At 42.5% G+C, this 144,179-nt stretch overlaps 4 protein-coding genes and 2 long non-coding RNA genes across 11 annotated transcripts in view; 5 read left to right on the forward strand and 1 right to left on the reverse strand.

Annotated features, from left to right (window-relative positions):
• The first annotated feature begins 15,905 nt into the window (after window positions 1-15,905).
• On the forward strand, window positions 15,906-30,859 carry LOC121859932 (pre-mRNA 3' end processing protein WDR33-like). 2 transcript variants are annotated; one of them, XR_006087779.1, is made up of 4 exons: window positions 15,906-16,686; window positions 22,435-22,623; window positions 25,350-25,621; window positions 30,777-30,859. XR_006087779.1 is itself a non-coding variant. In XM_042356891.1 (3 exons), exons 1-3 carry the CDS (start codon window positions 16,051-16,053, stop codon window positions 23,842-23,844), a joined length of 1,122 nt encoding a protein of 373 aa, XP_042212825.1. In that variant the 5' UTR covers window positions 15,912-16,050; the 3' UTR covers window positions 23,845-24,215. The 2 variants fall into 2 exon arrangements, 1 of the variants encoding a protein (XP_042212825.1); XM_042356891.1 differs by lacking the exons at window positions 25,350-25,621; window positions 30,777-30,859 and adding an exon at window positions 23,548-24,215 and having other exon boundaries at window positions 15,912-16,686.
• Window positions 30,860-32,077: 1,218 nt separating this feature from the next.
• Window positions 32,078-39,398, reverse strand: LOC121859934 (translin-associated protein X-like). Of its 4 annotated transcripts, none has more exons than XM_042356898.1 (4): window positions 39,362-39,398; window positions 37,141-37,372; window positions 36,770-36,909; window positions 32,078-34,907 (listed from the first exon to the last, which is right to left on the reverse strand). In XM_042356898.1, exons 2-4 carry the CDS (start codon window positions 37,353-37,355, stop codon window positions 34,438-34,440), a joined length of 825 nt encoding a protein of 274 aa, XP_042212832.1. In that variant the 5' UTR covers window positions 37,356-37,372; window positions 39,362-39,398; the 3' UTR covers window positions 32,078-34,437. The 4 variants fall into 4 exon arrangements, with proteins under 4 accessions (XP_042212832.1, XP_042212831.1, XP_042212830.1 ...); XM_042356897.1 differs by lacking the exon at window positions 39,362-39,398 and adding an exon at window positions 38,575-38,702 and having other exon boundaries at window positions 32,079-34,907; XM_042356896.1 differs by lacking the exon at window positions 39,362-39,398 and adding an exon at window positions 38,714-38,989 and having other exon boundaries at window positions 32,081-34,907; window positions 37,141-37,369.
• Window positions 39,399-39,754: 356 nt separating this feature from the next.
• LOC121859933 (N-glycosylase/DNA lyase-like) lies at window positions 39,755-54,878 on the forward strand. 2 transcript variants are annotated; one of them, XM_042356894.1, is made up of 6 exons: window positions 39,755-40,176; window positions 44,257-44,730; window positions 45,722-45,871; window positions 47,444-47,576; window positions 49,593-49,787; window positions 54,613-54,878. In XM_042356894.1, the coding sequence occupies exons 1-6, from the start codon at window positions 40,088-40,090 to the stop codon at window positions 54,706-54,708; spliced, it is 1,137 nt and encodes a 378-aa protein (XP_042212828.1). In that variant the 5' UTR covers window positions 39,755-40,087; the 3' UTR covers window positions 54,709-54,878. The 2 variants fall into 2 exon arrangements, with proteins under 2 accessions (XP_042212828.1, XP_042212826.1); XM_042356892.1 differs by lacking the exon at window positions 39,755-40,176 and adding an exon at window positions 41,864-42,742.
• A 6,234-nt stretch (window positions 54,879-61,112) lies between these two features.
• Window positions 61,113-86,693, forward strand: LOC121859935. Its single transcript, XR_006087780.1, has 3 exons — window positions 61,113-61,369; window positions 72,098-72,132; window positions 86,271-86,693. It is a non-coding gene; the product is annotated as an uncharacterized LOC121859935 (long non-coding RNA).
• A 3,009-nt stretch (window positions 86,694-89,702) lies between these two features.
• Window positions 89,703-92,500, forward strand: LOC121859940 (putative uncharacterized protein DDB_G0290521). Its single transcript, XM_042356900.1, is given in 5 exon segments — window positions 89,703-89,764; window positions 91,559-91,880; window positions 91,883-91,906; window positions 92,122-92,176; window positions 92,301-92,500. Coding segments are annotated over 5 exon segments (663 nt in total).
• A 38,741-nt stretch (window positions 92,501-131,241) lies between these two features.
• LOC121859936 overlaps window positions 131,242-144,179 on the forward strand; it is a 135,065-nt gene continuing 122,127 nt past the window's right edge. The window contains exon 1 of the long non-coding RNA XR_006087781.1: window positions 131,242-132,230. This is a non-coding gene — a long non-coding RNA (uncharacterized LOC121859936). The remainder of the gene's footprint in view (window positions 132,231-144,179) is intronic.

Genomic DNA, 144,179 nt, shown 5'->3' on the forward strand with positions numbered 1-144,179 from the left:
GCACACACATCACGTGAACATTTACATAATGAGAAGGTAGGAAAAACTACCACTGGGCGATGTCGCAACACGATGTTTCTGGATTCTTCAGAGCCTCGGTTCTGGTTATTGATTTGGACGAAGAACTGAAATACCAAGCCGGTCGGTCAATCTTAAGGCTAGGTTAACTAATGAGCAATGCAGGCAAGAGTTACCGTTTTCCAGAGTTCACCGAAATTATTAATTCCACTTTGATTTGCCTATGGAGGAAAACATTAATTGTTCATTTAAATGAAAGTGATTTGTTGGCTATGATTAAGTTAACGCCTTATAGGATGCTAAGAAATGCTACGGAAGTTTTTCTATTCATTAAATTTCATAGCGAGAATTCGGAACTGACAAATTAATGAAGGCATTACTCCAGTCCTATAAGGTTAATCATTTGTAAGTATGAAAGGGTGGTAATACAGTATCCCCTAGTTTGTAGCGAGGTCAGCTGTGTGTACGTGTCTGACTGTCGGTCCTCTCAGTGATGCAAGCGTTTACCATTTCCCCCCAGGATAAACGAGAACAGCGGTACAAAACTTTACCAAAATATGGATAAAACTACAATGCCAACTTCACATAAACCAGGTTACGGCGAATTGGCGGAAGGATGTTAAAAGAACAATTTCACAAGACAAAAATACTTGCTTATCGTGTTTTGCCAGCCGTTCGGAAATACAGTAATTAAAATTTACACCTTAATAAAAATTATTTTTTACACTAATTACTTGAAAATTACTTCAGTGTAGTTCTTAAAAAGTTTGAACATTTCTATAATATTTTATAGTGTTCCCGTGGTGTCCTTACTCCTGGAATAAACGGTAACCACGCCCCCCCCCCCCCGTCAAGGTTATTGCGTGCGCAATGCTGGGAGCCAAGGAGCAGCATTTTTTATGCAACCAGAAAAAAAATTCTTTTATCGATGCTGCTAAGTAAATATATAACAGCACAGACTCTTAATATAGCAGGTGAAATTAGAGATTGTAATATAATGAATGAGAAACAAAGCTGTAACAGTTTGAAACCGAGATCGAGATACTGTAATAAATAATGTAATTGTGTGTGTTAGATAATGGAAACCCGTGAGTTTTATTGACAAGACTATATTGAGACAGGAATAACGTTACTGAAAATATCAGACTGAACTCAGCTTCCAGAATCAATCTTTAACCCCTTTGCCTTTCCATGGGAGGATGACGTGGGCGAGGTGCTGTAATACCTGTAATTCTTTGTTTTTGCTATATATATATATATATATATATATATATATATATATATATATATATGATCACAACTCTCTTGTTCACAATGATATCGATTGCTATTAAGATTTATATAAATGTTCTTTACGCATAAATTAGTTTGAATAATACCCTATATTTATATTATTTATCCATTTATACAATTCATGATTTGAATATTTTTTTTTATGTACGTTACAATTTAATGGTTGGTTTGTTTGTTCTATTACTAATCACTGGTTTGATGATTATTTGATCTCAAACACGCGTAGCATTTTAGAATATAGTAAAGACGAATATTTGGTACGTGCATTGACTCAGGTTCATATCCCCCCCTCCCTCGCACCACAACATCCTCTCTCCCGACACTCCGACACCTGCCTACCCTTCGAACTTATCGTACCTCTCCCTATTATCAACTCAACTTTCAGAATTACTGTAATCATCTCTTTCTCTCGGTCTCTGTTGTCATATCCCGTCCTTTCCACTGCTGCAGCGATCTTTCATTCCTCCATGTTTCGTCTTCGGGGGTGTGGTCTATCTTACTCTCTTCCTGTCATCCCGACTTCGTTATCGTACCTCTGTCTCGCTCTCAACATTCTGAGCTATCCTACTCCCGCCACCACCTTCACCTAACCCCGATTAATGCCCCTTATGAGTCCCTCCACATCCTTTTCCCTCCTCTAATACTCGTCTATGTCTAATCATACAACAATCACACATGAACTTGGATATGTACCACAAAATGAGTCGCCAATCAGCCACTTCATAGGGCGTACATGGCAACCGTATCTAATATTGATTGGTGACTGATGTGTTGCTGTCGGGGTTATAGACTGTAGTAACGGCCTAACGGGTGGAACTGAGATGCATTAGTGTAATTTAAATGATATTTGGATCTTATGGAGGGTTTGGTTAACGTATTTTAATTATCAGTTAAATTAGGGCAGTATTTCAGTACCTGTGGTAATGTAAGAACTTTATGGAGTAATTGGGATCATATTTCAGTAACTGGAAGGATATCGGGAGACGTGTTTTAGAAATTTAGAGTGAAATAGGGTAATACTGAGATCGTGAGGTTAGTACACGGGGTGAAATACAGGATCATACTTTAGTAATTAGGGAAAATCTCGGGTGGTAATTAGTACGTAATGGAGATGAATCTAAAGATCATGAAAATGTGGTGAAACTGTAACGTACTGGTAAAATAATAAATAGGGATATCCCATTTACTAGGATAGAATTAGCATAACATTGTGATAACTGGCATATGAAAATAGTGATCAACTATATGAGGGTGACGTAGGGACCACAAAACAAAAAATTAGGTCTTGACATTTGCTACTGGCGCCATTTGCCTAGACTAGTGCAAAACATCTAATTCACTCGAGGGAATTTACCCACTCGACCCTTCCCTCATCCTACCTCTCCCTCTCTTCCCCCCTCATACCCCTTCCTCTCTTCCCTCCTCCTACCCCTCCCCTGAGATGGTCGTTGTGCATCATAAACCTCCGCTGAGTAGCTGACCTTCATCTCCGTTGTCATAGAAACAGTTTGCTTAATCTAGGCTCTCTTGACGCACGCAAAATCTATTTACGTCAAACTCATGTCATAATTAATGAACAAATTCTCGACAGAAGGGACAATCCTTCGGCAATGTTTGGGAATCACTAAAATGATGTGTAAATAAATATTTCGTGAGGAAATATCGGATAACTCAAACATCTGTTGAATGATTTCTACCCAGATATGGCGGTTGTCGGGTGCGTTTTGTGAGGACGGGGGAAGGGAGGTAGCCGGCTGGGGATGGCGCACAAGAACCTGTCTGGCGGCACCACTTTTATGATCGTCAAGGTCCACCACGTCCCTCGTAACCACACTCTTGATCCCACAGTCTACCTCTCTTTAACTAAGTATAATCATTATTTGTTGGTCCGGTTATCTAACTAATTATCCCGCTTTCTATCTCCTACCTGTCACTGAGTCACCCCCCCCCTCTCATGTTTTTCTTGTTCTGTATTTCTCTTTAAAAAAAAAAGGTAATGCAAATTTTTACGGATATGAAAATAAACGAAAATCACATGGAACCGAAACAATAGATTTATAAGAGTAATTCGCGTTCCTGGGTTCCTATTGGCTGTCTGTGGGGTGTCCACCCTCGCTTGGTGCGTCTTGATTGGCCAAAATCGACACACCCACATTTGGGACTATTACCACCAAGCTGTTTTTGTTTTGTTTTAACGACGGGGTTATGACCTCTTCAACTAGCGTCAGCCATGAAAAACAAAAATGCTTTTTAATTAGATAAGTCTATTGATTATTGAGAGCGAGCCCATTACGGTTATCGGACTTATCGCAATAATGTGACACGAAGCCAGTCGATGCTCAGATGTTTAGCGCGCGCACACACACACACACACATACACACGTTTCTCATGCTGAGTTGCCATGTCCGAGTACAAGTGTTTTTTATGTTAAGGTGGCTTGTGGTATAGTGACAGGTGTAGAGTGGGTGAGTGACCCGCAGGCCACACTTCACATACAGTATGTAGACTAGTTGGTAACCTAAAGGAAATGGTTTATTTAGTTTTCTCCAGTGAGGATCACCGAACAGTCCGCATTAGTTTTGGGTTGATTTGATTTAATTTGAATTTATTGAGTAAAATTTTCATACATTATATGCACACACATAGCTATAAACTTTTACCGAGGATAACACATGAAATATTATTAATACAGTACTTATTTCCAATGTGGAATTGTGGCAATAGATAATGATGAAAGCAGCAACAGAATAAACAAAGAAAACATTATCAGTTGTAAATATTAAACTGACCTCGAAAAGCAAATACTTCCATTGTGAACTCAGTCGTCTTTTTTTTCATCGTGATAGATTAATAAATTATTTTAACTTGAGACTGTAACAAAGCTTCAAAGTTTCATAATTTCTTTAATATTTTCTGAGTTTTGATTGAAGAGCTCATTGTGTCATGATATACCTAAAATGAGTTTTTGTTTTGTTTTTCAATATGAACGATGATATTAGGAAATGAAAAGGTTGTAGGGAATAATACTCTGGTTCCCCGTTGACACGAACAACAGGTATGACATCGCGACCGCACAAATCGGCTGTCAGCCAGTGGCTGACGTACAAATACTGTAATTAATTATTCCTCTGTATACGTAAGCGTTAACCAATGGATCTATCGGTAAACAAAATTATTTACTCACAAAATTTTATATTATCCTGCAGCATTTATGAACAATGAACTAACGGATTTACTGCATTAGTAAACGAAATCATTTATTTATAACATTTCTGTTTATGGGGACAATATCTTTATTTTAATTCATACTGATAGAAATAAAAATAAAACATACTTCCGAACGACATCTTCCCTTGGTTTCTATCCCTAGAGAATCAACCAATCGGGTGCCGTCGTTCCATTGTAGCAACTATCTCTACAAATGGTACCTGATAATACTGTTACGACCCTCCTCCTTCCCTGCTTACCCAGCTTCCACCACTGGTTACCAGCGGCTAGGGTCGTACGTACAGAAGCAGTAGACATCTCACAAGTGTTGTCGAATTACCACTGTCTGTCCCGCCAATCCCCGATAACTTCCCGTGGATTGTACAGACAAACAACAGGTCACAGAAACACACTTGTGCACTGTAGTCTTCTTTAAAAAGCAATGATTCTTCACAACATTGTTAACAGGGTATAATGTCTTCACAGCTTGACTTCTCACTTCGAATATATACTGTAGTCGGCACACTACCAATGTACAATTCCTTAGTCTTTTCACTTAATATTATTCACAACGATTCCACAATATTTGCACAACAAAAATTGTCTTCAGTTGTTCTGCTGGGCGTATTCTTTACACTCTAAACAGAAGCGGTCGACTGGGGCCTGCTCCTACTGTTTATATACGCCTCGTCAGACGCTTCTCGAACACCCTAGAATCACCTAGAGATGCTTGGGAGATTCTAGAACGTTCTACTCCGATCGAGGCTTCCAATAATAAGTTAATCATAAAAAAAAATAATGCAATGCATTCTAGAATATTCTTATATAGTTAATAAATCAATATATATATTCGAAAATTTCACTAAATTTGCCAAAAATAACTTTTGCATGGGATAGAAAATAATCAAAACCCCTAATTTACAAAATTATAATACGAAATTATGCCTTGGCATAACAATACAGTACTGTACATTTACATGTATTTGGAAGAAGTTATAAAACATTAGTCATCGGTTACAACATGTTACTTGGAGTTAGCAAATACATGTTGGAATGTTAACGTGAGATAATAAAACAATCTTGTATAGGATTATTTCGTGATGGTAAAGTAGATAATCATTGGCAATTGTAATTTTTATTGACCTGTCAATATACTGTATATGGTATAATGATTTTTTATGACAGTAAAACTAACAATCCTAATGTAACGAACCCAATAATGTGTTAGATAAGCTTGAGCTGTTGAAATTTTTGTCATGATTCTGATTTTGTGATTTTATCCAGGAGGAAACTATTTGTTTTTACTAGGTGTTATTAATGACATGCGGCACTTGTAGCTCCGGAAATACAACCGACTCCCGGGAGAGAATTTTAGAGCGTCAGTGGCGAAGTATAAATAGAGATATAAAAAGCGTCGAGGAAATACTTTTGTCGAATAACCAGGAAACAGACGGGTAAGTAGACTGTCTCCACTAAGGGTGTTTAATAGCAGTACAGTACAGGGTGGTACTCCGATAACATCCCATCATTCAACATTATTATCAGATAATATTACCACACTATATTGCCACACACCTTACGGTACCACACATTTATTACCACACACTATATTATTACACATTATACTACCATGCACTGTATTACCACATGCTTTAATGACCACACTTATCACCACACACTGTAAATTACCACATTATATTGCCACCCACTGTAAATCAAGACAAAATAACGAAAGACAATTTCCCACCAAAGAAAATCCCAGAACTAAAATCCGAAGTTACATTTCCACCAGTCAAAATCCAATAGAAAATCCCACTGGACAATTTTTCGTTAGATTTTCTCTCACTGAAAAAAATCACACACCTAAAATTGCATATAAAACTTACTGTGAAAAGTTCCTCAAAGCCTCGCACCTAGTTGTTAGGTTAGGTGTAACTAAATTAAGTGATGCTCTGTTCCACAACCTTAAAGTTTTCTTATTATAGATAGATAAATAAAGAATAGAGACGAATGTATATATAGAGATAGATTGATACAGTACAACGATATGTTGGATATAGTGCATTTGGCCTCGTAAGTTATGTGATGCAGGTGAGACAAGAGGGAACATTTAATACGAATTTCACTAGCTAATCTCAGATATACTGAAAAAATTTATCAAATAATTAATATTCAGGTTTAATAAGATATTAACTGCCAGTGATATTTTAGTAGTTAATTGTAGTGTCTTAGCTTATATATAACATAATCTGTAGTATAGTTAGACTTCCCTATATATTAGATGGCGCTGACAGCCATAGATTCTCGTCTGGGTAGATGGTGCTGATAACTGTTTCGAATCTCTCGAAACTGTATCAGTGTATATTCCGAGCTGTAGACTGGGTATGTTGGGAAGCAGTGAAGACCGAGCAGCCAGTGGGGAAGTACACCCTCCGTATCTTAAGCACAATACAAGCATACCAGAACCAACCGTGTAATTCCCATGAACGTTGGGCAATATCTGCTTAAAAGTCTCGCCCAAAAGTTCGTTAACTCACCTAGCCAGCTATTGCTGCACAGCGCGCATGCGCACCGTGAAACGTCAACAAAGGCTGTGAGTGAGCTCTCCCTACAATTCCCAATTCTGATGAAATTAGTGAGACGACTACCTTCAGTCTGTTTAGAGAACTACAGTGGAGCCCAGTTGTAAGCACAGTGTCGCTTGTGAAATTTATAGTTGCTGGACTTAGACAATATTTTAGATAAAATATCTGGACTTTCTGCCTGGACCCTCTGGTCGGTTATTTTCGCATCTGCGCAGGCGCAGTGCGTGACATTGCCTCTCCATCTCGCCTGTGACCAAACACAAGCATTGCACAATGCCTCGGGAGAGTGGTGGGCAGAAACCTATGAAGGCTTTGGCTAAAGAAAAGTTTGCCCTACTGAACAACTTAGAAGACGACCTGAGGCTTTCAAGTAGCGAATCGGAAGCAGACGATCCGCGGCCAACAACAATAGAAGTGATAGACAATTTTCAAGAAGTGATTAGTAAGAAGAAAAAGAAGAGGAGGCGAGAGTCGGCGAAGAAGAGTGAAGGAAGTGACAGTGATGAGATCATGAGTGATAGGAAGAAAAGGACGACACACACAGAAGGAAGCAGAAAGAATTCAACTGGGAATAAAACACAGCAGGTCTTGACTGAATCCAACACCCTTCAAGAGTCAGACCCCAGTGATTATGACAGTGACGGTAATGTTTCTATGGAAAACACTAGCCACAGTGGAAACAGCAATGCCATGGACCCTATCACCCTGCCCTCTGCCAAACAAACAAGTAAGCTGAATCTCCACTTTCCCAAGGACTCATTAAAATCCGTCGAGGATCGGTTTAATTGGATGATGAAGTACTGCAGATAGCATGGTCCCAACATTCAATTCCGACAAGGTAAGAACCGGAACTTTATCAAGTGTCAGACTCCTGAAGTCTATGAAACCCTTAGTACTGTTGGCTTTGACGGGGTTGTCCTAGTGGCCCCCCCAGCAGACGTTGATGAATGTTGCCACATCCTGGTGAAACGATTCCCCCTATACGCTGACATCGAAGATGCGTGTGATTTTAATTCTAATATACTCAGTATACGTCGACATTACCGGGGAAACACTCCACAAGCTGCTGTTATTGTCAAGTGGAAGGGAAGGGTATGTCCAACCACTGTGGAAGCCCATCCAATCCTTCCACCACTTTATGCAGAGCCCTATCATCCTGGGCCTGCATTTTGTGTTATCTGCTCTCATTGGGGTCACACCTTCACTGCCTGCTGCCGACGTGATCGTCCTAGATGTCGCTTCTGCTCACGTAATCACAACTCCGCCGCCTGTGCCCAGAAAATCAAAGACCACCTTAATAGGGGTGGTGTGGGCTATGTAGTTGAGCCCAGGTGCTGTAACTGTGGCGGCCGGCACAATGCTGACTCACGGCAGTGCCCCAGTCGCCCTTCTGTCCCAGGGGAGAGGCCTCCCCAAGGGCTGCGTCTACCACAACGCCCCCCTCAGTCTACTGGGTCACCTGCCCCTGCCTGGCTTCACCAGGCTGCACCACAACAGCACCTACCATTCCCTAACTCAACCACTACTGAGCCTCCTCCCCGTCTCTACTCTGACGCTATCAAGCCTCGTGTTCCCACCAGTTCCCCCCCACAACCCCGTCGCTACTCTGACGCAGTCAAGCCTTGTGCCGCCACCAGTGCCCCCCCACAACCCCGTCTCTACCCTGACGCTGTCAAGCCTTGTGCCGCCACCAGTGCACCCCCACAACCCCGTCTCTACCCTGACGCTGTCAAGCCTTGTGCCGCCACCAGTGCCCCCCCACAACCCGTCTCCAGTGACATGACACAGATCATGTCCCTCTTCCAAGAATTTACCAGTCATGTTGAGAAACTCTTGGTTACACTCTGTACCGCCATCTCCGACCTACACCGCCAACTCCTGCCCTTTGCTGCCACCCAGTCACTCCCCTCTTTTGGTTTGACACAAGCTGGTAGTCCCCCTGTGAGCCCCCCCTGCTCACAGGTTGTGTGTACTGGGGCCCCCGAGCCAAGCCCTGCCTCATCTTTACGTCACGTGGTGCCTCAACCTGTCTACCCACCTCAAGCCTCGCCTGCTCCTGTGTCTGTGCTGTCTCCACCAGGGCTACCTATTGGACCTGAGGACTCCACCCCCGGCTACCCATACTCCACCGACATGCCGGCACCTAAGGCCCATCCGTCCACGTCAGGGGTAATCAGTCTAATACACCACAATGGATAGCAACGCTACAGGACTGCAGGTACTCACCTGGAACATAAACGGCTTGCAAAGCAAGTTTGGTGCCCTCAAAACCTACGTCTACACTGAAGACGTCGACGTGCTGTGCCTCCAAGAAACGCGGTGTGCTGCTGGTACCTATGTGCTCAGTGGCTACACATGTGTTGAGAGCCCATCCACTCCTGTTCTCCGCATCGACGGACTACCACGAAGCCATGCACGTGGACTACGGATCTACGTCAAGAAGGATGTCCCCTACCAACCTCTCGACGTCCCCCTTGATGATGACACCACCGACGCACATGCCATCACAATCACACTAAAAGGTATGTCTCTCAATATTGTCAATGTCTATGTGCCTCCCTCCACCCCTACTGTACCTGTCCTACCACACCATATCACCTCCACCCCCACCCTCCTTGTTGGGGACCTCAATGCCAGGCACCCGTCTCGGCTCCCAGGGGCCCCACTCAAACTCCCGGGGTAACTCCTGGCTCTCCTACCTACAAACCACTGATGACCCTGTACGTCTTCTCTGCCCCCCATCACCCATCCACATCGGGGAGGGAAACTTGACTACATCGCTCTCTACTTTGACCCTCACCGCCCACACTCCACCCGCATCCTCCACTCCCCCCACAGTGACCATTTCCCTATCCACACTACCCTCCAGTATGTGAGAATACCCGTTCCACCCAAGGGCCCTAGGCTCAGCCTACCCCCTGCCAACATACCTGCCTTCATCACTGCCATTGCTGAATGGTTTCAGGGTTGCACTGTCACCTCCGCAGACCAACTCTACCTTGATCTGTCCAAACAATGCACTGCCCTCCTCCGCCCTGTCCCAAAACACTGCCGCCCTAACCGCCAGCCCAGGAGTCATTGGAACGTTAACCGTGACCCTCATGTTAAGTCTATCCGAGTATGGCACCGAATAGCAGTCGACCAGTGGAAGAAATCTCCCAGCTCCCCTGACGCTCTACGCTTCCTGATGCGCACAAATAAAGAGCTCCAATCTGCCATCACTCTCGCACGAGAGAAGCAGTGGTTTGATTTTGCTTCTTCTATTGACCAGTCTACATCTATAGGTGATATATGGCGCACCATTAACCGTGCCCGGGGCACCAACGCCAGACCCGCGCTCCACCCCAGACCAGCTGCCCGAGCTGAGGTGCTCTCCCAGACGTGGCAGGAGGCCGCCTCCATTGATGCGCTACCACCCGCTGTACGAGACCTCACCCTCGCACTGCAACCACAACGCCGACAGCGCATCTTCGAGTACCAAGACCTACCTGCAGACACTGACCTTTCACACAGTGTGAACTACTAAATGCTGTTAAGCGTGGTCGGTCCACCGCCCCAGGCGATGATGGCGTCACATATGATGTGTTAAATGCCCTTATTGCCACCCCAGGTAACTCCCTCCTCTGTCTATTTTACCTCTCTTTTGATACCGGTCAGCTGCCTCACTTATGGAAAGACTGCCACCGCCATCCCAGTCCCTAAACCAGGCAGACAAGATGAATATCGTCCAATCTCCCTCATCTCCTGCTTCTCAAAGATGATGGAGCGCATGATACGCCACCGCTTCCACTGGAAAATTGAAGCCCACCTGCACCCTGACCTCTATGGTTTCCGCCCCGGAAAGAGCACTGCTCACTGCATCGCTCACTACATGGCAAACACCTCCGCCAAAACCTCCCTCTTCGTCGACTTCAAGGGTGCTTTGATAAAGCCAACAGTGAAGTGATCCTTGAAGGCCTCACTCACATGGATGTGAAGGGCAAACTCCTCACGTGGATTGCTGACTACCTCTCCCATCGACAGGCCCGTGTCCGTTTTCAGGGCCACTACTCTAAGATCAGGGACCTTGATCTTGGCACGCCTCAGGGAGGTGTACTCAGCCCTACACTCTTTAATGTTCTCATGAACTCCATCTGCCGCCTCAACGTCATCTTTGCTGAGCGCGCCCTAGACGGTCACATCATAAGCTACGCTGATGATATTCTCCTCCAAATTACTACAGTGCAACATGAACAACCTATACTCTCCACGTTCGCCCGGACCTGTCAAACACTCGGGCTAGTCATCTCACACACTAAAACCAAGTTCATCTCACGCTTCCGGCGTCAGACACCACTGACTCTGCAAGGACAAGACATCGATCAAGTACGCACCTACAGGTACCTTGGTCTACCTGTGCGAGCCACTACCAGAGCCACCACCTCCGCTGTCGCCGCCCACGTCATCTCCCAGTGCCGCCAACGAACGAGGCCCCTCCAGTCCCTCACTCACGGCCTCAAAGGAGCCTCTGTCAGGGTCCTACGTCTCATGTACATTGCCATCGTCAGAGCTGTCATAGATTATGCCTCTCCTGTCCTTGTAGTTGCCTCCCAGCGCGAGAAACAAAGCATAGAGAAAATCCAAAACAGAGCGATGAGACTCATCCTCTATGCCCTATGAAGTCATGCCGCCTAATCCTGCTTCCCGTCTGCGATCGAATTACTGCTCTCAATGCCATCCTTGGTGTTAAACTTCTTCGCAGTGAGCAACCGACTCCCCTGTCGCGCTCACTGAACTCACATCTTAACACCCTCCTGCGCCGGCCTGTCCCCATTACTTTCCCCTCTCCCTCTCAACTCTGGCCCGTCCACACTGCTGCTGACATCCTGCGTTATCACCTCTACACCCCCTCGACCTCTCTCCCTCCCGAGTACACTCATCCGCCTCTACCGCCGTGGACCTCCCCGTGTGTTGATGTTGTCGTCCACACCTTCCCTGGTCGTAAATCCACCCAACTGAGGTATATGCTCAAACTTAACTGCCTTGAGCAGATTAATGATGTCGCCTCCTCTCTAAAGACCTCCCACCCTCCTATCCTCGTCTACTGTGATGGGTCTGTTACCACGCTGGGCAGCGCTGGGGCAGCTGTGTGGATTCCTGAGCGCCAGGCCTGCAGGAAAATCAGGGTTCACGACTGGGCCTCCTCCACTGATGCTGAAAGCATAGCCATCCTCGCGGGCATTCATGAGGGGGCGACCTATGCTCGCACTGAACGCCGGAACCTCCTTATAATCAGTAACAGCACTTCTGCGCTAGCGAAGCTCAAATTACCCTCCCCCTCCTCCCCTGCCGCCCAACACACCCTAGCCGCCGTTACCGGGCTAGAACAAACTGATGACATCCGTGTCAAGTTTATTTGGATCCCGTCACATATAGGAATAACTGCCTGTGACACTGTTGATCGGCTTGCCAAAGAAGCTACGCAAGAAGAAGATATTGAAGCCACTTTCGCCCTCTCCCTGAATCATCTCAAATCTCGCATACACGCCACACAACGAGAGGCATTCAACGAAAATTGGACACACCTGAAACAACGGGGTAGCATCACACTATGCCACTATGACGCTGTAACCGGTGACGACAGCCGCCACTACAAAGAGTATCAATCCCTGACTCGATCTCAACAGATTATATACCTGAGACTGCGCCTAGGGTACAGGTACCTATGGGAGTACATTGACAACCCTGAGCCTCACCGCACTGTTTGTAAACTTGTGGCCAACCCGACTCCCACACCCTCTCTCACTACATCCTCACTTGCCCTATGACCTCCTCCTACAGGTCCCCAGCCGTTACCAACACCTCTTCCCTCCCTGACCAGATATCCCTCCTCCTAGTCACAGGCCTGGCACTTGACATTATTAGGGACCTGCCACGCTTTACTTTGAACAGATGAAATGTACCGGGAACTTTACCCCCACACACTCATCATTCTCTCACTTTATGTAACTTGACAAAACCTATTACCCATCAGGCTTTTACGCCCTTAATGTACGAGTCATAAAGGCAAGTATGAACTTTGCATACTTCCCAGATGGGCGCTGTAAACGCTTCTGCGCTTCACCTTGCACAGGATGTAAGGGGGTGCCCAATAAACTAGCCCCCTCGGGGGCAAATCTGAAATCTGAATCTATTGCTGCACTGCCTGCTTCAGATGTATGAACTTGGGTCTGTTACTTAGAACCTTTAGATTCATTCGTATCGGTTTCACTTTCATGTTCTGATTGGTACCGAGACAGTTTCAAACGTCTGAAGCAGGCAGTGCAGCACTAGCTGGCTAGGAGAGTTAACGAACTTTTGGGTGAGACTGTACAAATTGAAGTATTCTTCTGGTCATTTGCATTCCCAGAAATGCCGAAGGATGTCCCCTTTCCTGCGGACTATCTAATCTTGATGGAAATGTTGAAATCTGGTCCAGTCACATAGGAGCATGTTAGTGTCGACAGAAATCTAGTGTTTTGGTGTGTACTTCATATGGTTCGGGAAGGTTGGTCACAGGATTTGTCTAGTTACCCTCTGGAGGTTAAAACTTAAAAAGACAAAATGAGCTCAGTATTTACAATGGGTGTTTAATATGTGGATGTAGAGTACAATAATTATGCTTCCTCAAGGACGTAAGGCAGTATTGGCAGAGCTCTATGAGGGACATTAGGGATTTCTAGGATGAAAAGTCGTAGCAGGTCTTACTTCTGGTGGCGCCTGATGGACCAGGATGTGGAAGCAGTGACTGAAATATCAAGCTTGCCAAGACCAGAAACCGCAGTAGCCTCCCGTTGAACTGCACTTGTGGCCATTTTGAGGGTCAGATGCGATTTCTCCTGAGCGACGCTCACAGTAAGTAGCTGGATTGATTGATTGATTGATACGTTTATTGAGATACAAAAAACATTAATACATCTCAAAGGGATGAAGTGACATAAGTCATCCCCACCCCAGTCCAGGAATGTCCCTCTCAGGACTCGCATAAATCCCTAATATTTCATATAATTAGTTATAGTACATAGTTATATTCTAGATGCAAAATTTCTGTATTTCTTTAATATTTCATCTATTTTCCTATTTTTAAACATCCACTCTATTTGCATGGGGACATTATTTATATGGGCATTTCTATATACATTATTTATATCGGCATTCCAGTATATAATGTGGCAGGGTATGGGATCTGGATGTTCTACAAACTCTACATTCTTTATCCTGTTCACTTCTCTCAGCTCCAAGTTCCCAATAATATTTATATCCTAATCTTAACCTCATATACACTGAATCTTTCCACCTACTCCTATCTTTCCCATATGTAAATTTTGTGTTCATGAGAACATGATGGTAATGTTTCATTGTTTCACTTTTCTCGTATATTTCATTCCTTTTGAAATTATCTTCTATTGATTGTATTTTCCGTAATTTGCTCCTTAATTGTTTCAAGGTTTTAGTACATATTATGTCGATCTCGGCCTTTTCCGTGGCTCTTTTTGCTATTATATCTACTGCTTCATTAAGACCAATGCCTACATGTGAAGGGACCCATACAAATTGAACATTATGGCCATTTTTCCTTATTGTATTTACTAATTTTCTACATGAACCAATAATGTGTTCAAAGACTGGACTCCCACTGTTCAAAGAATCCAAAGCTGCCCTACTATCAACAAAAAAATATGCATCTTTATACATATTTACAACATTTTCCAATCCTACTAACATTGCATATAACTCAGCTTGTGTTGATGATATAAAACTGCTCAACCGAAGTCCAATTTTGATGTCATCATTTCCTTGTTCTGTGTACTGTCTTATAAGGATCCCACACCCTGCCCTGCCACTTGACATAACTGAACCGTCACAATATACATGCAATGTGCTTATTTTAGGCAAATTACTAATCTTATTCCCATATAAAGCCCTTAACTGTCCTGGTTCATGTAATGATTTCTTCATTGTGAGAGGCACTACGTCTAACTCTACTTCTCGTTCTTCCCCGGGTGGATTCTTACAACTTTTCTGAACAGCTGTACACCAGTCTGCTAGATTACATTTTTTAATAATATTTACTAATCCATTCATGTATCCTCTCTTGCCTTTCCTGCAGAAGGTTCTTTTATCTTTTAAACCATCATTTATATCTTGTACAAATTTACCCCCACTGTTCCAAGTAGCTGGATATCTAGAGAACCTCTTCTGCCTCCCAACAGTCACGATCGATAAATGCAGACTATCATTTGCTACCTTCGGTGTTCCAGACACCAGTGTTAGTGTAAATATGCTGGCTTTACTTGTCAAGCTTTCCAATCCTGTACATTGAATGGAATGAACCATGTTACTTCTCCCAGGTCACCAAAGTACAATGGGTTGGTGGAATGAGCAGCACAGTCCTTTAAACAGGGTATTTGGAGGCAGAAGAATGGGAGACTGGGTACCAGGTTATGTAGGTTTTTAATTCCATTATAGATCTACACGGGAACTACACCCATAGTGCTACTTTTACGGGTCTTTGTTCATTAATACTTTTACTTTTCTATATTTGTCTATATCTGGGAAAGGCTATCTCTCTTCTCTGTAAATTTACTCTTAGTCATTCTAAAGTAACAGCAAGAGCATTCATTAGGTCGGGGGCTTAGAGGCTCGATTGACCCAGGAAAATCAGGAGAGAAGATCAATAACATGTTAGAGTCACGCTCCCTCAGCTTCCCCTCCATCAATAGTGAGGGTGAGAGACGCCCTCTGATTCGCTAGCAATTTCTCTACGCGAGCTGCAAGCCGTGCGTTCATTGGAGGAATCGATCGCCATAGCGTATCCGTCGAGGGAGTTGTGTTCCTTGGTCGAGGCTGTTGTGGCCTCTGCTGTGATACCTTGGAATTAGTATTTTCTCTGTCGTTTATCGTTTTAAAGAACGTTAATTAGTGGCAATGCGACGCCAAGCAAACGGGTATGTGGACAGGCGCGGCGGGGGTGGTCGAGGAAGAGGAAATATGTACCGAGGACGAGGTGGCCAACGAGGAGGAGGTCGTGGCGGCGGGATCCACAAGCCGCCGCCGCTCATGTCGCGTCCCCTGCCACCCCCACCTGGTATGCGACGCCCTCCCAACATGGGCCCCCCCAGAGGTCCCATGGGACCACCACCCATGCCCATGGGGATGGGACCGCCCCCAGGTCGTATGGGTCCCCCTGGACCCGGCCGGAGACCCAATCATATGGGTCTTCCTGGGCGAATGGTAGGGCGACCTATGGGGGGCCCTGGGCGACTTGGTCCTCCTGGTCCAGGAAGATTGGGCCCCCCTGGCCCTAGACCTCTAGGACTTGGTAGAGGAATGGGTCCCCCACCACCCAGGGGTGGCATGGGACCAAGAGGTAGAGGAGCGATGCAGGGCATGTTGCCTCCGCCACCAATGGGTCCACCTTTTAGACCCCCAGGGCCTGGCATGATGGGCCCCCCAAGACCACCTATGAGAGGCAGAGGGCGAGGTCGAGGTGCAACTCGGGGACGTGGAGCTACAAGAGGACGTGGTGGTGGGATATCCATGATAAAGAACAAGGACAAGCAGGTACATTATAACTTAATTAATTTAGGATGTTACTGTTCATAGTCTCAGGTACAGGTAACACTTAGGACTAGCTCTTGTGTTTGTGTGCGTACATTACAGAACCAAATTTAAGAGATGATATTTACAAAGAACATTCATTCAGTATTTTGATGCTAATTTGCTGTACTGACTAGATGCCATTTTTATTTGATGAGAAGCAGATACTGTATACAGACTGTCCTGATATGTCATGACATATTAGGACATGACATGGCGTGACATCAGGACAGTCCTGTATATAGCCACTTCTTTGATGAGGTGGTCTGACTTTATGAGAAACCTTAAAAATATTCAGATTAGTAATGTGAAAGAAACACTCAATTGTTTTCACTGATTCAAAACCTGGCAAAGATGAAGAGAGTTGTCACTTTACTTTTCTCATTGTTTTGACAGGAGCTTCAGTGTTATGACTTTCAAGGTATAGAATACAAATTTCATGGGAGAGGAAGGTGAAAATGAGTGAACTAAGGAGATAATTTTCTTTTCTTTTTTTAATACAAGCCTATGTCCTTGTCAGTAGGGCTGGGCAAGAATCGTTAAAATTGGAATCGACGGTTCCGATTCTCTGCCAATGGAATCGCCGGAATCGATTCCAGAATTGATTCCTCAAAGTAAACAAATACATGTACTGCCATAAACTTATAGGGAGCAGAGCAACTAAAAGGCCTCCCCCCATGCCTCACGGTCATGGGACTGCTAATCTCTGTCATGTCATCACTACTGTCTTGGAAGGACAGCATGTAAATATATTAAATATTTACATTTTATTTTATTTGGGGAATACAATAAACTTAAGAAAGTAATGAAAGATGTTTATTCCTTACTTCTTTGGTAAGTAAAATATTTTTGTTGTAATTACCAAAATCTAATTTCCTTTAAAATATAATATCAATAATTTGGAAATAAACATGTACAGTACTTCTTATCTGTTTACTTTACAGAAATATAATTTCCCTAGTATAAAAATAATGCCAATCATTTTGGAAATAAATACATAACTGATCATTATGATTATAAACATTACTCCTTCACAGTTCACACATACACTAATGCCAATTGTTGATCAACCATAATAGTTAATTGAAGCCAATATTGGGAACGTAATATAGTTTTTATTCAAACACATTCATGCAGCAGTGTAATCACAAAGAAACCAAAAAACTGTACGTAACAAAGATATTTGTTATCAGTCTAACCTCTTAATTAATTAGAATTGATAATTAACAAAACCGTGTCTCTTTCCGTAACAAATGACTGCAAATTACAAGGAGTGTCTACTCTACTTTATGTTCTTAATAAGGAAGAGGATGATCATATTCACGTTTTTGTCCTTTAGACGGCTACGTCTTTGGGACACTAGTTCGCCAGCCTTAGAAAAAAGCCTTTCTGAGGGCACTGATGATGTTGGGGAGCAGAGGAACATTTTCGCTTGTTCTTGGAGTTTGGGGAAAAGTGCGGCATGTTTTTTCCACCATTCCAGCAGATCTTCTTCACTAGGAATTGGCGATTCTTCCATATATCTTCTCATTTCAATATAAGGCCCTGTAGATGGGTGTGTTGAAGAAACGAGTGCAATTTTTTCAACCTTGGCATCGAATTTAGCCCAGAGTGAGCCTTTCTTTGGTTGTGTTGTAACAGTTTGTGAGGAACCTGGAGACTCCGCTTGTACTTACATGCTTGTAGATGGTTCTTGTACTTCTGTTGTTTCTGCATGCCCAGTACTTGCCAACAGTGCGTAAGAGAGACGTGACCGATCACCCAAGCGGCTAATGAGCCGATCAGTGGTGAAGAGGATAAAAGTAAGTAAAAGTAACGGCTACGCGCCAGTGCGGCGCCACAGGAGGACAGGGTAGGACAGTCGACAACTTGCTCTCACTGTCAAGTTAGTGGAATCGCTTCATGGGAATCGGTTCCCAAATTGGGAACCGATTCTGAGGTAGCTCATCAGAATCGCAGGAATCGATTCCTGCCCAGCCCTACTTGTCAGATGTGCTCTTTAAGGGAGGCAGTGGAACTAACTCTTTTTACATGAGTTTTCTTTCCCCTATCGTGCCACGTGGATCTTTTTCTATAGAAAATAATGAAGAACTGTAAATGTTTTAAATTTATATGTAATCTGAATAGTCATTTTGTAAATCTGAAAATCCAAAACATATGCTGCTGACTCATTACAGTAGTCATGATTGAAGTGGAGGGGATTCAATAGAATCCACTGTCACCCATCGTTATAAGAAAAGTAAGGGTTTTGGTAGAGAGTTCCTGGTCGTGAAAAAATCACAGTAATTGTCTACATAACTGAAATTGTGAAAAGGAGCAATTTTGAAGAAAAAATCCTACCTCTTGAATATAAAAAAGGTATTAATATTTTAGTTCCGGTTATTGGGGGATCTTGTGGGGGGAAGCCCCCCCGGTTAGGCTCGGTATAATTCCTGGGCTCTATGGCTAGGCTAAGTTAGATTAGGTAGGATATCTAAATACAGGGATGACTGAAACATAAATACAGTACGTACACATATTTGACTCAAAGATTACCTACCAAGCCATAAAAAATAGACAAATAAATCATGAATTGTTTTTATTATAGGCAAAAAAATAATTAAAATATAAATACCTGTACCTTTAATTATTATTATTATTTTTTTTTTTCTCACTGTGGTTAACCACACAGTATGGGGTTATGCTAAGCAGGGTCCCTAGCACAAGATGAATACGAGTAAAATTTAATTTTATCTGTGTACACCTTTAACGATGGGGTTGCATTGCTGGAAACCTTGCGTTAAGCGAAATAATTGTTAAACAAAGGATAAATAACCTGGAGATTCGGTCTTTGGGGGCAAGTGGCGTGGGCACAATAGGTGATGTATGGGTAAAGTAAACATAGACAAGTGACAGTAGAAATATGCAATTTGAGCACAGAATCCCCAGTTTTGCCCCATCCCAGTGATTTAAGCTATCGCTAAATCGAATTTTGACCTAACGTTAAGCGATAAAGGGTGTAAACAAATTTTCTCGAAATGAGGGATACCTGTACTGTAATGTATTTTTTAATTTGCTTATGCATTACAGGTATAGAAGCAAAATTATTGTTGAGAAGAGTAAAGTTGGAATTGAGAACCTTTAGTGGTTTATAATTTAGGTGAGTTTGGAAATTACCTGGGAAGCATTAAAGACATCACTGCCATCATTCTACAGTTCCAGAAAATGGAAAATGAACCCAGACTGAACAAGGAGTTAAACAGGATTAACCATTAAGTTGCTTGAAAAACAAAAAGTATTGATTACTAAGACCGTGATCAGCTCTTGGTAAAATCAGATGCTGTTACATGGTGGTTTGTTTTCATTTACCGGAGTCATGTGGTCATTGCATCCTTGACGCTTCATGAGGAATTTTAAACTTGCCCAGAGAAATATGTAGAAATTGTAGAAATACACACATATGAGCCATAAATGCTGAAGGTCTCAGTATAGTATAATTAAAAGTACATGAAACTAAACTTGAAATTTACCTGAATTTGTGCTGCATTTTATTTAATACAGTAAAAACAGTGCAGAGTATATATGACAAATTGAGTTTTTGCCATGTTGCAAATGCCATTAGAAATACCCACATACTGTAATAGTGAATTACAGTACAGGATACAGTATGTATTTACAGTATATACTCGTATATATTTTGCAATATGGGTTACCATCCTCTTAAGGCAAGCTGCAGGTAGAAAGAAATTATGGTTTAATTACCAGGTATTGTTTAATTAAATTTCTTACTTGTAGAACTGTACAGTATTGACCTTTACCTTAATGTTTTTAAATACTGTAATGTATGTTAGACTGGTAGCTTACCGATAATTGTTTCAAAGTTACTGTACTTGTCATTCTATGGTCGTCCTAAATTCTATACTACACCAAAAATTAGGTATATCTTTAAAATGTGAATTTTAGGTTAATTAAGGCATGTTCTCTCTTATAATTTCTCTGAGTTTAGCTGGTCTATGAATTTCCGGAGGACATGTTATCTTGTATTGTTTCCAAGTTAAGATGAGAAAAAAAATTATTAGGTTTCTTGGCACAATCTCTAATTAAAGTTGAATTTCTGCCATATAATTTGACATGGTAAGAAGTCATTAAGATTCCCCAGATTTTGGTATGAGTAAACGTGTGTAGAAAGACAAAATAACTTTATATTCGAGCCAGACTGTTGAAAAGACCTAGAAATAACCCATACTTTATGTTGAGAGAATTTTTGTATTTAAGAAATTGAAACTTTTTTGAAACTTTTATTTTCTCACCCATGATAAATATCATACTGTAAGTACATTTAGAATACCTGTATAATACTGTACTGTAGTTTTACTGACAAGGTAAATCTAGATACAGTATAATACCATATACTGTACTACTATACTGTAATGCAAGTACTGTACTGGTAGATCCAAGGGCACATTAACCCCTTGTACAGTGTTCTCTCTGCTGAATAAATTTGTCTGGGTTTAGCCAAATAAAATAACGAAAGTGGTGTCCCTGTAGTAAAATGATTATTACATACTGTAGTATTCAGTGTCTGTTATGTAGAGGTAAAATAAATCTTTATAATAACTGAGATATACCTGTACTGTTAAACACTAATAATTTTTAAAGTTTGCTAAAGATTAATATGTATAAGTGGTGTGGTAGTCATCCCTCACCTTGCTGCTGGACGTGGTAGTTGATGGGGAGCTGCCGTACTATACTTTTGATGGAAGTTGCCATGTCAGTTTTAACAAAGTGAATGTCAATAGAACAGAACGAAGTGAATGATGTATGTGAATGGAAACAAGCAAGTCAGATAAAATGCAATATGAAGGATGACAAATACTGATCATTTACAGGTATTTAAGGTTCATAAATTCTTGCATTTGCATCTTAATATGACAATGTCCATTGTATATGACTGTTTTCTTTTAGTTTCCATCCATTAGTGCAAGTTTCCTCCAACAAATTATTTTTAGATTTAATGAGATTTATTTTCTTTGTAAAACAGTGGTCACATTCTTTTGATGAACCAAGATTTTGTGGTTCTAGAGTTCTGCCCCTTCATATTAAAAAAAAAATACAAACCACTAATTATGGTGGGGGGGTGAGGTGGGGTCATTGGTAGGGATATCTTGTTTATGTACAATATATACAGTAAGCAAAGTACTACTCGGTAACTTTTTAATTAATTACTGTACTGTATATCATTAAAGTAAATTAAGTGTTGTACCAGTACAGTACTGTACTACATAAACAGGAATGGATAGTGATTTAAGAGAATAACTAGTACTGTATAGCAATGATAAAGGCATTGCACCTGTACATTATGCATATTCTGCTGATTATTGTACTCTTTGGGGAAAATAGCCTGTGGGTAAAGGTTATTGGCTGTATGTCTGAGAAATATGCAGAACTAAAGGAAAGAGGTACATTTGTAGACAGAAGGAGGTTGGTGGTTTTATGCATGTAAGACCTAAGTGTTGAACAAGGAGAAAGATGGGTAAGACTTTGAGGAAGAAAGTATTTTGTGTGTCTCTGTGTGTGGGTATGTATATACTCTCACATAAGCATATATTCTTTCTATTTGGTCAGCAGAAAAATAGTTGCTAGGGATTACTGATGTACTCAAGTCATTTTCTCAGTACTGTACAAGGTACCATAAACTGAGGTCCACACTAACATGAGTTTCTTTGACCACAGGGAGAAATGAACAAACCTTGGGTAACAGAAAGCATGAAAAATGAAATTATGAAGAAACACAAACTTCACCAGAAGGCCAAGAAGACCAAGAGCAAAGAGGACTGGGACGAGTTTAAGGAACAGCGGAATAAAGTGACGACTATGCTACGGGAGGCCAAACTGGAGTACATAGGAGCACACCCAGAAGAGGTAGGTAGTCTTATAGATCAGTGACCCTGGAACGTCTGGAAGTACTGTAGTCGTGGGGGGGGAAGGCATGGTGCAGTGGACCCAATGTTAGGCAAGTTTGTGTGGGAGTCATTTATTCAAGTACTATAATGTTATGAGTTAATTCATGTTCTGCTCTGAGGGTTTTCAGAAAATATGTAAATACTTGAAGGAATTTTTCTGTAGTTATATAAATATATATCATTGTCATAGTTGTTCCTGTAATTCGATACATAACATATCAGGAAACTGTATATGATTGATTTTGTCCTGTTCATATGTTTGTGAATTTACATGATCTTTGAGGTCCCCACCATTCTTCGCCTTTGACTTATTGGTCGTCGTTGGGGAGGAGGAGGAGAAGCGAGACAACTTGCATACGAGGTGATGTTGTCACTTATCATTAAAATGGCCGTCTTCAGCCGCTTAGTCATTTCCAGTCAGAACACACATGACATCTACTCTCCAAAGTTTGCTAACAACTTGGAATGTTTTCTTGAACTATTGAGAACATCACCTTCTCATCTGACTTGTGGGAACCAGTCCAGGAATGTCAGATTTTCAATTTTGCCTGAACCACTGATGCATGAGCTGAATCGCTCTTTGTCATTTGGGTGTAAACTTAAATTTAGTTTCAATGCAAATTAATTTTTGAAAAGTGCCTTAAATTCATAGGCTTTGCTTACTCAAAAGTAATTCAGTATTAGTACAATGTTTTCTAATTCTCAGCATGATGCTGTATTGCCTAACTTACGTGTTATCATCTCACTTTGCTTTAAAGACAAAATTTTTGTTGTGGTTGTGTTGGTTGTGATGTAAGTGGTCCCTCCTGTTGCTCTTTCGGTAGTGGACCAGGCCCAGGCCCAACCCACGCCATATTAACATTATATTTCACACAATTTACAGGATGTGGATAAAATATTGGCGGAAGCAGCCATGCAAGGCAACATTAAAGATGAGGAAAGTAAAGGGGAGGCGTCAGCCACTAGTGAAGCTAAAACGGACAGTTCGGACGCCCCCGAGGGGGATGGGGCAAAACCCCAATCCATGGACCAGACAGAGGAAAACGGGGAGGATATAGTGGATCAGAAAGAGTTAAACACCGATGTACCAATGGCTCCCCTGGCCCCAGAAATAGTGGGGGACATAAAATCGGAGAGCAATGGGGAGAGCCAAGTGGATGTTATAGCACCTGGTCAATAGGCTCTGAGCCGTGACCACAACCCACCCTGCCACTTTATGCTGCTATCATAGGAGCTAAAATATACTTTATATCTAAACTGTATTTTTGAACTAGTGTTATACTCCATACATTTTAGACTTAGAAAGTAAATGTTTTTAAAAAAAGTTTTAAAAATCAGTCTTGCACTAAATTATTATTTATATGACTGTATTCACACATAATTAATTTACTTTAATTGTCCAGATGAAGTCATTAATTTTAACTTAAGGTTATGAGATCTTGTATCAATATCTCTTATATAATTAGTGATTTTTTTGTGCAATTGAGACCATTGGCTCATTATGAATATGTTTTCACATAGGTTAAGGAAATAAATTGATAGTAAATGAAATGGGTGTTTAAATAAAAAAAGAAACAGTAGCATGCTTATGGCAGTATATGCCTCTCAGTGGCTCAGTTTTCACACCTTTGAAAAGGTTGCATGACAATTTGGAAGCAAATAATGCAGATCATATGATCCTATAAACTGTAATTGGTAAAATGTCAAGTTCATGCAACCTTAGTGGCGATTGCTTCACATTGTCTAAAGGAAGAGAACTTGTGTCATATGGGGTCAGTCTAACACACCACTCGGGTGCACAAGTGGACCTTCCAACTCATCCCAGCTCACAACGAACTTGTCTCTACCCAGCCTATGCTTTGTGTCTCCCGTCTCCCTGTGGTTCTAGACTTGTGGCCATTGCTTAGGGTGATGTCAGGTCCTGGATCACTTGTCCCTCTGGATGACAGATCCTCTCCTCTCTGGACTAAGGCATTGTCACATCCCTGGGGCTGATACACTTGACTCATCTAGCAGGCTAAGGCATCAATGTTCCAACTCATTTCTCACCTTATTATTTTCATTACTTTTATTTTTATTTTTAGTTAATTTTCAATACAATTAGTAAGCACTGGTTTATGCAACCATGTCACCTATGTGCTTTAATTGATTTTGAATTCCTCAAGTTGTTTCGTGTACCAGTTCTGTGCTGAATTGCACGAAAGTTTTGTTATTTAACTTCCCTTAATAAAATGTTGTGCGCTACGGTGACATGAGTTGATCACTATTTATCATATAGTGGCATAACAAAAATATGCCCCCAAAACTGTCAAGAATCTTAGCTGCCGGAATCAGCATCGGTCTGTGGCTCAGCAGGTAAAGTTACCCATCAGCTCTTGGCTGACTTGTTTCACCAGCTTTATGCTGATCATGTTGTTCTTACTACAGTCTTGTGTGTTAATCTCTTGTAAAAAAGTAAGAAAAAAAGTACAATTCATGATATTGCTCAAGAGTAACAGTGCTCTTTGTACAAAATTTAATGTGCTATAAATCGATTCTCACTTAATTGAATTGTCTTTCAAAGCCGTGACAAAATTATTCAGTAGACATAGCCTAGCCAGTGTGGAATGTTAGAGTATTTGTATGGTAAGTTGGTTGTGACCCATTACCAAATTTATATAATGACTCCTCATGTTATCTCAACAGTGATCACCATGTGGCTGGGTGGCACCAGTACATGCAGCAAGAGCATCACCAACTGAGTGGTGCATCACTCAGATGTTATGGTTGACAAGCAATACCAGTGCTTGTACACCTCTTTCACAATTCCCTCTGTCATCCTTTGCCCTGGCATATACCATCATGGACCCAAAGGATGTATGTAGTTAGAAAATGGCGCATCATCAACATGAAACTTTTCGTTGACACCAGAAGCTGAGAAAGACTTTTCCTGCATATCAGCCTACCTTCAGGAATTGGTATGTATTTGCTTATTAGCATTTTTTTTTTTAGTAACTGTCGTTCATAAGATTTAGGAAGGTTATAATCTAGACCTTCTAAAACATTAGTACAGCATGCACTTACAATTTGTGGATGACATCCTGGATGTACCCAAGAATTTATGCAGGTAGTTTTAAAGTTGGCGGCATTTTCATGGCCGGGATAGAGAGCCTGCGAGTTTTATGGCATCCTGCAAGACGTCTCTCTTGTCCCAGGTGGCTGGGCCATATGCGCTCACTCAGCTTCAGTGACAGTCCGGGTTAAACACTTGTTCGTTTTGCACGTGCTGCTCTGCTTTCTTAACAACTGTGCTCCTTGTGCTTATGATGTCTCCCAAATGTTCTCGACCACCTTCATCCAGCCGTGGGAAGGTGCCCAAACAAGTGAAGAGAGAAAAGAAGGTCATGTATTACTCCCATACATACGCTTGACAACGGGAGCGGGTAAGGGGAGTGAGTGACTGTTAGTTAACGTGTTGTTTGCAGTTGTCACTCATCACTTCCTGGCATATTTCACTGAATTTGCTGTTATTAGTAGTGTTTACTGATAGAATAGTGTTTAATAGTGATTAATCATGGCATTGTAGCTAGGTTAGCTCATTATTGTAACCATCAGGCTACTGGGCCAAGTTGTGAGGTGTTATGGTTTTTCAACTCTTATTTTCAGGTAGATATACGTAACTTTCTTCATTTATTTTTATTCGGTTGCATGCACACACCATCGTAAATACATGTTGTGAAAATAGGTAAAAGAAATCATTGTCCTAAAGGCAAACACATAATGGGAGGAGAGCACGGAGTGTTGCTGGTGGGGAGTGTTGCTCAGGAATCTGTGTCCCAGCTGATGTTCATTACTATAGTGGAGCAGGTAGTGTATGCAAATGGCAACTGTGTTACACTTTCATTTGGCTTTTATTTACTGGTTTGGCAATAGTATTTTTTTTTGTTAACTTACTGGTATTATTTTTATTTAATCCTCACATTGCCTGGTACTGTATGTATTATTTTAAGAAAACTATGGATGTGAGGTATTGTGGTTGTTTTTCAACTCGTATATTTCTGTACATATACGTAACTTTCTTCATTTATTTTTACTCAGTTTCATGCACACACCATTCTACATGCATATTGTGAAAAAAGTACAGTATTACACCACAATTACCTGCATCCTTCATGTTGGGTTGGCTAGATGGCTACAAAAGAAATTTTGAAAGTTTAATCTACTCATCAACCCGCTGACTCTCGGATGCCATTCGTTCTATAGACAATAATTTTGATGAGGAAAAAATTGCTGTATGGCAACTCAACCAACCCAACTTTAATAACAAAGCATGGAGTTGACTTGAGGGTAGACTCGCATTTTTTCTACATTTCGATACATTTTGTTTTGTCTGATTATTTGTGAGAGGATTTGCCCAATATTATTTATTTGTATGTGTTTTGTGTGAGTGTGTGTATGGCCACACACACACACACACACACACACACACACACACACACACACACAGTCGTACCCGGGTTGACCTTCACACAGTGAGGTCCCAGGTACCCAGTGATAGCGGCCCGTGAGACCCAACAACCAGCGATGTGTTAATCCGTCTACGATAGGAAGGCCTGGGACCACACCTCACTCATATAACACCATCTGTGAGGGAATTATTACACCACGTCAGGCCCCTCATAACACCATATGTGAAGGAGTTACTACACCACGTGAGGCCCCTCATAACACCATCTGTGAGGGAATTACTACACCACGTGAGGCCCCTCATAACACCATCTGTGAGGGAATTACTACACCACGTGAGGCCCCTCATAACATCATCTGTGAGGGATTTACTACACCACGTGAGGCCCCTCATAACACCATCTGTGAGGGAACTACTACACCACGTGAGGTCCCTCCTAACACCATCTGGGAGGGACACTAACACCACGACGTGAGGCCCCTCATAACATCATCTGTGAGGGAATTACTACACCACGTCAGGTCCCTCATAACACCATCTGTGAGGGAACTACTACACCACGTGAGGTCCCTCCTAACACCATCTGGGAGGGAGTTACTACACTACGTTTTTGCTGTTCAACACCTACATTAATCTGTATGTTCACTGTATGTTCCTTTACCTTTCTCTAATGAAGGCTTTTGTTAAACCACCAATGTATGTAATAAGTCATTTATGTCCAATGTATATTTTCAGCCTTCGGGCTGCAGAACTTTTTCAATAAACCGTCAATTATTATTATTATTATTATTATTATTACACACACACACACACACACACACACACACACACACACACACATACATACATACATACAGTACAGGTAAAAGAAATACTTGTTCTAAGGGCAATGCATAAAGGGAACATACATATCTTTGCACAGGAGTAAAAATGTATCAACCCTCACACCAGTCAGCAAATTATATTCGCGGTTTTGGTAATTCGCGGCCATTTTGAGACCCAAACTCCCTCGAATTTTAAGGGCATGCTGTGGTCTGTTGCTTGAGAAAATGTATCAAGTGATACAAGCGGGGAGTCTTTTAAGTAGTGGGCTGAATGTGACTGATGATTTATAATAATGAAACTCTTATTCTCTTACATTTTTCCAAATATACAACAAATACTTTTAACCTGTTTTTTTTAATTACCTGATGGCTTCTTATGGGGTTACCAGAGTGAGAGGGGTAAAAAATGTTTGAAATGGCAGAAGGTGTAAATTGTGAAGCTGAAGAGAGGTTTGCAGGGAAGAAAATAGTAAAGGGTTAGTACATGGTCAGTGTAGTAGGTGTGTTGGATGGAGGGAGACCACTTACTGTATATAGTGGCAGGGAAAGTTAAAACAAAACATGGAGAAGAGACTAGGGAAAAATATAGAGGGCAGAGGGGATATGTAATTGTAGGGTGGCTTGGAGGCTCTTCTGTTATGGCCACCTCCACTGAGGAAGTTCCCTGGAGGAGAACAGTGTTGTAGATGCTCCTGTGCACAGTGGTGGGTGCTACACACATACTGTATAGGTTTACGGTCAATTCGCCCATATTTAGAGTTTATTCGGCCACACTAAGGAGTCGGTTCGCCCACACCTGAAGTCAGTTCGCCCACACATTGTCAAGTTGTATTTGTTTATTCATGTACTAGATAACAATGTAATATATACAAATTAAGTTTCAGGTTGTTTATTTGGTGACATTCAAATTTAAAAACCTATATAAAATACACAAACTAAAAAGTTTCAAAATTTCAATCATAGAAGTAACATACAGTACTGTATATAGTGGATTTAGGATGTTTGGTCACATATCAGCTGCTAACTGGTCCATTGAGATGGGTGCAAGGTCTTAGAAGTTGGCAAGCTGACGCTTTGTTCCTCAAGTATTCGTCCCAAAGAGCGAATATTTTGGCCTGCAACTCTCTATACTGTACTGTACTTTCTTCGCTGGATCCTTCGGAGCTTCTTTTCTGATACCAGCCTTATATGTACAGAGGTTAATCTGGCCTCTTTGTGGAGAAGGTTAACAAGCAGAGCCAGTTGATGCTTGCAGCAGTGGTTGCTCTTTTCATATGTTCCATTTCTCTGGGTAACTGTGGCCTTGCATGGGTTATCTTTCTGGAGGACAGTACACTGCTAACATGTTGCATTTGGCTGGGGAGGAAATGCATTCCCCCCCACCCCCTTATTCCACTAATAGTTATGGAAAAAATTTCCCACTGTTAGTTGTTTCATTATTAGTCCCTATTTTTGAGTGAATGAACCCCCTGTATTCATAATTTACTTCTGTGTGTGTGTTGTGTGTGTGTAAGGCTTTTGGGTCAGGGTAGCAAAAATCAATGACATTTTTGTTGGCAGCCGTCGTAAGTTTATCCAGTTGTGACAAATGAGTGGATACTGTACGCTGCTCGCCTCCTGCTCTAGCATTCTCTGGTTCATGCCTTGAGCACCCCCAGTCAACCCAATTGTGAATTGGTCCTCAATTATATAGGGGAAGTGTAGGTAATGAAGTGCAGTGCTGGCCATATTGCTTCCTTGTACAGTACTATGTTGAGGCTGGCTCCATTTTGCTTTTGATGGTCAATCAAACCCATAAGTCCCACCTTTGATTTTTATCGTGTCTTGGTAGTCATATTAATTTTTCAGGTTTTGCCAAATACCTTTTGGAAAGTTGAGTCAGCAGGATGTCTTCTATTCAAAGATTCATGGTTTTTGTCTGACCTAAACATTTATTGCTGCTTTTTTGTTTCCTCCTAAAGAATTTTAAGTAAAATGTTTGAAGTTATTGGGTTACTTTTACCAAAATGTTTCAAGAGTTATTTATTTATTTTGGTTATGTTGGGTAACTAGTTCAAGGGGAATCCACTTTGGTTCCTTGTTTATTTTATATTTGTTTTAGTTCTTGTCTTTAGCTCTGACCTGCACGGTAAAGTATGTACACGCTTCACTTTTCAAGAACAATGTCAGTAAATCATGTTTACCAGGGCATAAGTTATGTAACTGTTGATTGGGGCTCTGGATTCTGAAGGCTTATCCTTTCTTGGTGGGTTGTTACTGAGAATGTTGGAGGAAATGTATATGTCGGTCCAAACATTTTACTTATTGGCAAAGAAAATTTTTCTTAGATACAAATGATAACTGTGGTAGGAATTTACCTGTGACATTGCCTAATTAATATAAGGAAATTGGTCTTATGTTACTGGTGAAATGTTAAAACTTATGTGGAACGGTAAAAACAATATGAAGTGTTTGAGGGAGAGAAAAACAAGGAGGGATGACTTAAATACGTATTACAAAAGTTAATTCAGTAAAGAAGAGCCAAGTGAGAAAATTCAAGATTCATGAAGAGTAAAGATAATGAAATTTAACTCTGGCAGAGCTATATTCATTGTGAAGTAAATGTGAAAAGACAGAGAGAACATTTTTATGTTGAGGACTGTTGGAAGTTTAGGAAATAGAAAGAAGGGTATTAGATATGGATAATTTTATAGATTTGCCAGTAGTGCTTGGACAGCAGTCGACTCAAGCTGTTCTACTGACGAGATCATTTTTGAGATACAGTAGATGCATAAACTTATTTGTAAATAGTCAATGATTGATATTTGTATGTAATCTATTATACTGTGTATCTCTTTACAGATGAGTGAAGGATTCAGGTATGAAAGGTATGGCATCAGCAGGATGGATTATTCTTTGTATTTTATAATAAAGTTACTATATTATTTGTGTATTTTTTTATACATAATTAGTTATGTTTATATATCACTTAAGAGTAAATTTTGATGATAGGAGGCATTACATCTAGAAAATAAAACACTGCCCACCACCCTAATTTGGGGAAATATTGGATGACGTTATTGGCTTGACCCTGGAAGAATATCTAGTCGAGCTTGTGTTTGCTTCCATTAAGCTTTAGACAAAAACCACCCTGAATGCTATGAAGGAGAAAAGAAGATTGTGTAAGGCCTGACAGAAGAGAGCTGGCAAGGAGTACCTGGAGGCCAAGTGGAAGGCTTAGAAGAGAGGTTTAAAAGGCAAAGAAGTGTGAAGAGATTGCATTCATGGATACTATGCTGAATCGTACAGTATGGATGCAAGAGGCGAGGTATTCATAGCCAGGCAAATAGTAAGTAGAAACAAGGATATTGATGAGCAGTGCATGAGATATGACCATTATAATGTAGTTGTTGATAAGAAAATCAAGGATGCCTGGAGAAAATATGATGATCAACTGCTGAATGAGGGGTACAAATGGGACACCAGCTGTAGTATTAGTCCGCCAATACAGTAATCGGTTTTAGGGCTTAAATTCGTTACCATTTGAGTAAATATCAAGAAGGTTGTACTATTCAATAATTTTCCAAGTCTTACATTAAATTTTTTAGTCGTTTTAACAATTATTTAACATAATTGAAGTACAGGGAACTAGTTTTTAGCGCGCCAATCAGCCACTTGACTCGCCCAGAATGGCGTCAGTTTGTGACTGCTCAGTGGAGGAAGCATCTTGTTTGAGACTCTTGAACATAAACTATTTTTACAGTACAATTATTGGTCATTCTGAAATTTATTTTACATATTGACAATATATAGTGCAGTGCAGTGTTGATTTAAAGAAAATAATCTTGAATTACACCTAGTGAACTTAAAATTTTATGTGTGAAATGGCGGCATGAAGCATGGGGTGACTTCTCTTCTCCCTTCTCCTCCACCCCCACGTCTAATTCCCATCATCATCATCATCATCAACCAGGAGCCTTCTACATGCACACCTCAAAGTAAGTGTACTTTACTGCATTAATTTTAGTTTGTATGTAATTTTTGGTGAGCTGGAACCAATTAACCCAAAATCTCATTGAAACAATGGTTTCGGTTAAAGAACGACCTTCTGGAACGAATTGTGTTCGTTAACCGAGGGACCACTACAGTAATTGTACTTCATATGAAGCATTACATAAGACAATGAAAGTCTGTCATGGTACTGTACCAGGATCCCCTGGCCTGACTTAAGAGAATGGTAAGGACGAGAAACCTGCTTTGTCATTATCCTACTGAAATTTCAGTTGGTAGAAATCTGCCAATATTGGGCATAAGGCAATGACTAGTGGGTCAAAGTGTCCCTCACACCAGTGGCTAATCAGTATAGCCTTGAGATGCTGCCTTCCAATGAGCATCCAATATGAGCCTCTGCCATGTAGTTTATTGTTTACAGAATCTCATACTAGTTATTGTACTCCCCTCTGGTGTTTATTTTGTTTAATATTTGTGAATTGGGAGTTCCTCAGATATATGTCTTGATGATCAGCCAGTTATGTCTAGATATTCATGTAAGTGTAGGAGGAATATAGAGTACTGATTTGGTTTGACAGCAAAGAGAAAAAGGAACAGAGGTGAGGAATACAGTACTACATTAGTTGCAAAACTAAACAGCCTTTATATGTTTGTGGCGACTTCAGTATTTTAGGAATGGACAAGATTAAGGTTATTTTTGACAAGTAAATATGGTAGAAGCCTTGTGGGAAACATGAAAACCTATCCATTGCAGATTAGCTTAGTGTGTTGGATTTGCTCTTCTGTAGTGTCTGAACTACCCACTTGAGTTACTGAAACAAAACTTTTTTTTCTCAACAAAATGTCAAAATTCAGATACTGTACTATGAATAATCCGGGCTGTACTTGTAAAATAAAACAACTTGAGAGTATCAAGCTTTATAGCTATCTATCTAACAAGGAAGGCCAACGCAGCATCAGCACCTCAAGTGCCGCTCTCCAGTTTTTTGTAAGTAGAATTTTTATTAAAGTACCCTACTTTTTTTTTTTTTTACTTTTTATGAAATTTCTGTTCTGTTAATATTGTACGACCTTAAACATATACTCAGTGTCACGTATTTATTATTGTTCCCTCATAATAAACAAGGACAAGGGTACCTATGTGATTAAAAAATAAATCTTTTGACTAAATGTGGACTTATAAAGTTGTTGGAGTTATTTTTGTATGTTTTGGGGGGATTTTGTTATTGATTGTTATGCACCTCTGATTATGTAGTGAATGTCAATAGGAAAGTAAGTCTCATGACAGACTATTTTTCAGGACTATAAAACTTCATTTGTGTGATGCCTGTACAGTACTGTTATTTTACTGCACTTGGATGTGGAGGGAGTGACACAATTTTTTTTACACAGTACAGGTATTTCCTCATTAACAATCATCCATTTTACGATAATCCATGTTAATGTTGATGAGGTTTTTTTTTTAACACCCTCTTGCGATTTATGTTAGGCAAAATCCATGTTAACGATAGTTATCGTTAGGTTAAATTCACTGACACAGAATGTATAAACACTGGGGAAGCCCATATTTCCCTTCACTTGTTAAATCCAAATAGCCAATTTGCGCAGAAACTGCTTTTCCATCCTCCGCACAGCTTCATGGCCACCATGCGAACTACAGTCCCACACTTTCTTTCAGTGCCATTGCATCTGTCCTCACTCATGTAACATTATCGTTAGTCATCATTGTGTAACCCATGTGATAACTGATACTTTGCCGTTATTGGTGAAATGAAAACATTATCCTTCAGATTTTGCTCTTTTGGTGACTGAAGTGATTTTGCTTTGTCTTGATAAGTGTAGTGATCCATGTAAGTTTGAAAATGGCTAGCTCCATCAACAAGAGTTCCCATAGCCTCAGAGGTGCCATATGATGACCAGGCTTGTTATTATTAATGTGGTGAGTTTTTTTTTTTTTAATTAGTGTAGGATCGTTTTTTTTCTGTTTATCACACAAGCTAGGAACATATACCATTGTTTGTGTCACACAGGTCAGGAACATATACCATTGATTGTGACACAGGCTAGGAACATATCCTGTACCATCAAAACTCAGGTTAAAAGGCCCACAACCCTATTGTACATTAGGGAATACTTGTACTGTAATTTCCACTGTTCCAGAGCATCCAATACAATGATGAAGCCAGTAAAGTGATGTATCAACCATTTCAATACCCTTCCCTTTCCATGTAACTTTGATTACTGTACAACCATGCAGTACATCATTTGCCAAGTGCCAGTGTAGTGTATGGTAGATGTTAATTTATTTATCTTCACTGGTAAAAGGATTTAAATAAGATGACCATTGCAAATAATAAATTATTTATAAAATGAGACTACCTTTTCATTAGATAAGATCAACACAAATCCGTGAACTACAGTACAGTACTATAGTTTCAAATAACAGAATAGAAAAAATAATAAATATAATCTGATAAATGTCTTGTGTTCTATAAATCATATAGCCATCAAATTACATAAAAGAAACATTTTGGTCATCTGCATCATACATAGCAAAAACATCACCAAGCATTTCTGCAGGGACCTCTGACTTTCTCAACTGCAGTGAGTAACAAGCCTCTTCCACTTTATGTAAGCTGGATCTAAAAACCATCATCTTGTGGTAAAGTTCCTTGACTGGAATATACCCTAGGGACAAGAATCCTCCATGCATTCTTTTCAGAACATCACAGATTTTGTAACACATTTCAAAGTCTCCCGTACTCACACATTTGATACAAAATCGCATGAGTTCTCCAGTTAGGTCAGCAATACCGAGAATATATTCCTTGGGCTGCACAAGAACATTGAGGGGCACTAAATCTGTCTGGTCTTCCTTTTGGCTACCAAAGGTCAATCGACTCTTAACAGCATTGTGACTGATGAGGGTCTCTGTGAGCAGGAAGAAGTGGAAGGAAAGAGCTTCTATGTATTCCTGGATACCTAAAAATATAAATAAATCATTAATACACATGGTAAACCTTTATGTTGTTATATTTCTCTAATACAACATGAAATAACCAAACATCACAAGATTGATCCATTTGTTTGGATAGATATAATAGAGAGAATGGATAAGACCAATTGAGTCGAGATGCAAGAGTAAATGTAGGGAGAGGAGGGCCAGGCCAAGAATGACATGGGGTGTAAGAAAGAAATGACCAGAAGTAAAAACCTTGATGAGAGAGGATGCAAAAGATCGTGTAGCATTAAGTGCTGTAATTACGGCTAACCTAAGCAAGCGTGGAAAATGGTCATAAAATGTGAATCAATACGACTTCATGAGTAAAAGGGTAACTTTTTTGTGATGCCTAGTTTTTAAACCAATTCATCGTGAATTGGCATTAGAATTATCCAGATGATGAATTGAACCTTGTACGTACAGTCTATGGAATGGCTTAAAAAGTTTCACATATGCCACCCAATTTAAAATAATTAGGTCAAACCTTTACTATTAATTATAGTACAATAAACCACTGGTAGTAGGTAATAGGCAGCTACCAAACAGGGAGGTACTACCGCCTGGGGAAGATATTGGAAGCATAATGTGCTGTCTAATGGTAGACCCTGCTGCCATATGGCATCACGAAAATTGTGACCAAGTCCCAGGTTGCTGATCTGTCTTACTGCCTCATTTACACACAATTGTAGGGTCTCAATTGTTTCTCTTACATGACAACACAACATACATATAGCTTTTCTCACTATTGATTTTTTTTCATTCTTGTATTTCTTTGTATTAATTATTATTATCAGTGTTATTATTATTACCCGGTATTATCATTAATATTTTATTTTACATTTTATTAAAATTTTTATTTACTATGAATTATTATTATTATTACATTTTCGCCTCCTGGGCCCTGATGTGGGTCAGTGACCTGTGCCCGGGAGGGCTAATCCCAGTAAAAAAAAAAAAAAAAAGTAAGTCGTAACACCCAAAAGGCATGATCATCTAGTTGATAGGTCAAGTTCATTTTTTGTCCAAATCCAGTTCTACACTTAAACATGTAAAGTGCTACAATTTCCAGTGTGTGTGTGGATGATCATCTAATGATGTCTAGTTGATGTACATTCCTGAAAACTAGACCACTGTGACCTTTTATTGTGGATTTTACACAAATGCATCATGGTACAATCATCAAACTTCATAGGCATGTTCATCTAATGATATCTTTCCCCTTTTAAAATCAGGTCACTGTAAGTAAACATACATATAGGTTGGAAACTTTAAACCATGATGTATCTTTAAAGGAGTGACTGCTTTGGTAAACTATGGATCTGAAAGTCAAGAAGAGTTCATTGTCATCATCACCATTTTATGAAAATTTTCTACACTTTTGTGGGTTAGCTGTGATTCCCTGATGGCACCTCTATGCTGCACAGTCTCTTGCAGCCTCTCTCACCAGGCTCTTAACTCTGAGGTAACTTTTATAATTTCTACTGTTGACATTCTTGGCCTATGCCTAGCTTTCATTCCCCTACATTCAAACTCATTCATCTCTTGACCCAAATGGTCTCCACCAATCTTTCCACATGTCCAAACCAACTCTGCCTATTTCTACACAAAATCTCCACAATACCCAGCAGCACTCCTGGCTTGAGTCCTATCGTTCCATCTCACCATTCTCATTTATGCTCACTCATCTTTAACTGCCATACAACATCACATTTCTCATGCTGGATGTATACATTTTTCTTTTCACATGAAAAGGTCCTCTTGCTGTCAATAAAGGCAACAGCTAGGAGTACTATAATATGTGTAGGATCTGGTCAAGAATGCAAATTAATATGAAGACAGTTACCTGAAGTGAATGCATTGACAAACTGGTGAGGATCCTCATCCCTGAGTTCCATAGCAATGTGCTTCAATAGTGTTTGTTCAATATCTCGCAAATCATTAGCTGCAGAGGTTAGTAAATTTTCTTTTTCTTCTTCTCCTAACCTGAAGTAATCAACAGAGAAATTAGCTATATATTTACCGAGTATATATATATATTGAAGCATTTAAGAAATGTGACTGGGTTAAGATACTAAGAATGTTACTGTAATTTCATATAGAACAGTAAAAGAAACAAGGAGATCTAACCATATCAACAACATGACCTCCACAAAGAATACAAAAATAATGTACAAATATAATAGTTGCAGCAACCAATAAATCATAATGACCCACCCAGGAATTCTCTGTAATGAGAAGATAACTCTCTTGCTACGGACTGTTACATCTCTGCTTGTCTTATATATTCTCTCGTATTTATCATTCTTCTCATCTAGCATCTTGGAGTATCCCCGAAACAGTGTCATGAGTGGAGTGTCCCGGCTGGTGTCAGGAGGTTCCTTGGCATTCCTTCGTCCTTGTTCACCAGTGGGCAGTCGAACCTCAGTCATGGTTATTTCTGATGCTACTGCAATTATTTGTCTATTAATATTACCAGTATTATCACCTTTCACCATTTTATGCCCATTTTCCACACTAATGTGGGTTAGTCTATATGCTGGTGATGCCCATATTCACTAAAATTAACAATGACTATGGACTTAGCCCTTAAACTTATCTTTAATTATGAGAAAACTAAAAGGAAAAAAAATAAAAAAATTTCAATTCCTCCACCCAATTTGGATTATTCTTGAGATAAGAAATGAGTTTCCTTCTATAAAGATTTTACATTAGGTAGCTGGTTAATCTATACCCCTGTCCTATGCTATTATAAAATGTAGCACAGGTGAATCACCGCTATACACACAATGTGGGTGCGCAAGGGTATTTTTCATGGCCGATTATTATTTTAGGTAATTATTCGTTTTAGCACACACTCAAATTTTTTCACGATATGTTTGTTTTATGGTGTATTTTGATTTGTTTTGTTCTGATCTGACCTTGATCGAAAACGGCTATTTTCCATCAAAAACATAGGTGAGATCTGAAGAAAATGAGTCCAAATATATCAGAAACCAAACATCTAGAGTTCTAGACCCCTAACTTTCACTAAATTAACCTACCTTAACCTAACCTTACCTCGCCCCTGCAGGGGGCCCTAACGCCTATGGCCTCAGAAAACTCGCAATGGGACAAGAAATGACGGGTGGAGATTTATTTATCTACAGTATTCTCTTAGGTGTTCCTCACTTGTGCGACTTTTCTGAAAGAAACATGTTTCCAAGAAGGTTCAAGGGTTGAGGAATGTATATATGAGGTAGAAATTACCTAAAAATAAGTGCTTCTATGCAATTTGAAGATGTGCTAAACCAAATAATAACCTTATTTTATTATAATGCTTTTAAATGAAAAAAATAAACACATGAAAGTCATGATGTATTTGGGTAATTCATGTTGCATGGAATGAACCACCAAGCATCAGATGCAATCACCCAAATACAGATATTCATTGGTATTTTTCTGTTTGTATTAACTGTAAAATACATAAAACGATAATAGTGGAAAAATTTTACGAAATCAAACAACTTCTGGTGGTGTCCTCAGACATTACGAAGTGTTTTGACATGAATCGCTCAAATATAACATGAATATTTGTCAATTTTTAATTTAGAAACACTTAGAATTACAAAACTACAAATAAAAGCAGAGAACACACCACTGTCCACCTACAGTATTTTAAGGCGATTAGTGCTGCCGTTGTAGCACCTTAACTACTGTTGGCTAACGTAAATCCCATAAGGATATCTTTATTTACCATATCTTATAAACTACCAGGCATGCACATGGATCAACTACACTAAACTGGCACCTTAAAATGACAAAAAAATTGTAGAGGATGTATTGTGGACGTCCTGACAACAACCAATCTACAGTATATCGTCTGTGTTTGTTTACAAGGAATAATATAAGGAACTTGTGTAGATGGCGCTGGTGAGTCCTGGCTGTCTGTTGACATATTTTGCGCGGCACAGCCTTCACTTGGGCTGGGGGGCGTGGCGATGGTTCATAATGCCGGTGTAGCAGTTAAATAAGTACATGGAGTGTGTTAAGTACTACCTAAGAAATAACACCCATCGGCCAGGCAAGTAAATCACTGCGTGCGCGTGATCCAGGTTGGCAAATTCATTTTTACATAATTTGAGTTGGCAACGTTGTCACTTCGCTAGAGTGCAGTCCTGGTACCGTTGTTCAAACTTGTCTAGATTCTGGCCATTGTAGACAATATAGACAGCACTTCTCTACTGCCTTCGAAGAGGATAAGATAAGAATGTGTCATGGCTGAGGGTTTTAGATAAAACAATATTTACTTTTACTTTTATCCTCTTCACTACTGCAATAATAGCTGATTGTTCTATTAATAATTCTGAAGCGATTGTCAAAAACCAATTTAATAATTTTTGAGTTTGTTAGACATAATCCAGCATCACATTATTCCTAAAATAACATTTTAACGTACCTGTGTAGCCGATAGTGTGCGTGCCACTCTCCAGTACCTCCTGAGATGTTCTCTAATGCATCAACGTTTTTAACACGGCTATATATATATATATATATATATATATATATATATATATATATATATATATATATATATATATATATATATATATATATATATATAACAGTATGACAAGGTTAAATAAATTACAGATTATAATAAATAGTACGTGGTACATCAGTGATAAAATCAATTAAATTCCTACCTGGACCATCCTTACTTTTCCTGATCCTTTGGAAATATATGAAAAACAACCTCTGGATAATAATGTTATTGTTGGCCTGTATAGGGGCGAGCGACACACGGGTCATGTAACAGCTTCCCTGTTGTTGTTTAAACTAATAATATTATTATAATTGAATAGAATAATCCATATAATTTTAATTATTATTATTATTTATTGTGTAGGACTCTTAATAGACCTGAAAATATTACATTCAAAGTGTGGTGGGTCGTGACAAATGAAGCTGGTGAACGGTTACGGCAGCAGCAGTCGACAGATGGAGAGTGGGTTTGTTGTGAAGGAGCTGAGAATCCTGAGATATTTGAACTCTGATGTGAGGGAGCTGAGAATCGAGAGAATTTAAATAACTTGATTCACATTCTGTACCAAGCAAGGAAAGGGTTCTGCTACAAGTATTGCAGAGTTCTTAATACTGTACAGTAACACCGAAGTAGAGTATTATGTCCGCTGCCTCAAGAATATTTAGATTGGCTTGTCCAAAGTCAGAACTCCGTCTTGATATTACTCTGCAGTGTGGACAGTCATTTAGGTAAGTTTATGTGCAGTTAATTTATAGGGCGCCAAGCTAACTTGAACACGACCAACCAACCTTACTACTGTAACTTACCATTGTTACCAATGTGACTTACCTTTTACTTTTATCCTCCTCACCACTGATCGGCTCGTTAGCCGCTTGGTCATATGTCTGTTACACACTGTTGGCAAGTACTGGGCATGCACCGGCTCCTGATTGTATATGAACCTGCTCCAGTGTTGATCAAGTCTGGTCTTGGAAGAGCTCACACTCGTTGCTGTCACAACACTCTGGCAGGTTGTTCCACGAGTTCACAACTCTCACTCCGAAAAGTTAGCCCTCACAGTTTTCTGGACTTGTGGCTTCTTCAACCTTGAGCTTGTGGGGCGTGCGTCCGCCAGCTCCAGGTAAGAACACTCGGCTGAGTAGTGTCCTTTAAGATGTTTATACACCTCAATTAGGTCCCCCCCTTGTTCGTCTATTGTATAAGCTAGGCCATTACAGGAGCTCTAATCTCTCTGGATAGCTGAGGTGCCGAAGTGCAGGCACCAGTCTGATGGCTCTCCATTGATCATTTTCAATCAGCTGACAGTCCCTGGCATATCTCAGGGACCAGACTGGGTGACAGTACTCCAGGCGGGGAAGCATCTCGCTCTTGAAGATCGTTACGGGGGACGGACCGTCTAGATATCCGAACCACCTTCTTTCAAGACCTAATAATTTAGTTGCTTGGTTCACCTTCTCACAATGGCCCAAGAACTTCAGTTCATTGTCAACATACACTCCTAGGTCTTTTTCGAATTCAGTCTCAATTATTGTAGTTTCTTCGTTCCCTTTGGGACATATGATATGCCTCCTTGCCGTTGGTACGTCCCAGGTGCATCTTCTTACACTTAGGGACATTGAATCTTAGCAGCCATTTCCTCGACCATTCTTGAAGCTCACAGAGATCTTTTTGCAGCTCTTCACAGTCTGCTTGGTTCTTAATTTCCTGAAATAACTTGGCATCGTCTGCAAATATTTGTATGGAGGAGTGTATAGCTTCTGACATGTCGGTTATAAAGCACACAAACAACAGCGGGCCCAACACACTTCCTTGTGATACCCTCTTGTCACCGGTACACATGACGATTTCGTGCCTTTAATCACCACACACTGCTTGCGATCATAGAGAAAGTCTCCAGTCCGTGCTAGGACACTTCACCAAATCCCGTACTCTTCCAGTTTAATTTTCAACCTTTCATAGGGTATGCTGTCAAAAGCCTTGGCAAAATCTAGATATATATTGCCAGCTTGTTCCAGAATTCAGTTCCAGACATCCAGTACAATGAGTAATTGTGTTGAGCAGGAGCGTCCTGGTATAAAACTGTGTTGGCAATCCTTTACAAGGTTGTTTCATAGTAGATGTTCCATCATGGCATCTTTTATAATGCTCACTTTACATACTATGCTGGTCAGGCTCACTGGTCAATATTCGTGGAATGTCGATCGCCCTTCTTGAAAATAGGACTCACATAAGCCATTTTCCAATCACTGGGGACCTTTTGCTCATCCAGGCATTTACAGAACAGGATCTTCAGGGGCTCAACAAGCTCGTTGCACAACTCTCTTAGCACTCTGGGATGCACCATGTTAGGGCCGGGACTCTTATGAACCTTAGTTTTGAAGATTTATTTCTTATAACTTCTGAGAACACAATGTGGGTCAGCAGGAAGATTGTTCTCATCCTCCCTTGTGAACACCGAGGAAAAGAAATTGCTTCCTCTTTGTCTTGGTCAGAATATGCTTAACTACCATCTTCAAGCCCCAGGTCCGATACTCTTACTCGCGTTTTTAATTTTGACTTTGCCTAGCGATAAAATACCTTTGGGTCTGAGTTGACCTCGCTTGCAATAATCTCTGGAACTCATTTTCAGCTTTTCTACACTCTGACTTTGCTTGGTTCTTGGATCTGGCATACATCCTCCTGTCCTGTTCATCGTTTGACCCAACCAACCTTACCAATGTAACTTACCATAGTTACCAATGTGACTTACCAAACCAACCTTACCAATGTTACTTACCATAGTTTCCAATGTGACTTACCAATGTTCTTTTATGGATAGTCGATAAATAGGAATATTTGGTTGACAACAAAATGGAAATTTTAAGTTGTTTACCCTCGTCTTAAATCTTATCATTATGTTCTTATGTACTGTACAATATACAGTAGGTGCTTAAGCAAGTTAACAGACCACATCAAAACCCGCTTAGGTATTAAGCAATTCAAAGCTAAAACAAAGAAATACATAACAGATGAAGCTGCCAACACCAGCTAAGTTCCTACTACAGGGTAATGCTATTTTACTGTGAGTGCGCTCTGATTGGCTAAATACTTTCTGTTTAAGATAACGGGGGTGGGACCGCCCCCCAGCTAGGAAGTTAGGCAAGGCTAGGTAGGTTTCTTTGGTTGGTTAGGTCAGGTTCTAGTAAATGTTGCCTCTTTTATAATGATAAGAACATGTGGAAAAAAAAAAAAAAAATCGAGCTTGTTGTTTGCGCAGTTATACCATGACACTTCAACAAATCTGCTTTCATCAAAGTAAGTATTTTCTGATTACAGTAATATGGTGGGAGGGGGGCGTTACCTAATATTCTAATGCAACTTCTATACCCCCGTGTGTAAACCTAACCTAACCCAACAAGAATAAAAGCAAAAAACAACGGAACCTAAAGAAAAAGAAAATCTGAAATAAAAAATTTATTTTCTGTCGAAATCACGAATAAGTGCATCTGCACGAATATCACATGACATAAACACTTCCTCTGATTGGCTGAATATGAAGGAAACAATGTACCAGTATATGTGTATGCCTTTGAACTTTTATTCTTGTAAGTGAAAATAACTCATAACCTATAAATTTCCGACAAATGCTTTCGAGTAAAGCCTGAGGCCCTACCCAACTTACCTTACCTTACCTTGCGTGAATTGGGTGTTAATACGGAAAACTGCCAATTAACGAACAAACCCACATGTTTGTCACAATACATGAATGTATTTTGAATACATTATATTTCACAAGTTATAAGGACCTGTTGATATAAGTACTGTATCATATCTTCAGTTAGTTAATCATAATTACAGTATACTGTACTAACAAATTCTGATTGTGGTTCTCAGTAATACATTAATATATTTAGATATAACTATGGTTGTACTAAGATAATAGTAAATAATATGTTCTCACATGACTAAAGATACATAAAATGATATACGTGTTGGTGAGTAGGATATATGGTCAAAGATTTTGACTTTATAATATCCTTCAGCAAAAAAAAAGACAATAGGAATAGCTGGACAATTAATCGGAACAAACAATTTCCTATAAAAGTAAAGGTACTGTATTGAAGTTGACCAATATGCACATGAAATACAGGCAAAACTGATGTTACATTTTTCCCATATTTGTGACTTCCGAAATATAGACAAGTCACATGACAAAATAGTGTGAAATAAAATGTCTAATGAACTAGAAGAACTCCCAGGTGAAAGAGAAGTTGAGTCCTACCTCTTTCATTAGGAGTTGTAGTGCTCATTATTCCACATAATTATTCTAAGTACAGTTCCTCCCCGACTTACGACGGGGTTAGGGACCCAAATCCAGGTCGTAAGTCGAAAATGCTTTAATAATACATAGAAAATCTAAAATGGGTGTCCCTTTTTCTTCTCAGCACCACAAAACTCTCACTTTTAAGCTTGCCAGTCATTTTAAAGTGAATTACAAACGAAAATTTTGTCAGTACACAGCGCAATCACTGACGCTGGGACTCGAAAATACGTAATTTGACAAAATTTTGGTACGACTGAGGCAGGTCGTAAGTGCGGGTGGTCGTAAGTCGAGTCGTTCACCTTGGGTATGAGGGGTCTCTTTGTGCTGAATAAAATCGTTTCATGTTACCAAAATAAAATATACAGCGACTTCCAATTTCATCTGCAATAAAATCTCGTTTGAAGATACAATACAGTATATCGAAGATGTATATCATGCATATAAAGTGGTTCGGTGCAGCAGATTTGCTTTGAACACTAATTATACTATAAATAATTAATTTCAGATGGCGTGAAATAAATCCTGGTAAATGGCGAGGAATCATCGGGAACAGGTTGTGGACGCTCTCTCAAGATGAGTCACACATCAGTTACCAGGTACACACTTCAGTGGATGTGTCCTTGAACCACAAGAAGAAAGAAACTCCTCAGGCAAAAATTACAAAAAAGAAAAAGAAAACCAAGAACCTAAAAACATCTCCAGTACCGGTAACCAATGGATTAAAAAATTACACTGAAACTGAAAGTGATTGTAATGGAAAGGAAGAATCAGATGATATTAGTGAGGAGAAGTTTAAAGCCATGTTGAAGGATTATTTCCAGTTGGATATATCACTGGAGAAGATGTATTTAGTGTGGGCCAAAGCTGATAGTAATTTTGCTACAGTATGTCCTCAGTTTCCTGGTGTACGGATGTTAAATCAAAATCCAGTTGAAAATGTATTTTCATTTATATGTTCATCAAATAACAATATTCAGAGGTAATGTATTTTTAGAATTATTTGCTAACCTTACTGTACATTACACAGTACTGTACAGTATTAAGATATTCTATGAGCATCAGTGCATGTTGTAAAATTAGCTCATGATTAGCCCCTTGTTTACAGAGGGTCTCTTTGTGTTAATTAAAATTGTCTGGCATTAGCCAAACAAAATGATATAAGTGGCATCCAGTAGTGAAGGGTTAAGTAGATACAGTAATCCCTTTCTCTCATGTGAACACTCATTATATAGGCTCTGTAAACAGAAGTGTGTAAGGACTTTGGTTTGGCAAATTTTTGGATTGGGCAGGATTTACCACCTTGGAAGTGTAGTGGACAGCATGATGTTCTAGTGGCCTATGTCAAATCCCAGGGCACACTAAGCCAGTTCCCAGGACATTTATTGTCAAATGGTGGGATATAATATAGTCAGCTAAACTGACAGGTTACTAACATACGCTGTGAGGGGAGATGTAACATATTGGTTTAATATGGTAGCTGTAAAATGGAAGAGCAGAGATTTTTCAGTCTATAGTCAGCAGTGGAGATTTTAAGGAGAAAAGGTAGCTTTCAATATACTTTGTGTGCAAGAAAGTTTTGAAACAGACTATTTAAATTGTTAAATGTAATTGAATGTTTTATACTGTATAGAAAATTCTCAACCCTTGTAGGTTAAGGCAGGAACTGTTATTGACACTGTATGGCTATTATTGTACCTGCACTACAGTAGTAATTACTCTACTGTACTTGAGTTAAGAATACCTTTTGATAATTATATTAGTACTTTTTAAGTGGGTGTTATCAAATATTTTCTTTAGTAAAATTACTGTAATTATAAATCTTGGCACTCCTTTTCATCGAATATTCAGTGATACTCGTAGTTCTTAAAACATTGTGAAATTTTTGGGAAGCCCATTAATTTTTATTAACTCTTTAATGCTTATACTGCATTGCATTTTCACTTCATTACTGTAATTCCCTAAACTTCCAGAATCACCAAGTTAGTTGAGAGGTTGTGTCAGCTGTATGGCTCTCCTCTGTCCACTGTGGATGGCATCACATGGCACTCATTCCCAGATGTTTCATCCCTGGCAGCACCAGGAGTGGAGGAAACACTGAGAGACCAAGGCTTTGGTTACAGGTAACAAGTTCAAGCATATTGACGGTAAATACTGGTACAGTATACAGTACTGTAATATCTTTGTTAGCCGGAATTCCTCAAACCCGGAATTCTCCGATAGTCGGAATTAAAAACAAATTCTCAGAAAATTTTTCCCAAATCCAGAATTTTCTGGACAATTCCGGCTTTGGGAATGATTTTCTGAGGGCTGCTTTTCTGGAAAATTACGAGAACATTTTCCCAATACTTGGAAAATTCCGGAGATGGGAGATTTATTTTTTAGTTTTATTGATTTAAATTTTTTTTTTTTTTTTAAGAGATGAAAATCAGGCGTTTTCAGGAAATTCGGAGAAGATTTTTCCAGTACCCGGAAATTTTGGGGGTTGGGATATTTTATTTTTTTTATTTCTTACCATTCCTATCACCACTGGCATCCTATCAGGTTTTCTATGTGCAAGATGTACACAATGACTGTTCACTAATGGTAGTCTCTTGCCACTGGCCAGTACATTATAAGCTGGTTTTCCTCTATGCACAAACTTGTGTGTCAGTTATCCCTTCGTTATTATCTGGGCTTATTAGGCAACTCGCACTTCTTCCTGTGTATCACTGCCATGTCCCTCTAGTCTTGTCATTACTCTTGTCTTCCATATTATATTTTCTTCTCATTCACTATCATGATCCTTAGGGCAGTTGGCTAATTCTCTTGCTTCCTCCTTAGCCTAACCACATTGTTTGGAAAAACTGCCATATTCAACTTCTTCACAAGACCTCCGAATTCCTGTTGTATTGTGTGTTTTCCCATTTTCAACCTCTTCTGATTGACTCTCAGGGACTCCATACATATTTTTGTTCTTCATAAACTCAAGATGATCCTTGAGTTTCTTCACACTCTCCCACAGGTTCCCTAACTGCAGCATGCCTTGCTCTGATCTTACATCACTGGTCCCCTGTGTTGTAGGATCCTGCCACAACCTGAGTGTAGGTTTTGTTGAATAATGAATAATGTCTCCATTTTATCAACTCTTTCTTAGGAATGTTTCTCTGAGATGGTGTGGACATGTGGAATGGTAGCCTGGAAATGGTGTTGAGATGTGAAATACATGTACAGTAGTTGGTAGGCTAACAAAAAATACATTATGATATTGCAATTATAGGTAGGAAAAGGATATATCACCTTTGTCATTTAGGACAAGGATTGATTAAGAAAGAATAAAGCAATTAATGTGTAGGACTATGTCAGGATGTTATCTGAGGATTGACAGGAAACTTTGCATATTGGGAAATACAGTACAGTAGTCTTGAAGGAAGTTGGATAGGTAAATGGAGGTCTAAAGATTCATGTCAATACCAGTGCTGTAACCATAGTAATGTAAATGGATGTACTGTATTGTATATGAATAGGTAGTGAAGGCTCAATGCTCTTGGTAGTTGCCATCTAGTAGGGGCAGTAGGGTTGATAGAGATAAATATTAATTTTTTAATAAACTCAGTGTATGCAATATCGGTACTAATCATTGAAACACATTTTGAGCTATGACTATGACACATGGCATCTTTCAGGTAGATATAGTTGTGTTTTGTTGTTTCCAGAGCCAAGTATATACACAAGTCGGCACAGATGATCATGGAAGAAGGAGGTGATGCTTGGCTCCACTCCTTAAGGTCACTTCCTTACCAAGAGTGTCACTCACAACTTATGCGTCTCCAGGGCATCGGTGCTAAAGTAAGACAGTGTTTTGCACAAGTTCTTATGGCATAAAATAATACTGACCTGGAAGTGATCCACAATTTTTCTCTCTTCATCTTTAACACATTACAACTTTCAGGATCTGAGTAGCCTCAAGAAAAATAATTTCTGTTTTTTATAAAATATGTACAGTATACAGTACATAGTCTCTTCCATTACTATATTTTTATTGTTTAAAGTAAAATTCAGGTGGACATATCACAGGTAATTATATTATATCATCTTTATTAATTTTGTAAACCTCTTTGCCATTAGCGATTATCAAACTCCTCTTTGCTCTTATTGCACTGTTGAATACAGTAAGCTAAGTAGCCCTTACCTTAATTCTTTACACCTCCTTCATAATCTGAAGCTGTAAAAGTGTTAATTCATCCATGCATTACATATTTTCATGCTTGATGGTAAATTCTATGCCCAGTTACACTTTACACTCAGTCCTCGACTTAAGACGGGGTTAGGGACCGACGACCAAGTCGTAAGTTGAAAATGCGAAAATAATACATAGAAAATCTAAAATGAAATACGGTACAGTAAAAGTAATCAATAATGAAAAATGAATAAAGTGTGACTGTGCACTTACCTTTAATGTAGTCAACTGAATGCACACGGGGCCTCAATAATTTTTTAAATAAACATGGAGACTACTGAAGAACATCAAGGACTACAACATCTGTGATGCAGTGTTCAACCTCAAGGCAGCCTGGGAAAAGATTACCAAGATGACACTTATGAAGCTGTGTTACTGCAGGAGGATGAGGACTTTGAGGGTTTTGAAGTGGAAGAGGCCTACACTCTTTTCTGTGATAGTGGTGACACTGCTATGACTGAGAATGGTGTGGATGAGTGGATGCCAACAATCCTAGTTAAGGTGCTCTCACCCAGGAGGAAATAGCAGTTGGTGTTGTCAGGTTCTATGAAGAAAAACTGAAGAGGCAAGGGCATACCTGGATGGCCTCCTAAATTTTACAGCCACCACTGATATCCTCCGCTTCCTCCCCTTTTACCAGAATCTTCGGGAGGTGAGAGCAGTTTCTATAGATGAACTGCAGAAGAGAACCAAGATGAAAGAGCATAAGAATAGGGACTACTTCCCCAAGATCCCCAATCCAGTCCCCAGGTGTCCTCGGGCTGTCTGCTACGGCAGCTTGCCTAGTACCAGTGGTGACAGTGTTTCTGGCCCCAGCTCACAACCCTCAACATAGAGATTGCACATCTATCACCTTTATCACCACCACCACCCAGCACTTTGTCGGTGGTGGAAAACCTTTGTTTCAATCCTGATTTGCCTCTCCATAGAGGGAGAGGAGAGTGACAGTTGGCAACACCTGCTACAGTAGATGGTACAGGACAAAGCAGGCCATCCTGTATCATCATATCACCATTTGACCTGCCTGCATCACAAGCTTGAGATGACAGCATCTGCTGGTGCATACACTATACAGTACGAGTATATAGTACTGTAGTATATTTTGTTAATTTACAATATATTGAATGTGTACAGTGGTATTTGCATAAATAAATACAGCTCTGTGTCTGTCTGGCGAGATGTGTAGGTTAGACTCTCGGAAAACTTTCCCCTGTACTGTACTTTACTCGGATAATTCCAGGAATGTACTGTACACCAATTATTTCAGCTAACGTGGAGATTATGGCATCTACCATTTTCTGAAAGATGTAAACCACAGCAGATACAGTACATTTAGTTTCTAATTTTGAGGTAACTTTTGCATACCGGTATCTCATTTCTCCAATAGTGACCATGACTGTAGATATGCCACAGCATTATCAATAGCTTTTCACACTTTCATCTGGGTAAAGAACAAGAGCATTACAGTACAAATAGATGCAAAAAATTTGCTTGTTTAAGGTTACTTATTGTTTGAGAAAACTGGACAAATCTCTGTGTTTGAGAATCAGAAATGGTATACAGTACAGTACTGTAGTAGGTTAAATGAATCCGGTTGAGATAATCTGTTACTTTTTGTTTTGCAGGTGAGTGACTGCATCTGCCTCATGTCCATGGGTCACTTGGGTGCAATTCCTGTAGATACTCATGTGTTCCAAATAGCTGCCAGGGACTACCTGCCACACTTGCGCTCCTGTAAGACTGTAACTGACAAGGTCTACCGGGAGATTGCAGATCACTTTCGCTGTGTATTTGGAGAATATGCTGGCTGGGCTCATTCTGTAAGATGGTTACTTTGTATTGTTTTGTATCTCTCTAACAATATTATTTCATTTCTAACAATATGGGATGGGATTTAAAACACAATTACACTGTACAGTGGGGTATGCTATAACGAATCTAATTGGTTCTAGAACCTTGTTCGTTATAGCATTCGTTTGTTATAGGATTAATCCGTTCCAGGCCCCCAAATACAACCACTTAACACTGAAAAATATAATATAAAATTGTAAAAATTGTAAAAAAGTGCATAAATATGCATCTAAACCCCTGAAATAAAGAATATCATTAATATTTGTAATAATAAAACAATAAATTAGAAAAAAAAATTTTAAATTATGTTGGTTGTAGGAGTTTCGTTCGTTATAGCATTCTCAATTTTATAGGTAAAACCGTTCGTTATAGGAATATTCGTAGTAGGATCCGTTCGTTATAGCATACCCCACTGTATACAGTTCACACCTTAAATGTTTCTGAAGTCAAGCCCACATTAAAAACGCAAAACTTTTATAATGTGGAAGACAATTTTGATTTCCGTTAAAGTTAATATTCATGTTACTGTAAACCTTTCCAAGTATTATGTATATTAATTGGTTTATAAGATTGTAGAGTGGTTACTTTTGTTCATTTTATTGTAACAAAACAAGAGAATATAGTGGTATTATCCAGGTGAACTACCAGAGCATTTACTACTAAAGACATTTGCTCTAACGCGATTTATGAATTAGGAACGATATTTGTATAACGCGAACGCTTGTTTGCTATAACGCGATTTTTGCTTACTATTTCTCCAATTTTGTGAATATAGTAAAGAAGAATATCAACAAGAAGCGTTCTGGTGATTGAATTCCCGGTGATGATCGTAAAAGAAAGGATATAACACTTGAAGAGAAGCTCGATTTTATCAACCTCAAAATCACCCTTCTCCCCCATCAAGTAAAGTGTTACATTTACTGTATGATTTCATTATTAGATATGAATGTAACATTTATTTAGACTGTGGTATCCTTTGTGTTAGGCTAACTACTAAATTTTTTCGATTTCGAGTAATCTGCACCTAACCCTATTTTCTCCATAAGCCCTGTTATTTCTATTACGCGATTTTCTATAACACGATATTTTACAAGAACACAATTATCGCGTTATAGCAGAACTACCTGTACTGTAAAAGTAATCAATAATGAAAAATTCATAAAGTGTTACTGTGCACTTACCTTTAATGTAGTCAGCTGAATGCACACGGGGCCTCAATAATTTTTTAATTAAGCTTGGAGACTACATTAATTGGATGAAGCAGAGGAGGAGACAGGGCCGTCGTATGTCCGGGTTGTCGAAAGTCGAATATGTCGTAAGTCTAGGAGAGACTGTATATAGTTTTCTAAATGTTTTATAGCCCATGGGTCACCAAATGACCTGTGATATCAGTCACTAATTGCCCTCTTGACAGAACCTACCTTTGCTAGAGAGCCCTGACATGTTGAGTAACAGATAACTCATTATCTATGAGTCAAACAGTTAGGTACTGTCCAGTTTTGCTGGAATATACAACTCCTCCCCGACTTACGACCACCCGGACATACGACCACCTCAGTCGCTCCAAAATTTTGTCAAATTACGTATTTTCGAGTCCCAATGTCCGTGATTGTGCTGTGTACTGACAAAATTTTCGTTTGTAATTCACTTTAAAATGGCTGGCAAGCTTAAAAGTGAGAGTTTTGTGGTGCTGAGAAGAAAAAGAGACACCCATTTTAGATTTTCTATGTATTATTTAAGCATTTTCGACTTACGACCTGGATTAGGGTCCCTAACCCCGTCGTAAGTCGGGGAGGAGCTGTATATTAAATTATATATATATATATATATATATATATATATATATATATATATATATATATATATATATATATATATATATATATATATATATATATATATATATATATATATATATATATATATATATATTTATTTGCAGAATGTTCTCCAAAGAGTTCTTTTATCTGAACCCTTCCCATAAATGATCAGGCCCTTAGAGAATAGTTAACTTTCTAACTTATCTGACTGACTTTTGATGGAAGAGTTTAGCATAATGAAACACCTCAGGAGAGGAGCCTTCAGGACAATTTATATAATCAACAACTTTCTTCTTCAGGGTTACCCTAAAGAAGTTTAAGGCTGGAGATTAGGTAGGATCCTCCAATTCGATCACCAGATATCTCTCACAGCCTATCAATAGTTTCAGAAGATTCAACTTTGGAGGAGAATTGGTCCAGCATAGGGCATGTAGTCTGAGCTCATGCTTTTTGATTAGGATACAAACAAAGATCTCGTTGATACTTTGCCACCATTTACCAACTTTTTTTTGTTTATCAAAGAACACCTTCTGATAGCATTTCATAATAAAGAGCTAAAAAAACTATGGAGATACTGTTCCTGGAAAATGTTCTGTATATTGAGAAAAGAGAACATTAATAAATGAACAAATGATCAGCACAAATGTTAATGAGTATTGTATATGTGTTGTACAGTCAATCAGTCAAATTACAGATACTATACCGTCATCATATCTGAGGGTTGGTCCCACAGTCCTCCACTCTAAATGTTTTTGAGCTATTTTTACCAATCCTCCAAGATTTTATCCATTAATATTTCTGCTATTAACTCATCTCTAATTGTATGACTAAAATATCTCATTTTCCTTATTCTATGAACCAAGTATTTCTCTTGAAGTTTTTGCCAATCTTAGTACTTTTTCATTTATTTTCTTGTCAATGTAACTTATTTTTAACATTTGCCAATAACAACACAATTCAAAGGCCTCTATTCTCTTTCTGGTTTCTGCTGAAAGTGTCTATGCTTCTGACCCATGTAACTGTCCTGACCATACATAGTATTTCAGCAGCCTTTTTCTCAGATTGAAGTTAATGTCCCTTTTTATTGGGTCTTGTAGATTGTTAACTGCTCATTTTACTTGCCCTATTCTTATTTTGATTTCTTTTGCACATCTACCATTCCAACAAATGTTAATTTCCAAATACAGTCTCTCCTCGACTTACGACAACCCGGACATACGACGGCCATGGTCGTATAAAATATTTTTCATATTACGTATTTTCGAGTTCCGACATAAGTGATCGCACTGTGTACTGACAATTTTTTTTTTTTGTAATTCCATTTAAAATGGCTGGCAAGCGTACAAGTGAGAGTTCTCGTGGTGCTGAGAAGAAAAAGAGACCCATTTTAGAATTTCTTTGTGTTATTTTCGCCTTTTCGACTTATGACCTGGTCGTCTGGATGGAACCCCATCGTAAGTCGAGGAGAGACTGTAAAAAAAATTTCTACTTGTTTAAGTTCCCTGTTGCCAACCCTAATTTACATTTTAGGATTTATTTCCAATTTGGAAACATCCCTTAGTTTCACCTTTACAGTATTAACACTTAACCTATATTCTTCACCTTTTTCCTCTAATGTTAACCAGTTTTTGTAATGCCTCTTCATTATCTCTGATACGAGCAGTATCATCTGCATAACGTATATTTTATTTTATATTACTTCATCATTAACTTTAATTCCTTCATTGTTACATAGATTTTCTCATTAAGAATAATGAATATGTATTATACAATGTAGGAGATAGAACACAGCCTTTTCTTACTCCCTGTCTAAATTTGAACCAATTAGTTCCAGATAAGTTCATTATTTACTAACGCTGCAGCCTCCGCAGTTTAACGTATTCCTCTGTAAATATGAGGAATGAATAAAAATTATATTAATAAATAAAAGAAAAGAAAAATTACTGCATTGCCATTTGGGAATTGTTTCATTAAGGACACGGGAGCCAGAAGCGTGCTCCCCCTCCTATGATCGTGGGCTAACTCCCGCGTATTTAATATACTGTACAGGTATAGAAAATCAAAATCAAAATGTGTCTCAGCCTGTATTGTGGGGCAAGTGGCTAAGTGTTAAACTGGACAGGTACTGGACGTGTCATTCTAATGGGTTTGTCCTGACACAAACACAACGTAAAGAACTCGAGGCACACCACAGAACTAGTTGCAGTGGTTTAAGGTTCTTTACAAATCATAGCGGTTGAGTGGATACAGTGCTCGCTTCCTGTTCCAGGGTCGGTGGTTTGTTCCCCTGGGCACTCCCAGTTCACCCAGCTGTAAATGGGTACCTAAGTTTACAACTTGGGGAAGTGAAGGCGGTCGAGTGCAGTACCGGCCATGCTGCCTCCTTGTGTACCGAAGGCTTAATATACAGTGTGAGGTAGCCACACTGTCCCTTATGGGCAGTCATGCCTATGTCTGTTCTGTGTGTATATATAAATAAGGTGAACTGAAATTTCAAATGTAATATAATTTATAAAATACCACATGCAGTGAAGGGATCATTAATACAGGGTTGTATGTTATCTAGCAAGCATGTATGATTCACCTTTGAACAACACTGTAGTCCTCTGTTTGGGAACCACTGCATTAAGTAAACAATAAATAACCCAAACCTTCAAGTTTGTTGCTCTAGTTTGGCAAATAACTTTTAAAAAATTAACATAGACCAATAATATCATCCAGTACTAGGATTTCTGAATGCCATGTACAGTAATTAAAACAACTTTAATAAAATTTTAATAGCTATAACACCCTAAGTTCCAGTTCCAGTCGGAACTTGGTATTATGGTTCCGGTGTATCCCTATTGCAGTATGTAAAAATAGGTAATGAGTACTGTAATGATTACTGTGTAGGGTAATTTTTAATGGTCTTTTTCATTAGTTTTAATGTTAATCATAGGATTCCACCTTCTTATAATTTTATTATTTCTCACAGGTTTTGTTTAGTGCTGATTTGAAGAAGTTTGAAACTCTTAAGACTGAGGAGAAGCAAGTGAAGAAGAAACAGAAGACTACAAAGTCCAGAACCTGAAAATGTTGCTCATTCAAGTGTATAATCCATAAGTCAAGTTTTTGTAGGGATACTTTTTTTAATGAAGTTTTAAAATCTATTTTTATGACACATTATACGTTTAATAATTAAGTACCTGAACCTGTTCATATATTTTATGACAATTAATAAATTATGATAATCTCTGTAAATAACCCTTATATTTCCCTGTCAGTCCTGGTTCTTGCTTAGTGTTTCTCTATATATGAATGCAGTATGTCCAATAATAGGATTTTCTCATCTAAAATGTTGTAAGCTATGGAGAGCCTTCACTCACTGCAAACTATGAGCCATATTAATGTTTTGTTAAATTCTCATAAAATAATACTGCCAAAGAACTGTACACTACAGTACTGTGGTTGTGAAACTATGACCTCTCACCAGTGACCTGCTTACTCAGACATTAATGACTGAAAATTTATTTCTCAAAATCCCAGAATCTTAACGTAGTTCTTAATTCAGGTGAGTTATATAATTTCACGCTGTTATCAGCCTTAAAATAGATTATCATCATAGATTTCGTGATTAGTCTGTCATAAAGGCTACCATATTTGAAATAAACTGAATGATACTGTAATGGTAGCTCTGGTGTGATAAGTGTGATACTGTATGGCAGGTTAACATAGGAAGTTAAAGAAAATGACATATGTAGGCTTGATTGAGTTGAAATGAGAATGGTGAGGTGGATTTGCAATGTGACACTGCTAGGTAGGAAACCCTGTTCAGAGATAAGAGGGCAGCTGTGTATTGAGTGTATTAGCAAAGTATTGCATAGAAGTAGGCCAAGATAGTTTGATCATGTGAAAAGACTGGATGAGACCACTGGGTCAAGAGGTGCATGGGAGGAGATCAAGAGGAAGGCAAAGAATGACATAGGGAGAGGTTGTAAGAAATTACATTAGATTGAAGAGGCTGCAAAAGACCATGTGGAGTTGCCTTGTATTGTATTCTTGAGGAAAATAGCCTTAAAATTTGATGATGATTTAGCGTCTCAATTAATTCACCAGATCCTTACATAATAAATAGAAAACACTTACTTTTGACAAGCTGACATCACCAGGCATGACAAGTAGATCTTTGACATGTATTGTATGGCTCGCTATTACAAATGGATGTGTCTATGATGTCCACATATAATATAATACAGTACAGTAAACCCTCGATAACTCGGCACATATGGGGCTCTGTCCTTGCCGAGTTATCCCAAATCCTGACTTATTGAGGCACTTCCTCCCTCCTACAAAAATACAACAGTAAAAAATTATCGACCCATACATGTGTACATGTAACTACTAAATGTGAAAAAGTAACACTTACCAGCACTGCAGGTGAAGAATGAAGCCTCTTAGTAGGTGACACAGATGCATGGTAGGTGACACAGAGGCGTGGTAGGTGACACAGGTGTGGTAGGTGACACAGAGGCGTGGTAGGTGACACAGGCATGGTAGGTGACACAGAGGCATGGTAGGTGATGCAGGTGGCCAAATATGCCAAGATTTTCCCAGACAATTTTATATATCTCAGCATTTCCCGAGTTATACTGTACTATACAGTAATACATTCCGAGATCATATCCATGCCGAGTTATATGAAATTCAGAGATTATTAAATGCTGAGTTATCAAGGGTTTACTGTATACCGTATAATACTATCAATGGAAAGTATGCACTAAAGGAAGGGTTAAAATAAAAGGAAAAGTAGAAAACATTAAAAAAGTAAGAATAATTCTGAGTGATAATTTTATAAGAAAATTGTTTTTCCCTGCATCATCTTGAACACCTTTTATATCCTGACATTCTGTTTCTGCAGTACACCATCAATGTGTCTCAGCCCAAGAACCACTTTTGTTGCATGTCTCTGAACACTCAATTGGATGGATGTCTTATTTTGTGGTGGTGTACTCTTTTAAGTTTAGATGAACCATTTGAACTTGTTTGTGTGTGAGAGGGAGAATGATAGCTAGATCACATTCACCACCTGGTTTGCATTTTCAAGTTCATTTTTTATATGATCTACAAACAATAATTTCCTTTCAACCATTATAGCTCTTTTTAACTAAATTTACTTATTTTCATCCTTCATATCATGTGTCCTGCAGTTTCTTTCCCCTGTCCTGCCAGAGTCAACACCTTTCATATATTTGGGTGGAATCAAAGTAACTATGTATATCTGACCCTTTCTGGAAGCTGTTCAGATCCACTTGAAGCTAAATTTGGTCTTGGTATCAAAACATCTTTGTAGCATCAGTGAAGAGGTACACTTCAACAGATACACAACCAGGTAAGTCATAAATGTATATGACATATGATCAGACCAAACATGTGCCATTGTAGGATACCACATACCGGTAATTCACCAGCTCATTCAAATCAGAAACTATTTACTTTAATTGTCTTTTGTCAAATGAGACCTGTGGCTCCTTTTTATGATACTCTCAGTATACTGTATCTAGTGCCCTTCCTATATCCACTTATTTCTTCCATAAACCAAAAGTGCATTATTTTATTTTCTTCCCATTGACTCATGATGCGATCACATGCAATGGATTCCTTAGACATGTAAGTGAGGCATGGGAGGTTAGCCACTTTTGGATTCACTATCTTATTGAGGTAAGTTGCCAGTTCTGAATGTGTTAAAGATCACTGCCAACAGTAAGCTTATAATTTTATGTGCTTTCATTAATTTTGGATAAACTGCATCAAGACTGGAGGGATTTATTAATTTTTATCTTTATAAGCTTAAATCTTACCTTTTCTGAAATTTAGAGACAGTTCATGGATTTTTCAAATTTTATCTATAGCTGTGATACTTCATCCAAATATGGCTCTGCTCTAAACACATTTGTGAAGAATTGTGACAAGATTGATGGTTTCTCTTGGTCTGCCTCTGCCATATTTATTCCGTTCTCTTCTCTTGTAACTATATCTGCAATGCTATTATACTGTACAGTTTTGGTATTCAAATTATATTTTTAAACTCACCTTGTCTTTCCTGGCATCATTTTGAATATTACATGTCATCCTCTACCTCAAGTACTGTACAATATCCTTATACACTGACCCCCTATTGTTTGTATTTCTTATGTTGATAATTCAAACCATCCTAAGGCACTAGTTTTGAGTTATGAACATTCTAACAGGCTAAACTCTCAACCTCTGGTCTTGTAAGTTTATGACCAGTGTCAGGAGTGTGCAGTAGGGAACTCTTAACTATAGTGAGCAGTCACAGCACTTACCGTACCCTTAGCTTCTTGGGCATGGCCTGATCAAACATATCCAGGTTTCCATTAGTTGTTTATATTTTTAAACAAATTCCATATTGTGTTTGTAGTAAAGAAGGTCTCCCAACTTACCTTAATTTTATTGCAAGACATTTGCTGTTTCTTTCAAGTTGTCGTTTCCCTATGGCCAGAAACATGAAGTTGATGCTCGGGTAAGAAATGTTTGGTGACAGATCCCTGCCTTAGCATCCCCAAAAAGATAGTGTGTTGTGAGAATCAGTAAAGCTGGCTCATTGCTACCACTGCATATGGTGTTCTCAGGTACATGCGGTTCTAAGTTGTTGTTTAATGTCACATCTAGTCCTGTATCAATAAGACAGGATAGAAATAGCTTGTACTGTACTGATAGGCCAGTACTGTACTATATCCCCACCACCCATTGATGCTTATGGCCATTTATTTAAAGAGTCGGGGCAGTAAGGCCGAAGAGTAATCCTGAACATCGGGTTACTTTTAAGTCAAATGTACTGTAAGACTGATTAGATTCAAATATTTCCACTAGAAATATGTAATGTAGCCTCATCTAACCTAACATAACAAATACTGTTAGTACCTAAACTCCACCGGAACAACAAACAAACAGTGAAATATACTTCAGAAAAACATTTCATAAGAAAGTGCAGCGACATCATCCAAAATAGCAAATCGGATACCACATTGACATCAAAGAATAAAAACTCATTCAGGAATGATTCAGTTATATTTATAATAATGTTCATAAAAATATATCTTCCTTAAAAAAAAAATCGTTATAATTACATGTACCCAAATGTTTTGCCATAAACCAAGTTCATAAGCTACCAAACATATTTGCTTCATCATGAATCTTTCCTATATTATATAGTGACGAATGAAAATGGTGTTACATCTATCAACATCAAACGAAAGAGCGATGCTTAAAATACTTGAGGCTACAAGATTGTAGGAATGTAATGCTTGAAATTTTTTCAGAAGTGCGATGGGGAGATGAGAGGTCTTTGGGTTGAAGGTAATCATCACATGGATACAAGGAAGTCTCTTAAATATGTATATTTCCTTCGGAAATTATAATTAGGATATTTAAATTATTATTATTTTTCGGTATTTTCCCACTTCAATTGGCATAGTTTATAAGAGTGTAGGACAAAATCCTCTTGGTACAAATAATACAGTAATAATTTTTTAAATAACTATTTTTATTCTTTATTATTTACAGTTTATGGACACTTCTGTGACATGTAAAATATATCTAACCTAACTTAATATCACCTAATTTAACCCAACCTAACATAACATAACTTAACCTAACCTATTTTGCACTGTAACTGAAGGGCTTTCGTCCCATCTTTGCACTTTAATTGAGGACGCCCCGGATCCCAGTTTATATATATATATATATATATATATATATATATATATATATATATATATATATAAAACCCAGTGTAATATACAGTAATATAGACCTTGTACTTCCATTGTACAGCATTTTAATACAATTGTCGATGTAACCTCTACCGGTAGTGTAAATTCCAGTGTAAGCACTGTAGTCCTAAGTGTAATTTCTTAAGTATTCCACCATAATATCCTAAATTTAGTCCTCAGCTAACGGCACAGTAACCGGATATGACAACAGCCATTAAGAGCACCAACTCCCTGACTGTGTATACAAAGCTGTGATATCCACTGTAATCTACAGTGTAATCTCCACTCGCTTCGTCAGGGTTCCTCTGTGCAGTGTTAATTTTCACTGCTCTTCAGTGAAACCTCCACCATAACCCTCACTTAATTCTGTCACCCGGTATAATCCCAATTGTAATCCGCACCTGTTAAAACTTTAAAGTATAATCCTGTGGCGATCGTTTAATAAGGGTAATTGAGGGAACTATAGGATCGTTTACAATACGGATTTTACTCAGATAAAGTAATATGTTAAGAGATAAATCTCTTTCATCTACGTCACGCACATGGCTAAATTCAGAGGCACTTTTATCATCGTCAAATATTTGGTTTTTAAAGTAGTTCAAAGGATTTGGAGTGAAGGGTTAATTGGGTAAATTTTATCAAATATTAGGAGCAATTAAAATTTGGTTTGTGAACAGATTTTTTTTAATGAGATCAGGAATTAATTTAATTTTGATTGATGAACGCGGATGTGCGTACCTAATTCCAAATCTGTCTTGACTATGTTGTCTTCTCTGAACTTCATCCTGTATTTATGTAAGTACTTCTAAACATCCTGTTAGTATTAAGTTACACTAAATTAGGTATGGATATCAATGAAGCTAACACAGCATCGAAACAAACTGGGAGTGTAAGGTAGATAATGTCACTGAGTGGGTGGCACCATGACAGGAACATCATCGACACGAAGTTAATGTTTGTGCTGTAACTTATCCTTTAGTAAAATATACAAAATGATATTAAATATGAAAAGTGTAGTAAGGTCACACTATAACGATAAAGGATGTATATGTTACAGGGAATCTGTAACTAGGAATTTCACGGAATCCCTAAAAATCGCTGTGACCGTCAGCAAATTTAATAACCACATCATAGATAATTGTTTGGTTAGCTGACGGTCACTGCAATTAATTAAATTCCTGAAAATTTTAGGGATTGCGTGAAATCCCTAGTTACATAGATTCCTTGTAATATATAGATATATACTGGTAGCGTTATTTCATGTTCATAACAGAAATAAGTCCGTAAAAATTAAAGTTAAATCATGTTAGGTTAGTTTTCAGTGCTGATTAGTTATGACTCAAATTAAGTGTATACCTTCATATATGTTGTAGATAACTATTTTCTTAGTCACTTGCCTGTCCGATATATGGTGCAGTAGCGTTACAAAAGAAACGACTTGTATAGGCTGTAAGTCGCAGTTCTGCGCCTCGTTCACACAACAGTGTACTATATATAATTCAGGTTTATATTTATATTTATTTTGTATTCACCAACAGAAGCTTACGTATAAATTTTTATGGTTAAGAAGTGGGTGTGTCAGTAATAGGAGTGGACAAAACTGCTGCAAACGAGAAATAAGTTGTTTCAGGACAAACCGCGCACTTCGGTCGTTCAAATTTGGTGGACCACGAGTGACGGCGCAGGTGGTTGAGGAGGATGCGCACGTAATGAAGAAAAATCGATAATCGCAAATCTTCCCTCGCACCCGCAAAAGCATTCCGCCATCCACGTAGTTCTCACGAAATATTAATTTGTACTTTTAGTCCTACCCTTTTAAGGATAGAATGACGAACGGACAGAGGGGTGGTAATTAGTGGGATAATCGTCCAAGGCCACTGCGTGGGGAGGTTGCGCACGGCGGCCATGTTTGTTGTGATGTGTTGAGGCGGGGATTCGTGTTTTCCAGGTCCGGATTAGGTGAGTTTGGGGAGATTTACTCACTTTTAGCCACTCCAGGTGTAGGAACCAGTCTCGTTGGGGTAAGAAAAGGTGTATCTTAATGCCGCGGCGGGTGTCATGCAGGTAGAGGGCGCGGGAGGAAGGGTTATGAGGTGGATATGTAGGGAGTGATGCCCGCCTCCCACACCACTGCTCTGTCATAACCTTGCCTTCCCACATCTTCCATTTTACCTCGCGACTCTCCAAGCCCTGGATATCTAGTTTCTGAATCGACAAGTGATTGGAATTATGAGTTAATACTATATGAAGTGTTATAGGTTAGAGATAATATGAAATATGAAAGAAAAAGGGGTGTCAATAGGAACAAAATCTTGAAAGTTTGTCCATGTGATGTGAGCATTTGGCTCAGAGACGGTAACACAGGATTATTTCTTCTATTTTCCTTGGCTATGAAAAATTAAAATCATATAATAAGCATAAAACTTTAATTCAAGACGAGGTAATTTGTGGAAAGTATCCTTAATAAAATGACAACCTGTTAATTGTCAGTGACTAACGTCTTTTCAGAGATATAAGAAAAGGATGTCACTTAATTGCTTGGAATTTATTTTAAGGGGTCTTCAGTGATATGTTTAATTTTATGCTTGGAATGTGACCAATTTAACCCACCCAGAAGGGCTATAGTAGGTTTGTGTTTGCCTCTGTTAGAAATGACCATCTTATGGTTGTCAAGGGTGTAATTGACAGGTAAACAAACTGATTTAATATCACTAAAAATATGTTCAAAGAGTATTAATTTGAATGAGTTTGACTGAGTTTGGTTTGTTTTGTCTGTGGTAAACTGGTGGTCCCAGAAACTCAATCCATGCCATGTTGTCTTTTGAGTTTTTTTTTATATCATGAAATGGATTTTGTTTTGTGATTAATAGTGTAACATTCCTTCTATGTAATAAAGTGGTGTTCCATCTCTCTACTAATGGTACTTACTATTGTATAAGAAGAGTTTCCAAGGAATAGGAAGTTTTTGAAGTAGTTTTGTAATTTGCTGTGAAAATTAATAATACTGTGCTAAATTACTTTGTATTACATTATCAAGATAGTTTTTAGGTAGTGGTAATTGTGTAACATTAGGGATTTTGTCATCTGTATATACAATATTCCTATTTATTCTTTAATTCTTACTCTTATTTCTTGTTCTACCTTTCTCATATTTCTATAATCAGTCAATGATACCGTTTACCCCTCGTTCTTTATTGCTTATTTATTATTTCAATGATCCTGGAGCTGATGGCTAACATCAGTACTCATTCAATTTCGTCCATTTTTTCCACAGATTTACTTTGGGTGATAAAAATAAAAACAAAAATACGATAATGAACAGAACCTAATAGAACCTGACCTAACTAACCAAATAAACCTACCTTACCTTACCTAACTTCCTAGCCAAACCCCCTGGCATATTAAACAGAAATTACTTTATTTTGATATTTTTGTACCAATGAAAGTAACTTTCTGTGGCATGGTATAATTTTTAATTTTTTGTGGAAGTGAGAGTACACTCGGACCAAGCGGGTCGGTTGTTGCACGTAAATAAACAAAGAGCAGACAACAACACAAGCTGACAATGGCAGATTTTTTTGAAGGAATATTTATAGTACAGTATATAATTAATTTCTTTGCATGCAAAACATGTAGAGACATCATTTTAGTGTCATGTGATCATTTTTCTCCATATTTTACCTACAATTTCCCTCAGCCTTCATACCTTGCCCACTACAGGTGATTCATGATGGTAGATGGGGAAAAAATACTTATAATTAAATAAAATAGTTGTTGTATCGTTATTATTACTTGCTATCATCCAAAGAACATCTGTGGAAAAAATACAAAAATAAAACAACAACTTCTGGTGTTGGCCTACTGCTCCATTATTACCATTCATTCTGTTTATTTAATTTTTTACTGTTAATGTTTGTAATTTGTAGGGGGAGTCAGAAGTAGGAGAGAGAGAGAGAGAGAGAGAGGGAACTGAGTGAAGGAGAGGAGAGAGTGGTAGAGCGAGTGTGAGTGGAGGATGGAAGATGGGGGAGGTCAGTCTCCTTGTCTTCTTCTCCCCCCCCCCCTTCCTCTCCACTCATGGTAGGTAGGGAGAGAAAAAGGTGAGGTGATATGCCAAGGGGAAGAAGAGAAAGAAAATGGATAATACCTGAGAAGAATAGGAGAAACATGCAATAGCTTGCCCACGAGGAGAAAACTGTTTGCGTTTGTTTATTACCCATGACTCACTGCATCACTACCCAGTGCATAACACAAAGGCATTTATGATGCTGTACTCAGTACAGGGGGACAGAGAGTGATAACACTGTTAAATAATTCTTTTCATCTACACTGTATTTAAAACTCATTATTAAAAAGATGAAATCAGTTTCAAAACCTTCATTTGTAGCTAATCTCACTATAATTTCGAATAAAGGATAATACCTGCCATGTTCACCAAGTGCCTGCACACAGCCTGTCGCTCCTGCTCAACTATCCAAACCAGACTGATTTTTTTTAAATAGCACACACTTCTCTATGCTGGTATGCCTCAAGCTCAACCAATCAGCTCAGCTGTGCCTATGATGCCACATTCACAGAAAGATCACTGCGATTAGCTTATGGCCTATAACCTACTCTGGCACTGACACTCATGGTGGGGCAGTTCTGACGAGATTTTGGCACGAAACTACTACTCTTAACGGAATTTCATACATATCTCAAACATATACTATAAAAACATGATAAATATCATTTACTTCGAAAAACATGACATTATTACAAGTGATTTTGACCCCTAACATGTTGCTGGTTGTATGCATACCAGGGGAAGCAATGTAAGGTTAATATGCCATTGAGACCATTCACAGAACTTTATATTGATTCATATATATGGAGATAGAGAAAGATTACTCTACTTTACTCTATCGCTTTGCGGTCAGAAATGTATAGTTTTGAGTTGTTTTTATTTCAAGTTTGGTTTCTATAGATTTTTTTTCTGACTTGTTGGGTTATATTTGGTCTACACTGGAGGTCCTGGGGGCAGAGCTCCCTTGGATAAGAAGATAGGTCAGGTCTTATTGGTTTATCTGGTTAGGTTAGGTTAGACGTATACAGTAGTATACTGATATTTGTGAGTTGTTAGGTTTGGTTTCGTCACTTTTTTGTATGTTTTATCCCACATTTTCCCTCTACTTCAAAGCCTTGGTCACTTTGTGAAATCAAAATTACATTTCTTGAAGTGAAATTAAAAAAAAACATACAGTATATATATAAATTTCTTATGGAAATGCTGTAGAATAAATTACTGAATTCTGAAATTTTTGGCTCTATTTCCCTGTACGGTACAGTATAACAATCAATATAAAGTTTTGTAAAGTCACACTACGAAATATTTACCCAATGAAACCGTAAAGGTCTTCAAGATTCAAGTGGGAATAATAATAATAATATTTGCCCAGTAAAATCATCATACAAGTTTACTATTGGTTTGGTATGTAAAAAGACAATACAGGCATGCAGTTCAGCATAAGTACGTATAGACAATGTAGGTATAGGTAGTTCTGCTATAAGCGATAATTGTGTTCTTGTAAAATATCGTGTTTAGAAAATCGCGTAATAGAAATAACAGGGCTTATGGAGAAAATAGGGTTAGGTGCAGATTACTCGAAATCGAAAAAATTTAGTAGTTAGCCTAACACAGTCTAAATAAATGTTACATTCATATCTAATAATGAAATCATACAGTAAATGTAACACTTTACTTGATGGGGGAGAAGGGTGATTTTGAGGTTGATAAAATCGAGCTTCTCTTCAAGTGTTATATCCTTTCTTTTACGATCATCACCGGGAATTCTATCACCAGAACGCTTCTTGTTGATATTCTTCTTTACTATATTCACAGTTAATACAGTACCACAAAATTGGAGAAATAGTAAGCAAAAATCGCGTTATAGCAAACAAGCGTTCGCGTTATACAAATATCGTTCCTAATTCATAAATCGCGTTAGAGCAAATTCGCGTTATCAAAACACGCGTTATAGCAGAACTCACTGTATACAGTGTACGTAGACCACGCAGGTATAGTATACCATTTCTAACATACATTTCCAACATTGCAGATGTACAACAATTGTAAACAGTAAGGCAAGTCTACCAAGGATTGCTGACAAAGCCACCAGATACTTATTTTCAGTAGGGTCATTTGATTAGTGATTGTGAAAGTTTGATAATCATGATAATTAATTGCCAAATTGATGAGTCATAAGCATCAACTGGTGAGTGTTCACAAGATGATGTTTCAGTTCACCTGGTTATGGAGAGGTACTTCAGGTCAGTGCAGGGAGCGAGTTTTCATAACGGAAAACAAAGAATCATTGTTTGCCAAGTTGAGGCATTTAGTGTATGACCCCTTAATTAGTATAGTAATAATTTATAATTAACCTGCAGCTAAACGAAATATGCAATTGATGAACAAATAAGAAGAAAATTTCTTTAATACTATACATACCATACATATAATTTTTTTCAGTATCTAATACAATACAGTATACTATACAGTATGTACTGTATCTGAATTTTTAAAACAAATATACCTGTACTTTTAAAAAAGTCCAAAGTGTCCCAATGAAGCAGCCCTGCCTAGTAAATAATGATCCCTTAGGGAAACTCTGGGCCTAAATCCTTTGAGTCTGGAAATTGACATAAGCTGACACAGCTTTTTCTGCCTTGGGTCCGGAAATTGACTATTTTGCCAACTCGACTTTTCTTATTGAGCACACTGGCCAGTGAGTGACAAGGCTAACATTTCTTGAAAGTTTTATTGTTGCATTTTTTGAAGTTAAATTTAATTATAGCACGATTTATCAATTATTCTCTAGTAAAAATGAGTGTTTTTTAACAAGATTTTCTAATCATAAAGAATACAATTCAGCACAACGACTGTTTACTCTCACTTAAAATATGCTACTCTTGTTTCTTCTTAAATATTTATTGATTTTATATGTAGGAATGCTGTACGTACTGTACTGAGGCAAAATATTGTCACAAATATTGTACAGACATTAGTGTACAGTAAACAGTAATTTGTTTTTGTAGAACTGTCAATTACCAGGTTGTATACAAATAATGAACAAAGCACTGCAATTATTTGGGTGCCTGGTGATGAACATACAAGCAGTCGTGCTGTACTAGTTTTGTCAGAAATTTTTTTTTTGCAAATTATTGTATATACCTTTTTATTTCTTTACAAATATAGCAATCTCCGATTAAAGTATGTGTACTGTACGGTACTACTTCAGTTTTCCCAACCTTTTCTCTATTCTGTATAGTACTGTCTTTCACATTTTGATGTATGAAATAAACTTCATAAAAAAAAATTCAGTACAGTACACACTGTACCATTAATTGGTTGAGTTGGGCATTATTTCAGGGTAACTTTCTTTTTGTATTTAAGGGGTTACTAGTTTTTTACAGTATTTTTTATTAATTTTTTTTTATCTTAAGTTTTGAATGTTTATTTAGGAAACTTAAGATGGCCGGCTAGATACAGCCTTCGAGAGGAATTTGAGAAAATAATGTAGACCCTGCTGCCATATGGCATCACAAAAATTTTGACCAAGTCCCAGGTTGCTAATCTGACTTTCTGCCTCATTTACACACATTTTCAGGGTCTCAGTTGTTTCTCTTACTTTGACAACACAACATACATAATGTATATCGTTTCTCACTCTTGATTTATTTATTTTAGTTTTTGTATTTATTTATGGTTATTATTATTAATATATTTATATATTTTTTTATTAATTATTATAGTAATGATAATAATAATAGTTATTATTATTATTATTAGTGTATATAATAATAATAATAATAATAATATTATTATTATTATTATTATTATTATTATCATTATTATTATTATTATTATTATTATTATTATTATTATTATTATTATTATTATTATTATTATTATTATTATTATCATCATCATTATCATCATCATCATCATCATCGCCCCCCAGGCCCTGATGTGGGTCAGTGACAGCTAATGCCCGTAAAAAAAAATGTACAATGGCACTCTTATAATACTGTTCAGTATAGCTACTGTACCTGTACAGTACATTGCTGTACAGGGGCTATATTGAAAGATGTAAAATAACCTCAAATTCTTGCCATTGCTTGAAATTTTTAGTTCCTGATTTGGAAGAAATAGTAAGATTGTTGCCACCAACAAGGTGTCCTACTTGTAACCAGTTGCTCATTGTTTTTTGTGCTTAGTTCATTAGCCTTGAAGAAACAAGTCTATACAGTACTGTATACTCATGATACTGTGTCAAGTGCAATTCTTAACTTTATTTTTCCATTTGTGTGGAGACATTTTTGAATGGAAACTGTTGAATATTTTATATTTTAGCATACAGGTATATTCATTGATTAGTTAAAAAAATTTTGACAAATGTTTAATTATTTCTAAGGTCTTAACAAAACACTTGTTTGTTTCATGAACATTTGTACAGTACAGGTATTGCTTAGCACTAGCAGTCATACCAACATGACGGGTTACAGAAGGGGTGGGGGGGAGACCATCACTGCATTTATACAGCTTCTTTGTGAACCTGAAGCAAGCAAAGCAACTGTCACCCACTGCTTGAGCCAACAGAGGTGGTGTGTGAAGTGGTGTAACTATGTTTAATTATTATTAGTGTCTCGTGGATAATACAAAAGGCACAGAATACAGTAATTCCATCTGCCACATGCATGTACAGTAACTTTGGCTTATACAGTACTGTATGTGCATCTGTTAGATTCCAGCTGCAGGTATGTTTTGTAATGCTATACAGTACAGTATTGTTGAGATCAGCTGAGAATTTAGTGAAGGTTAAAGGTGGAGCATTGTCATTAAATGGTGGGACCTATATTGTGCTGTAATGTTTGTGGAAATTTGAAATGTGTTTTTTGTGTGGAACTTTTTATTTTATTATTATTAATTAATTTTTTAATATGATAAAAATTTGTTTCAAGACCTTTTGCATCCTGTCAGATCTCATTAATGAATGGAACTCCTACTTGAGTTCATGAGTCACTCAATAGTTTGAGGGAAGTAATAGAGACAATCCTGTGTTAATCCATGATTGTTCATCTGTACAGGGATTTATTTTTATATCTTGGTTGTGCATCTGGAAAATCCTTGGCATATTCAAGGGGTATGATGTACCCCAGGTTGAGAACTTAAATATATATGTTCTGCACTAAAATGTCATGGTCCCTGAGCTACCAAGGAACTGCAAGTTACAATTGAGGCATTCATTTAGTGAAGGGTGAACTCTTCACTCTCCCAAAAAGCATTTTCTATGATACCAGAAAATTTCCTCCATTCTCTATGTAATGGTGAGGTCTCTACAGTGAAAGTTTGCCCTTATCCATGTGTAAATTGCCATTAGTTTTGAGGGGTGGAATGGACATGTGACTCCACGGAAAAGAAAACCGCGGTTACTCAAAGTATCGATTTGGCTAGTTTGCCCTTATCAGCTGTTCCTACATCATTTCAAAGCATTTGGAGTGTTTGGGGGAATGAGTAACAGTGTCAATAAACCAGCACCTAACAACCAGAAATTGGTGGATTATCAGCAGTATACCACCGAACTTCCAATCTTAGGGGAGTTTTATTCATTGGAGGAACGTGACAGGATGGGAAAAAGTTTAAGTACAGTAGTGTATATTTCTGATCATGTACAAAATAAGAAACAATCATTATCATCTGCTTACCTCATGCAAGTGTGGATACTGGCTGTATAACAGTGATGATGATGATTAGTGTAAGATGGTGACAGATGAATTTTGCCACCAAATGTAATTGTAATCACAGACTACAGTAGTGTTATCTTATATGACAAAGTGCTTTTAACTTACAATGTTTTATTGTATTTTTGACACTTAACTATTGTACTGTACTACTGTATTGTATTTTTGACACTTAACTATTGTACTGTACTACTGTATTGTATTTTTGACACTTAACTATTGGACTGTACTACTACTTTTATCAACAACTTTTCTGATGCTCTGATAATTTCATATGGTGTTTTTTATTTTTTTTTATTTATTTTTAGTAAATTGCTTAATAATTTCATATATCTATACTGTATACAATACTAATTTGATTGTGATTTGTTTGTAATAGTGGGTAATTATCACATCCCAGTTTTGTATATCCTTTCCCCTGTGATGCTTTCTTGTTTAAGTGCAATGAGTACAAATACTGCTACAGTAGTAGTAGTTAAGAAACTACAGTTCAGTATAATAATTCAGGGGGATGTCAGTGATGCCAGCACCTTTTTGGTCAAGTAGGATTTGGCTCCCACTCCTTTATAATACAGTATATGTCTTCAGTGTACCTGTATTTATGTCCTATCTCTGGCTGTGAGTCAGAGTAGGGAGGGAGGTGATACGTATCCATGTTCAAACTTTTAGTTTTTCAAGTGTTATTCTTTACCTAGTTTCATGTAGCATGTTGTTTGGTGTTTTGGTGGATGGCTAATTGTGTTTCTTACTAGTGGTCATCCATGTTTTTGTTTGGTTGGCTAGAGCCTGTTTAGTTTAGCAGTGTTGATTTTTATTCAAATCAGAATAAGTACAGTATGGATCCCTTTGGGTATTTGAAGTAAATTTTTATAAACTTGTACAGTTAGGTTTTTGTATCTAGGGCTTTACATTATGAAGGTCTTTAATAAGGGACAAGTTGTGCCTTTCAGCCTCGAAGAACCAAATTACTGGGGCCAGTGTTTATCCTGATACTGTATACAGCTCACTACTAGAGAAGCATTTGGCATTTAATTTTTGAAGTCAGTCTTTGAGAACTACTGTACTCTGCTTTTTCTCCTTTAGCGGGATGTGTCACATTAGCAGTTGGAGCATTTGTAGTACAGTACTGTACTGTCAACTTCCATCACCTAGCTTGTGTAATTAACATGAGTGATCTGACTGATGGAATTAGGTTGTAAAGGGAGACTGTTACTGTACAAGGTTGTCTGGTTACCTTCCCTCCTAGTAGGTAAGAAATTTACAGGGAAGTGAGAACTGGTTCCAGAAATGTAGTACTGTACAATATGGCTTACATGACAGGCTTGGCAAATTAGTGTAGTGACTGATTAGCATCCTACTGTACTGTACTTTAAATAGGGATTGTCTCAATTCTCCCTTTTGAACTGTGTTGGTTGCAATTGGAGGTAAGCAAAATGTTAGATTTGTTTTCAGCCACTAATGTCATGATGTATGGTCCAAAGGCCATGTGAGTGCCTTACTGTATATTTCTCTAACTTCAGTACAGTTGTCAAGTGAGATTTCAGGATGTTCCATTTTTCCTTGGTTCAAGACAAAAACAAAATTTGGTTATGATTGAGCGCAAAAAAAAAAAGACAGTACAGTACCTGTACTGTAGTTTTTAAAAATCTTACTGGAACAGTTTTGGGGATGGAAGCTTAGACTTGTGGATGTACACAAGTGAATTTATATTCTGCCAGCATATACAGTGGGGACCTGCTAATTTTACAGCCTACAAGAATTTTTTGGTCCAAAATCTTGTTCACACAGTTTTTGGGACAACACAGATGAGCATGAGCAAAGCAATAATCCCCTGTACAGTACTGTATGGATTATGGTGTGGTACCATGATTATTATGACCAAGTATACTGTAATATTGTACTGTACAGTACTGTATTTCATTTTACTTTACTTAATGTGAGAAATACTGAAATAAAAAAAATCCATAGATTTTGTTTATTTACAATGATTCATGAGTACTGTGCAGTACATTACAGTATTGTACTGTACTGTATCTCATAACATGACTTATAGCTTGTTAATGGGATGTAAACTTTTGGCATTTAAAGAAATATAAAGAAACATTGTAGTGTACTGTGTTCCGGTGTGGGACTTGCACTGACATGATAAACATACAGTTGTATAAAGTGATACTGTACTCTCCTGACACTGCTGTTTTGAGGTTTGATGGATAGTTGCATTATATATTTTGTGCCATCTTGACCCTGTGTGATAACCTATAATGTTTGATCACCAATTGTGTAGGCAGTGAGGTAGGATGTAGTAGTATTATGTAACCATTTTTCTTATTGAAATTTTAGAAACAAACTCAGTGACCTGGTACTTTGAGCTAACTTTCTTACCATAATTTTTATTTTATTTTAGCAGACATATTGTGATACTTTACTGTAATTTCTAATGCTTATAAAGAGTTAGAGTGGGAGTGTGTGTGTGTGTGCAATGTGCATGCATTTTTTTTTGACAAGTTTAAAAAGAAACCTGCAGCAATAACCTTGCCAATTAAAATACTTGTTGGGAAAAATGGGGCTGAAAATAGTGGGTAAACATTCTGCTTCACATGCAAAGATTTACACATTTTTAAGTGTACAAATGCTGCAGGTCTACTTTGAAACACAATTTTGGGGAAGCAAATGAACTTGCTAAATACAGTATTGTATCAGATAATGTTTTTAAGTATATACTGTACTGTACAGTACTAACATAGTTTAGAAAAATCATAAGTCAGTATCTAAGGGTCAAGTGGGCTTGGGGAAGGACTTTGTAAAAGGGAATTGTACAGTACAGTAGTTATGTGAATGTCTTTTCCATGTGTTTGTATCCGTATGTCCATGACACCAAATTTCACCACACTTCTCTACTCATTGCAGAGACCGATAAATTTCTTCATAAGGGACCAATCAAGGTAAAGTACCCAAATATTTATCTCTACATTAATTTGTAACACTGAGGTTATGGTTTATGCTGTACAGTACATGAATTAACTGTTTATGGGAGTTAATCTAATTTAGGAATTCTTTATAATTTGTCATTTGGTTTTTGTAAGAAGGGGGAAGATTTTGGTCTTGATAAAAAAATACTTTTGGCCCCTTTCCACTTTTTTTTTCCTTCTCAAACTGTCTAGTGGCAGTTTTATCACCCTCATCGCTTTAATGCCGCTTCCCATGTTTGAGTGGGTTAACCATATACTGTACTGTACTTGTAGTTAGTTGACAAGTATTAGTTACTTTATCTGGTGTTTATTGTGAAATTATTGTGTACCTGGTTAGTGTCATATATTTCACCATATCTTGTACTCTTCTTTTAGAACCTTTTGTGCTTCTGTTATTTGGAAATGACGGGAACCTGAGCTGACATTCTTTTGATCTATGGAAGCGTAGACCCATAGAACAAAGGTTACGTCCATTAGAATATTAAAATTCAGTTTACTCGTTGACATTGAACTGTTGGGAGAAGCTGGAGTGTATTGTTAGTGGCTGGAGTTACACGGTATAGATTGTCAATATCTTTTGAATCGGGACACACACACACACACACACACACACACACACACACACACACACACACACACACACACACACACACACACACACACACACACACACACACACACACACACACACACACACACACACACACACACACACACACACACACACACACACACACACACACACACACACACACACACACACACACACACACACACACACACACACACACACACACACACACACACACACACACACACACACACACACACACACACACACACACACACACACACACACACACACACACACACACACACACACACACACACACACACACACACACACACACACACACACACACACACACACACACACACACACACACACACACACACACACACACACACACACACACACACACACACACACACACACACACACACACACACACACACACACACACACACACACACACACACACACACACACACACACACACACACACACACACACACACACACACACACACACACACACACACACACACACACACACACACACACACACACACACACACACACACACACACACACACACACACACACACACACACACACACACACACACACACACACACACACACACACACACACACACACACACACACACACACACACACACACACACACACACACACACACACACACACACACACACACACACACACACACACACACACACACACACACACACACACACACACACACACACACACACACACACACACACACACACACACACACACACACACACACACACACACACACACACACACACACACACACACACACACACACACACACACACACACACACACACACACACACACACACACACACACACACACACACACACACACACACACACAGAAGGGATGTTGGTGTCCCAGTTTTCTTGGAACCCTTAATTGAATAATGTGTGTCCCAGTGCTATTTAAGTTTTGATATTGGGATGGATTTTAGGGATGGGACGCACTGCTGATGGGTGATGCTAAGGTTGTGAGGAATGGCGGGAGTAAACCAGACATTTGGGGCCTTAAATAGCCTCGTCACAGCTGTAGGAATGAATGGAGTCTGTATTTGCTGTAGATCCTGTTAACTTGCATTTTTACAGGAAAAGGATTAAAAAAAAATGGACAAAGATAAATGTTATCCTGTATTGTATTTTAGTCCCGGATGGAGAAACCTTGACATGTTACCTCTTTCCTTCTGTGTTGAGGAGTTTTAACATATAAGATTCAATGTAACAGTTTCAGTTGGATTAACTCTATATTTGGAAGACGACTAACCCTCACTTACAGATGCTTAAATTACCCGAGTGCAGTATTATTACTCAATACACATCAAGATCACATCTGAAGATCAAAGTACAGAACTCTTAATGAACCATAACACTTGTAACAGTAGTTTATTAGATGTATTTTAATAAGAATTCACAAGGATATGTCATCCTTAGACAAAGAGCTGATTACTGAAGTGAACACCGTCAAAGATAAGGTGAGGGTAAAATTTTTTGCTATACTGTAGTGTTTTTCTTTTTTTTACACATTGTGAAAAAAGTTAGTTGTGGAAAACACCCACTCTGTTAAATTGTCTTAAAACACCATAAAATGCTACAAAACATTTTTAATTAAAATTTTTGGTATACTGTACAGTATAATGAAAGACAAAAGTCGTGTCGTGATATTTGGTGAAAACATATGCTGAAGGGCTAAACTTTTGGTGCGCTCCGCCTTGTGGTAGGGGCTCTCGTAATGTTTCACGAGTTATATTTAATTTTCGCACAAAACCGCATCACGACTTTTGTCTTCGATTACACACAATGATTATAAACCAGTAATAAACATATAAGTGATATACAGGCAGTACCATAGAGAACAGTGATCATTGATGTGGGGAACTGGATGAGAGTGGGAAAAAGTGAACAGTATCAAACACTAAGCCAATATCTGTACAGTAAATATTATAAGCACTTACAGAAGACATTCTAACCACCATTTATATCCGGTAAAACTCTTACCTGTATGATACTGGTGGTGTGTTTGTTCGTATTTTTGTCTTTCCATTTAACATTTTACTCTATTCTGTCCACTAATTCCTGGGGGGAAAAACAACTTTGAATAAGTAAAAATACTGGTGCTAAAAAAACCCCAGTGTATTTTTAGTATATTTTCATTAACAGTACAGGGTACATAAAAAAAAACCGAATACCCTGTACTTAATTTCTTTGTAATTTCTTAGTTTTCGTTTGTAAATCAAAACATGGGACCCCCAAAAAATTTAACTTAGAATTTTTGTAATCATAGCATCATAAAACGGGATCACATGACAAGTGCAAAACACCAAAATCAAATGAGCGTTTATAAGGTCAAGGTCACTGCATATATAGTTACAAGTCTGACAAATTGTTCAGATAATAACTCTTTTTGTCAATACATATATTTTTAATTAAACTTCATAAGTGTATTGCCACCAGAGTGTAGCACATCAAATTAAAGTTTGTGTGACACTGATCGAGGTAACTGGAAGGTTGAAGGTCGGAAAGCCTGTCCTTGGTGTAACTTTTGTGTCCACGTACATAGTTGGGTGAAAATACTAAGGGTTATGTCATTGCTAGACAAGAGTGTGTAATAGTTAGTGTTTTGTCTGAGTTGTGTTACTGACGTGAATGACAGATATAGTACAGTAATTGTTTAGCAGGGTCGTGTGTGCTCGTGGAGACTTTCTTGTTTCTATAGATCTCGTGCAGTATTTATTGAATGAATTTTTTATTTTATTTTAGGTAGTATTTTGTTACTTCTTTTCCAAGCAATTTATTATAGTAATTTATCGATATTTGATTTGTTTGATCTCTCATTTTGAATAATTTTTATATTTTATTGATTTCTGATTATTTTCTAGTACATTATTTATCATTAATTATTTAATAGTCTGCACTCTTAGTTTTGGTACCTGTAAAAGGGACTAATTCCATAGTCAGGCCAGAAGCATCACCAGCTGTTTACACTGCCCTGGGTGATGGTGGTGCTCCTCTGGGCTCTGTGTTGCTCTTCAAAGACTTGTCCTGTTGCTTGTGATTTGTGTGAGTGTGAGAGTGAAGGAGGGAGGGAGGAACTTGACAGGGGAGGAAGAGAGGAGCTGGCAGGGACGGGGGAGGAAGAGAGGAGCTGGGAGGAGGGGAGGGAGAGGGAGCTGGCAGGAGGGGGAGGAAGAGAGGGAGCTGGCAGGAGGGGAGGAAGAGAGGGAGCTGGGAGGAAGAGAGGGAGCTGGGAGGAAGAGAGGGAGCTGGGAGGGAGCTGGTAGGGAGGGGGAGGGAGGGAGTGAGTTGGAAAGGGAGGGTAAGAGAAGTTAAAATGTACATAGAGTCAGGTAGTGAGCATGTGTTCACCTTTATTTTCTTTCAAACCTGGATTTTATTTTTTTATTTTCTGCCGTGATAAAATTTCTGTTGACTTTGACCTCTCTCCCCTCTCGTGCCTTGTCTCTCCCCTCTCGTGCCTTGTCCTCTCCCTCTCGTGCCTTGTCCTCCTCTCTCCCTCCTTCCTCTTTCCCCTCTCGTGCCTTGTCCTCCTCTTTCCTCTGTGCCTTGTCCTCTTCTTTCCCCTCTCGTGCCTTGTCCTCCTCTCTCCCCTCTCGTGCCTTGTCCTCCTCTCTCCCCTCTCGTGCCTTGTCCTCCTCTCTCCCCTCTCGTGCCTTGTCCTCTCTCCTCTCGTGCCTTGTTCTCCTCTTTCCCCTCGTGCCTTGTCCTCCCTCTCTCCTCTCTCGTGCCTTGTCCTCCTCTCTCCCCTCTCTGCTTCCTCTCTCCCTCTCGTGCTTTGTCCTCCTCTCTCCCTCTCTGCCTTGTCCCTCTCTCTCCCCTCTCGTGCTTTGTCTCCTCTCTCCCCTCTGCTTTGTCCTCCTCTCTCCCCTCTCGTGCTTTGTCCTCCTCTCTCCCCTCTCGTCCTTGTCTCCTCTCTCCCTCTCGTGCTTTGTCCTCCTCTCTCCCTCTCGTGCCTTGTCCTCCTCTCCCCTCTCGTGCCTTGTCCTCCTCTCTTCCCTCTCGTGCCTTGTCCTCCTCTTTCCCCTCTCGTGCCTTGTCCTCCTCTTTCCCCTCTCGTGCCTTGTCCTCCTCTCTCCCCTCTCGTGCTTTGTCCTCCTCTCTCCCCTCTCGTGCCTTGTCCTCCTCTTTCCCTCTCGTGCCTTGTCCTCCTCTCTCCCTCTCGTGCCTTGTCCTCCTCTCCCCTCTCGTGCTTTGTCCTCCTCTCCCTCGTGCCTTGTCCTCCTCCTCCCCTCTCGTGCCTTGTCCTCCTCTCCCTCTCGTGCCTTGTCCTCCTCTCTCCCCCTCTCGTGCCTTGTCCTCCTCTCTCCCCTCGTGCCTTGTCCTCCTCTCCCCTCTCGTGCCTTGTCCTCCTCTCTCCCTCTCGTGCCTTGTCCTCCTCTCTCCCCTCTCGTGCCTCTTCACCTTTCTCCTCTCTTTTTTTTATTCCTCATTCATTACTCTTCTTTGTCCTGTCCTTTTTATTTTTGTTTATTTTTTTTCATCTCTTACCTCCTGGAGTTCTTTTTGTTGTTGTTGTTGTTTCTCTCTCTCTCTCTCTCTCTCTCTCTCTCTCTGTTCCTTCCGTGTCATCTCTCAGTTCTTAATTTTTCCCCTCCCTCCTTTGTTGTCTCTTTTATGTCTCCTGTTTTATTTCCGTTTGTTCTATTGCTGTAGCTTTCTTTCTTCTCTTTCCCCTTTAGTGTTCTTCAATCACATTCTTTCCCTTTCCTCCTCCTTCTTCCCTCCCTCCCACACATTCTTTTTACAATTTTTCCCTCTCTTCTGTGTCTTTCACTCCTCCTTCCCTCCCCCCCTTCCCTCCTTTCCATTTTCTGCACTGATTCTTCCTTTCTTCTCTCTCTCTCTCTCTCTTCATTAATTTCCCCTCATTCTACTTCATTCTCTTCCCTCCCTCCTCCTAATTCTGTTTAACATTCACAAACTTATCTTCTTTTGTTTTCTCATTTCCCCTTTATCCTCTCATGTTCTCACACCCCCCCCTTCTCTCCTCATGCCTCCACCCACCCCCTCCCTCATGTGCGTGTTTACCTTGGTTTCTATAGCCAGGAACATGGTGGAGATTATGAGTGTTCAACATTCTTTTGTGTGTGTGTGTGTGTGTTTGTTTTTGTGTGTGTGTTTGTTTTGTGTGTTTGTCAAATATTTGGGCTGTAGGGAGGCAGGTATACAGTATACAGGAACATAGTGTAGTGTGTATTTTAAGTGCCCTTTCCTTTCTCCTCTTCACCCTGGCCCCCTTCCTTCCTCCCTCCTTCCCCCTCCTATATGTTGTCATTGGTGCCTTCTGTTGTCACCTCCTAACCCACTCTCTCCCATTCATGTTCTTTTCCGTCTTTCTGTCTCCTTTGTCTTTCTCTCTCTCTCTCTTTCTTTTCTTTCTACTTATTTCTGTCCTTCCTTCCCCCCCCTCTTGTTTCGCTCTCTTCCCATCCTCCTCCTCGTCTCTCACCCATTAGTCCCTTACATTTCCTACCTCCCATCATCTCTGTCCTGTCCCATCTTTCCTTCCATCTATCCTGCTAATCCTTCCTTCCCACCTACCCGTCCCATTATTTCCTTCCCATCTACCCCTGTAACATTCCTTTAGCACCCATCTTTCCCAGTCAGTCCCACAACCAATCCTGTGTGTGTGTGTGTGTGTGTGTGTGTGTGTGTGTGTCCCTCTCTGGCTCTTGCGTGAGGAGATGGGAGGGTGGTGTCGTGTGTTGATAGTGAGGGTGATGGGTAGTTTGATCCTCCTCTCTCCCCTCTTTCCTCCCTCCCTTCCCCCATCTCTCCTCCCTCCTTCCCCCATCTCTCCTCCTCCCTCTTTCCTCTCCTTCCATCCCTCTTTCCTCCCCCTTTTCGCCTGGTATTAATTATGGAGAATAAACATCAAGATTCTCGCTCTTCTTCTTCTTCTTCTTCCAGATTTGCTAATAATATATAAAACTAATTTTAATTAGGTATTTCAAGGGATGGCACAAAGGTGGGAACACACAAATAACTAAATCAAGCTATAACACAGTGATGGGAACAGTTTAACACCTGAATCATCACGTTACAACACAGTGATGGGAACAGTTTAACCATCAAATATTCCAACAAATGTGATGTTCGTGATTGCTCTTAAATAACTGTAAACGCAGAGTGGGTAATTTTTCCTCAGTTAGGGGGGGGGGGGTGTAATTGCATGGAGTTGCACCATTACTATGAGTTATTTTTTTCCCGTCATCATGTTAAAGAGGCGTAATAATAAAACAAAAAATAGATTCATGGATATTTGGAAATCTGGGCTTGGTAATTGTAGCAGCTGGTGATATTGTTGGAGGTGTGTGGATGGATGGATAGATGGATAGAGAGAGAGAAAAAGGTAAGTTAAATAGGCGGTTGGATAGATAGATGGGTAGATATATAGATAGATAGGTGGTTAGATAGATGGTTGGGTAGATAGAGAGATAAGTGGTTAGATAGATAGATAGCGAGAAAGGTGGTTAGATAAATAGGCGGTTGGATAGATAGATAGATAAGTGGTTAGATAGATAGATAGATAGGTGGATAGATAGATAGATAGAAGCAGACGCTAAAAGATGTGGTAACTGTGAGGGTTGGAACATCCTCAAATTTATACCTGCAAATTTATATAAGGCTTCAAGGCTTGTTTCCTCTCAATATGGACACTGTGTATTGAGTAATAACGTCACACGAGTTTACATTGGTTTACATAGCTGGACAAGTGTGGGTTTACGGTGGCCAAGCTCTCGTAGTTCATGGTCAAGCTCTCGTAGTTCATGGTCAAGCTCTCGTAGTTCATGGTCAAGCTCTCGTAGTTCCTGGCCAAGCTATCGTAGTTCATGGTCAAGCTTCGTAGTTCATGGTCAAGCTCTCGTAGTTCATGGCCAAGCTCTCGTAGTTCCTGGCCAAGCTCTCGTAGTTCCTGGCCAAGCTCTCGTAGTTCCTGGCCAAGCTCTCGTAGTTCCTGGTCAAGCTCTTGTAGTTCCTGGCCAAGCTCTTGTAGTTCCTGGTCAAGCTCTTGTAGTTCATGGTCAAGCTCTCGTAGTTATTGGCCAAGCTCTCGTAGTTCCTGGCCAAGCTATCGTAGTTCATGGTCAAGCTATCGTAGTTCCTGGTCAAGCTCGTAGTTCCTGGTCAAGCTATCGTAGTTCATGGTCAAGCTATCGTAGTTCCTGGTCAAGCTCGTAGTTCCTGGTCAAGCTCTCGTAGTTCCTGGCCAAGCTCTCGTAGTTCATCGTATTGACTTAATCATTGTGTGGTTCTCCCTCCGTGTCTCTCTTGTATCCCCCCTCCTCCTCCTCGGGACAGGCCTGGCACTTGACATTATTAGGGACCTGCTACGCTTTATCATACGCAGATGAATTGTACCTGGAAAACACACACACACACACACACACACACACACACACACACACACACATATCATAGGAAGGTAGGCCGTAGGGCAGGTGGCTGTGGTGGGGTGGGAGAGACTCGTGAAAGGTCGCCCAAAGTCAAGTAGCAGGAAAAAAGAAGTGGATATTGATTTTTTTGTCGGAGTTTGTGGTTTGTGCGCCCTGCTGGTGATGTGAGAGGGGGAGAGGGAGATGAGAGAAGCTTAGGGGTGGAGGGAGGTGGAGGGGGAGGGAGAAGGGGGTGTGAAGTAAAAGGAGGTAAAGGGAGGGAGGTGGGAGTTTAGCTTAGGGAGGGAGGGAGGGGTGAGTATGGAGGTGCGGGGGTGGTGGGAAGGGGAGATAGATACATATAGAGGAAGGGTGTGGATTAAGAAAAATATTTGGGATGGTTGATGAAGGTTGGCGATGAGAGGCAGGGACTTGTGAATTGGGAGGGAGGGAGGAAGGAAGGGCGAGAGTAAATACAAGGGGAAGAATAGGGGGAGAAAGGATGAACGGAGAGATGGAAGGAAGGAACGGAGAAAGGGGATACCGGTAGGCGAGAGAGAAGCTACTTGTAATTTGAAGGCTGGTGTAGGATGGAGGATGGTGTGTGGGTGGTGGGCTGCCCCCCTTTCAGGTCAAGTATATATCCTACGCCAGTGTTCCTCCCTCGCCTTGGTCATGGTGTTCACGTGGAGCTCCTTCCTGTACTGGATCTTCTCTGGCTTGCAGGTGGCGAGCAGTAACAGTTTGGCTGATCAGGTGGTGATTTGGGATGCTTAGGTTAGGCAGGTTAGGTTAGATCAGATCAGGTCAAGTTGGGTTAGATCAGGTCAGGTCAGGTTAGGTTAGGTTACATCAGGTCAGGTTAGGTTAGGCTAGGTTAGGTTAGATCAGATCAGGTCAGGTTGGGTTAGATCAGGTCAGGTTGGGTTAGGTAAGGTAATTAATGCCAGGTGAAGTGGCCGGAGGAACACGGAGACTCACTGTTATTACGGAAGTGAATGTGTAAACAGGCAGCACAGGAGGTCTTAGTAATATGGAAATAGTGTCTTGGTTTATAGTGACGGTGGCACCTGTGTTGATATGTTGATACCGGTGAGAGAGAGAGAGATCAGTCCTGCCTCCTGTGTCCAACTGAACCAAGGGGTCATAAGTAAGCCATCTCCTTTACCACGGCGAAGGGGGTGAACAACAGTACATTTGGTTAGGATCACAGCATCAGTGGCTGGGCTCCCCTGACGGACATAACTTTTACCTCCCCCCCCCTTTTTCAACCCCTAAGGGAAACGGAGGTTGGAGGGGGGGGTGAGACGTGATTCCCCGACTTTACCCCCTTTGACCTTTATCCAGATCTCAGACCCCCACTCGCTGAAGGGAAAATATTTTATACCCCCTTTTCTTCTCGATCACGTGAAGAATAGGCACCCCAGCTAATTTAAATGGATACTTAAACACCTTAAACCTAACCCCCCCCCAAGGTAGTGTTAGGGTGCTTAATCATCAGGTGAAATAAACTGAGGTGATTAATCTTCAGGTGTGTTTTTTTTTCTGCGACAAGGTAGACAACTGCCTGGTCATCGTGAAGGCTGGGTGCTGGGTGGTAGTACACCTTTAGTTGGTAGTGTCCAAGGGAAGGTTGGGGGGTGGGGGGGAGATTGATAGGTAGGTGTAGTGACAGACGGGAGTACAATAGTATAATACTTTTCTCCTGGACTTGGTGTACGCGTGTGTATGTATGTATGTGTGTAGAAACGCTGTTGGAGGAGATAAAGAGGTTGATAAATATACATAGATTTGTATTCCTTGATATGTATACTTTGACGTGTGTGTGTGTGTGTGTGTGTGTGTGTGACCAGAAAGACACAACCACTTAGATAGAAACATCCACTTAGAGATAGCTCAACACTTAGGAGATTCACATAAGGAAAATGTTGAACTTGAGAGAGAGAGAGAGAGAGAGAGAGAGAGAGATAATATGGCGGGACAAAGGAATGCCTCTCTAGTTTATGGTGAGGCGGCCTGCTACTACCCCTTTAGTTGGTAGTGGAGGATAGGTAGATGGATAGGTTGATGGCTTGATCGATGGATGGGTAAATTTATAGATAGATGGATAGATGAATATATAGATAGATGGATAGATGTACTATACAGATGAATAAATTTATAATATTGATATATAGGTGGATAGTTGTATATATAGATGGATAGATATGGAGAATGATGGGTAGGATATGTAGAAGGATAGGCAGATAGAAGGTAGGATAGATAGATTGATGAACAGAATGACACTTGAGACTTTGTCAGAGATGAAGACAGACCTGGGTGGATAGACATGGTTAGGTAGACAGAATTGGTTGATAGACATGGATAGGTAGACAGACACAGGGATATATAGATAGATTAAGTAGATAGACATGGATTGGTAGACAGGCAGACAGGGATAGATAGATAGATAGATTAGCAGGACATAGATAGATAGACACAGGATATATAGATAGATTAAGTAGGAGACATGGATTGGTAGACAGAATTGGTTGATAGACATGGATAGGTGGAGACACAGGATATATAGATAGATTAAGTAGATAGACATGGTTAGGTAGACAGAATTGGTTGATAGACATGGATAGGTAGACAGACACAGGGATATATAGATAGATTAAGTAGATAGACATGGATTGGTAGACATAAATAGTAGATAGAGAGATGTAGTTAGTTGATGGAGATGGCCTGACTTACGGGCAGCCAGGGAGACAGATTATCTCTTAGTAATAGAGACGGCGTAAGGGAATCTGGCCAAGGTCCCGACTCTGGTGGCCGGTCGGGGTGGATGATGTGTTTACCTGTGTAATGGACTTGTCGCCTGGCCCTGTGTGTGTGTGTGTGTGTGTGTGTGTGTGTGTGTGTGGAGGGGGAGAGATATGGAGATGAAAAACTCTCTCTCTCTCTCTCTCTCTCTCTCTCTCTCTCTCATATATATATAATGACAGGGTTCCCACGGGCCAGATAGAGAGACAGTTTTCCATCCCAGGTCCACGATGGGAATAACTCCGGATCACCTGCCATGATATTGTTGGGGGAAAAAAGTTAAAATGAGGATCTTTTTAATTGGATGAGTGACGAGGGGTTTCTCTCTCTCTCTCTCTCTCTCTCTCTCTCTCTCTCTCTCATTTTTTGCACCCCACCCCTCCCTCACCCACTCACATGACGAGACAGAAGAGTTTATAGGTTATTGTGTATCCATCTTTAATGAACAATTGTGGGAGGCTACGATTAACAAATTCATTGGCCAAGCTTGGGGTACAGTTTACCTAACGAGTAATTCAGTGAGGTCTTAACACTGAGGGTGCTATCACTTCACGGCCACGCAAGACAGAGGTTCTCATACACAAAAGAAGTCATATTCTATCCAAGGGCTAATCAGTGTGGTGCTAGCAAATTTTGGTTAGGCAGCAAGTATGTCCTCAAGCACTCCTGATTGTGTCATGAACTATGTGATTACTACATTGTTGGAGGGGTGAGGGGGTGGTGGGGGTGGTGCAGGAGAGGAGGGAGGGAGGGGAGAACTGCAGCACCACCAACTCCTAGCAACACTAATTAAATCCCCTCCTACTGCTTAATTACCTCCCTGCCTAGTACACCGCCGCGGCAGTCTTCCCTCCCCCTTCCTCCTCCATTCCCCTTTCTGCCTTTGTTTCCCCTCTCTCTCCCCCTCTTCATCATTCCCTCTTGGTTATACAATATATACTCTTCTCTTTCTACGCATCGTGTCGTCTCTCTCTCTCTCTCTCTCTCTCACACACACAGCTTAGTGGCATGTACCAGTTCTTATTTCCACCCCATTCCCTCTCTTTCTCTCTTTCACCCTCTTCTTTCGCATATCCCTATCCTTCTCTTCTTCCCTCTATACTTTTCCCTCCTCTTCCTCCTTACCCCCTCATACTACCCTCTCTTCCTCATCCATCCCCTCCTTTTACTCCTCCTCCTCTCTATTCTCTTTTTTCTTTCTTTCTCTCCCTCCCATCCTTATTTTCACTCTCCTCTCCCCTCCCTTCCCCCTTCTTTTTCTCCCTTCCCGTGCTCTCCCCACAACTTTCTCTCCCCCTTTCTCCCTCCCATCTCCCCTTTTTTCTCCTGACTTTATCTCCCTCCACCTCTTCTTTGTTCTGTTTCCCTTTTTCTTTCTTTCCCTCCCTTGTCCTTTCCTCCCCTCCTCTCCTTCTTTTTCTATCTCCTCCCTTTTTTTCACCCCTCCTTTTTTCTGCCTCTCCCACAACCCTCCCCCTATTTCTCTCCCCCACCTCTTCTCCTCTCCTGTTCTCCTCTCCCTCCGCCCTCATCTACAGGGCCTGGCACTTATATCGTCGTCGCTCACAGGATGGTGGTGATGGCGCCTGGCTGCTTCCTCGGACGTGGCCATTTTCTCCGCTCTCTCTCTCTCTCTCTACGGGATGACCTGTGGGGGCTACCATCCCCATGCTACTTCCTCAGGTTGACTTTCCTGCTGCTATGGCGTCGCACTGTCGCTAGCTCTCACTCGCTGCCTCTACGTCATGCTTCCCCTAGCTCGCACTTACTGCGTCACGATGTCGCTGTCTGTCACTCACTCGCTGCCTCACTAACTCACCCATTCACCCCCTTACTAAGTCATTTTCACTTATTTAACTTTCACTCTACACTCACCTTCACTCTATTCACTCATACAAACTCTCACTCATTGTCCCTCTCGAAAAACGCCAAGTAGTACCAAGAGTAATAATAATAATAATAATACCATCATTACTCAACACAAGATAACACACTACTACTACTTTATGGCCTCCAACACCCCCTTTATAACCATGCCTTCTCTACTACTACTTTATGGCCTCCAACACCCCCTTTATAACCATGCCTTCTCTACTACTACTACTCTTTTATGGCCTTCAACACCCCCTTTATAACCATGCCTTCTCTTCTACTACTACTTTTTTATGGCCTCCAACACCCCCCTTATAACTATGCCTTCTCTACTACTACTACTTTTTTATGGCCTCCAACACCCTCTTTATAACCATGCCTTCTCTACTACTACTACTTTTTTATGGCCTCCAACACCCCCTTTATAACCATGCCTTCTCTTTCTACTACTACTTTATGGCCTCCCAACACCCCTTATAACTATGCCTTCTTACTACTACTACTTTTTATACTCCAACACCCCCTCTTTATAACCATGCCTTCTCTACTACTACTTCTTCACTTTTTCATGGCCTCCAACACCCCTTTATAACCATGCCTTCTCTACTACTACTACTCTTTTATGGCCTTCAACACCCCCTTTATAACCATGCCTTCTCTACTACTACTACTCTTTTATGGCCTTCAACACCCCCTTTATAACCATGCCTTCTCTACTACTACTACTCTTTTATGGCCTTCAACACCCCCTTTATAACCATGCCTTCTCTACTACTACTTTATGGCCTCCAACACCCCCTTTATAACCATGCCTTCTCTACTACTACTACTCTTATGGCCTTCAACACTTTCTTTATAACCATGCCTTCTCTACTAATACTTTTATGGCCTCCAACACCCCTTATAACTATGTCTCTACTACTACTACTTCTTTTTATGGCTCCAACACCCCTTCTTTTATAACCATGCCTTCTCTACTACTACTACTTTTTATGGCCTCCCTCCAACACTCTTTATAACCATGCCTTCTCTACTACTACTACTCTTTATGGCCTCCAACACCCCTTTATAACCATGCTCTTCTTTCTATTTACTACTTTTATGGCTCTCCAACACCCCTTTATAACTATGCTCTTCTACTACTACTACTTCTTATTGCCTCCAACACCCCCTTTTTATAACCATGCCTTCTCTACTACTACTACTTTTATGGCCTTCAACACCCCCTTTATAACCATGCCTTCTCTACTACTACTACTCTTTTATGGCCTTCAACACCCCCTTTATAACCATGCCTTCTCTACTACTACTACTCTTTTATGGCCTTCAACACCCCCTTTATAACCATGCCTTCTCTACTACTACTTTATGGCCTCCAACACCCCCTTTATAACCAGGGCTGTGGAGTCGGAGTCGGAGTCGGAGTCGAGGAGTCGGAGTCGGTAAAATTGTCCAGACTCCGACTCCGACTCGCAAAGGTAAAGCGACATCGGAGTGAAAACGCAGCAGCGGTAGACATTAAAAATACGAGAGTTCAGCAAGATTTCTTTGGTGCACTGATGGAAGTGGAGAAATTTGACCGGTCTTCAAAAGTGACAGTGGAAGAAGCCATACCTGCTTACCCAGAGATTGTAAAAGATGTTGCTAGAGCTGTGACAGCAATGCCACCCACTCAGGTCAGTGTAGAAAGACTGTTTTCTGCACTGAAAATAATCAGATCAGATTTAAGGGCTTCCATGAAGGAAGGTCTGACTGAAGCTATTCTGTTCCTAAGAACAATTATATGAACTCAGGCATATTCATTGCAGTGATTCCACTGATCCCACTAATTTTCTTAAATTATTAAAAGAATTTATTTCCATTTTATAAGCATTATTATGAATTTATTGTAGCAGGCACAGTATAGCACTATAATTTTGGACGATAGTCTCTTCTTTACCATTTGAAATTTTGAATTATATCAAATTTTGTTTCGTTGAAAACTGCACAGAGGCTCTCAGCTACAAAACAATTAGCTACAACCTGTTTTTGGTGAGATTAAGGCAAATTTAATTTAATAACTTAATCATGTAAGGTTTATCCATTTTCCTTAATAAGGTATTCATTTCTTTAATGTACATAAATATATAACTTTACTTTAAAAGGAATTGTAGGATCATCATTTAGATCCACATCAGATTATGAGCTTAAACAAAATTCATATGCTGAGATCGAACTTTTAGATATACATGTAAATGGTGTTTTCTAGTTAATATCTTGAATTCTTAATAAATTTATTTTTCTTTTGATTGAAACTTTGAAAGTCAAGCCTATCATCTTTTTGTAGTTCTTAAATATCGTCCAGATCATTAATAAAGCTGTAGCAGTATAGCCACGGTGTTTTACTTTTTACCTATGCAGGTTACAACATACAAATTACAATTAGGATGGTAGAAATAGTTGTTACAAATAGGCCAAGGAGTCGGAGTCGGAGTCGGAAGCATAAAAATTTGAGGAGTCGGAGTCGGAGTCGAAGGTTTTGTCTTCGACTCCACAGCCCTGTTTATAACCATGCCTTCTCTACTACTACTACTCTTTTATGGCCTTCAACACCCCCTTTATAACCATGCCTTCTCTACTACTACTCTTTTATGGCCTCCAACACCCCCCTTATAACCATGCCTTCTCTTCTACTACTACTTTTTTATGGCCTCCAACACCCCCCTTATAACCATGCCTTCTCTACTACTACTACTTTTTTATGGCCTCCAACACCCCCTTTATAACCATGCCTTCTCTTCTACTACTACTTTTTTATGGCCTCCAATAACACCCCCTTTATAACCATGCCTTCTCTACTACTACTACTCTTTTATTGCCTCCAACACCCCCTTTATAACCATGCCTTCTCTACTACTACTACTTTATTGCCTCCAACACCCCCTTTATAACCATGCCTTCTCTTCTACTACTACAGTTGGAAATAGAAACGTTATGTGCATATTTGAGATTAAATTTTCGTTCTGTATTAAGATGTGACGACACCCGTGGATTCATATGTGGCCAGTCATGAAACACGTTAATGTTTCTCTTGTGTGTGTGTATTTTGTGTTTGTGAACGAGTGTGTGGTCATCCGTTTTAGGAGAGACTGTTGTCTGGTTAATTAAATTTGTTGTGTGGTTGTGTGAATTGTATGTTTGTGCGTGTGACAGAACCACACACACACACACACACACAACACACACAACACACACACACACACTAGGACCATGGTGTGTGTGTGTGTGTTATTTGGTGTGGTGGACCATTATGGAGGTTTGGCTACAGTGTGGTTAATTAAATTTGCTGCCTGGATGGATGTGGTGATCTGTCTGTATATGTGTGTATATATATATATATATATATATATATATATATATATATATATATGCAAGTAAATCACTGTAGGTGCGATATATATATATATATATATATATATATATATATATATATATATATATATATATATATATACTGTATATATGTGTGTGTGGCTGGGAGTAGGGCGAGAGTGTATTTGGGGTAGGTTTGTTTTTGTGGGTTTTGGAGACGGATGGGTGTGTTGGCGTGTGCGTGGGTCGTTTGTGAGAGAGAGAGAGAGAGAGAGAGAGAGATTGTGTGAGAGGGAGACTGGGCGCTAGAGTCTACTGTGGTAAACGTGTAATGTTTTTAAAGAAGAGTTGCTTATGGTGCTTGAAGAGCTTTTGTGTGTGTGTGTGTGTGTTACGGATGGTTTGGTCGGTCGTAATGGGGACGAGGATAATGATGGTGGATAATGGTTCTATTGGAGGGCACATTTGGAGTCCCTCTCAGCTCATGTTATTATACTTCACCAGGCCACAGTACCTGGATCACTACGTTACCTGGCCTCATAATCTGCAATTCTACCTTCGTCGGTAATGAGTAGCTATTCAGTGGTATCCGCGACCTGTAAGTTTCACCGTGATTGGTCTATTTACCTGGTGACTACTGGCTGACACCAGTACCTGATGTGTGCAGTGTAGTAGTGTAGTGTAGAATGTGTGTGTGTGTAATGTGGAACTAGTTGTGCAATGGTCAGCATGCTCGCTTCGCAGAGGAATGGAGCCAGGTTCGATTCCCTCGCAGGGTGAAACTATGGGCAAGTTTCTTTTTGCCATTACCCTCTGTCTACCCAGCAGTAATTGAGAACCTGGATGTTATTCGATTTTCGGATTGTGTTCCGGGGTAATGGTTAGCCAGTGCAGTTGGTGAGTTGTCCGGTCTTCTCTTCTCGTATTATTCCTTGACACTGGGTCATACAGCCGGTGTGTGGTTGATGTGTTGGCGACAGCTTCTACACCTTAAATAAATTCACGTCTAGGTGGCTCTATGGCCAGCCATCCAAGAACACGAGGGGCAACCATTATTATTTCATGTATTTCACCGTAGTGTGTGTGTGTGTGTGTGTTTGAATGAAATAGTTATACAGTGTACTCGATAAGTTATCTCCGCCGACAATATTCAGGACCTCTTGAAGTTTTGGTCAGGGGGTTTTGGGCACCAGTCTTGGCACCATCTGAGTTTTTTATGGGCATTTCCATCCCCGAATAGGGCAGTAAACTCTTAAGGGGGTAGAGGCAGGCAGAGAATCAGAGGCTGTGCTTGATGTTGTCGGGAGAGAGAAGGAAGAGAATAAGATGGGAGGTAACAACGTGAGGTGGAGAGAAAGGAGGGGCGGAGGTGGAGAGTATGGGCATAAAGTGGAAGGGAAGGGCGGGAGGTGGAAAGGAAGAACGTAGGGTGGAAAACAAGAACGTGGGGTGGAAAGGAAGAATGTGAGGTGGAAAGAATGTGGAGTGGAAAGAAAGAACGTGGGGTGGAAGGCAAGAACGTGGAGTGGAAAGGAAGAATGTGAGGTGGAAAGGAAGAATGTGGAGTGGAAAGGAAGAACGTGAGATGGAAAGAAAGAACGAACGTGGGGTAGAAAGAAAGAACGTGGGGTGGAAAGGAAGAATGTGAGATGGAACTCAATATACTGTACAGGCGATAAAGTTGTTAACTATAAACTTGATTGATGAAGAAGAGGAAGACGCTGATAAAACCCAAGGGAATGGAGGAAGTTGGGATAAAGAGGAAATAAGACGGAGTAGGAAGATGGCAAGGTAGAAGCCAGGGAAGAGACAACCAAATTAGTGGAGGAGGAGGAGGAAGAAGAGAAGGCAGAGAGGAGGAGAGGAAAAAGATGATAGTGTGAGAAGAAAAAGAAGAGATGGAGAGAAGGGAGAAGAAAATTATGTAAAAAGAGGTGATGGTGGGGAGCAGAGGAAAAAGATGGCGGAAGAGGAGACGGAGAGGAGGAAGAGGAGGGGGCCAAGGAGAAAGATAAGAGGGTGGTAGAGAAGGATGAGGAGGATGGGTCGGTGTAGGAAGAGGAAGACGGAGACAAGCAGCAGCAGAAGAAGTGGATAACAATAGCGTGAGTGAAGGAGGGAAGAAGGAAGGAGGAGAAACACTCAAGATACACGAGAAAGAGGAACAAACCCTTGAATAGAATAAAAAAAGGAAGAGGTCAATAAAATGAAAAGAGAGGAAAACGAAAATTAGCCGAGGAGAAAGATTGAAATAAAGTGAGGCGGAGGAAGATGCTGTAGTGTAGTGTCTAGGGAGGGAGGGAGGGAGGGTAGGAGAGGGGGGGGAGATGACGGAAGACCCATTAAACAATGGAGGTAATGTACAGGAGGAGGGAGGTAGGGGTAGATATGGTGGGAGGAGAGGGGGGGGAGGTTTGGGAGGAGAGGGGGGACAGGAGGAGAGGGGGTAGGGGTGGCTGGTGAGGAGAGGGGGGGGGGTAGGGTGGGGTTTGCAGGGAGGAGAGGGGGGGGGGTGGGGTTTGGGTGGAGGAGAGGGGGGTAGGATAGAATTGGTGTAGGATGGAGGAGGTGTTTAAGCTGGAGTGAGGGAGGGAGGAGATGTAAAAGTGGAGGAGGATGAAGTGGGAGGGTGAAAGATGGCGTGGGAGAGGAACGGGCATTGATAAATCGAGGATAAAAAGAAAGACAGAATTAACGGAGCAGGGATGTGTGAAAGGAGATAAGCAGGAGGAGGAAGAAGGGGAGGGGGAAGGGATAAGGAAGAGAGGGTTATGAGGAGGAAGAAAAGAGGGTGTGGGGAGAAGAGGAGGAGGGAAGGGATGATGATGAAAGGGGGGGGTGGGGCTGAGGAAGAAGAATAAGGAATGAGTAAGAGGAAAAGAAAGGGGTGAGGAGGAAAAGAGGAGGGGGCATGAGAAGTAGCTGTAGTTGTGATAGTAGTAATAGTAGTAGTATCCAACAGTGTGGTGAAGGAGGAGGAGGAAGGAACAAAACTACTCGAGGGAAGGAGGAAGGCCAATATATAATTAGTGAAGGATAAAAGGCATAGAGGAACGTGAAGGGGTAGGGGGGGTAAAGGGGTAGGGAGGGTAGTGGTAGGAGGGGGACACTGGTGGGGGTAGGATCAATGGAGGTGGTAATAAGGAGTCTCCGTCGGGACTAGAAGGAGGAAGAGGATCCTAAGAGTGAGAAAAATTGGGTCAGACGCCACAAGACCCGTCTGATGGTGTGGTAGGACCTGCTGGGACGACCTGGAATTGATGGGAGGACCTGGGCCTTATAAAGACGACCTGGGCCTTATAGAGACGACCTGGGACTAACATTGAGATTATAGGAAGACCTGGGATGTCCTGGAGTTTGTTGGAGAAGCCCTCAGACCTAGTGGGGACGACCTAGGGCTTGGTGAGGAGCTTCAGTACCGGGGACATCACCAAACACAACACCAGTACCGGGGACATCACCAAACACAACACCAGTACCGGGACCAACACCAAACACAACACCAGTACCGAGGACATCACCAAACACAACACCAGTACCGAGGACATCACCAAACAACACCAGTACCAGGACCATCACCAAACACAACACCAGTGCCAGGGCCATCACCAAACACAACACCAGTACCGAAGACATCACCAAACACAACACCAATACCAGGACATCACCAAACACAACACCAGTACCGGGACCAACACCAAACACAACACCAGTACCAAGGACATCACCAAACACAACACACCAATTACCAAGGACATCACCAAACAACACCAAGGGACATCACCAAAACACAACACCAATACCAGGGACATCACCAAACACAACACCAATTGCAGGGACATCACCAAACCTAACACCAGTATAGGGACATCACCAAAACCTGACACCAATTACCAGGGAACATCACCAAACACAACACCAGAGACCAGGAACATCACCAAACACAACACCAGTACCAAGACATCACCAAACACAACACCAGTACCAAGACTTATCACCAAACCTAACCACCAGTACCGAGACATCACCAAACACAACACCAATTACCAGGACCATCACAAAACCTAACTTACCAGTACCGGGGACATCACCAAACACAACACCAGTACCGGGGACATCACCAAACACAACACCAGTACCAGGGACATCACCAAACACAACACCAGTACCGGGAACATCACCAAACACAACACCAGTACCGGGGACATCACCAGCAGTAAAAACTTTGTACTGTACTGGTCAGGGAACAAAGAATAGCCTGGAGGAAGGGGATTAAGAATGGTGTGTGTGTGTGTGTGTGTGTGTGTGTGTGTGTGTGTGTGTGTTACTCTACCCTGGAAGAGCTGGGTTCGTTCCCTGACACCGACATACTCCTTTGTCAGATGTGGGTGAGAGACCAGTGTCAGCGGAGTCTTATATCACGTCGAGTTTCAGTTTAGTTTCGGAGTTGGGTGAGTTAGTCTCGTCTCCCATATACAGTACAGTATATACGATGCACGAAATAACCATAATGAACCACAGTCGTCAGAAGTAATCTCATCTAAAACAACTGGGGTTAAGTTCCGCTCTTCCGCCCGCCCATCCATCCCATCCATCCATCCATCCATCCCCCCTCTCCTCCTCTCTCTCTCTCTCCTCTCTCTCTCTCTCATGTATATATTTTACGTTCCTGATATTTATGCAATTGCCCACCCCCAGAACTACTGGCTACAACAGGAGCTACTGGCTGGCACCCTCCCCGACCGTGACCCCTCCTCCTAGGGCGTCACTGCACCCCTTTCTCCCGACCGTGACCCCTCCTCCTAGGGCGTCACTGCACCCCCTTCTCCCGACCGTGACCCCTCCTCCTAGGGCGTCACTGCACCCCCTTCTCCCGACCGTGACCCCTCCTCCTAGGGCGTCCCACTGCACCCTACTCCCGACCATGACCCCTCCTCCTAGGGCGTCACTGCCTCCCGGCCATGCCCCTCCTCCTAGGGCGTCACTGCACCCCCCGTCTCCCGACCGTGACCCTCCTCCTAGGGCGTCACACCACCCCCCATCTCCCGACCGTGACCCCTCCTCCTAGGGCGTCACTGCACCCCCTACTCCCGACCGTGACCCCTCCTCCTAGGGCGTCACTGCACCCCCTACTCCCGACCGTGACCCCTCCTCCTAGGGCGTCACTGCACCCCCTTCTCCCGACCGTGACCCCTCCTCCTAGGGCGTCACTGCACCCCCGTCTCCCGACCGTGACCCCTCCTCCTAGGGCGTCACTGCACCCCCGTCTCCCGACCGTGCACCGCTATTTCCATATTGAAAATAGCAGCGCACGTTGGAACAGCGTAGCGCCAACCTCCATAATTTGATTTATGGAGGGAAAATTGGCTGGTTTCTAAGTGGGTGTTGATGGGCCGGGGGCGTGTGTCAACGTGGTATGTGTCATTGAGCGTGTGGATGTGAGTGTGTCAGAGTCGTGTGTATCATGGGGCGTGTTATCTGGTATGACATAGGAATGTGTGTTGTTTTGGGTGTAGGTATTATTTGCGTGTGTTTTCGGTATGTGCATGTCAACTAGGGTGTGTCCTGACATGTGTCACCGAGGCTCATCACAAGAAATGTGGCACAAGGTTGTCATAATGGGCGTGTCACCCGGTGCGTGTCAGCTGAGGCGTGTCACCTGTTGACAGTTGGGTTGGTTAGTTCTTACCTTATAACCAATCAGGACGCAGCGAGACGGAGGGGAAGATTGGGTCCTGGGGAGCTGTGGGGAAGGGGGGTGGAATTGAGGTAGGCGTGAGGAATCAAGAAGGCTGGGGAGGGTGTAGGGAGGGGGAGGGTGGGGAATTAGTATTTTTTTGGGGGGTTAAACCGATGGAGGTGTGGTAGGTGCTGAGGGAGGAGGCAGCTTTGAGTATGGGACGTGGTGGGTGGAGCAGCAGGGATGATGGAGGGCAGACAAGCAGTAGTAGGGGGAGGCGGTGAAGAGGTGGTTAGTTGGTGGGAGGAGAAGGGATCAGTGGTGGGGAGGTGGCTGTGCAGGGAGGGATCAGTGGTGCAGGGGAGGAAGGTAAGCTGTGCAGGGAGAGAAAGGGGATCAGTGGTGGGGGAAGGAGTCAGTGGTGGGGAGGAAGGTAGCTGTGCGGGGAGGAGAAGGGATCAGTAGTGGGGAGGAAGGGAGCTGTGCGGGGAGAAGGTTGTTGATGGTGGGGAGAAAGGGAGCAGTGATGGGGAGGGAAGGAACAGTTGTGGGGAGGAAGGGAGCAGTGGTGGGGAGGAAGGGAGCATTGGTGGAGAGGAAGGGAGCAGTGATGGGGAGGGAGGGAGGGAGCACCACCCACCAGGATCTTTTGTCTCACACACACAATACCCTCCCTGCTCGTCTTGCCTCCTCCTGCCACATTTTCCCGCTCCTAGCTATAAAACCGGCGCCAGCATGAGCAATCATAAGCGCCTGGCGTACCCCCTTCTCCCCTCAGTGACACGCTTACGGAAGTTAACATCGCACGAACGTTCACTCTACCTCCAGTGACTGTAGTTTAATACATACGAGTCTTGTCATGTTTATTGTGTGTTGTTTATTTTAAGGGAATTTTATACAGTTTATGGTGAAAATTCCTGGTTTGTTGACAGTGGTGCCAGATAGTTTTATATGGTGAGCAGCAGAAGGGGGTCAGGTCAGGTCAGGTCAGGTCGATACCCTTGACTGGCACTCTGGCCACCGTGAATATTTTAACTGAATTTCTCTCACCTATCTGGCCGGTACAGTGAGTGTGGTATGAATGTATATCATGGTGTACCGTTACCACAGTCATCACCTGGCCTTCACCTCGTTGGCTACTTTGTCATCATTTTTGGTTTATATCGTTTTCTGTATTATATCTCAACCCTTTATCACGATGAGTTTTGTTTTGAATTACTTTTTTTTTTTGCCTTAGTGTTGCCGTCTGATGTGTTTTGTTTATTAGGAGTGGAAGGTGACGTAGTGTTGGTAACTTGGTCGTGGAGTACAGGTGACTTAGTGGTTCTTGTATACTGTACTGTTAACTTTCTCCTCCTTGTACCCATCACTGACTGGAGTTTTGTGTAGTCTCTCTCTCTCTCTCTCTCTCTCTGTTTTTCTTTTTCTCTCGTCTCTTTATCTCCTCTCCCATCCCTTCTCTTTTATCTTTCTCATCTTTTTTCTCTTTATCTGTGTATCTTTTTCTCCTTTTTTTCTTCTATCTTTCTCTCACTCTCTGTTGGGAGTAGCAGTGGTGACGTCAGATAGGAGCCGCTTGGTCTCATCTCTGTTGGTAATGGGAGGTAAATTGGTCAGCGCCGGCGGCCTCCAGACACCCTGGTTCATTGACCTCCATCTCCTCCCCAGGTGCTGGCCCTTCCAGGGACCTGGCCCCCTCGCCCTGTATCTCAGTGACGTCACCCTCTGCATTTCGGGAAGGTCACTCCCTGTACCCAGAAATGCTGGCCCCCTTGTACTCCAGGTTACAGAGGTGGCGTATCTTGATTACAGGGGGGTGGCATCTCTTGATTACAGGGGGGTGGCAGCGACATTCTCACGTTACAGGGAAGGGCGACATTCCTACGTTACAGGGACAGCCGACTCCATGCTACCCTGTATCCAGAGACCCAATTTTGTCCACGGAATGTCTTTATTTGCCTCCTGGGTATAATTCATTAAGGCTGTACCTCCATGTAAACAACGTCTGCGCGCGCTGGGGTTTTCATAATTGTGTTATTGCTGTGAGTTGAGGGTGAAAAAGGTCAGCACTTGAGGCGGGTCTCAGTGTTATCATCGTGCGGGGTGAGTGAATGAATGGGTGAAAGGGTGAGTGAGTGAGTGGAAGGCTTTGTTAGTGGGGAGGTGAGTGGTAGAGAGAGAGGGAGAGTGAGTAAATGAGAGGGAGAATGAGTGGTAGAGAGAGAGTGTGAGAGTGAATGAGTAGGAGAGGGGAAGATTTTGTTAGTGGGGAGGTGAATGAGAGGTAGAACGAGTGGGAGAGGGAGAATGAGTGGATGAGAGGGAGAAATAGGTGAGATAAGTGAGTGAATGAGAGGGAGAATGGGTAAGTGAGTGAGTGGGTGAAAGGGAGGATGAGTGAATAAGTGGGAGGAGAGCTTCGAATCTCTTCAATCATAAAGGAGGAACGTCCTTACTCTCTCCTTTTCCTCGTTAATTGGCGGTTTTACTTCACCCATTATGAGGGGAGAATCCTGACCCTCTCCTCTGCTTCACCCATTATGAGGGGAGAATCCTGACCCTCTCCTCTGCTTCACCCATTATGAGGGGAGAGTCCTGACCCTCTCCTCTGCTTCACCCATTATGAGGGGAGAGTCCTGACCCTCTCCTCTGCTTCACCCATTATGAGGGGAGAGTCCTGACCCTCTCCTCTGCTTCACCCATTATGAGAGTCTTGACCCTTGCGAGGTAGAGGTTTAATTCCCCTCATAAAGATAAGACGGAAGCCCTCACCTCCTCCCCATCGTAAAGCGAATGTCTCCGTAATGAGGAAAGAGGAACCTCAACATGTCCTCCTGTATGAGAGGGAGAGACTTCACTTCCCCATTAAGACTGAGTGGAGTCTTGGCCCTCTTCAGATCCTGGTGAGACAGAGGCCTCTTCTTCCCGTCAAGTGGGCAGAGAATCCTTGTTCCTCTTTCTTCGTTAAGTGGACACAATCCATGTTCCTTCTGCCTCGTCACAAATTGGGAAAAAAGTTCTTGTCCTCTTTTCTCAATCGTTAAGGTTTCATCCATATTTACAACGGGGAAGACTCCAGGCATCCTCTTCCCCATCTTGGAAGTGTCCAGGTATCCTCCTCCCCATCTTGGGAAAATTTATTTTGATCTTGGAAAAGAATCCTCGTATCTTCCTCCCCATCCTGGAAGAGGATCCTCTCACCCTTCTGGTGAGTTAGCGGCGGGCGGGGTGAGGGGGGAGTGGGGAGAGCCGTCCTCCTTAGCGCAGGTGATTGCCTTCTGCCTTTCAATTACGCCCCAGTTTTTGCCCTGCCAACTTTGTTGCTGGTCGTCTCGGTGTGGACACGGAAGTCTGCTCTCAGGCAGGAGGCTTTCCCCAGCGTTTATCTTGTGCTGTTTGTCCTAGAGATTGTGTTTGTCCTTGTGTCGTGCTTGGCCTGGCCTGCTACCGACTGCTACATCCTGCCCTTAGTCTTACCCCGTTCTGTCCTGTCTTGTTCTGTCCACTTCGTGCACCCTCTTAATTCTGTATATCTGTCGCTTGTCTTATAAAGGGGCCCTACTGGAGGCAGAAGGGCGGGGAACATTCATCAGGCGTAGCTGCCACAAACATGTCATCACGGGATGGAGGGGAACGCCAGTGTACTCTTGATTGCTCATACTGCTGATGTATTTTATGGTCGGGATCCACAAGGATTCTGTACTTAATTTTGTCTCCTAATTGGTGCTAACTAAACGTGTGTATTAGAGGAGGAACCTTAATAATTTTGACAATATGTTGACATGACTTTGGTATTTTAATCTAAGTCAGGCTTGTAGATGGGTTCTTACATCCCCAGTTACAAGGACAGCTGAGAGTGACCCTCTAGATCTAGCCTATGTCCCGCACTACTGTACCCCACCCCATCACATCGCCGTAGTTTGCTGTGAATGCCTCCATAACGTAGCGTAGCCTATGCCGACCCTCTGACTCCCCTTCCCCCTAGGCCTTCCCTGATGTGGCCAGGCGTGCGTCGATCCCTGTCTCTTAGGTCTACCCTCCCTCCCTCCCTGTCTCCTTAGCCAAGCTCTCATCACTGTAGTGTACACTCCCACCTTCCCCATCCCATTCCGGCTCTTTTGTTTACTAACAGTCTTGATAAACAAAACAAACTAGATTGGTCTTCTTGGGCAAACAAAGCTCGACTAGCTTGTCTCCCCAGCTGGCCTGTGGGACCTGGGCTGTCTAGGCGGGGAGTCTTCGTTGTTGTAGGGGGCGGTGCTTGATGGTGGCGGTAGTGTGTGGAATAGAAATAGATAGACGGATAGAAATAGTGAAGGTGAGATAGAAGACTATGTTGAGGTAAGGGTGTGTGTGTGTGTGTGTGTGCGTGTGTGTGTGCGTGCGTGTGTGCGTGCGTGTGCGCGCGCGCGCTGGCGTAGTAAGGTAATTAGTAGTGTGAGTGCCGCAGTGTTGATCCCGCGGGTGGCCGGGTATTAGCATTGTATTGAAAGGAGGAGCATCGCCCGCACCTTTCCACCCCTCCGTCCCCACCTCTACCCCCTCCCCTCGTTCCCCCTCCGTTCCCTCCCCCGTTCCTTCCCCCGTTCCTCCTCCCCCCTCCGTCCCCTCCCTCCCTCCCTCCCTCCCCTCCTTCCCTCCCTCTCCTGTGCCCTGGGATCCTCGCACCTCCCGCACTAGTTAAAATAAGAGAAAAGTTGGAAGTTGTTAGTGGTGTTCAAGGTGGCTCCTCCCGGTGGTTCTGTGGCCATCGTGGACACATGGTCGAATTTGTTTATGAGAGAGAGAGAGAGAGAGAGAGAGAGAGAGAGAGTATTTATAAAAGGAAAAGGCAGTCACAGAAGAGGGCCTTAGGGAATGTATGTTGAGAAGGGTGTGTGTAGGAGGGGGACTGATGAAGGGAGGGAAAGTGAAGAGGGACTGATGAAGAGGAAGGAGAAGGGGAATTCCGGATGAGGAGGAGAAGAGGGGAATAATGAGAGAGGGGGATAATGAAGGTAAGGGAATTAAGAGAGAGAACTAGGAAGAGGAGGGGAATAAGGAGAGAGGAGGAGATGGAGAGAGATGTTGAGAGCGACAAGGAGGGAGGGAGATACGACAAGTGGTGTGAATGATGGTCGTTCACTAGAGAGCTCTGATACTCTTGAAATTTAAATGATGCATATTATAATTTATCCGTCTTAAGCAGTGACAGATGGAACTCCAAATAGTCGTAGATTAAAGTATTGTGTTCTTTAACTGGGAGTGAGATGGTGTCTTAACTGTCTCACTTTAATGGTAAATTGACTGGAAACGATTCCCGGGTTAATGATTCTATTCTTAACTGGAGACGAGTATGCGTTTGACTGACCCACTTAAGCTATGTCAATGGTGGATGGTTAATGATTCGTGGGTTAATATTTGACCTAACTGACTTAACTGGATTCTCAAAGATGTGTGTACGTTAAGTTGTGTCCTTAACTGGGACATATCTAACTGGCTCACTGAACCAACGACACTAAGATGGAACTTCAAAGATTCGCGCGTTAATTATATTTCTTTTCCCCTAACTGGAGATGTGAGAGCGTCTCTTAACTGGCTCACTTATGGAGAAAGAAGGAAGAGAGAAGGCACAACTAAAGGGAGGGAGAAAGACGGTAGATACAGCTTGAGGGAGAAAAAGAAGAGGAAAGACGGCACAGCTAAAGGGAGGGAGAGAGGAGAGAAGAAACATCTTGAGGGGGGAGGGGGAGACACAAGTAGAAGGAGGGAGAGAGAGTAGACAGAGGAAGGGAGGAAGAGGGAAGAGACAGGGACGAAGGAGGAGGTAAGGCACGAGGTGGAAGGAGGAGAGACGACAGAGGAGGGAGAGAGGAGAGAAGAAACAGCTTGAGGGAGGGGGGGGTAGACAAGAGAGAGAGAGAGGGACAGGTACAGCTAGGGGGAGGAGAGAGAGAGGGAGGGCAGGAAGGTAGAGGGAGGGAGAGAGAGAGAGAGTAGACAGAAGAGGGGAGGAAGAGGAAGAGACGGACGAAGGAGAAGGTAAGGCACGAGGTGGGAAGGAGGAGAGACGACAGAGGAGGGGAGGAGGTGGGGAAGACACAGGGAAGAAGAGGAAGACATGGGGAGGGAAGGAGGAAGGAAGAGGGAAGAACACAATGAGAGAAGGAGGAAGGAAGACAGAGAGGGAAGAAGAGGACGACATATGGAGGGAAGAAGAGGAAGACAGGGGAGGATACTGGGAGGGAAGACACAGGGAGGAGATACAACTGGAGGAGACTATCTCTTAAAGGCCTAGACAAAGGGAAGGGGACTACAGGCTCCTGGAGACGAGAGAAGGACCACCCTTAGCCCGAGGAGAAACTGAGTGGAGGGCGGGCCGTGTCTACCCAGGAGGAGGATGAAGAGGAGGAGGGGAGAAGATGAGGAGGGGGGGAGAGGAGGAGGGGAAGAAGATGGGAGGGGGGAAGAAGATGAGGAGAGGGGAAAGGAGAAGGAGGGAAAAGAGGAAGGGGAGAAAAATATGAGGAGGAGGAAGAACAAGAGAGAGAGCGAGATCCTACGAATGACTGAAATACGTGACATCAAGGAAGAGGAAGATAAAGAGGAAATAATAAAGGAAGGGGGATATAGAACTGAGAATGACGAAAATGAATTAACTTAACAAGGAAGAACTCGTAGGAAGGAAGAAATCAGACAATGGCGGAAATGAGGTACATGGAGGAAACGAAAGGAAGATAATGTGAGGGAATGAAGAAGAGGTGAAGAAAGAGAGAGAGGAAGAAGGCTTCTGCTGCTGTAAAGTCTCTGGGATAGTTTGTGTTGTAGGATTGTTCTTCTGTAAAGTTTGTTTGAGCGTCAGTGCTGTGCTGTGCTGTGCTGTGCTGTGCTGTGCTGTGTCGTGTCGTGTCGTGTGGGGCAAGGCGGCGCTGTGCTGTGTGGAGCAAGGCGGCGCTGTGCTGTGTGAGGCAAGGTGGTGCTGTGCTGTGGCCCGCGGCAGTAGTTTAAGGCTGTGGTGCAGTGTGGGGGCAAGATGGTGCTCTGCTGTGGACTGTGGTAGTAAGGTAGGGTAAGCGGTGGTGCTGTGGTAGTAAGATAGGTAGGCGGTGGTGCTGTGGTACACGGCTTCTGTTATTCTCAATGGTATCAGGACTAAAGATTATGGGGATATATAACACTGGTATCTGTCTGTCTATCTATCGTACATCTGTTTGCGACAAAATTAATATTCCGCTCAATAACTTAAGGTTGGATTCATCTCGGTGTTAAATATAGATTAGGCGTATCGACCTAATTCCTTGCCTTATTAACTAACACCTGAGTATACACAACCATTGACTGTGTGAAACTCGGGGTAATTCGTGTTAAATGTTGCCTCTCGGTCCATGACGCTAACTAGACTTTGTGAATTAATCTCAGTTTAGCTACGAAAGTGTATTGGGACAGGTTCTTGTCTTTCGTGTGTGCCCCCGTCCATGTGTGTGTGTGTGTGTGTATCCCCGTCCATGTGTGTGTGTGCGTGCCCCCGTCCATGTGTGTGTCCCCGTCCATGTGTGTGTGTCCCAAGTCGAGGTATTTTCCGCTGTAGTTCTCAACTTGATGGAAACTTTAATAGTTCATGACAACTATTAGTTTTCCTTTCAATAACTTTACATGGACTGGGTCAATGAATTTCAGTTTTGGTGTGAGTTTGTGTTAAGGCGGATTCTTGGTGTTGGTTATTAGGCGTATTGAGGTGGCTATTGTTTTGTTGTTAGCGGCTATTGTTTTATTATTAGCTGCTATTGTTTTATTATTAGCTGCTATTGTTTTATTATTAGCTGCTATTGTTGTATGCGTTTTGGGGCGGCTATTGTTTTGTTGTTAGCGGCTATTGTTTTATTATTAGCTGCTATTGTTTTATTATGCGTTTTGGGGCGGCTATTGTTTTGTTGTTAGCGGCTATTGTTTTATTGTTAGCGCCTATTTAATTTTATCGGCTATTTTTTATTAGGCGCATCAGATGATTTTGTTTTATTATGAGACGCATTGTGAGCGGATATTGTTTGAGATGTAGATGTTTTTCGAGTAACGGGATGCTACATTGGGGAAGTGGTGGCCATGGGTGTGAAGTGGTGCCCATTGGTGAGAAGTGGGGCCGGGCCGAAGTGAGATTCTTATCTGGGTTAACAAGTGTTGGAAGGCGAAAGGGGGAAGGTTAGGTGGTGGGTGAAAAGGGTGATGAGAGGTGAAAAGGGGGTGGATGAGTAGGGTGGGGATGGGAGGGTGATGTAATAGAGGAGAGAGAAGGGGAGGGGTAGAGGAAGGTGTAAGGAGTGTGGGTGAGGAGGAGAGGTGGGACGGAGGGGTGGTGCAAAGGGCAAGTGGGAAGGAGGGGTGGTGTAAAGGGGTGTAGGTGGGGAAGAAGAAGGGTGGGAGAAGGGAAGGAAGGACGGGAGAGGGGAGCAACGATTTGATTTAAGAGGGTAGGAGGGAGTAAGCTGATGGAGGGATGAGGCAGGGGAAATGATTGAAGTTTATGAGGGAGAAAGGGGGGAAGTAAGTGGACAGGAAGGGGAGGTGGGCGGGGGAGGAGGGAGGGAGGGAGGGACACTGGAGAGAAGAATGGGGACAGGGGGGGAGAGGAGGCAGGGGAGGGAGTGGGATAGGGCTGTGATACGAGGGAATTTTATGAGGGGAGGGAGGGAGGCAAATGGGGGAGTGAGGTTGTTATAAGAGAGAGAAAGGGGGGAGGGGGTGATGGTGGTGGTGTATGTAAAGGGGAAATCAGATAATTTTATGATGAAAGGGAGAATGGGGGTGGTTTAGGAGAATGAGAGAGAGAGAGAGAGAATGAGAACGAGTGAGAGAGAGATGAGGTAGTGGGGACGGAGCCTCATACATTATGGAGGAGGATTACTGCCAGCCTCATCAGATGGGTAGAGAAGCTCAAGATGAAACTCACTTCAAGCGCTCAAATTGAAGTGCTCTAATATATATATATCACATTAATTCTGTATTCTGTGCCGCCGAGGTTGAGACATGTTGATTGTGAGTCAGGCAGCTTACATCATTATACCAGATTATGATTATACGAGGAATTTGAGAGTAGGGCAAGAAGCTGCTATACTTCTCTTTATGAAATACCTTTATGGCGTCAAAAGGGAGGTATCTTGGTATCTTTCTTTCTACAAGCTAAGAGTGGAAGGGGCGGGGTTGGATCGTAATTTTTCCACGTCTTGTAATTATTAATATCTTTATAATATTGAAGAGAATGTGTGGGAGGGGTGGGGGCTGGCAGGCACTCTGAGGGGGATTATTTCAAAGGAGGGATTTTGTAATGTATTCTCCTCCACTGGAAGATAGGTAGATAAAAAAGATTGCTGTAGGTTTTTATTCAGTAAAATCATCAGAGAAGATCGCCTGTTTGTATCTCAAGTTTTTGCGCTATAACAATGTGGGCATCACGTTGGCGACAGCAGTCTTGGTATAGTGATGGTGGTGTAGTGGTGGTGGTGGTAGCGGTGGGTTTATCTTGAGTGATGGTGGTGACCTTAACACACTAAAATGTCAGCTCGACTAAACCCTGGTCATGAAGGCTGGAGGGAACGGTCGTCTGAAAAGTGTATGTGTGTGCTGTGTGTGTGTGCGTACTGTGTGTGCGTACTATGTGTATGTATACTGTGTGTGTGTGCGTACTATGTGTATGTGTACTGTGTGTGTGTGTGTGTGCGCGTACTATGTGTATGTGTACCGTGTGTGTGTACTGTGTGTTTGTATACTGTGTATGTGTGATAAACCATCTTTTGTTCAACCCCTGGAGGTTTGAGTGATCAGTCGTCTCCTTGTCTCTCACTGTCAGGGTTGGTGATTTTTCTTCTCTATATCATATATCTGTACCACCTGCTTCAGCCACAGTGTCTATATCATTAGCTCATTCTTGTCGCGCCTTATGCAGACGAATAGCGACGTAGCATACAGCTGACTTGGCTGTTCTTTTAGCTTGATGCTCATCCAAAAAAATATTTCAAACATTCCAATAAAGAAGCATGTATGTACAGTTATCTAACGTGTAGGCAATAGTTATACGTAAATTTTATAAACTTGTTAAATGAAAAAGTAACATCAAAGTTTATTATAATTCTCTGTGTTACTAACAGTATATTGCAGTCATTAATTAGTTGTTTTAATTTTATTGTAGATTTATCTCATATACTGTTATAAATCAGTGACTATAAAAGAAATGTGTTTTAAATCGACCATATCTGTTCACTATCGGCTCATACTTCCCTTTACCATTATTTTATCATTATTTAAATAGTTGTTTCTGATTAAACTCAACATTGCAAGGCTGTTTTAATCCAGACGCTCCACTCGTCACTCCACCTGTCTTCATTACATTATACAGTGAACCTGGAGTACGTATGTTAGGAGATGTAATACCAGGAGATGCGTTTACAGTGCGCAGAGAACGTGTTAAGACCCCCACAGGAGAATATTGGTGATAAAACATAATGGAGGTTGTGGAGGCTGCTGGGCCGTGTTGAGTGAGTGGGCTCTTGTAAGGCAGGAAGGACAATAGCTAGAGCAGAAAGTAATCGATAACTGCGAGGCAAACACTCCTACTACCACCACCACCACCACCACCACCATAATCACCACTACTGCTACCACCACCACTATTTCTACCACCATCACCACCACTACTCTTTTTACCACCATAACTACCACCATCACCACTACTCCTGCAACCACCACTACCCTTTTTACTACTGCTATTACAACTACAACGCCCATTGCCACCATCACCATAATCATTAGCTGACCACTATCACCATAACCACTACAACTACCATCACCACCAACTGTTTCTACCACTACCACCACACACGCCCCCAGGACCTTCTCCACCTGCATTGGAGTCTGGAGAAAGGGAAGGGATGAGGAGGAGGTCTGGGTGATTGAAGAATGATTGGAGGAGGAGATATTTTGAGCCGAGTGTCGAGGTGGATGGGGTGGTTTAATGAGCCGAGTGTGGGATGGGGGTGATCTGAGCCGAGTGTGGGAAGGGGGTGATCTGAGCCGAGTGTGGGAAAGGGTGATCTGAGCTGAGTGTGGGGTGGGGGTGATGTAAGCCGAGTGTGGGGTGGGGGTGATCTGAGCCGATTGTGGATGGGGTGATCTGAGCCGTGATTGAAGAGGTAATGTAGTGAGCTGAGTGTGAGAAGGGGTGGTGTAGTGGACAACAGAGGGGTGGGTGCTACTGTGATGATGGTAAGGGGGCAATGCACAGACAGAGGGGGGGGGGGCGCTTGGTGTAGTTACAGAATTCGATCGTTAGAATGAGCGCTGCTGTTTGCCTATCTATCTGCCCCCTCTTGAGATGCCAGTAAATATCCTGACCCCCCACCCAGTGATTACGTTAACACCACCCTGAGTACAGTGACTCAGCCCATTGAGTGAGAATTGGGAACCCCGAGAGTACGATGATGACTTTATTCCTTGAGTACGATGTCTCATCTCTTCTACAACGATGACCTGCTCTCATGGGTGCGATGGCCGCGTACTCTAGAAGGTAAAGTTATCGTACTCAAGGTGATAAGTAAAGAGGAATACCCTGTATATATTATATGGTCCCTTGTAGGGTGTTAACCGAGTGACCTACATCTAAATAGGCCATTGTGTGTGTCTCTGAGGGGGTGGGCGGGAGAGGTCAGTGTGGGAGAAGTTGGGAGAAGTGGGAGGAAGGAGGTTAGTATTAGGGGAGAGAGGGGAATGTCAGTGTGATGGGAGGGGAGTCAGTGTGGGGGAAGTAGAGGAACGTCAGTGTTGAGGGCGGAAGGGGGACGTCAGTATGAGGGGAGGTCAGTGTTAGGGGGGCGGAATGAATGTGTGGGATAGGTGACCACATAAGCCTGTCTTGGAAGTTAACAGGACTTATAGTAGGCATAGTAAGCGATATGAAGTGGATGTGTTGTGGTGGGTCAGGTTGCTAGGGTCTGGGTCGGGTTGCTAGGGTCTGGGTCGTGTTTGCTGGGGTCGGGTTGCTCGGCTCGGATTGCTAGGGTCTGGGTCGGGTTGTTGGGGTCGTGGTTGCTAGGGTCTGGGCCGTTTAAGGGGGGTCTGGGTTGCTAGGGTCTGGCTCAGGTTACTAGGGTCTGGGTCGGGTTGCTGGGGTCGGGTTGCTCGGCTCGGGTTGCTAGGGTCTGGGTCGGGTTGCTGGGGTCAAGTTGAATGATGTGACTTAGGGGTGGTTCTTATTGCTGGGGATGAATGTTCGATGGGTGGGCCATTATCGAGGGCGTAAGAATGCTTTAGAATGTTGCAGTGAGGGGGGGGGTATATCTCTTATTATTGGAGATGAATAAATGTTCTTCGGGTGGGTGAATGTTGGGGGAGGATAAGAATGTTTAAAATATAGATGAATGTTGTGCCGGAAAAAAATTGATCGTGTACAAGATTGAATGTTTTAATGGTGAAATGTTTTATGGGGCGACTGTTGCTTCCCTCTCAAGTAGAATCGACACAAAAGTTGAAGTGTTGCGTGTGGCGGGTGAATGTTGAGGGAGAGTTTGAATACTGATGGGAGAGATACTGTGAATGTTTGAGTGTCTGGGGAGAGGGAAGAAGCTTACAAGTTGGTGGGGAGTTGTAGAGAGCGGGAGGGGCGTCTTGGAAGAGCTCCAGGGAACAGTGAATCTTGCTGGTCGAGAAGTTGATGATGGCTGGGTGAATGTTGGAAGGATGGGTGAGTGTTGCTCGGGGAAGGGGTGTAGCGGGGGAGGTGAATGTTGCAGGGGGTAGAGGGTAGATGGATGTTGCAAGGCGTAGGTGAATGTTGTAGGGCGTAGGTGGATGTTGCAGGGCGTAAAGTGGATGTTAAGGCGGAGGTGAATGTTGCAGGGCGGAGGTGGATGTTGCAGGGCTTGGTTGTAATAATCTCCCGTCCAGATGTTGTTCTCTGTCCTTATGGGTGACACATAAAAGATTGGTAAGTTGTCTTAGTTTTTAGGCTCGTGAGGAAGGAGAAAGCGGAGGTTTGGAGAAGAGAGATGGGGAATATGGTGGGTAGTTGGGGAAGATGGTGGTATGGGTGGGAGTGGGGAAGATGGTGTTGATGGGTGGGGGAGGAGATGGAGGAGTGAGTTGGCGGGTGTTTGAGAGGAGGTAACATCACGTAAATCTTCAGCGTTTGAGTGTCACTTGTGAAGCTTGGGAGAGGAGGAGGAGAGGAGGGGAAGAGGAGAGGGGAGGAAGAGAAGTAGGAGGAGGATGGGAATTGGGACGGGGAGGTAAGTGAATTAAGTGGGTGGCTGAGGAGGCAATGCCGGGGTAAACTTTGAATGTTGGGGGGGTCAGTGTGCTTTAGCTGGGAGGAGGAGGGGGAAGGTAAGTTTAAGTGGGTGGTTGAGGAGGTAAGGACGCCAGATAAACAGTGTGGTGAGGATTAACGCCTGGATTCTGGAGACTGACTCTGGCCGATCGATCACCTCCCCACCCACCAGCGACCTCACTGCCCACCTCCTGCCTGCCACGACACCCACATGTCGAGGATACAGATACCATGAGGAAACATGGATATGGGTGGATGCTCGGGTGCCCATAATATCCACGGGCAAAGGGTTTGACCCACGAGAGAGAGAATAATGAGAAGAGAGTACACAAAGAGAGAGGAGGCACGGTCACCCACAAGAGAAGGCACAGTAGAGGAGAGAGAGAGGGCACGGTACTCCCAGAGAGAGGGGGCACGGTACTGCAGAGAGGAGGAGAGGAAGGCATCCCAGAGAGAGGAGGGAGGCACCCCCCAAGAGAGAGAGGAGGGTACTGTACCCTGGAGAGAGGAGGGGAGGGCACCCTGGGAGAGGAGAGGGCACTCCTGGAGAGAGAGGGAGGGCACGGTACCCCTGAGAGAGGAGGGAATGTACCCTGGAGAGGAGGCAGGTACCTCCTGGAGAGAGGGGGGGCACGTACCTCCAAGAGAGAGAGGGCACAGTACTCCCAAGAGAGAGAGAGAGGGGCACGGGTACCCTGAGAGAGAGGCACGTACCCACGAGAGGACATTTAACCTATCGTAATACAGAGCAGCCACGAGGAGGATCCTGGAGGTACCCCTGTCCTTGTGACTGGATGACCGTGGCTGGGAGGAGTACCGTGGCTGGGAGGAGTGACCGTTGGGGAGGAGGTGACGGTGGCTGGGAGGAGTGACCGTGGCTGGGGGAGGAGTGACCGTGGCTGGGAGGAGTGACCGTGCCTGGGAGGAGACCGTGGCTGGGGGAGGAGGACGGTGGCTGGGGGAGGAGGACCGTGGCTGGGGGAGGAGGACCGCGGCTGGGGGGAGGAGGACCGTGGCTGGGGGAGGGTGACCATGGGGGAGGAGGACCGAGGCTGGGGGAGGGCACCCTCAGAGGAGAGACCGTGGCTGGGGAGGAGGACAGGCTGGGGAGGAGACCTGCTGGGGAGAGTGGTGGCTGGGGGAGGACCGTGGCTGGGAGGAGGACCGTGGCTGGGGGAGGAGGACGGTGGCTGGGGGAGGACCGTGGCTGGGGGGAGGAGTGACTGGGAGGAGTGACCGTGGCTGGGGGAGGAGTGACCGTGGCTGGGGGGAGGAGGACGGTGGCTGGGGGAGGAGGACCGTGGCTGGGGGGGAGTGACCGTGGCTGGGGGAGGAGGACCGTGGGTGAGGGGAGGAGAGGTTAATATACTCAGTTAATTATAAAGATCAGTATCATGGTCCATTTCCGTCATGGCGGCTGAGATATCATCCACATTTTTTTTTAAAGCAGCGGAAAGAACCACCTCTTACCTTACCTCCTCTACCCCCTACCTTACTTTCTCTACCCTTACCACCTTCTCTACCCTTACCCATCTCTTACCACCTTACCATCTCTTACCTTACCATACCTTACTTTCTCTACCTTTACCTTACCATACCTTACTTTCTCTACCCTTACCCTACCTTTACCTTACCATACCTTACTTTCTCTACCTTTACCTTACCATACCTTACTTTCTCTACCCTTACCTTACCATCTCTTACCTTACCATACCTTACTTTCTCTACCTTTACCTTACCATACCTTACTTTCTCTACCCTTACTACTACCCTTACCATACCTTACTTTCTCTACCTTTACCTTACCATACCTTACTTTTCTCTACATACCTTACCTACCTTTACCTTACCATACCTTACTTTCTCTACCTTTACCTTACCATACCTTACTTTCTCTACCCTTACCTTACCTACCCTTACCATACCTTACTTTCTCTACCTTTACCTTACCATACCTTACTTTCTCTACCCATCCTTACCTACCCTTGCCTTACCTTACCATACCTTACTTTCTCTACCCATACCTACCTTTACCTTACCATACCTTACTTTCTCTCCTTACCTTACCTACCATACCCTGCTTTCTCTACCTTTACCTTACCTCCTTTCTCTACCTTTTACCTTACCATACCTTACTTTCTCTACCTACCTTACCATACCTTACTTTCTCTTACCTTACCATACCTTACTTTCTCTACCATACCTTACCTACCCTTACCATACCTTACTTTCTCTACCTTTACCTTACCATACTTACTTTCTCTACCCATACTACCTACCCTTACCATACCTTACTTTCTCTACCTTTCCTTACCATACCTTACTTTCTCTACCCTTACCTTACCTACCTTTACCTTACCATACCTACTTTCTCTACCTTTACCTTATACCTTACTTTCTCTTACCTTACCATACCTTACTTTCTCTACCTTTACCTTACCATACCTTACTTTCTCTACCCTTACCTTACCCTCTTACCTCACCTTATCTCCTTTACCTTACCTTACTTTCTCTACCTTTACCTTACCTTCGTACCTGACCCTCTTACCTTACTTTACCTTACGTTAAGGCTGGGTGAATAGGTTGGGTTAGATTGGTTTAGGTCAGGTTAGGTAGGATAGGTTTTTATTTCACCTTTAATTATATTTGTCTTCATTATTTCATAATTTTGTTTCTCGACATTAAATCTTTACTTCATTCCTTCATTTTTTGTTATTATTATTCATTTTCACTATTCTCAGTTCTTTTTCTTTCTTTCTTTCTTTCTTTCTTTCTTTCTTTCTTTCTTTCTCACTGGACCTATAGACAGACCTGGTCGCTTCAGTATCTTCCTGAACACACTTGTCATGTACCTGTTGGAGCACATGTGACCTCGGTAGTGTTAATTAGAGTGGGGGTCATGTTTACGTGGCTGCTGTTAGGGAGGGGAGAAGATAGAGGTGGAAAGAAAGAAAGGAGAAAAGAGAGAGAAAGAGAGAGAGAGAGAGAGAGAGGGGAGTGGGTTGGGGGAAAGAAAGGGAGGAAAGAAAATGAAGGGGGATGGAGAGAGGGAGAGAGTATTAAATATCGAAGACAAGATAGCTTTAAAACAGCGAGGGTGTTGTAAGGTGAGTGGACTATAAAAAAAACCTGTATGAGCAACATGATAACATTATAAAACAGGCAGGATAGATCAGGGACGTGGTGCTTAAAGCAGGTTAAGATATGTGAAGACTGGATGGATTGAAATATAGATCAGGATATGTAAAGGCAGGTTAGAAGGGTAGATAAAAACATAGAGTATATAAAGGCAGGATAGATTAAAGACTCAGGATGGGTTGTAGGATGAGGCACAGGATGGGGGGTAGAGGATGGTTGTGTAAATATTTATGTTGTGGGTGAGGCAGTGAAGGTGAAGGCTGGTTGTGTATCGTGGTCCCGGGTTTAGCGGCGTCCTGACTCAAGTATCAGTCTGGCCCAGTTTGTTGTGTACGTGAGGGAGATGCTGCCAGGCGGATGTAATGGTGGTTGGTAGTGGTGGTTGGTGAGGTAGTGGTGGTTGTTGTTGGTAGGGGTAGTGTAGTGGTGGTTGTTGGTAGGGGTAGTGTAGTGGTGGTTGTTGGTAGGGTTAGTGTAGTGGTGGTTGTTGGTAGGGGTAGTGTAGTGGTGGTTGTTGGTAGGGGTAGTGTAGTGGTGGTTGTTGGTAGGGGTAGTGTAGTGGTGGTTATTGGTAGGGTTAGTGGTTGTGGGAGGGAGTTATTGGTGGGGTAATAGTGGTGATGGTTGTTGGTACGGGTAGTGGTGGGTGGTAGTGAGGATGGATGACATGGAAGATAAGGACAAAGGATCTGACAGGAATATCAGCGTGAAATGATGAATAACATAACAAGGAATGAATAAATTTACATATACTTACACATTAACCTGACGTTTAAAGCGGGCAGGTGGAGGAAGCTTCAATTAATGGTTACCTTGACGCCAGACATCATTTTTGTTTTGGCTGTGGCGATGACGCGCTCGTGACGTCATAGCCTGGAGTGTCTGCCACGGCTGCTCTGGAGGAAGCTTGACTGGGAAACTCCGTCCAGCGGGTGGTACGAGCTTAGCTATGTTTATTAAGCTTTGTAGATCTTCAACAGGTTTATGTACGTATAGATGATGATAATGAAAGTCAGTAATAATAATGATAAATGATATAAACAATAATGCTAGTGATAATAATAATAATAATAATAATAATAATAATAATAATAATAATAATAAGGCAAGAGAGTGAGTGTCAGGCCATTAGGTGGAGTTCACGCGTATTTATAATCAAGGTTAAGTAGATGTTCCCCTGACAACTTCTCTCACCTGTGTTACTACTTAATATCTTTATGATAAGCTCACCTCCCGGGGATGACTATGGTAGCTCTACTTCTACCTTGTACTGTACTTAGAACACACACACACACACACACTCACTCTCTCTCTCTCTCTCTCTCTCTCTCTCTCTCTCTCTCTCTCTCATGTGTGTGTGTGTGTGTGTGTGTGTGTGTGTGTGTGTGTGTGCGTGCTTCAGCCAATAGGTTATGATCAGAAGCCTTGGGTATATTACATAAACATACCATGGTTAATGAGTCTGTGGAGTAATATACCATGATTAACAACCCTTAGACAATGTATCGGGGTTACATTGGAGTTAACGAGCCTGTAAAATAATATAGTAAAGTAAGGTTGTTAGAAGACCGTAGAGTGATTAGTAATATAGACTGTCTAACGACCCATGGAGATTGTTATATAGTGTGGCTAACGACCCTTGGAGATTGTTATATAGTGTGGCTAACTACTCTTTGAGATTGTTATATAGCGAGGTTAACGACCATTGGCGATTGTTATATAGTGGCTAACGACCCTTGGAGATTATTATTGTAGTTTGGCTAACGACCCTTTGAGATTGTTATATAGCGAGGTTAACGACCATTTACGATTGTTATATAGCGAGGTTAACGACCATTGGATTAAATGATTACCGCGTAGTTAAACGAGGCTGTGGAACACGATAATAATATAACGTTGTGAACAAGGTCTGGTACACACTAGAGCAGAGGGTGTGAGAGTGGCTGTGAGGGCTGTTATAACTTGGACAAGGATGATAATAGAAAGACTAATTATTAAGAGAGAGGGAGTGGAGTGGGAGAGAGAGTGTGTCCGTGTGTAGAGAAAGTGAGAGAGAGAGAGTGAGTGAATGTTGTGAATGAGAGAGAGAGAGAGATTAAACCCCACTTTCACCCTCTCATCAGGCACTTATTTCATCATTATGCAAATATGTGAGAGAGATTTATATAACGCTTTAATTGATATACTTTTTCAGGTGTCTGTTTACTAAGAGAGAGAGAGAGAGAGAGAGAGAGAGAGAGAGAGAGAGAGAGTTAAAGGAGTTAGTGGGTGAGCGGAGTTAAAGGCGTAGTGTGGCGCCAGGGTGGTGGTGAGGAGGTCGAGGGGAGGGAGGGAGACGATGCGAGGAGGAGGAGGAGGATGAGAGGTAGGAGGGAGGGGGGTATGTGAGGTGGAAGGGGTAGGATTTGAGATGGGAGGGAAATGAGGTGAGAGAGGGAGAGGATGTGGAGAAGAAGAAGGAAGAAGAAAAATTTAAGAGGTAGGAGGGAGAAACATACAGAGGCGTGCAGAGGACGTGAGGAAAGGAAGAGACGGGGACTGTGGAAGGGAGGGAGAATTGAAAGAGAAAAAGACGGAGGATTGAGAAGAAAGAGGACATAGGGAGGGAAGGGGGGACGTGAGGGAAGGAAGGGGGGACGTGAGGAAGGGAAGAAGGGGGGCGTGAGGAGGGCAGTGTGGGGACGACTATAATGTGGCTGTGCTGATGAGCTTACTGCGCACTTTGTTGATACTCCTGACGTGTGGGAGGAGGTGGGATGGGCTAGTGGTGGTGTGGGGGGGTGGTGTGGGGGGGTAGTGTGCAGGCTAGTGGTGGTGTGGAGGGGGGTGGGTGGTGGTGGTGTGGAGGGGTGGGTGAGTGGTGGGCTGAGTGGTGGTGTGGAGGGGTGGGTGGTGGTAGGCTAGTGGTGGTGTGGAGGTGCAGGTAGTGGTAGGCTAGTGGTGGTGTGGGGGAGTAGTGGTAGACTAGTGCTGGTGTGGGGGGTGAGTGGTAGGCTGGTGCTGGTGTGTGGGGTGTGGTGGTGGTGTGGGGGGTAGTGGTAGGCTAGTGCTGTGTGGTGTGTGGAGTAGTGGTGGTGTGGGGGGGGGAGGTAGTGGTAGGCTAGTGGTGGTGTGGGGGTTAGTGGTAGGCTATTGGTGGTGAGGTGGTGGTGAGCAGAGAAGCTAGTGATGGTGACAGGCTAGTGGTATAGTAGCATGAGTGCTAGTGGTGGCAGTAGTGAGGTGAGGTGAGGCAAGCAGGCGAGACAGGGGAAGCAGAAAGGCCAGGCAGGCAGGCAACATAAGGGACAGAAGTAGGCAGCATATGAGACATGGGCAGGCAACATGAGAGACAGGCAGGCAACATGAGGAGACGGGCAAGAAGCAACATGAGGAGACAGGCAGGTAACATGAGGAGACGGGCAGGCAACATGAGAGACAGGCAGGCAGCATGAGACACAGGTAGGCAACATGAGAGACAGGCAGGCAGCATGAGACACAGGCAGGCAAAATGAGAGACAGGCAGGCAACATGAGACAGGTAGGCAGCATGAGACACAGGTAGGCAACATGAGAGACAGGCAGGCAGCATGAGACACAGGTAGGCAACATGAGAGACAGACACGCAACATGAGAGACAGGCAAGCAACATGAGATACAGGCAGGCAACATGAGAGACAGGCAAGCAACATGAGAGACAGACAGACAGACAAGTAGGCAGCACTGAGAAGCGTCTGGTAACTCGTGTCGTGGATTAATTTTTTATGAGGAAGAAGCTGCCGCCTCTAATTATGAGTGATTCACCTGAGAGCTGTTGTGCCCCGCCAGTTATGAACACCAGGTTAATGAACATCTAGTTAATGAACACCTAGTTAATGAACACCTAGTTAATGAACACCTAGTTATGAACATGGCGTTACAACCTTATCAGTACGAGCCAAGGTGTAGAATCACTTTGAGTCGAGCCATCCATTATGTCCCGTAACTGGTACTAATTAAACGTGTCGAATTAAGGCTACTCGAGTCTAACAGTAAATTTGACGTCATTACTGGATATTAAATGGTTCTCTTGAGTGTAAATTAGCCGTTTGGGATCGACACTTACACCTTCACCCCAATGAGAAAAATTTTACCTTATGGTCCTCTCAAGAATCTTTGATGACGATGATTCTGTGTGGTGATTTGAAGTCCTGTAAATGATGTTAGGTCGTGGAGTAATTTTGACGCCATTTTGGATGTTATTCTTTGACACTTTGGCTGAAGGCGATCGTATTTTGAGATCTCTAGTCACGAAGGAAATGTTATCGTGAGGGCATTTCTCTTCTCTTTCTCTTTCTCTTCCTCTTCTCTTTTTCTTCCTCTTCTCTTTCTCTTCTCTTTCTCAGCTAATAAGACCCATCCATCCTTCCTCTCAGGGTAATGACTCTCAGCACTCGTCACTCTTTTAAGAACCAGGTGAGGTGCGCATCGTTCAATTTAAGGTGTAATTTCTGTCCCGCGTCATTGATCACCAAATTACTAGTGGCAGAGGAGGGCATGATGAAGGAAGGGAATGATGATAATGTGATAAAGTAGGGGAAAGGAGGGGGGGGGGAGAGTGATGGATGGGGTGGTGATAGTGTAATGGAAGTGGGGTGATATATTAATGAAAGGGATGTGGTATAGTGTGTGGTGGAAAGGTGGTGATATTGTGTGATGGAAGAGGGTCGTATGGTGTGTTGGAAGAGGGTGATATGGTGTGATGGAAGGGAGGAGGGGGGGGGTGATAAATAAGGTGTGTAATGGAGAGGGATTGAAAAATATGGAGTTTAATGAGAAAGATTGAGAGAGAGAGAGAGAGAGAGAGAGAGAGAGAGAGAGGAAGGAAGGTAACAAATGGCTCGTGGTGGTGGTTGTTATTGTAGTTGTAATTATGATGGTAATGCCAGTCTTAAGCGCCCTGGTGTGGTGAAGTACATGGCCAGGGTGATGAGTGGTTGTGTGTAAATGGCATCGTACTCATGGGGTTTAAATCTGCGTACTCAAGGGGTTTAAATCGTCGTACTCAAGGGGTTTAAATCTTCGTGCTCAAGGGGTTTAAATCTTCGTGCTCAAGGGGTTTAAATCATCTTACTCAAGGGGTTAAATTCTCGTACTCGTGGGTTTAAATCTACGTACTCATGGGTTTTAAATCATCGTACTCCAGGATTTAAATCTCGTACTCAAATGATTTAAATTAATGTATTCAAGGGATTTAAATCTGCGTATTCATGGGTTTTAAATCATCGTCCTCAAAGGATCATGTCACCAACTCGTCCCACGGAGGCTGAATTTTCATATTATAAACTTAATTCCTGTCTCTGTATGTCGACTTTATACAGTAACTTTAGGTCTTACGTGACGCAGAGTACTATTGATGGTTAGTATTATAAGTCTAATGAATAAATGGGAAGCTGTTCATGTTGATTATTATGCTCCATCAATCAGGCTGTCAGGATCCTCATACCCGTGAATAGGATCTGAGTTACTCTGTTATGAAGTGCTGAATCCTACTGAATAACAGCTTAAGTTAATATGCAGAGGGGGGGGAGGGGAATTTAGTGCCCCTTGAAAAAAATAATTGGGTTTCTACGTAAAACAGCGGTATGGGATGGGAGTAGAAACCAACAGTATGGTTTAGGAGTAGAAACCAGCAGTGAGGGGGAGTAGAAACCAGCACTGGGTTGGGAGTAGAAACCAGCAGTGGGGCGGGAGGAGGCAGTACCATACGCCGTGAATTATGAAAAGGTACAATGGGGAGAGAGACCTGGGCCTGGGTGGTGATGATACATGGGGGGGGGTTAAAATAGCGTCTTAACCAGTGTCGTAAAGTAACACAGTTGAGATACGGCGACCTGCTGACCTCCGCCTCCTCCACACTACGTTTTCTTTGTGTTTTTATCCCGTTTTCTGTTCGTGGTTTGTGTGTGTAATTTACTGTCAACTCTGGAGGTGGTTTTTTATGGAAGTTTTGATGGTGTTTTTTCGTTATGTTTTGTGTGTATAAATTGTTATTACTGTGTGTGTGTGTGTGTGTGTGTGTGTGTGTAATACCATCAATTTGGGGGGAATATTGTTGCACTTTAGTCGCAATATAATTTTCTAGTGTGTGACTGTATATAAATCATCATTATCTATGGTCGTATCTTCAGTTGCAACATTTTCTAATAATTATATTTTTTCAAAAACTTTTTTTATGAGTTTTCCTTAATTTTTGTTCTCCATTGTATATAAATTAGTACTGTAGGTTGGGTCATATTTTATGACTTTCCTGTTGCAGATTCCCTCCTTTATTTTACTTCACGTGATTGTCTTCAAAAATAACTAATAAGTCTCTGTTTATTTTACAGGTAGGTGTTGTGACGAGAGCTTGGTTGGGTGAGTAGCCGCCACGTGTTTGTTGACCAGTGATCACCTGATGTTTGTTTATTTGTAATCGGCAGATTTGTTTACTAGTAATCATGTAATGTGTGTTCACCAGTAATCAGCTGTTGTTTATAAATAATCAGCTGGTGTATGCTTGCCAGTAAACAGCAGGTTTGTTTACCAACAATCAGCAGGTTTGTTTACCATTGATGAGCTGATGATTGTTTATCACAGATCAGCTGATGTCCTTTTACCGGCTGATAACTTTTGCAGTGCTCCCTTTGTCATCAGGTGTTCTTAACAGGGTGTATAACAGTGTATTCAGGTGTATCTCATTAATTTAGGCCGCTTTTTGTGACGTGAGCTCAGGTGTGCGAGTGTGTAGCTGTTATTGATCCGGGGGGGGGGGGGGCGTGCAACAGCCTTGACGTGCGTGCTTTATCTTGTCTCTTTCGTCACACACGAGGTGCAGAAGTTGAGTCTCGGGGTTGGTTGTCTGAGTCTCCTGGTGGCGACCCCGCTTCGTCGCCGCGGGAGATAGCTGGTGATTTACGTGTGTGTGTGGTAGACGATGATTTGTATGTGTGTGTTGGGGGCGTATGTGATGTGTGTGGGAAAGTGCGTGGTTAAGGTACGAGTGTGAGGGGAAATGTGTTATTTGTGAGTGTGTTGGCGTATGTGTTATTCATGAGTGAAGGGGGAAGTGGCGTAGTGTATATAATGTTGTGTGGGTGTGTGGACGACGTCGGGTACTTGAAAGCAATTCACATGTATATCTAAAGGAGTGGATACGGTGTGTGCGTGCGTGATTGCGGGTGATTGAAGAAATTTTAAGAGTGTGTATTGTCTCATTTTATTTCAATAAAAGACTCGGGAGTTCAGATGATAAGAAAGAGGAAGACAGAGGGAAGAAGTAGGTGGAGAAGGAGGATTAACTGAGTCAGAACTGGTGAAGAAGTGATAGAGGAGGTGGTGGAAAAGGAGAAAACTAAAGGCTGAAAATACATAATAAACAGAGATGACATAAAGGGGTGGGTACTAAAATGAGGAGGAAACATGGGGGTGAACTTGCATGTTACAGAAACTACAGCAGGGTGATTGGTCTTGTAGGTGTATTGCAGCTGTGGTGTAAAGACAGATGCTCGTGGGCGGGATCTGATAGCCGGGGATATAATGGGAGGTGAGAAGGTCAGTGTACCGAGTACCTCTTGACAGGTAGCACTATGAGACACTCCTCCAGGGATCCATTGTGTCGTGGTGTTTAGCCGGACTTTTTTGTTTATATTGTGAGACATCACTTGCAGGGGGAAGACGACCCACGACAGTTCCCTCGTGGTCGTCGTGGCTGGGGGTCCTATTTCACACGAGCGTGAGATGCCAGCCACGACCCTTGTTTACCACCACTGGACACTTAAGTTGCTGTCATAGTAAGGAGTTGATAACCTGTGGTGGAGAGGAGTTGATGCAAGAGGCGAGAAGGGGTCCCCAGGCAACGGCAGTACAGTGTCTTTACTCCATGATAGCGGACGGTCGTGTGTGTGTGTGTGTGTGTGCGCGCGCGCGCGCGCGTGTGCAGGAGCCGCTGGACTTGGCTGCTCAGCTGTACTAAGATGGAAGTGTTTGTCTGGCTCTCAGGAGAGTAAAGGAATGTGAATGTCAGAATTATTATCGACGTCTGATGGAAGAGATTCACTTCTCTTTAAAGAGTTTTGCGAATCGACTTGTCTTAAACAAACAAACAAAAAGAATTCCAAACCTTGTGTGTGTTTTACCATTTCAGGCGGGCTAGTGTGTGTGGGGGGGTGTAGAGAGGGTCAACATATACACATGGTAACACACACACACGCACGCACACACGCGCGCGCACGCACTCGGACGCGCACAGTGTCGCTCGTGCTTGTACTGCTGATGCCATGTGGCCTGGCGGTAAAAGTGTTGGCCCGCTGACATTATATGCAGGGTCGTGTCGGGGCAGTTGTTACACACGACATAATGTTCCCTATTGATATTCATAGTGTGGTGGGGATGGATCCTTATTGCTTCCTGCCGGGTCTATGAAAACGGCAATTTTAAAAGTGTGTGTGTGTGTGTGTGTGTGTGTGTGTGTGTGTGTGTGTGTGTGTGTGTGTGTGTGTGTGTGTGTGTGTGTGTGTGTGTGTGTGTGTGTGTGTGTGTGTGTGTGTGTGTGTGTGTGTGTGTGTGTGTGTGTGTGTGTGTGTGTGTGTGTGTGTGTGTGTGTGTGTGTGTGTGTGTGTGTGTGTGTGTGTGTGTGTGTGTGTGTGTGTGTGTGTGTGTGTGTGTGTGTGTGTGTGTGTGTGTGTGTGTGTGTGTGTGTGTGTGTGTGTGTGTGTGTGTGTGTGTGTGTGTGTGTGTGTGTGTGTGTGTGTGTGTGTGTGTGTGTGTGTGTGTGTGTGTGTGTGTGTGTGTGTGTGTGTGTGTGTGTGTGTGTGTGTGTGTGTGTGTGGAAAGGGAAGGTGTTGGGGAGGTTTTTCTCATTCATTGGACGAAGGGGAGCGTGTTAGTGAGGTGTCTTGGCTGTGTGAGCACCTGGACTACACTGGTTGATGGATGGTAATAGTGGTAGTGGGTTGTGGTGATGGTTGATAGTCGTGTATGGTTGACAGGGTACTCTTTAGGGGAGGAAAGGGGGACTTCATGTCTTTGTCTTGGATAGTCTTATTGGACAGGATATTTCTCTTGTTGGACAAAACTTTTTCTTATTGGACAGGGAATTTCTCTTATTGGACAGAAGTTTTCTCTCTTGTTGAACAGAAAATTTCTCTTAGGTGTTTACTTGTTGAGGTCCCTTGGTTGAGGTGACTAGGGTGGTGTGGTTGAGTGATGATGTGAGGTTAGTCCGGTTGCCAGGTTGTGAGGTGGTTTAACCAGGTGTTTTTGTGGGACACTCAGTTATACACACACACACACACACGGATCCCCTCTCACGTAGGCCTCATAAAACATGAGAGTTGATGCCCTCGCCAAACTCGCGTCTAATAAAGACACCGTTGAATACGATTTGGGTCTGTCAAAAAGAACCCTTAAAACTGTAATTAGGAAAGAACTTATTGATGAATTTGACGCAAGTAGACAAGTGCAAACAGGCACTAGTCGATCCATAGGTTACCATGATGAGATGTATCAAGTGAAACATGTATATGGAGCAAGTAACAAGATCACTAGATTACAAGATGTTGTAACCGCTAGATTAAGGTTAGGATATAAGTACCTTTGGCAGTATGTTCCTCAAGCAGATGTAAACAAGACTAAATGTAAAGTGTGTGGCCAGACATATGGCCACACACTTGAACACTACGTCCTCGACTGTGTGAAGATAGAACCTTTTAGGGACAGGTCCAAGCACACTGTGTGTGAAATGGCACAACACTTCATCTCTAATGGCAAGATAGCCGACATATTAAGATTGTATCCACTTTTTTGCACTTAGTAACTATATCAGTTCTCATGTATAGAACCAAATACACAATGTGCTTGAATACTTCTCACGCAAATGTGAATAACAAAGTGTGCGGCCAGACATACTGCCTCACACGCCTGTACTCACGCATTTGTGAATAAGTTACCCTTTATGTATAGAACTAAACAAATAATGTAATTGAAATACTGTGTAACATTCAGTGCCATAATATCCTGACAACGGGGGCTAATTATTATGACCCGTTGTAAACTCTACTCTGTAATCCTTTTGCGCTACCGCTCACAGGATGAGTGTGGGGTGCACAATAAAGTAGCCGCTGTAAGCGGCAAAATAAAAAAATCAATAGTCCTAGTCTCTCTCTCTCTCTCTCTCTCTCTCTCTCTCTCTCTCTCCTCTCTCTCTCTCTCTCTCTCTCCTCTCTCTCTCTCTCTCTCTCTCTCTCTCTCTCTCTCTCTCTCTCTCTCTCTCTCTCTCTCTCTCTCTCTCTCTCTCTCTCTCTCACACGTGCATTCCATTTTTTTTTTCCATTACACCGTGTTTCCCCTCCATCGTGTTTCCCCTCCACCGTGTTTCCCCTCACCCACGTTGGTACTGTAGGCTGGTGGCTCAACCAATCTCAAAACGTTCCCTTTCCTTCCCTGAGCTTTCACCTCCTCTCTCTCACCACCTATAGTGTCCCCCTTCATCTTTTTGTCAGTATCACTTTCAATCTCTTCTTCCACTCCCCTCTACCCCCTCTCTACCCCTCTCTACTCCCTCTATTCCCCTCTACTCCCGCTATTCCCCTCAACTTCCCTCTACTCCCCTCTACTTCCCTCTACTTCCCTCTACCCCCTCCCCTTCATCAAACATTTTTCCCTCACCTGATGTTTCCCTGCCGTCTTTAAAACAAGCTTAGTCCTAACTAACGTGATGTATACCGATAGATTTTCTTGAACCTCTGTGTGTGTGTGTGTGTGTGTGTGTGTGTGTGTGTGTGTGTGTGTGTGTGTGTGTGTGTGTGTGTGTGTGTGTGTGTGTGTGTGTGTGTGTGTGTGTGTGTTTTAAAACAGCAAACATCATAGAACGAGAATCAACGTCTTTGGTCAATGCACTTCTTTAACGACCTTGTGTGCTATGACTGAACCACCACCTGCCCTCTCTTTCAACTACCTGTGCCACCTCCTCCCCTCTCTAGAAATTACCCCTACCTCCTCCCCCTCTCTCTCAACTACCCTATGCCTCCCTCCTCTCTCAACTGCATATGCCACCTCCCCCCTCTCTCTCAACAAGCCACCACCTCCTCCCCCCTTCCTAAGTACCCCGCCCTTCCCTTCCCCTCTCTAGAAATTACCCCTACCTCCTTCCCCCTCTCTCAACTGCCAATGCCACCTCCTCCCCCTCTCTAAATTACCCCTACCTCCTTACCCCTCTCTCAACTGCCAATGCCACCTCCCTCTCTCTCATCCAGCTCACTGCCCGCCACTAACTTCACTCTTCTTGTTCTTTTTAGTAGAGAGATTTACGAGCGATTCCAGGCTGGAGTGAATGTTGTTACCAAGTATACCCTCCCCTCCTGCCTCTCACTTTCTCTCCTCCTCCCTCTCACCTTCTCCCCTCGTCCTTATCTGTCCTCTCCCTTCATCCCTCTCCTACTCCTCTCCCTTGCCCCTCCCCTCATCCCTCTTACCTATCCCTCCCCTCATCCCTCTTACCTGTCCCTCCCCTCATCCCTCTTACCTATCCCTCCCCTCATCCCTCTTACCTGTCCCTCTCCTCATCCCTCTTACCTGTCCCTCTCCTCATCCTCCCCCTCTCCCCTCCTCCCCATCCAACCTCCCCTTATTTTGTTTGTTCATTCGTGTTGTGACTTCATAATTACTTCCCCCCCAAGAAAAAATTTAATATAAACTTATGACTGTAATTATGGTTAAGGTAGAGTCTCGGTACAGGTTCGACGCCATCTTTTTTTCATTCTAGTTAACATAAAAACATCATGTTGAGGTAGAGTCTCGGTACAGGTTCGACCCCATGTGTTTCAATACTTAAAATGGACTTAGAATAAATTAACATGTTATATAGATTTATAAATTTACCCCGAGATATTTACGAAGCTGGTGTGAGATTCTGTTAACAAAGGTTCATTCGTAGGATAATTTTCCCTCGTAACTGTGAGATGTAAGGATAAATCACATTAACACTGGGATAAAAACACCGAAAATGACTCTAGATGCCACTTTTAGACCCTTAAGTTCACCAAGTGCCAGTTTGTGGACAGGACTAACGCGTAAAAATCTTGGTGAACACGCGCGTCCCAGACTCCTCCTCTTAACGATCTCGGCCCGCGTGTGTGTGTTGTGTCGGAAGGCTGTGACAGTATCATGACGACCCCTCCACCACCCTCATCCCGACCCCATTCCCCCACCACCCTGACCCCGCCCCCATTCCCCCACCACCCTCACCCCGCCCCTCACCGCCAGAGTACGAGGGGAGGGGAAGGCCATGTTGAGAGCACTTGTTTTTTTAATCTATTCAAGGTGTTATATCGGTCGACTCCTTCTGGCCCCCCACTTTTTATATTTTTTTTTACGTAAGTTTTGTGTAAGTTTTTTTTTTTTTGATTGCCTGGTGTTATGGTTCACTGGTTCTTGTTAGTCATGGGGAGAGTTTCATGGTGGTGGTGGTGATGGTGGTGGTGATGGTGTTTGTGGTGGTGGTTGGTTGGTTGGTTGGTCTCTGTCTCGTCCTCGTTCTCTGTGCCTCTTGTCTCGTTTTCAGGTCCCTTTGTCTCGTTCTCCCTGTTTTGTTTTATTATCTATTTATTTTTTTTATTGTCTCGCGCCGTTCCTGTCTGTGCGTGCGTCTAGCAGTAGTCAACACGTTAGGTCACACACACATATTCACGACCACTCGCTGACCTACTTTCCAGGGACAATCCTCTGTCTCTCTCTCCACCCTCCTCGCCCCAGCCATCTCACCACTAGCTACACGCATCCACCCGCCCGCCCTTTTTTCCCCTCCCGCCCCTCCCGCCCCTTTTTTTCCCTCCCGCCTTTTTTTTTTCCTCCCGCCCCTTTTTTTTTTCCCTCCCCGCCCCTTTTTTTTTCCCTCCCCGCCCTTTTTTTCCCCTCCCTGCCCTTTTTCCATCCTGCCATTTTTTCCCCCTCCAGCCCTTTTTTCCTCCCTTCAATCCATATCTCTACCCACTTCCTTACTGACCACTCTACCCGCTTCCCCTACCATTATTCCCAGGCCTGACATCCACACGCACACCGACACACACACACACACACACCCACACCCACACACACGGCCCTTTTCAAATTCTCTCACCCATCGACTCTAAGACGCCCCTACTCCCACCCACCTACACACTCGCCCATCCTTTCCCCTCCCCTTACCCACTCCCACATACCTTTCCCTTTCCCACCCCACCCACCCACACCCATTCCATCCCCTCCCCTCCTATCCTTTTCCCTTACCCACCCATTCAAACATTTACTCCCCCTCTCACCTATAAACTCGCGCGTATTGACACACACACAATATTACGTATCTGATGATGCTCCTACTAGTGCGTTTATATCTCCATCCTCTTAACTCCTCTCTCTCTCTCTCATTGAGGTTTATGTTACTCCCACTGTTACTGCTTCTCCCATCGAGGAATTACTACCATTTATTTTTTTGTATACTTTAGGTCAGGGCTGTAGTGTTTTCGTCCTGTCTGTCCGTCCGTCCGTCCGTCCGTCCGTGTAATCAGCTCCTGCTACAGTTGTCCGTGAAAATTCTGAAGCTGGCATTATAGACGGAGAGCAGACGTGTTTATATTGTAATATGGGTCATGTCGGGGGATTTTTTTTTTTTGTTTAGTCAACTTTTAAGTCTTTAGAACGTAGTTGGACGGGGACATGGAATGTTTAACAAGCAAATAGTTGTTTTTTTTTGTTTCCACCCTGATGCTGTTGTTGCTTGTTTACCCCCCACGGCGCCACAGGAGGTGAACACGTGCCTGCGTTTGCGTGCGTGCGTGCGGGCGTTTTTTGGTTTATGTGGGTGTGTGTGTGTGTGTGTGTGTGTGTGTGTGTCCGTGGATGCGGGTGTGCGAGCGACAATGTGTTCCCGGTAACAAGATCATAAACTAGTAACTTTTAACTGAAAATTTGGTAAATATAGATAGAAGTTAATTTTTCTTCATTCTTATCCCGAGTTGTGGCTTCTTGGCTGGGGGAGTGGGGGGGACGTCTTCTGATCAACACTTGCGTTGTTTATTATACTTGTTGTTGTTGCTCTATTCTCTTCTTCTCTCCCATCTCCATTTTTGCTTTTCCTCGCATTGGTATTATTTTATTTACCTCTTGGTGTCTTTCCTCTTCTTTATCATCTGTTTTATTTCTTTGTTTCCACTCCTCTTCTTCCTCCCTCCTATTGCCTACCGTCCCTCTTACACTCCGCTTCCTATCACTGGTGCCTCTCTCTCTCTCTCTCTCTAGTTTTAAGTTCTATCCCTTTCTCTCCCCCTTCCCTACCCCTCCAGGGCTTTCGGAGATGCCTCCCCTTCTCTGCTTCCATCTCTCTTCGCTTTATCCCGTTCACGCTTCGTTCCCTCCTCCTGCTTAGTCCCTCCCTCCCTCCACTCTTCTCTTTCCCTCTTCTCTTTCCCTCATCCCTCCTCTCTTTCCTCCCTCTCAAAGCTTTTCCCTGGCGCATCTAGTCACCATGCTTCCATCTCTCTCTCTCTCTCTCTCTCTCTCTCGGGAAGCCCGTCCCGTGAGCGCGTCGGCGGCAGCGGGTCTCCGGGTGGCGGCGGCGATGGTGGCGGTGAGGGGGAGGTTGAATCACTCTTGTCTTCCACCACTTTTCTTTGTGTCGAGCTTCACGGATTCATTTGGTGGTGTACACGTTGCTTCTTTATTTATACGCCCCGCCCCACCCCGCCCTGTACTCGTGTTTCTTCACTCTTCTTACTCCTTGTGGTGATGATTGTAATGGATGGGGTGGTGGTGGTAATGGATGGGGTGGTGGATGTAATGGATTGGATGGTGGTTGTAATGGATGGGGTGGTGGTGGTAATGGATTGGGTGGTGGTAGTGGGGTGTGGTGGTGGTTGTAACGAATTAGAATGGCGATGGTGGTGGTGACCGTGATTGTGGTGGTTTGGTATGGTGTTGGTGGTTGTTTTGGTGATTTGCTCTGCAACTACTGCTGTGGTCACTCCTGCTGCTGTACTCTTGAAACTGTTCCCAGCGACCCAGGTTGGTTGGTGGGTACAGTACATAATACAGTAGACGGTGGAGCTGCCTCGCCTCTGGTCTGGTCTGCCTGGTCAAGCTATGTGGTCTGGTCTGCCTGGTCAATCTATCTGGTCTGGTCTACCTGGTCAAGCTGTCGGGTCTGGTCTGCCTGGTCAAGCTATCGGATATGGTTAAGCTATCTGGTCTGGTCTGGTCTGGACAGTGAGGGCTGCTGGCGACCCCTAGATGCCCAATGCTGGCACGAGGTTAACTGCAGGATGGGTTCTGTCTGTTTGTCGCTGTGTGTGTGTGTGTGTGTGTGTGTGTGTGTGTGTGTGTGTGTGTGTGTGTGTGTGTGTGTGTGTGTGTGTGTGTGTGTGTGTGTGTGTGTGTCACTTATCTGTCTATGTTGTTTTATTTTCCTTCTGTTATTACGTTTTGTTCCCCGCTGCAAGTTAAGAGATGGGAGGAGTATGTCTGTCTGTCTTGTGTCTTCCGTATTGCTTCTTTGATTTCATTCTTCTCTCTCCAAGATAACCTGATGGGGGGTTATATATAAACTGTCTGGTCTGTTCACCTGTCTGTCTGTCTGTCTTTGTTTCCGTCCATTCAAGATTTGATTCCCAAATATAACTTGAGGTATTGGTGATATTGGTAGTCTCTCTCTCTCTCTCTCATTCAATAGTAACTCCTATTTCTCCCCTTTATTCCTCCTTCCCAGTTATTTTTATTCATTCTCCCATTCCATCTTCCCCCTTTTCTGCTCTTTATCAACCATTTCTTATTCTCCCTTTTCCATTTCATCCACCACTCCTTTTTTCCCTTTTCCACCAATTCTTTATCTTTCCATTTCATCCACTACCCCTCCCTTTCCTTTCCCCCCAATCCGTTTATTATCATTCCTCTTCTAGTTCAACCTATCTTTATTCCTCTCACCCCCCTCTTCGACCCCAACTCTCCCTTACTCTCCCCTCCTCTCTTTCTCCTCACTCTCCCCCTACACCCTTTCTCTTTCCCTACCACCCTTTCTCACCCCCCCTCCCACCCACTCTCCTCTCCCCAACACACACTACACTCTCCTTCCCCACTCTCCCCTCCTCTCCTCACTCTCCCCGCCTCTCCTTCCCCACATTTTCCTTTTCCCTCCCACCCGCTCTCCCCCTCCCCTCCCCCTCCCTCTCTCTCCTCCCTCCTCCCTCTCTCCCTCCTTCTCTCCCCCCTCCCTCCCTCCCTCCAATGCGTGTAGGGGTGTTCCAGCCTGACCTTTGCCGCATATGCCCCTCCCTAATTCCCACTACGACTCCCCCGCTAGTGTGTTGTGGTGTGTTACCTCGCTAATGAGGCCGTGATGAGGGGGAGGGGAGGGCGCCTCTTGGTCTTAGAGTGTGGAGGTCCTAGGGGAGGCGGAGGGTCTCGTGTAGTGTTGGTCTTGGAGGGGTGTGTCGTGTAGTGTTGGTCTTGGAGGGGTGTGTCGTGTAGTGTTGGTCTTGGAGGGGTGTGTCGTGTAGTGTTGGTCTTGGGGGTGTGTGTCGTGTAGTGTTGGTCTTGGAGGTGTGTGTCGTGTAGTGCTGGTCTTGGAGGTGTGTGTCGTGTAGTGCTGGTCTTGGAAGAGGTTTGGAGGGTTCACCTCTCCCAAGAGTCTCTCATAGCGGTAAATGAGCCTTGAGGGGACGTGATCGCCTTCCCGAGGTCCTCCATGGAGGTACAGTATGGGGCTGCCGGTGGTCCCTTACACTGGGGGGTGGGGGTCTTGGCAGGCGGAGAAGTCCCCCTCCATCTAACCCTCCCCTCACTGGCGCCAGGGGAGCCATGAACTCCCTCAGTTTTTGGGACCGATGCCAGCAAGGAAGCCCCCCGCCCCTCCCTCCCACGATTTTGGTTCAGCAGTTGGCCGGGCTTGGGCGATTTTCGTAATTTGTCGGCCTTTTGTGGAAACTGTCGTGGGTGCCAGTGTGTTGTGTGTTTTGGCTGTCAGCTGTTTGTTTTGGGCGTCAGCTGGTCCCCAATGCCCGAACTGTAACCCGCACCATGATTGGTGGACTGACACACTCCTCTGCCACTGTCATAGTCACGGGAGGTGGAAGATGGTCGACTCAGTAGGACTTACATTCTGGCGAAAGTCCAAACAAGTCGGATGTAAATCTTGATCTGTGATTTTACATTTCCTTCCGTTCTATTATTTTTCTGAGAATTTTTATACGGAGGGAAATTCATTTCTTCTTGTGGAGCGGGAGGGAGTTCCAGGTCAGCGTCAGAGAAGTTTACAATGATAATATTGAATTGTCTTTGAAGTGTGAAGGGCGCGGTGGCCTTGTGTGCTTGCTATTGACAAGCGCGGGCGTCGACATGTCAGGAAGATACACGTACAGACGCTCATTGGGTTGGTTACTGAGACAAAAAGAATCAGTCAGTCTCAAGTAGTCCCTGGCAATCTGTCAGTCAATTAATTAAAAGTAGACAGTCACAGTCAAGCAGTGAGCCATTCAGACAATGAGCCAAACAGGGATTCATGCAGACTAACAAGCGGTAATAGTCAAACAACGAATCTATCAGACATAGACAGGCTCAGTTACAATCAAACTGTTTACATTTTAGAACTGACAGACAGACAAGAGTGAGTAAGGGGAGGGAGGGTGGGGAGACCGGTGGTGCCTGGCGGTCTGGGAGATGGCAGAACTAATAAAGTTGGTGGTGCCTCAGCCTCCACCAGCCGCTGGTGCTGCTGCCAGCCCGAGACGGGGACCTGCCGCTGGCAGTGAGAGGCAAGAACTCGTCGTAGGTTAGGAATGAAGTAAGGTCCTCTAGGATAGTCCAATGTGAGGGTGATGCGAGGAGGTCAGGGATAGTTCAGTGTAGGATAGTAATGGCTCTCCTTAGGATAGTCCTTTTAGGTTAATTCAGGATATCGCCAGTGATATCGTACAGAAGGACAGGATAAATGAATGGTTTCTGAATACTGTCAGGGATAGTCCACTCTAGCCAACCATATTAAATATAACATTCTTGGGGACATCGCTGGGGCCGGTTTAAGGTGTCCACGTTTTGTACAGTTACCACACAACCTCCATATATACTGATAGTAGGCAGTGGGGAGCTTTGTCTTGGCCTTTTTCAACCACTGTCCTTTCTTTATCCATTATACATGTAGAGGAGGGAGGGGGGATAGTCCTAAAGGCCCTGTAAACTGCACCTCTCTTGTTACCATTAAAGTTACGTCTTCTTTGGATAGGTAATCTGGACTTGTGATTTTATCCAGGCGTTTCGTCCTTCCTATCCCACCCTTTCTGCGTCTTCACACTCTCCATGGGTGGAAAGTGCGACTGCAGTTTCCCCCTGGCCATCCGTCTCCTCTGTGTCCAGACCTCTCCACGGGTTCCAGTGTTTGATATTCGACCAATCAGTGGCGGGGAGTTGGAGGCCTCGTGGGTGCTGGTTCAGTTATCCCCGGGCAAGTGGCGGACTGGCGGGTGTATAAAACTGACTCCCGTGTCTTGATCTTTCTTGGCCAGGAATCACCAACACGATTCTCACACATTCCCGCCTTAAACTAGGGGGATCATGCAACTTAGTTAAGGCAGTTCCAGTGTATTGTGACCACCATTTCGGTACAGTGGCTGAAGTAAGTAATCAAGTTAGGATGTGATCTCAAGACCTCACTTACAGGGGAAAATTGAATGTGCGAACCTTTGAGACGATCGTTCCAGGGCCTTTCCAGACCCCGAGGTTTATAATGATAGTTAACCGGAAAAGCACACCACTGAAGGCAGCGAGTGGGCTAACGTTCGTCTGGCGTATCATAATACCTAGGGTGGTGACGGAGCCTGATAACGTTAGTCCGAGATTCCCCCAAGAATATTATGATTTGTCCTTCCCATAACTAGATATGACACGGGGGTCAATGGTGTCCTAATTACCCCTTCTCTCATCCATAGATAAGAGAAAATATTTTTAAATTGGGATCTTTGAGAATCCTTCCCCCTCCTTCCCCCTCCTGGAATGGGATATGGTGGAGTCAGCTGGATGGTGTGGGATGTGGTTTAGGGATAGGGTGGTGTAGGGTGTGGCATAGGGTAAGGCGGAATCGGATGGTTGGGCTGGGATGGATGAATGGGTGATGGGATGTGGTAGGAGGGAATGGGGTACAATGGGTGATGTGGTAGGAAAGGATGGGATGGGTGGAATGGGTCAGTTCCCGCTGTGTGGGTTTGATAGAGACCACTTTGTAACTTAGTTTTGTATTAACGTAATTCAGTTTTATTTTTATCTTAAGTGTTAAGTATATAATGTGTTAATTAAGATCACCTGAAGATTAGACATCCCCAGCTTATTTCACCTGATAATTAAACAGTTGAACGCTACCTGGGGGGTTATATTAGGTTAGGGTTCGGTTAGGTTAGATTAGGCCAGGTTAGCTTTGGGTCAGGTTAAATTAAGCCAGGTAAGTTTAAGTTAGCTTTAGGGTGTTTAATTACACAGGTGAAATAAGTTGGGGTGTCTAATATTCAGATGATCATATTATTATCATCATCATCATCATCATTATTATTATTATTATTATTATTATTATTATTATTATTATTATTATTATTATTATTATTATCACCATCATCATCATCATCATCATCGTCATTATTATTGTTATTATTACTGATATTATTTTTCAGTCTTGAGGGAGGAGGCGTTTTTTTTACCCTCTAATACTGAAGAGAGGAAATTGGTTGATCTCAGTGTTCTAGTGTTGTTGTTGTGTTTGTTGTGTGTTTTTGTTTACTTATTTACTTGAAGGCCAAGGGTTATAATCGACATAAATAGTATTATCTGGTATTATCCTGCTAGTATTTCACTCCCCTGTAGCTAGTAATAGAAATTATCTAGTGTTGTTACCTATATTTCACCGCCTATAGCTAGTAAATAGACATAAATACTATTAACTAGTAGTATTTTTGCTAGTATTTCACCCCCTACAGCTCGTAATAGCCATAAATATCATTAGCTAGTGTTGTAATAGAAATAAATACCATTAACTAGTATTATTCTGCTAGTTATTCATCCCCTGTATCTAGTAACATAAATATCTTGTCGTTTTGTGTATTTTGGTTTTGTTGTTGTGGTGACGTAACCCTTGTAGCTGGTGGGTAAGAGGGGAGTGTATTGAGTTTTTGTCCTACCGTCTGACGTTGATGAAGTGGTTTGTGTTATTGTGTCGCTTTTGGCGGGTGATTTTGTGTGTTTGTGGAGTAGCCGTGGTTTAACGTTAATTTAATTTACCTTATACTACGCTAGATTTAATGTAGTTGTTTGGTGATCTGATTTAATCTTGATTTTTACCGATTTTAGCCTTGGTAATATAAGTTAAAGTATCCTAACCTAAATAACATTAACCTAACCAAATTTAATCAAGTTTATTCTAACCACATTTAATCTAGCCTATGCTAACCTAACCTAAATTTAACCTAACTAGATCTAGCTTAATGTGAATTTAACCTAACGATATCTAATTTAGCATAACCCGAATTTAACCTAACCATATCTAACCTAACCTGACCTAAATTTAACATAACCTTATCTAGCTTAACCAAATTAGATCTAACCTAACCTAACCTGAATTTAATATAACTTAACCATAACCTTAGCTAACGGAATTTTTTTAAAGTTAATCTTAAGAATATGGATTTTATCGAAACCTCTGGAAGTGGTAACATAATAGGTGGGTGTGTCGGAGCCTCCAGTGATGTCATAGAGAGGCTGGAGGCGAGAAAAGGAAATTTAGTAAGTGGGTGTTGTGTGGTGGTCCATGGTCAGAGGCGGGCCAGTCACTTGTTAATATTTGATGTGGTCCATTACCCCCGTCACTGGCATAGGTACACCCAGGAGCACACACCCCCTCTTGCGTCGTCAGCAGCAACAACAATAACAAGAAGAGAAAGAAACAACAGCCGGAAGCAGCAAATGAAACAGCAAGAATTGAACAGCAGGAGGAACGGCGTTGCCGTCGTCATAAGCCACTGGAAATAGCAGGATCAGCAGCAGCATCTAGAAATAGCAGCGGCGGTAGCAGGAATAGCAGCAACAGCATCGACAGCAGCTGGGGCAGCAGCAGCAGCTTCCCGGGATAGTGGTGTCAAGCGGTGGCGGCGGTGGAGGTTCCAGGCAGCCTCCCCCTCAGTCTTTGGCTCCAGTCCAGGGCGAGCGCTCTCCAGGCCCCCGCTCCTGCCAGCCAGCTACCCAGCCCGTGGCGACCTCACATCTCCCGCTGGTGTCTTGCCTGACCACTTCCTATTATCACCTTGCAACACCTCGTTACTCATCCATCACGTGCTGGACATCCAGGCAGTGGATAGTGTGTTTTCCTGCCGGGCCACCAACACCCACACCGCCCCGGGCTTTGTGTGTCCAGCTGGACGTAGTAGTGTGACATTTCCCCCTGCAGCCACTCACACTCGTGTGGGTGACTGGAATAGACTGACCCACACTCGAGCCAATCACTCGTGTGTGGACTGTGACACTTACTCTGTGACCAGTCACTCGTGTGTGTGACTGGAATAGATTGGTTACCACCACGGGCAGCCACGTTCTCGTGTGGACTGTGGTGAGCGGGATAGACTGGCCAGCACTCAAGGGGCAGTCAGTGACTGGTGTGGTGGAAGCAGAGGTTGTATTCGAGTGCGGGTTAACAGTGTCAAGGGTCTAACATAGAGTGTTTGTCAGTGTGCTCAGAGGACCACAACGCCCTCTGGACAGCATCTTCCCTCTCCCTCAGTGAACAACGGCTACTACTGACCAGGTCGTCCAGCGGCTGGTGTGAAGGAACACTTCTTCCCTCCCTCAGTAGTGAAGGACCTACTCCTGTGCTACTATCCCTACATCCAGTCGTCGAGTGGCTAGTGTAAGTTACTGATACATACACCACTTCTCTGTCAGCCGAGAGAACACACTCTATCGTTCTCTCTTATCACCTATCTGTGAAAACTTGAGTAATTAGCGTAGCATCACCTCAGGGGAGTGAGGACCTTCCTCTAGTGCCCTCACCTCGCAACTGCCTTGCATCGTCCTCAGCTGGTGTCAGACGACAGAATTTAGCAGTGCCAATTTGGGGGTCGTGTGTGTGGCAGAAAAGTTTTACGGGGTTAGATAGTGGAGGCGTCGACCCACCATAAGTCACCTCAACTTAACCCATCGCCACTTTTATTAGTTTTAAGAGTTGAGGTCAGGCCAGGTCGTGGCCGTTGATATTACCCAGGGAGTGTTGTCTACCGCTGATCGAGGGTGACCCTGGGCAGGTTGACCTACACTAGGACATTGTTTCGTATCTTGGTGCCCTTAGCCAGGAGTCACCGCGACAGTTCTTAGTGGTAAGTACCTATAGTGTGTGTGTGTGTGTGTACGAGCAATTATGTGTACATCTGTGCGTGTTTGTGCGTACGAGTGTGTACGTATGCATTTATGCATGTATGTATGTATGCATGTATGTATGCATGCATCTGTTTATATGTGCGTCATCACGTTGCCCCCGGTGTCACTATCTTGGCACTTGACACATCTTCCACCCTAATATAAACGACGTGAATTGGGCGTTGTTTGCCCCCCGGAGGTTGGAGGGCAAGTTGGCCCATTTGAACTTTTATTGCCCTCATTATCGGAGTTTGGCCAGGAATGGATGACGCTCTCTCTTCTATTTGTTATTACATGTTGGTGGTGAACTTTACCGGGTGGGCGGCAGCGTCTTGTGGGTGGGTGGGGGGGATCACGACCCTCCAATGTCGAGTAAATTGTGGTTGTTGGTTAGTAATTTGGGAGGGATTGTGGTAGTAAGGTGGTTATTGGGGGGGATTGTGGTGGTCGTCGGTGGGGGCAAGTATTGTGAGTGTGTGTCTCTCTCTCTCTCTCCTCTTCCTATCTTCTCCTCTCCCACCTTCCCCTCTCTTCTCTCCCTCCTCATTCGCTCATCTCTTTTCACTCTTCTCTCCCCTCCACTATCCTCCCCATTCTTCCCATTACCTCTCCTCTTTCCTCTCACTTCTCCCTTTTCTCCCCCTCCTCTCTTTCTCTTCCCCGCTCTCCTCCCCCCTCCCTCCCCTACGTTCCCCTCACCATTCCTCACCCTCCCTCCCTCTCTCTTTCCCTCTCTCTCTCCCTCCCTCCCTCTCTCCCTCTCTCTCGTGTTGTCAGTAGATAGGTGTATAGTTTTATTAATGGATTGCAGTTCAGTAAATGGTGGTTGTCGCTGTATTTTATAATGAATATATCTTGTTAAATTGTTGTTGACAGTAAATTTTGGTGGGCTGGGAATTTTGGTTGGTGCTTGTTGGATAAATTGTGGTTGACATGAGGTTGTTGGTGGGATGGGAATTTTGGTTTGTGCTTGTTATAAATTGTGGTTGACATGAGGTTGTTGGTGGGATGGGAATTTTGGTTGGTGTTTGTTGTATAAGTTGTGGTTTAGAGGAAGTTGTTGGTTGACGGAAATGTGGTTGGTGCTTGTTGAATAAATTATGGTTAACAGGAAGTTTTGGTTTTCAGTTGAGGTATTTATTAAGTTAAGAGCTGAGCGCGAGGAGATATTGGCTGTCAGTCGCTGGCGGGGCATCAGGAAATGGTGGCTGTCTGGATGGCAGCTGTTTGCCGCTTGATGTGACCCGACTTGGCGTAGCTTTGCGTAGGGGGAACATGACCTGACTTAACCTAACCTATCCTTAGTAGATGTATGTCACCATATTTAACCTGACTTTGCATAGCTTTGCGTAGCGTAACCTGACCTAATTTCGTATGGCTTTGCGTAGGGTGACCTAACCTAACCTAATATAACGTAACTTGGCGTAACTGTGCGTAACGTAACCTGACTTAACCTAACCTGACCCAACTTGGCGTAGCTTTGCGTAACCTAACCTTATCTGACCTAAATTGATATAGCTTTGAGTAGGGTAACCTAATCTAACCTAACCCTGGTACACGTATGCGACCAAATTTTAACCTGACCAAATGTAACTTAACGTGTTTAACATGTTAGCCTAGCCTCGTCTTTTGCTCGTCTAACCTAACCCAGTTTATTGTTCCTCTGACTCAGTCTAATCCCGTTCTTTGGTTCTTTCCTTCGTTATTCGGTTCGTTCTTTTGTTCTTTCGGCCTTTCCTTAATTCCTCCTTCCGTTCCTTTGTTTCCTCCCTTCATTAGGTCTGTTTGTTCCTTCGTCAGCTCATCCGTTCCTTCGCCCGATCCCTAGTTCCTTCGTCCGTTCCTTTGTTCCTCCATTCATTCCTTATTCCGTTCCTTAGTTCCTTCGTCCGTCAAGATGGGGCGCCGACTCCGTCACTTTTATAACTGCTGACGATAATTAAACCGGATTCCTGTTCTTTCCCTTGAGACGAGTAACATTATTGAGTGTTACGTGTGTGTGTGTGTGTGTGTGTGTGTGTGTGTGTGTGTGTGTGTGTGTGTGTGTGTGTGTGACATAACCTGGCGCCTTGTAAAATACCTGCTGATTAAACAAACTAAAAGCATCTGCGGTGTTTGGGTTGGATCAGGTGGAGTTATCTTAGGTTAGGTTGGCTTAAGCTTGGCTTAGGTTAGCTTAGCTTAGCTTAGCTTAGCTTTGGTTAGGTTAGGTTAGATTAGATTAGGATAGGACAGGAAAGGTTGGGTTAGGTTAAGGGGGGTTAGGTAATGTTAAGGAAAGATAATCAGGTTAGTTTAGAAAAAGACAGATTAGGGTAGGTTAATTTAGCGTGGATAATCCTTATACGAAATAAGCTGGGGGGGGGAGGGTAGAAGGCTAATCTAAAGGCAATCCAACCCCCACCTCCCTATAAAAAAAAATAGTTTAATATTTACATAAACATCAACGGGACCAACTCTTACCTTCTCGTGGAAAGTTTGTTGCTAGTTTTTACCTGGAAAATTACCTGAGGAAGAGAGTGAGAGTGTGTCTGTGTGTGCGTGTGTGTGTGTGTGTGTGTGTGTGGTCCAGACATTCACTTTTTACCTCCACAAGTTTCCCCCCGCCACTGTGAGTTTTTTCCTGTTATTTCTTGTTTATTGTGTCGTAAATGTGTTGAATTGTGTTGTAACTTGATTAACTCCTCGAGTCCTGAAGGGTTAAATTATCGTCCTCAAAGGGTTAAATTATCGTTCTCAAAGGGTTAAATCTTCGTTCTCAAAGGGTTAAATCTTCGTTCTCAAAGGATTAAGAGGTGTTCCAGACCCCCAGGAGCCGTTTTTGAGGTCCATGATGACGTGGTTGTATGGGGTGGCGTGGGTTGTATGGGTCGCGCCTGGGGCATTCCGAGTTCACCCAGCTGTAAATGGATTCTTTACACACACACACACACACACTCTCTCTCTCTCTCTCTCTCTCTCTCTCTCTCTCTCTCTCTCTCTCTCTCTCTCTCTCTCTCTCTCTCTCTCTCTCTCTCTCCTCTCTCTCTCTCTCTCTCTCTCTCTCTCCCTCCTCCCTCCTCTCTCCCTCTCTCTCCCTCTCCCTCCCTCTCTCTCTCTCTCTCTCTCTCTCTCTCTCTCTCTCTCTCTCTCTCTCTCTCTCTCTCTCTCTCATATTTCAGTGTGGTTATAATTGTTAAAATCTGTCATTAATGTTTTTACAATTGTTAAATTTTAATATATTGTAAGATTGTAAAAAAAAAATAATTGACGTGGTTGGGATCATTAGAATTATTTGTTTACGTAAATGGAGTGGAAATTATATATACATACGATAAACTAAGACTTGTAAATAAAAGTTTCATTCGTGTGGTTTTATGATCATTTGGGAACGTTACACGAATGATTGAAATATTAAATGTTTTATTAAAATTAGAAATATTGAAGTGATTACCATTTAAATCTATTTCATTAACGTGATTAGACTTGTCAAAATCCTCCATTAACGTGGGTAGGATTATGTATTGACGCGTTTAGCATTGTAAAAATTTTTCATTAGCGCGGATACTGTTGTCAGCAGCATGTTAGGGGGACCTGTTCTTTATGGCAGCAAGAGTATTATTATGGCGGGCTGAAATCCTCCTCCCTTGTGTGTTGGTGTTCCTGTTGGTGTCTCTTGTGTTCCTGTTGGTGTCATTTGTGTTCCTGTTGGTGTCATTTGTGTTCCTGTTGGTGTCATTTGTGTTCTTGTTGGTGTCACTTGTGTTACTGTTAGTGTCACTTGTGTTCCTGTTGGTGTCACTTGTGTTCCTGTTGGTGTCACTTGTGTTACTGTTGGTGTCATTTATGTTACTGTTGGTGTCACTTGTGTTCCTGTTGGTGTCACTTGTGTTCCTGTTGGTGTCATTGTTTGTGCGGGTTTTTCTCTTCCAATTTGGCCGTGAAATTATTTGCGTGTAATCCAAGTTCGCTGGCGTGATTTTTAGGTTTGCTTGTGTTGTGTATTGGAAGTTTGTGTTGCTGTTTGATTCCAAGTTTGCTGCTGAAATAGTGTTTGTTTTGAGAAGTTGGTTTGTATCACAGATTCTAATGTCGATGAGATGTTTGTGTTGAGTTTGTGTGTGTGTGTGTTTACTGTTTGTTATATACGCTGTGTTGTTTGTAACTTCGCCGACAATATATTGATTATTTTGTTTGTGTTTCTAAGTTAGTGGACACATTGTTAGTTGAGTGTTTGTTTTCTTTACCGAGAACAAATATTGTTTGTTTGTTTGTCATTCTTTGGTGTTTCAGAAGTCTGTAAAGAAAATATTGTTATTGTTTTGTTGGTTATATTTTGTTATTCTAAGTTTACAAACAAAATTCTCTCTGTGTTTAATGTGTATTGCACTTTGTAGTTGTAAATTTCTGGACAAAATATTACTCGTATCTCCCAGTTTTGGTCGTATCTGTCTTGTGCCTCAAAAAAAACAATCACACTTAATTGAATCAGACTTTTACGTAAAGGTATTTTGTAGTACAAGTTGAAGTCGTAGATGGCAGTAGTGGTGTGGTAGGGTGGTCGTGGTAGTGGTCGTGGGTGTTAAGGGGGAGAACGACCTGGCTTCATCTCTTGACATATGGATGGCTTCTGTGTAGTCAGTTACTAAAGTCCGTTCACCTCTCCTCCATAAACCACGAACCCCGAAGCATTTATGGACAGATTAATGTATCAGTCTACTGCTTCGGGTTCATGAATCTGAATCTCGGGGTTCGTGGTGTAAGTATTAAGGTGGTGTCGTCAGGTGGCGCTTGTGGGTTGGATTCTCAAAGCTGCTCTTATCTATTGGACATGAGGGATAACATAACCTTACTTGACATCCTGCACATGACTTGACCCAATCTAACCTCAGGTATTGTAACCGAACCTGACCTGACCTAACCTAACCTAACTCAATACGACCTAACGTGATCTAACCTAACATAATCTGACTTAATGTAACATAATCTGACTTAACCAAACACAAACTGACCTAACCGAACATAATCTGACCTGACCTGACCTAACCTGACTCAATACGACCTAACGTAATCTAACCTAACATAATCTGGCTTAATGTAATATAATCTGACTTAACCAAACACAAACTGACCTAACCGAACATAATCTGACCTGACCTGACCTGACCTGACTCAATACGACCTAACGTAATCTAACCTAACATAATCTGGATTTAATGTAATATAATCTGACTTAACCAAACACAGACTGACCTAACCGAACATAATCTGACCTGACCTAACCTTGTGAACTCCCTGTCTATGGTAATAAGTTAGTTAATTAGTCCTCAGGTGTCCTTCCGACAGGTCCAGATTCTCAAATAATGTTACGTTATTTTTTCCCCTTCGGTTAAGACTTTTAAGAAAACGCTTCTAGTGACGGTACAGTCTTGGTGCAGTTTCAACGCCATTTTGTCCGCCATCTTATTGAGTGTGAATTAGATGTTGTAATATGAGATAGTTAGGTAGATAGTGTTCTTGGCGTGTCTCTCTCTCTCTCTCTCTCTCTCTCTCTCTCTCTCTCTCTCTCTCTCTCTCTCTCTCTCTCTCTCTCTCTCCTGACCATCGAGATTCTCTTAGTCTTGTATTCCAGGAAGTTCCGCATTTGTCGGTGGTGTCACATGGAGGCCGTTCATTGGTCGAAAGGAGGGATGAGCTCAGTGAGGGAGAGTCGTTGATTGGTTAGTTGTTGATGACGTCTTTTTGGGGGGATCATTGATTGTTGTTCGTGTTGGTGACGTAATCTTGTGGGTGTTGATGATTGGATTAGTTTTGTGGATAAATTAAATGTGGCTGGCATTGATTGGTTGAGGTGTAGGTTGTATTGATGACGTCACTGGGGAGTAGGTCATTTCCACCGGTGGGATGATGCAGATTTTTTTTTTTTTGGAAATTTCTGTCGTATTAATTATTATCCACCACGAAATTTGTTTTGAGGGAAGGAAGGAGGGTTAGGCCACCCCGCCCTCCCTCTCACAGTGAGCAGGTCTCTTGGGGCCCCTCACGTCCTCAACTCTTCTCCAATTTTCTTTACAGTCCTCACTTTCAGGTCTGGGATATTGATGACATCGCGTGGAAGCCATTGATTTGCGGTTGGTATTGATGACGTCATGTGATGATTTATTTGATTTGTGGTTGAGTGATGACGTCATGTGGGATCAAATTTGATTGGTGGTTGTATGATGACGTCATGTGAAGAGTAATTTGATTAGTGGTTGTGTGATGACGTCATGTGAAGGGTAATTTAATTGGTTGTTCTGTGATGACGTCATGTGAAGAGTAATTTGATTAGTGGTTGGTATTGATGACGTCAAGTGGGGAGTCATTGATCAGCTATTTCCCCGGGGAAATCTTGGACCCGAACACTGTCTCCGTCAGATATTCCTGTGGAACCCTTCTCTATTATACCCCTCTAACAGACTGACATACTCACTTTGATTTATTTTCCAGTTATTTCTTGTTATTACTTGGTTACTCCGGCGTGTTCAGATGCACGTTAGTCCTTGGGTTAGTATGTACGAGGGTTTGAAATAATTAGATTTTTTAATGTGTTGCGTTTCATAATACTATTGTATCGTTGAGAAAAATAAGGGTGAAAGAGGATTAGAAGAGGAAGGGAGTTAATAGTTCGGAAATTGAAGAAGAGGAGGAAGAGGTAAAGATCGTAGTGGAGAAACAGGAGGTAGAGAGGTAGTGAAGGAGGAGGAGGAGGTAGTGAGGTAGTGAAGGAGGAGGAGGAGGAGGTAGAGAGGTAGTGAAAGAGGGGGAGGAGGAGGTACAGATGGTAGGGAAAGAGGAGGAGGTAGAGAGGTAGTGAAGGAGGGGGAGGAGGTAGTAGTTGACTGGCTGACCGACCACCTTGTTACAGGCTAGGTAAGTTAATAGTGTGGTTAACCTATGCACTAGGGGTAGTTGTTGTAGATGATTTGGAGCGTTTGTCTGGTTGGTTGTGTCGGCACTAGCACTAGGCAGTCTTCCCTATCCCATATACTGGTGTTTTAAACCCTTTGGAGACGATGTGTTAACCCTTCGACGATGTTATTTTAACCCTTTGAGGATGAAGTCTTAACCCTTAGAGGATGATGTTTTAACCCTTTGAGGATGATGTTTTAACCCAATGAGGACGATGTGTTAACCCTTTGGAGATGAAGTTTTAACCCTTTGAGGATGATAGATGTTTTAACCCTTGAGGACGGTGATTTAACCCCTTGAGAACAATGGATTAAATCTTTAAGGGCGATGGCTTAACCCACCAAGACTCAAAGGGTTAAGACCGTATTTCGTATTCCGCCGACCTTACTAGCGGATTCTGGATGAGGGAAGTTGTCAATTGGTGGGTCGTGAAAATTGAAGGAAGGTGGGGGGTGGGTGATGAGGCTCTTTGGGGCATGTTAACTTTTTGTGGATGTTGTCATTCTCTGGTGGGAGTCTTTGTAGGAGTTCTGGCTCGAATGTGTGTGTGTGTGTGTGTGTGTGTGTGTGTGTGTGTGTGTGTGTTTTACCTTAGATTCCTCTGCCCACAGTGTGTGGTGGTTGTTGAGGTCTTTCTCCCATGTCTCTTTGTGTAGTTCACCTGTGGTTCTTATAGGTCTCTCACCTGTGACGAATCTCAGGGCATCGTTCTGGACCACGTGTAGTTATGTTATTTTGGGTGGTGCTGGGTGGTGCTGAGACTGAAGGGGGGCGGGTGGGTGGTGCTGAGAGTGTGAAGAGGGACGGCCGGTTGGTGCTGAGAGTGTGAAGGGGGGCGACTGGGTGGTGCTGAGAGTGTGAAGGGTGGGATGGCTGGGTGGTGCTGAGAGTGTGGAGGGTGGGATGGCTGGGTAAAGTTGTATCGGCACGATGAATGATTTAACCAGGCAGGGCGTCGAAGAGGTGGCGTTGGGGAGAGGGTGTGTAAGGTGGATGGATGGATGGATGGATGGATGTGGTCTCTCCCTCTCCTACAGTCACTCGGCAGGAAGCACTAGGGTGGAAGGTGTCGTGGTAGTTATGTATGCATCATTCTCACAGCTGGTGTAAGTGGGCGTGTCCCTCACCACCCGGGTTTTTCCCTGTTGGAATACTGACCTGCTGCTGCTGCTGCTTTTATTACTGCTGCAGTTGTTGATGCTGTTCTCATTGCTTTTCTTGCTGTTTGTTCGTGTGTGTGTGTGCTGTTCTTGTTACTATTGTTGTTGGTATAGATTAGGATTCAGGGGATCTTCCTCAGCAGGAGCCTGGAAAGGGGTGGGGGGTTGGCTAGCCTTCAACGGGGGTTCAAGTTGGGGGTTTGGGTAGGGTGGAAGGGGGGGGTGCTCCTCCATTAGGGGGTGCAGGCGGGAGGAGTGAAAAAGGGGGGGGGGGGTTCTCAGCCAGGAAGGTCCACAAACGTAATGACAAAAGTTTTATGAGACTGGGGAAATTATCATTCTTCTACTCTGTAAATTAACACCTGTGTAGAGAGCAATTTCACCTCCAGCCGCTTGTTAATGAGGCGGTTGTCATCGTTTGTCACTCTGAACTCGAGGAATTAGCGGAATCAAACGTAGGGATCACCTGGATATCGTAAAAAAATGAGATCAGCTGATTCGTGTAAACATTGAGATCAACTAATTCACACAAAAATTGGGATCTGCATATTCTTGTAAAACTGACATCAGCTGATATTCGTAAACAATTCAGGTAAGTCTTTAACATTGGGACTAACTTTTATGTTATCTACAGTGTTCAAAATAAAGATGAACGAACAGTATTTGTCTGAACACTATATTTCAAGGTTTTTATCAACAGTGCAAACAAACTAGGGAATGACATCAATTGTTAGCTAGTAAATATAACTTCGGTGAAACTGGGTCTTTTTTCACACTATTTGGATGATTCCGAGAAGGGTCATATGATTCAGAGTAGACCGTCACTGTTCCCGGAAATATTGCCATTAATTCACTCTACCTGGTGTTTGTACGCTGAAACTCTTGTCTGATTACCTGTGTTAATGATGATATTTTTCCGATCACCTAACTGTTTTAAAATTGAAGACAGCTAACTGCAATTGCCCTTAACTCGTGCGGTAACCTGAGAGAGAGAGAGAGAGATACTAACGAATATTTACACTGATACTGATAGATATAGGGAGATATACCACGCTATACCGACATACAGAAATATACCACGATATACTGACAGATCTACCAAGAGATAAAGAGAAGAGAAGAGACCTGGTGTGTGAGTGTGTCTTGGTGTGCTGTAGTGGTGTTCTCTCCCAGCTTGACATTTCCTCTGGTGTAAATTTTGCATCGCGTGTTTCAAAGTGGAAATGTCACGCCTCTGCCGCCGCCGCCGCCAAACCTACCACCGCCTCAGAGATGGCCGAGTGTGTGATGCTGGCGGGGGGGGGGGCCATTACTTACCTACTTATTACTCACCTATTTACCCACTCTTACTTATACGGTCACTTATATTCCATCTTTACTGTTTATTTTTTACTTAGACTTTATTCAGTTATTTATGTATGTTCCTATATTTTACACTTGGGTTTATTTTACTTATACTATTATCTCTCTCTCTCTCTCTCAAGTCTTAGGTCTCACTGACTCATTCATTGTCGCCTTTTACTCAGTTATCATACTCACATGTTGATTCAGTTATTCATGTCCTTTACCGAATTATTTATGTGTACTCGCCTTGGTCGGTGCACCACTGAGAGAGAGAGAGAGAGAGAGAGAGATGTACTCGGGTGTTAAAAATGTATACTGACCTTCTACGTGATCCGGTGAGCAGATGTAGTGACGAGTGTGTGTGTGTGTGTGTGTGTGTGTGTGTGTGTGTGTGTGTGTGTGTGTGTGTGTGTAATAATAATAATTAACGGTTTATTGAAAGAGCTTGGCAGCCAGAAGGCTGAAAATATACAGTTACATATTTGGGGAATGGGTTACGAGTTACAAATAATATACAAGTGACATAAGTGACACAAATAAGACATATAATAACTTAGATGGGGATCAGCTCAAACTACAGTTCATTTCAACATAGTGACAGTGTAGGGAGCAGTGTTTGCTGGGAGTGAATACACTGATTTATTACATGTTATTGATAATTTTTACAATGGTTGGGACTGGGCTGTTCTTATAGCGATCAGTTCGTGCACGTATGGGCTGGATGCGGTTGTGGTGTCGAACAGCAATTCTCGGGCAGGGGATCTCAGGTGGTAGTAGGGGCCGGTGTCGGGGGTGGTGTAGAAGCTTCTTACCAAATTTGCAGATGAGGCCGTGGTGATGGTCAGTGAGAGTCGAAAGGGTCAGTGTGTTGAGCGCTTCTTGATATGTGGAGTAGGAAGGGGAGAGAATAATCTTGCATGCCCTCTTTTGCACTTTTTCTAGGTGTTTACGTTGTGTGGCATTTAGGGAGGAAGACCAGGTGAGGGAGGCATAGGTGAGCTTGGGAAGTATGAATGTTGTGTATACACTGAGGAGCTCGTGTGCAGGAACTCCCAGGGACTTGAGTCGGCGGAGGAGGTGGAGACGGAAACTGGAGGATTTGACAACTTCACTGACGTGTGGTTTCCAATTTAGTTTGTTGTCTATGGTGACGCCGAGGAGCTTCGTGGAATCTACAACCTGTGTGTGTGTGTGTGTTTATTGTTATTTTCTGTACCCTTCTCTTCTCTTTGTCTTCTCTCTTCTGTTGCTTCTTTTATCTTTTTTATTTTGTTTCTGATTTCTCTCTCCTCCTCTCTCTACCTTCCCTCTTCTTCCACCTTTTTCTCTCGTCTCGTTTTCTTTTCTCGTTATTTTTGCTCCTGTCTCTTCTCTTGTCCTTTCTTTCTTCTTTTCTCCAGTCTTCTTTTCTGTGCCTTCTCGTCTCCCATCATCTCTTCTGTCCTCCTCCTCCTCCTCCCCATCCTCCTCCTCCTCCCCCCAACATCTTCTGTCCTCCTCCTCCTCCTCCCCCAGCATCTTCTGTCCTCCTCCTCCTCCTCCCCAGCATCTTCTGTCCTCCCTCCTCCTCCTCCTCTTCTTCTTCTTCTTCCCCCCTCCTCCTCTTCCTCCTCCTCCTCCTCCTCCTCCTCCTCCTCCTCCTCCTCCTCCTCCTCCTCCTCCTCTTCTTCTGTCCTCTCTCCTCTCTCCTCCTCGTCTCCCATCATCTTCTGTCCTCTCCTTCTCCTCCTCTTCCTCCTCCCTTCCTCATCCCTTCTTCCTTCCTCCTCCTTCCTCCCTCCCTTCCTCCCTTCCTCCTCCCCTTCCTCCCCTTCCTCCTCCTCCTCTTCCTCCTCCTCCTCCTCCCTCTTCCCTCCCCTCCTCCTCCTCTTCCTCCTCTTCCTCCTCCTCCTCCTCCTGTAATCTCGAGGACGAGCTGCTGAACACGCCATATTTTGAGGTTCAATCGAGGCTGGGAGACTCACCCTGTGGCCCGGACACTGGTTCACGTGAGCCGCCAGGACAGGTTC

The sequence above is a fragment of the Homarus americanus genome, unplaced genomic scaffold, assembly GCF_018991925.1.
Source record: "Homarus americanus isolate GMGI-L3 unplaced genomic scaffold, GMGI_Hamer_2.0 scaffold34581, whole genome shotgun sequence".
Classification (NCBI taxonomy): Eukaryota; Metazoa; Arthropoda; class Malacostraca; order Decapoda; family Nephropidae; genus Homarus; species Homarus americanus.

Coding starts and splice junctions, on each gene's coding strand:
- LOC121859933 (XM_042356892.1), top strand. CDS start 42,651: ATGATAAGAACATGTGGAAAAAAAAAAAAAAAATCGAGCTTGTTGTTT. Junction 44,731..45,721: donor TCAAATAACAATATTCAGAG/GTAATGTATTTT, acceptor CTAAACTTCCAG/AATCACCAAGTTAGTTGAGA. Junction 47,577..49,592: donor TCCAGGGCATCGGTGCTAAA/GTAAGACAGTGT, acceptor TTTGTTTTGCAG/GTGAGTGACTGCATCTGCCT.
- LOC121859932 (XM_042356891.1), top strand. CDS start 16,051: ATGCGACGCCAAGCAAACGGGTATGTGGACAGGCGCGGCGGGGGTGGT. Junction 16,687..22,434: donor TAAAGAACAAGGACAAGCAG/GTACATTATAAC, acceptor CTTTGACCACAG/GGAGAAATGAACAAACCTTG. Junction 22,624..23,547: donor TAGGAGCACACCCAGAAGAG/GTAGGTAGTCTT, acceptor CACAATTTACAG/GATGTGGATAAAATATTGGC.
- LOC121859934 (XM_042356898.1), bottom strand. CDS start 37,355: ATGACTGAGGTTCGACTGCCCACTGGTGAACAAGGACGAAGGAATGCC. Junction 36,910..37,140: donor TCATTACAGAGAATTCCTGG/GTGGGTCATTAT, acceptor TGATTACTTCAG/GTTAGGAGAAGAAGAAAAAG. Junction 34,908..36,769: donor TGTCAATGCATTCACTTCAG/GTAACTGTCTTC, acceptor TTATATTTTTAG/GTATCCAGGAATACATAGAA.